Source organism: Saimiri boliviensis, chromosome X (assembly GCF_048565385.1).
Source record: "Saimiri boliviensis isolate mSaiBol1 chromosome X, mSaiBol1.pri, whole genome shotgun sequence".
Taxonomy (NCBI): Eukaryota; Metazoa; Chordata; class Mammalia; order Primates; family Cebidae; genus Saimiri; species Saimiri boliviensis.
The window spans coordinates 106,589,798-106,704,383 of record NC_133470.1 but is presented as its reverse complement, the minus strand read 5'-3'; the positions used below and the strand labels follow the sequence as shown (position 1 = coordinate 106,704,383).

General features: G+C 39.8%; 1 protein-coding gene across 2 annotated transcripts; it reads right to left on the bottom strand.

Annotated features, from left to right (window-relative positions):
• Nucleotides 1–1,619: 1,619 nt before the first annotated feature.
• Nucleotides 1,620–66,850, bottom strand: ZNF280C (zinc finger protein 280C). Of its 2 annotated transcripts, XM_003931123.3 has the most exons (19): nt 66,669–66,850; nt 56,543–56,589; nt 45,711–45,857; nt 42,701–42,766; nt 42,464–42,600; nt 38,104–38,215; nt 34,894–35,064; nt 34,638–34,744; nt 29,275–29,498; nt 27,787–27,944; nt 26,821–26,921; nt 25,900–26,046; nt 19,823–19,954; nt 14,361–14,671; nt 13,755–13,895; nt 8,193–8,255; nt 3,824–3,942; nt 3,644–3,680; nt 1,620–3,534 (listed from the first exon to the last, which is right to left on the bottom strand). In XM_003931123.3, exons 2-19 carry the CDS (start codon nt 56,571–56,573, stop codon nt 3,519–3,521), a joined length of 2,220 nt encoding a protein of 739 aa, XP_003931172.1. In that variant the 5' UTR covers nt 56,574–56,589; nt 66,669–66,850; the 3' UTR covers nt 1,620–3,518. The 2 variants fall into 2 exon arrangements, with proteins under 2 accessions (XP_003931172.1, XP_074248333.1); XM_074392232.1 differs by lacking the exon at nt 56,543–56,589 and having other exon boundaries at nt 66,669–66,849.
• Nucleotides 66,851–114,586: the final 47,736 nt, after the last annotated feature.

Below are 114,586 nucleotides of genomic sequence, written 5' to 3'. Positions count from 1 at the left end.
CAAATAGAACAGTGCCAGGCACATAGTAGGTAATAAATATTTACTGAACAAATAAAAGGCTGAAAGAGGTGTTTTGCCAAAGTGTGACAGAAAGGGCAAGAATCCAAGTCTTTGCCAGTTAGTGGTTTTTAAAAAATAATAATAGTGATGGACTGAAACTGAGCCAATCATACCTTTTATTTATTTGAAAACAAAAAAAGGATGTATGCTTGAGATGGCTATTTCTGAAACAGGTGAAAGAACTGTAACAGTCTGAAAGTAAAGAGGGATAAGATCGTCAAGCTAAAACCCATTAACACTTATTAAAACTCAACTGCTTGTAATAAGCAAGCTTAGTACTGACTGCATGAATCGTTTTATTTAAACAAAGTAAAAAAAAAAAGTGATGCTAGGGGACACATAACTTTAATATTATACTTTTTAAGAAAAATAAGCTGATATATAGCATAAGAAATAGAACCCTATGGAAGAACACAAAGCTGCACCTCTACCTAAAATACTGCCATAGCAAGAATGTGGTTTTTCATATTTTCGAACTGTGAAAGAGACACAGAAAATATCTGTAAATAAAAAGAGGACCAATGCCAAAAATGCAAAGAAGTTGCCATTCCTGGGAAAAAGTTTAAAACTTAAAGAAAAGTTGAGTGTCATTAATGCTGCTGAATTAAACACTTGAAAATGATTTAAATGGCAAAATTTATGCTATATTTTACCACAACAAAAAAGTTAAAAAAAAAAAAAAAAAAACAGGTAGAAAAGTAGTGTTTGACAAAACATCCTCGAGACAGGTATGGAAAGAAAGAACAGAGTATTACCAAGTCCACAACTATGATATAAGCCACTTTTGGAGATTTTGGAAAAGCATTTACAGCAGAAATCTGTTTGAAAAATTAAAATTAATGGATTTAACTCCTGATTATGAATTGCAAGGAGTATACTACGTAGCAGTGGCCACTGACACTTTCAGTGTTCCAAAGTACATTAAAGCAATTTTGATTTTTAAAAAGCTTCTCTAAAAAAAATAAAAAGTCTTGCTCTGTGGCTTAGGCTGGAATACAGTGGCACGATCATAGCTCACTGCAGCCTCAAACTCCTGGGTTCAAGTTAACCTCCTCCCTCAGCCTGAATAGCCAGGACTACAGGCATATGCCAAGGCATATGCCACCACATCCAACTAATTATTATTATTTTTTTTGTGGTCGAGACAGAGTGTTGCTGTGTTGCCGAGGCTAGTCTTAAAACTCCTGGCTCCTACCTCAGCCTTTCAAAGTATTGGGATTACTGACATGAGCCACTGTACCTGGTCCAGTTCTAATTTTAGAGTTAAAAAACACCCATATTGAATCAAACGACTTCAGAAACTGCCCACCTTCTTTCATGATTATTAAGATCACAGAGGGGTATTTTGCTGGTTGCTCAAGGAATTAGTAAAGTATAAATAGTTTGCTTTTAACTGTGCTGGAAGAAAAAGTGCAAGATGTGCTCAGTAGATAAAGCTTTCGGTCTGTTGGTCAGGCAATCAGGCTCCCTGGAACTAGGAATAAAGTAATGCTCCTATAGTTGTATGATACAACCTACAGCTTTTATACGAAGTTATTAGAAAATAATTTCCAAGGCACTTTCACAATACAAATTTTATTAAAAAAATAATAACATCAAAACTGTTCAGCAAATCTATATTCAATGTAACCAAAATAAACAAACACCAAATTAAAAAATAGATACATCTATATATATATGGGCAAGAAACAAGTGCATTTTTTGGTCCCAATATTTTTTGAATATATTATCTTTATCCAGAGAAATTACATTAATGGCTAAGAAGATATTATGTATTAGATGTATGGAAACGTAACTTTAAAACTTCTTTTAAGGTCTGTAAGAAGAGTTTCGCCAATTCTTTGTCTTTGAAATCACAATCCCTAAGTTAATGTTAATGATAGAGCATGTAATAATGTCTAGTGGTCTGAACAAGTACCAAATTAAGAAGCTACCAATAAGTAGCTACATGAAATTTATAGACAATTCTAAGAAATGACTTGGGAGTTTGTAACAAGAACAAAACAAACACAAAGAGAAGAGTTAAAAAGTAGACATAAAATGGACATCAGTAAATTTCGTGAATCTGGGACAAGTAGGTGACAGAAAAGTAAAACAGTAAAATAAATCTGATTAAGAAAAATATAAAGTCAAGCTACCAAAATAAAATAAAATTTAAAAAATGTTTAAAAATGTGAATATCAGTATTGCTGAAAATTCCTAGAATACTGGATAAAACTTTAAATGAAAACATGAATAACTGACTTTGGGAACTCTAACTGTAATTTTGTTTTTCCAAGAACAAGGAAGTAACCTGGGTTCCCAATACAATCAGAATTTTTATAAATTCCTTGGACTGCATGCCTGCTAGAGAAAGATTAAAGAGCAGCAGCTCAAATGGTAAACCATCAACCTGGATGTTGAAGCACTTATCTAAGAACAAGAAAAAACCAAGCTACCAAAATAAAACGAAATTTAAAAAATGTTTTTTAAAAATGTGAACATCAGTATTGCTGAAAATTCATTAATACTGGATAAAACTTTAAATGAAAACATGAATAACTGACTTTGGGAACTGTAATTGTAGAAATTTTGTTTTACCAAGAAAGTAACCTTGGTTCCCAATACAACCAGAATTTTTATATTCCTTGTACTGCATGCCTGCTAGAGGAACATTAGAGAACAGCAGCCAAACTGGTTAAACTTCAACCTGCATGTTGAAGCAGTGATCTCATAGACTTTTCTTGGTTAGAACTGACCCATAAGCTTAAAATCAAAAGCCAACGCCCTCAGTGGGAAGTTGAGCTCTATTTGGTGGGTCTTGAGGTCATCTCTGGCCAAATCAGCATCAGCATTAGGGGAGGTCAGTCAGGTAGGAAGGGACTCTCCCCAAGACCTGATTTCTTAAGGCCACAAACTAGAGGAGGTCTCACAGTCAAGTAATTCACATTTCTTGGAAAGCGAGAACAGGTATCAGTTGTGTCCATCAAAAGGGGACACTGTCCAGGAGCCCCCTGGACAGTTTTTTGAAACTTATGTGTTGCTTCTTCATTTGAAAATATGAAAAATAGAAAAGTAATGAACAAGGAATGAAGGGAAATTGGCTATCTGACCTAAACATGTAAGACTTAAAAGAAATTAAGAAAGCAGAAAAAACAGACAGAAAAAGATGAACAGTTGTATTATCTGGAATGTAATATTCTGAAGGCAAGGCAAGTACAGCAGAGAAAAACGAAAGGTATTTTTGGAGAGAGCCAACTGGAGAAGAAAACATGTTAAGATCTGTTAACCTGACACAAAGATAAGGTGGAAAAAGAGTCTAGTGCCATCTGAAAGCTGAAAAGATCTGAATAATGAGAGCTAGTGTTATGAACTTGGCTGTTTAACTGCTGTTGTATGAGAAAACACTTCAGAACTTTGAACTTAGGAAATTCCAACTTGTCTTGCACCAGGCTGCACGAACTCCAAAGAGCAGGAATCTATTTCAATGGGCAGCTTAAAAAAAAAAAATTAATATTTTTCATTTCTATTAATGATACAATAAAAAATGCAACAATGCTGAAGTCCATCAAAGCAAAATGCACCGAAGGAAAATTAAACTTACTCAGAAGTAGGTTCAGAAGTTGAGGTACTTTGGGAAACTGAAATCAAAAGAGTTTTACATTAAAAATAGCATATATGATGAGTGAGATTATCAATTTAATACATGGGTCCATATGATGGCCGATCAAAAATACTGAAATAAGTATCAGAAACTCAAAGTAACACAATTACATATACGTACCATTCTCTATTATAACTTGGCAAGTATGAGTTTTACGTTGACTTAAGTGTTTAGCCATACGATCGAAGCCAGAACAATCAGCTAGGAAATCACATTTAAGGCACACTAGAGTAATGCCACTATGAAGAAAAGAAGACAGTAAGAAAGATTATCATTTACAGAAATCCACATGAGCTCAATAATTATTTTTCCATGTACTTACTTGATTTGCATTTTAGTTACCACAACAATCATTTTCCAATTTTGTTTATCATATAAACTTGGTATGTCTAAAATGGTTCTCTAGAAAATGGCACCGTCGGCTAGGTGCGGTAGCTCACGCCTGTAGTCCCAGCACTTTGGGAGGCCAAGGTGGGTGGATCACCTGAGGTCAGGAGTTCGAGACCAATATAGTGAAACCCCATCTCTACTAAAAATACAAAAATTAGTCGGGCATCATGGCATGCATCTGTGGTCCCAGCTACTCAGGAGGCCGAGACAGAAAAATGCTAGAACCTAGGAGGTGGTGGTTGCAGTGAGCTGAGACTGTGCCACTGCACTCTAGTCTGGACGACAGAGTAAAACTCCATCTCAAAAATTAAATAAAATAAAATAAAAAGAAAAGAAAATGGCATATCCAAATCCAAATTATGCTAACATTTAGTGCTTTATAAATTGTCACCTCTCAACTTGTTGCTAAAAGCTAGGCATCAAGAGACTCAGCCCAGTCTTCCTTAACAACTTAAGTAATGTGTACAAGTTATTACTTGCAAAGGAAGGATGTAATATTCATTCACTCAAATATATGAATATACATTTGCTGAGAACCTTCTTCACCCACACTGTACTACTAGGTATTATGGATACAATAGTGAATAAAAAAGGTAGTCTGTGGACTCCGCACTCTAGTATCTTAGTCAAATGAGGATAAAATTAGAAAAGAAATGTGAAGCCTTTAAAATCATGTAATGTAATTATTATTATCAGTTTATTAACAAAGGAGACATATATGCTTGAAGTTCATCAGATAAATATTTCACCTGTGTAGGAAACCAGTAGCATACCTCAGATTGACTTCTCTAGTTTTAACAACCTGTTGTGTATTCACACCTAGCCAGAACTCCTGCACATTTAAACTTCTCTTCATAAAACTGGAATCATGTGCTCTCCCCATGATATTCAGGGGGAAAGTCTCTCTTATGATGCCATTTCCCTAATATTGAGGCTCAAATTTGTAGTTACAGCTGACTCTCTTCTTACGTAAAACATTCAGTATTTCAAATGTTTTATGTTATTAATAATTTATTGAGCACTTACTCTATTTAGACATATTGCCTGATCTACATCTTATGGCAACCCAAAGAGATAGGTGCTATAATTACTTTTTTATAGAGGACAGGAACAGTTTCAGTAATCTACTGAGGCCAGGATCAGGTTGGAAATGGAGTCCTTTGATTCTGAAGTCCATGCTCTTAAACATGATGTGACCGTGGTGGCTCAAGCCTGTAATCCCAGCACTTTGGGAGGCCGAGGCGGGTGGATCACAAGGTCAAGAGATCGAGACCGTCCTGGTCAACATGGTGAAACCCTGTCTCTACTAAAAATACAAAAAAAATTAGCTGGGCATGGTGGCACATGCCTGTAATCCCAGCTACTCAGGAGGCTGAGGCAGGAGAATTGCCTGAACCCAGGAGGCGGAGGTTGCGGTGAGCCGAGATCGCGCCATTGCACTCCAGCCTGGGTAACAAGAGCGAAACTCTGTCTCAAAACAAAACAAAACAAAACAAAACCCCCCAAAAAACCAAAAAAAACCATAATGTGACACTACCCCACCACCTTAGCCCAGGGCATTATTAAACAAATCTTAACCACTACAATAGCCTTAACCAGGCTGTGTGTCTCATGCACCTACAACTCATCCTGTATACCCTTCCAAAGTGATCTTCCTTCAGCACTCTTTGACTCTACTCAAACCATCAATGGCTTCCCCAATGTCTTCCAAATGAAAATTAAGCCAAAACTCCCTAGCCTTGTTTTGAAGGATTCCACAATCTTGAAATATATCAAAACTATCTCCCCAAACTGATTTTTTTCTTTTTTTGGAATGGAGTCCCGCTGTCGCCCAGCCTGGAGTACAGTGGCATGATCTCGGCTCACTGCAACCTCTGCCTCCCAGGTTCAAGATTCTCTTGCCTCTGCCTCCTCCCGAGTAGCTGGAATTACAGGCGCATGCCACCATGCCTGGCTTTTTTTTTTTTTTTTTTTTTTTTGTATTTTTGGTAGAGATGGGGTTTCGCCATGTTGGTTAGGCTGCTCTCGAACTCCTGACCTAAGGTGATCCACTCACCTTGGCTTCCCAAAGTGCTGGGATTACAGGTACGAGCCACTGCACCCGGCCAACTTTGATCTTAATACTACATTATATGCACTTTGTGCTTCGTCCAAATTTTAGTCCTAGTTATTCACTGTGATTCAGAAGAATGTATATAATTTCTGCTTTTTCCTTTCTGTACTTTTATTCATGTTATTTCTTCCAACTAGAATGCCCTCGTGCCTCTTCTTATAAGTAGAAACCTCTCTCCCTTTTGAAATCAGTATCTCTCACTGCACTTATTAAAAACCTCTTTGTATTACTGTAGTTATTTATGTTCACACCTTATATCCCTTCAATAAACTGTACATTCCTTGAAGGTTGGCGCAAGCCGTCGTCTTCATCACTGTCATCTGTATAGGAATTGCTACATTGTGTTACACACAATAGGTGCACTATAAATAGCTAAAGAATGAACATTTCATTTTAACAAAATAGTAATTATGAAAAAATTGTTTATAGAAATATAAAATACTAAGTCCATACAGATTTTCTTATTTTTTGAGAATGAGTCTCACTCTGTTGCCCAGGCTAGACTGTAGCCATCTTGGCTCACTGCAACCTCTGCCTTCTGGGTTTAAGTGATTCTTATGCCTCAGCCTCCTGAGTAGCTGGGATTACAGGTGTACACCACCACACCTGGTGAAGTTTTCTATTTTTAGTAGAGACAGGATTTCACGATGTTGGCCAGGCTGGTCCCAAACTCCTGGTCTCAAGTGGTTTACCCGCCCTGGCCTCTCAAAGTGCTGAGATTACAGGTGTGAGTCACTGTGCCTGACCTATACACAGAATTTGACCAATTTTCTATTTACATGTGAGATCCACTCAAGTTTAAAAAAAGCACCTCAGATCTTTTAAATCACACAGATGAAAATTTAAAAACCAAGCACACAACTGAGCTTGACAATAATGTGGTAAAAATCAAATCAAATAAGTATCTTTTCATTCTTATAAACATTTTTCAATAAAGGTTAACACCTAATATATTTTACTCTTTTCTAATTCCTTGTATTGAGTGATGTTTTAAAAATAACATGAATATGTATTTGGTTTTTTTGGGGGAGGGGATAGTTTTGTTCTTTTGTGCAGGCTGGAGTGAAGTGGTATGATCTCGGCTCGCTGAAACCTCTGCCCCCCAGGTTCAAGCGATTGTCCTGCCTTAGCTTCCCGAGTAGCTGGAAATTATAGGTGCCTGCTACCACACCCAACTAATTTTTGTATTTTTAGTAGAGACAGGGTTTTGCTATGCTGGCCACACTGGTCTCCAACTCCTGACCTCAGGTGATGCAACTGCCTTGGCCTCCCAAAGTGTTAGGATTACAGGCGTGAGCCACAGTGCTCAGCTTAACATGAATATGTTTTAAAAATACAATAAAAATGTCCTCTATGAGCTGTTGGTCCAACATTATCCACGTAATTCATTTTCAACACATACCCTAACTTATTCAACAAACATTTACCAAGTGCCTCCTATATGCCAGGTACTGTGTGCCAGGTAAACATCTGTCAACATGAGCAAAATAATTAAAAAAGAAAGATGGAGTCAAAATATATCAAAACAGTGTAAAAAATAGATGTTTACCGGATTTTGAGCTAAGTGTGTGTGGTATAACCAATGTTAATTATCAATGCCTTTAGAAATATTTATCAGTAAGTTTTCAGTAAATAAGTTATATACTTTAATTCTAAAAACATTAAGAATTATGAAGGCTATATATTGACTTCAAGTATTATAGTGTTTTCATAAACTTACTTCTATTCAAATATGGTTGCAGGACCTTATTTTAGTTATTTTACAATGCAAATGCATGAAAGTTTCATCTTAATGCTTGGCACTACTGAGAGTTTAGTTGGAGATGATAGGCTATCCCTCCAACTGTGGTCTAAGGATAAAATAAACAGAACTCTATCATGTTCAGCAGCAATCACTTAGATTTCCAAAGTAGGCACTTCAACAACAGGTTTAAAAGTTACTGCAATATTTCAACGAAAATAATTTTTTAAAAAATCAATGATTACCTGAGAATTCCTAAATGCTTCTTGAAAATACAAAACTGTCTACTTGGATGGTTGCTATGAGAGCTGGAGAAACACGAGACAAACAAGATTTTGTTAATTTTATTATATAATGCCATATTAATTTTATGACATTTCAAGCCAATGCTTAATTTCTTAGTTTTGAATAAAAGATCATGATCTAAATAATAAAATTCTGTTGGTTATTTCTATAATCTGAATTTTTGTATCCCCCAGAATTCATATGTTAAAATCTTAACCCCCAAAGTGATGGTATTAGGAGGTGGGACCTTTGGGAGGTGATTAGGTCATGAGGGCAGAGCCCTTATGAGATTAGTGCACTTATAAAGAGATCCTAGAGAGCCAGTGTGCCCCTTCCACCATGTGAGGACGCAGTGAAAAGGTGCTGTCTATGAGGAATGGGCCCTCACCCAGACACCGAATCTGCCGGCACCTTGATCGTGGACTTTCCAGCCTCCAGAACTGTGAGAAATAAATTTCTGTTGTTTACAAGCTACTCAGTCTATGGTATTTTGTTACAGCAGCCTGAATGGACAAAGACAGTCATCTCTGTTTAATTCAAGAATTTTACCTTACATTCCACTTTAGGAGAAATGACATATTTCCCTGAGAATATTCTTAGATTATCAGTACTTCACCATTACTGAAAAAATACTTGAGTTAAAAATGCAGTGTCGGCCGGGCGCGGTCGCTCAAGCCTGTAATCCCAGCACTTTGGGAGGCCGAGGCGGGTGGATCACGAGGTCGAGAGATCGAGACCATCCTGGTCAACATGGTGAAACCCCGTCTCTACTAAAAATACAAAAAACTAGCTGGGCGTGGTGGCGCATGCCTGTAATCCCAGCTACTCAGGAGGCTGAGGCAGGAGAATTGCCTGAACCCAGGAGGCGGAGGTTGCGGTGAGCCGAGATCGCGCCATTGCACTCCAGCCTGGGTAACAAGAGCGAAACTCCGTCTCAAAAAAAAAAAAAAAAAATGCAGTGTCAAAGTTTTTTAAGAGTAAGAACAATTTAAAAGGTATTTAATAATGTATTTTGCTATAACAGAAATTGTTATAATGATACTAATTATTATTTTTTGTTTCAGAGTCTTGCTCTGTCACCCAGGCTGGAGAATAATAATTATTTATTACATTTTAATCTTAATATGTTTGGGGAGGGGGGGATAATCTGAATGATCCTGGAAGTAAACACTACTTGAGCTAAATGCCATTGCTTAATTCAATAAAAACGAAGCATTTAAAGGGTCCTTTGCAATTACCAGGAGGACTTTCAAAGAGAGCAAATTAAAAGCAGAGCTCATGAGTTAAAACAATGCTTCTCCTACACACAGATCAGAAAACCACTAACCAAACTTCATAGCCAATGGTAATAGCTTTTATGCTTCCCTTTACATTGATAAGGAAAGCTTTCCTGTGTTAGGAACCCAGGCAAGATTAGCCAGGATTAGCCTAGCACAGTATTACTCAAACTGTGGTCCATGGACCAGCATCATCAGCATTACCTAGGAGCTTGTTAGAAACACAGTTTCAGGCCTCACTACAAACACAGTGAACTCATCTCTGACAGTGGGCCCAGAAATCTGTTTTCCCAAGTTTTCCAGCTGATTCTTATGCAAGCTAGTTTGAGAAGCACTAGCCCTATCTTGTACTGACAGACCCAACACAGCAGGTCAGCAGTTACCCTGACACAAGGTAACCATCACCAGCATACTATATATGCATGGGAAAATAAAGATTGTGGCCGGCTATAATTTCAAGAATATATTCTCAGAATAGGAACCATGGTGAATACAAAGAGCTTCTCTCTCAAAGAGGTAACAGAGACACATATGAGGCAGAAGAGGAGAATGTTACAGAACCTAAGGAAAGTAATAATTCCTCTGACTGGCTGTGCTGATCAGATACTTTACAGAGGGTGAAATGAGAGGGAAGGAGAGGGGCATTCCAGAGAATAATCAAGAATAAGAAAAAGCTACTTTAGATACTGAATATGAAGAACCTATACATTGGAGAACATTGATCAATTCTGGGAGCCTGTCTTCTCACAACAGAGTTGGTATAGGCTGGGAATAAAGGTACTCAACCTCTGAGAAAATTAAGCCTCTGAACATACAGAGCTCAAACCTATGACAAAAGTCCATATCAGGTAGGACTGAGGGTACACTATTCAGAGGGAGGTACCTGAAGCAACAAGGGAAACAATGTGCCGTTGAAATAGGGGAAAAGCAAAAGGACCTACGAGGCCATTAGAAGAGTAGAAGTGGAAGCTTTCATTTCTCTATGAGGTTAATGATGAGTAAGAGCTCAATGTGTGTGATGACAGTGCAGGGCCGGGGATCACCAGAAATTAGGAAAAGGTTAAGAAGGTAACTTTAGGCCAATTGGGAATATTTGGGTATAGAATGGGGCTGAAGGTTCTACAAGACAGTTGATAAGCCTACAGAAAATGGGAGAGGTGAGGATGGAAGAACACATGGTTTAGGAAATGTCAAAAATATTTTCCAATTTAATCCTCTATAAATTAGGGGCAGAACTGAAGCCTCATTAGGACAGTCAAGTGTTTGGCAGAGAATAAGAGAACAACATTACTCACAGCAGTGTACTGGGGGAAGGGTTGGCTACGTTCTGCTTTAGAGAAACTGGGGTATAGGTACAGAACCACTGTTAGTAGAGGAAGAGGCAGATTGGTAAATTGCAGAAGGTGGGCTCTCAGGACGCTAGGATGTATGGTGGCAGATTAAGAGAACTCCAGGGGCTTCAGAAACTTGGGAGAGTAAATCATTCCTAGCTGGTGCTTCATGTTTATGCAAATGATGCCCTGAAACAGACTGAGCTTAAAGGGTACTGAAGTAAAAGTGGTTTGAATCCTAGTTAGAAACAAAGAGTTGGGTCTCAGGGAAACTCAGCATTGAAATCAGAGGATTTACAGTTGAAAGGTAAAAGATAAAACTTTAAGAATGGTTAGGGTACCAAGAAAGGGATTATAAAGGGGCAAGAACAGTTGAAGGGAGAAAAGATAATTATATAGAGGAGGAGTAACCAAAAGGAAAGAAGAAAAATGGTGGTAACTGTTTAACAAAGTTGAGAAGAGTTCTACAAGTTAGTGATCAAAAATGTCAAATACTCTGAAGAAGTAATCGAGGAGTAATAATGAAAAATAATGAGTAGATTCAGTGGTTAGGATATAACTGATAACCTTTAAAGGAGAAGCTTTAGCTGTGTGTAGGTGGGAGGGGGTGACACTCAAATTACAAAGGGTCAAAAATGACAAACAGGCTAGTAAAGTATAATCTTTACAAATGTTGATAGTAAAAGGAAGACAAGAAAACATGCAAAGTAAAGGCAGATCTCCCTCATCCTCAAAGCATGGCTGAAAATATCGGCAGACACAACGAATGTGGTAGAGAGAAAGATGAACTGAAGGTCCAAAATAATGAAATAAGGATCTTGAGGAAATGCAAGAGATGAGGAACAGGGTTAACTTAAAAAAAGTGGGACATGTCTGTTTTCCGAGATTAATATCTGGATGAAAGAAAAAAAAACCTTGAGGCAAGAAAAAGTTAATCTTCAGAAAAACAAAAAGGATGACCTCTGAGTAATTATTAGGCAAAGTTAACAACTGACGGACTAGAATAAAAAATCTGAGAGATGTGGTAGATAAAAACAAAGTGGTATTTTTAAAAGGGCAGGACCAAATTAAAGACCATGAATTCGGAGCTGATTGAATCAAGCATGGTGTGGTGGTCTAGAACTGAGAACAGGGATACATCAAAAAGCATAAAAGATGCCCCACTAATAGGGAACGTGAGCTGGGATTAAAAAAAAAAAAAAAGGATAAAAGATACAAAGATAGCAAGGCTAAGCTAAGCATGCCTGAAGATATAAAGGATTTTAGGACAGAAACAAAGCAACATCAAAACAGAAGACCTTGAGGGTGTGGTTGGCTACAAAATTCAATTGGTACTACTGGACTAGAAAAAAAGGTTCAAGACCCTGAAAGTCATGGAGTAATGAGAATTCAAAATAAGTATTGTCTACAATGAGGTAAAATGGGATGGTGTTAAGAAAGGGGATACAACAAAGTAGAGGGAGATGTGAAGTGCTAGCACTAAAGAAATAAAAGTATCATAAGGTCGGGCTGATCACCAAAAGGAAAAAAAAACCCTGCAAGCCAGGCTGAAGCCATCAAAGAATGTGGTGGATGAATCCTTCAAAGTGGTAGCTGATTATGAGCAGAAAATAATACAGATGTCTTGTTATAATCTGCAAGAAAACCACTTTTATTGGTTATACCTACTTCTTTTTTAAAAATAGAGACAAGGTCTTGCTATGTGGCCCAGGCTGGTCTCGAACTCCTAGGCTCAAGCAATCCTCTCTCCTTGGCCTCTTAAAATGTTGGGATTCTAGGCGTGAGCCATTGTGCCTGGCTAATTATATCTTATTTATAACTGAAAATAAATGGAACTATCTTGATTAAAATAATCAACTTATATTTATATCTGAACACTTTTTGGTTATTTAAAATAAAATCCATTCTGAAGGAATAAAGCAAGCCCCTACGAACAAGGTTCAAATCAAATAATGGGGGCTCTAAAGTCTTTCCCTTGTATAGAGTACATCATAGGTGCTCAAATAATATAAGTTGAATCGATGCATGAAAAAGAATTCCAACAGTAGCATCATGATGGGAATATTCCTACAGTCTCATTTCATTGAATGAATGCAAAGATGGATGATCAGAAAGACAAACGGATAGACAGATGGGGGAGACAGACACAGAATAATATTCTTAGCATCATTAAAAAGCCTGGAGCCTCTCGAAATGGTCGCTTTGAAGAGGATAACACTCATGAAATTACATATACAGGGGTCCTTGTATCCATGGTGGATTGGTTCCAGGACCTCCTGCAGACACCCAAATCTGCAGACTCAAGTCTCTGATATAAAATGGCATAGTATTTGCATATAAACTATATATATAATATATCCCTCTATATACTTTAATCTCTAGATTATTTATAAGCCTATAATACTTAATAAAATGTAACTGCTATTACATAGTTTTATACTGTATTGTTTAGAGAATAATGACGAGGGAAAAGGTTTGTACATGTTCAGTACAGACTTCATTTTTTAAAACACTTTTGATCCACAGTTGTAAATTCTGTAAATCCAGAATTTACAGATGTGGAATGCAAGAGCTGACTGTATTTATTTGACAAATATACTGAAAACACTTTAACATTTTATGTTGAAAAATAACCACTTTTTGAAAGACATAGAAAAGAAAAAAAAGTCCCACAGAAAAAACAAATTTCCCTAACAAACTCATTTTAATTTCATCAGTCTAATTGTTCTCAGAGTTTTTGTCCCAGTAATTTTATGAGTTACTATGCTGGAAAATAGTACAAGGAACATCTTAGAAGTTCCCTATTGCTAGACCCTTTTAGTTCCTTGATGAGACAAACTTGCTTCCAATAGGACAACTCTGCTTTCAAAAAACAAATGGCAATTCTGATTGGCAGTTTACATGTTTAACTTACCTCATCATATGATTTGCAAAGGCTTTGTTACAGTTAGTAGTATACTTGCAAAAACTGCAGTGGATGTGTATACAAAAGTGGCTTGCAAAATCTTTTATTTTGGAATGACACTCAATGCACTTGTGAATTCCCCAACGACACCTTATGGAGATGGAAAAAAAAAGATAAAAATAGATTATAAAACAAAAATAACAAGGGAAAATCTTAACATTTTATTAACTAAAGCCAAAATGTTTACATTGATATCTTTAAATAGAAACTCATAATTTCAAAATATGCTTTGAAACAAGCTAGAATAAGTGTAAAAAATTTAACACCAGTTAACATTTCCCTGGAATAAAAAGGATCAAATAAACCAATTAATCTATCATAAGATGAAAGCATAAAATATTAGTATAAAAGATGAAAATTATAGAATAAACACAATGACTCAAGTTCTGCTCAGCAGCTGTAAAAAGTACCTTTTCCTTATTTGCTTGGTCTTTATGCCAGATAAGTGACTACCATGTAAATGTGTAAGAGGGTTCTATGATATGATAAATTATAAAAAAACTTTTAATACTTAAGATTAAATTTGTATCGTATATCAGGAATAAAAGATATTACCTTAAGTTCTTCAAAGCTAAGGTCATTTTATTTTTTCTGTGGCGCTGTCGCTTTTGCTTGTAAGAGGGTTTTGCTCTGCATTTAGCTATACGTCCCCTTGGCTTACTTGTATTAGCTTTACTTGCAGTGGATGTAGTTGCATGAGGCCTACTTGTCTTAGATTTGCTAGCATTAGATTTTCTAGGATTTTCAGCAGTTGAGTTTTGAGATGTCGGAGGTGTGACCTGCAGAAAAGAAGTGCCTGGAGTATAACCAGAAGGTGTAGTTGGTAATTTTGAGTGGTGAGGTCCAAGTGAAGCTCGAATAGTAACCTATAAAAACAAAGGCAGTACATACTTTTAGAAAATAAACCACGTTATTATAAAAAATATCACTGTAAGCCCTCACATTTACAGTAAATTGGTTTTTGACAAGGGTACCAAAACATTTCCAATGGGGCAAAGAATAGTCCTGATGAATGCTGCTACAAAAACTGATATCCAAGTGCAAAAGAATGAATTTGAATCCCTACCTATTATATACAAAATTTATCTCAAAATGTATCAAAGACTAAATTTTAAAGTGTAAAACTATAAAACTCTTAGAAGAAAATACAGTAGTAAATCCTTGTGAGCATGAGTTAGGCAACGGTTTCTTATATGACACCAAAAGCACAAGCAACCAAAGAGAAAATCGATGAGTAGGCCTTTCTTCAAAGAAGATATACAAACAGCCAATAAGCACATGAAAAGATGGTCCACATCAATAGTCATCAGGGAAATGCAAATCAAATCCCAAGTGAGATATCCCTTCATACCAACCAGCATGGCTATGATAAACAGACAATAACAAGTACTGGCTAGGATGTAGAGAAATGAGAACCCTCATACACTGCTGGTTGAAATGCACAACAGTGTAGATGGATTGAAAAATAGTTCAGCAGGCCAGGTGCGATGGCTCACGTCTGTAATCCCTGAACTTTGGGAAGCTGAGGTAGGTGGATCACTTGAGGTCAGGAGTTTGAGACCGGCCTGGCCAACATGGTGAAACCCCATTTCAACTAAAAATACAACAAATTAGACAGGCATGGTGGCAGGCGCCTGTAATCCTAGCTATTTGGGAGGCTGAGGCAGGAGAATCGCTTGAACCCAGGAAGCGGAGGTTGCAGTGAGCCAAGATCATGCCACTGCACTCCAGCCTGGGCAACAGAGTGAGATTCCATCTCAACAAAACAACAAACAAAAGAAAAACAGAAGTTTCTCAAAATATTAAAGGTAAGAGTTACCATTTGACTCAGCAATCCTACTCAGAGGCATATACTCAAGAGAAATGAAAACACATGTCCACACAAAAACCTGTACATGAATTTTTACAGCAGCATTATAGCCAAAAAGAGAAAACAACCCACATGCCCATCAATAGATGAAAGAATAAAATGTAGATTTTCTATGCAATGGAGTATTACTTAGCCACAAAAAAGAATGAAGTACTCATGATACAGTATCAATGAACCTACAAAACATTATGCTAAGTGAAATAAACCAGTCCCTAAAGATGACATATTGTATGATTCCATTTACACAAAATGTCCAGAACAGGAAAATCCATAGAGACTAAAAGCAGATTAAAGTTTGCAGAGGGCTAGTGGAGGGGAAACAGAGTGAATGCTAATGCATATGGATTTCTTTTGAGAATGGTAAAAATGTTCTAAAATTTACCGTAGTGATGTTTCCCCAAATATGAATATGCTAAAAGCTACTGAACTGTGAATACTGTAAATGGGTGAATTGTATGATATATGAATTATATCTCAATAAAATGTTATCAAAAAATCACTGCAATACAAAAAGTTAATCATCATTATTTTGAAAATGGCAAGTATTATAATCAGATAAGCCTCCCACTTATTCTAAATGGTCATACCAATTAAATGAAATTTACCTTGGTATTTACTTACTACTGTAATATCAGTTTTATCTTGATAGCAGTTTTATGTCAACAGATATTAATGAATATCAGGAGTTAGTACAAATTAGATGAATATCAAAAGAGCACATCCCATAGCTATTTTATGCTTTAACGTGGTAGCTCACGCCTATAATCCCAGCACTTTGGAAGGCCAAGGTGGGTGGACTGCCTGAGTTCAGGAGTCCGAGACCAGCCTGGGCAATACAGCAAAACCTTGTCTCTACCAAAAATGCAAAAACATTAGCTGGGCATGGTGATATGCACTTATGGTCCCAAATACTCAGGAAGCTGAGGTGGGAAGATTGCTTGAACCTGGGAGGTGGACGTTGCAGTGGCCTGAGATGGCACCACTGCACTTCAACCTGGGTGACAGAATAAGATCCTGTCTCAAAAAAACAAAAAACAAAAAACGAAACAAAACAAAAAAACAACTAAAGAGCTTTCACAAATATAGAGGTCAAAATTTAATACAGAGGTCAGAAATAATAAATCTGGAAAGGCCTGCATTATCCTCTGGTAACTATAAAACATTTTCAGTAAATGCAACTTCTTCCTGGGGGTCGGGGGCATGATTTCTGCTTCCAAGGTTATGGTGGAGCTTACATCAATTCATCACACGGCATGCTGATTACAATAATGCTCAGAATTTCCTTAATAATAACTAATACAAACTTTACCATTTACAATTTAGAAAAAGAAAATGTATCTATTGGTTAATAATAGAAAACACAGTCACCCACTAACATTCTCTCTAATTATTTGACTACACTTCCCCCATGTACTTGAAGAACAGCTTCTGTGAAGTCCTATGAAATACATGTGGTATCACACAAAAGCACTGGAGCAGAACTTGTTAGCTTGCAAATAGAAAAATTTTTTGAAAGCACTGGAGTAGAAGTCAAAAGACCCAAGTTTAAGAATCTTAGTACTACCTCTTCCTAGCTACATGACCTGGAGTAAGGAATTCAGCCTCTCTGAGCCTCTTCATCTCTAATATGGGGATAATACCTGCCTTGTCTATCTCATTGGATCATCACATAGATTAAATAATAAAATGAATGGAAAGGCACACTGAATACTTAATTCTAAAGCGCTATAAGACACACAGTATCATTATTATCAATATTATTACTACTATTGGTATTTTATTAATAAGGGAAGATGTGAGAGAGGACTGTATTGCCTAAATTAATATTATGAATGTCTAATACCAATATGGAACAAATGGATTGCAGGGAAGGATGCCAGATGGTTTATCTTACTCTAGATGTTCAAATAATTTTTTTTTTTTTTTTTTTTTTTTGAGACAGAGTTCGCTCTTGTTACCCAGGCTGGAGTGCAATGGCGCGATCTCGGCTCACTGCAACCTCCGCCTCCTGGGTTCAGGCAATTCTCCTGCCTCAGCCTCCTGAGTAGCTGGGATTACAGGCACGCGCCACCATGCCCAGCTGATTTTTTGTATTTTTAGTAGAGACGGGGTTTCACCATGTTGACCAGGATGGTCTCGATCTCTTGACCTCGTGATCCACCCGCCTCGGCCTCCCGAAGTGCTGGGATTACAGGCTTGAGCCACTGCGCCCGGCCAAATAATTGTTTTATATTATTTTTGTTAATTTAAATAGCAGACATACTTGCATTCAAAAGTATGTACTTAAAGTGACATACAAAGGTTTGAGGATTATTTCACCTTGGATTATCTATCTCTTCACTGAAGAAAATACTCAGGAGCTAAGTTTGTATAAAGAAGTCAGAAGGCCAGGTATGGTGGCTCATGCTTGTAATCCCACACTTTGGGACGCCGAAGCAGGCAAATCATTTGAGGCCAGAAGGTTGACACCAGCCTGGCCATGTTGGTGAAACCTGGTCTCTATTAAAAATACAATTAGCTGGGCATCGTGTTGCACACCTGTAATCCCAACTACTCAGGAGGCTGAGGCAAGAGAATCATTTGAACCCGGGAGGCAGAGGTTGCAGTGAGCTGAGATCACACCACTGCACTCCAGCCTGCGGGACAGGGCGAGACTCTGTTTCCAAAAAAAAAAAAAAAAAGAGTCACAGAAAACATAAGTATATAAGGCAAACAAGGAGAAGAAAATCTGTAGTCCAATGTGTGCCTGCTAATGAAAAATACCAATGCTATCCAGGAGCAAAACTTGCTTCTCTGAGAGATTAGTCATACCAACTTCAACAAGCCTATAGCATTCAAGGCACCATGACAGATGCTGGGGACACAAAGATAAATTAAATTCCTTATCTTAAACATCTTACAGTCTAGCAACTGAAACAGACATACACACTGACAACTGGAATAGCTTGAAAACAGCCTACAGAATATTGAAACAACCTGCCAACTTAGTCTACAATCTAGTTGCACTAGAAATACTCCTCCAACAAACCATGTCAATCAACTAAGAAAACAATGATTCGAAGTTTTTCTTTACAAGCATAAGAATGACAAAACCTAAATTAAAGTCTTAATAACAATCAGAGGTCAATTTTAATATTATATTCAATAGATAAAACCAGGCAGTAGTTCCTATTATCATACAAAATGTTAAAAATATAGCATATTTAAAACTCACTTTTGGGGTGTACGTGTTATTTTAATACAAGCATATAATATGTAATGATCAAATCAGGGTAATTGGGGTATGCAGCACCTCAAGCATTTATCATTTATTTGTGTTAGGAACATTCCAATTCCACTCTTTTAGTTATTTTGAAATATACAATAAATTACTGTTAACTACAGTTGCCCTAGTGAGCTACCTAACACTAGACCTTATTCCTTCTATCCATAATAATTAAAAATACACTGTTAGTGGGAGTGTAAATTAGTTCAACCATTGTGGAAGACAGTGGGGCGATTCCTCAAAGACCTAGAAATAGAAATTCCATTTGACCCAGCAATCTCATTACTGGGTATATATCCAAAGGATTATAAATCATTCTATTATAAAGGCACATGCACATGTATGTTCACTGAGACACTGTCTACAATAGCAAAGACCTGGAACCCAACCCAAATGCCCATTGATGATAAGACTGGACAAGGAAAATGTGGTACATATACACCATGGAACACTATGCAGCCATAAAAAATGATGAGTTCGTGTCCTTTGTAGGGACATGGATTAATCTGAAAACCATCATTCTCAGCAAACTGACACAAGAACAGAAAATAAAACACTGCATGTTCTCACTCATAGGTGGGTGCTGAACCATGAGAACACATGGACACAGGGAGGGAAGCATCACACACTGGGGTCTGTTGTGGGGGAATAGGGGAGGGACAGTGGAGGGTAGGGAGGGATAACATGGGGAGAAATGCCAGATACACACGACGAGGGGACGGAGGCAGCAAACCACATTGCTGTGTATGTACCTATGCAATAATCCTGCATGATCTGCACATGTACCCCAGAACCTAAAGTACAATAAAATATATATATATAAAACAAAAATAAAAACTGATAGAATGTGCAAAAAATCACCGAACCCCCCTGTGAACTCACTTTTGTTCCAGGAGGCAATCCTTCTAGTTCCTTAGGCTTTATAAATGTACGATGCTGTGCCTTATGTTCAGCTTTCTCCTTGCTGGTCAAAAACTGTAGTCTGCATTTTGGGCAACGGTGAACTCCTTTTTTCTGTTTACAGAAAATATTTGATGATAATAACTTTTAGCACCACAAATCCTAGGACCTGAAATTGTGCTTAACTCTAAAATCTAAATAAATTTACAACCAGAATTTTACCATCTCCCATCACAGAAAATCCAAAATTATTATTTTACTTAAAAGTACTCCTTGTATTAGCTGAGTTTCAAAAGCATTAGTTACCATATAAGCATCAAACATAAAAAGTATATAATTAGATTTTAATTAGAAAATTTCTATACTGATAGTAGAGGCATAAATAAGAACAGATCCCAATCTGTTGTTTGAGAAACCCCTAAGTCCCCCCTAAAACCTAGTCCCATTATTTTACCAATGGGAAATAGGACCCAAGAGAAATTTAAGTCACTTGCCCATAGCTGGTTACTGTTCTTTATACTATACATTATCAATTGCAATCTTTATGCATATGCTCTTGTTGATTAAAATGATTTTATATTTATTATAAATTTAGAACATACAAATACAAAAGAATGCTTTCTTTAAAGATATATCTCCACCAGTTTATCATTTTCATATAAAATACAGTCATTTAGGAAAACCAAATGAGGTAATGTGTATGGAAGTACCTAGTACAGTTACTGATGCACAGAAGACATTTGCTGAATAAAAGTTCTTTACAAAGTTCAAAGCAATATGTAAAGATAAGATGTTTGCATTACTATTTCAGTATCATCTTCAGACTATTAAAGAAATGTGGCGCACTGGATCATACCATAGGTACAATAAACATAAACAGATTTACTTGTAGGTGCTCAAGAGAGAAGGGGAAAGAAAACCCAGTGAAGTTAACAGACAGCAAATTAAGATGACAGATAGAATATTCATTCCCCCAGAGTATAGTTCCCACAAATTTTTTCTCTACCTCTACCTACACCTCATCTAGTTTCACGTCTTTAAATACCATCCACCCACTGCATACTTGACACCTCTTGATGTCTAATACGTATTTCAAATCAACATGGACAAAAAAATTGAACTCTAGATTCCCCCTTATTCATTCTGAGTGGGAAGGGCGCAAAATCTGTTCCTTCCCTACTCCTCCCAGTATCTCAGTATATGGGAGATAAGTTCTTACAGCTGCTCAGGACAAAAAACGCTTGGTCACTCTTAACTCTTCTCTTTCTCTTACATCCCACATTCAACAAATTAGTAAAACCTGTCAGTGATACCTTAAAAAAATTTATACTTTCTATTTCTCATCACCTCCAATCACTGATACCATACTTGTCTGAGCCACTTACGAGGACCCTTGCAATAGCCTTCTATCTGTTCCCTATTTCTGCCCTTTCTCCCTCTACAGTCTATTCTTCCCATAGCTGTCACAGTGATCTTTTAAACCCTCCATTGGTTTTCCATAACACTCCAGAATCCTGACTCTGGCTTACAAGTCCTCATATGATCTGGCTTGCATTCTATCGCTACAACCTCATCTCCTACTACTTTTCCTCTCACTTGTTTACTGTACTCCAGCCACACTGGTCTCCTGGTTTTGCCTTGAATATCCTAGGTACATGTTCATATCATTACCTACTTACTGTTCCCTCTATCCGGAACATTCTCTCCCAGATAGCCACATGACTTACTCTCTTATTTCCTTTGGAGAAGCCCTCTTTGACCACACCATTTAAAACAAAACAAAACAAAACAAAACAAAACAGAAACCCCTCCTTCACCTGAGGGCTGGCACTCCCTATCTACCCATATTTTCTTCCAATGGTACTTACAATCAGCTGGCATACATATATATATTCTGACATCTCTCTCACACACACACACACACACACACACTCTCTCTCTCTCTCTCTCTCTCTCTCTCTCTCACACACACACACTCTCTCTCTCTCTCTCTCTCTTTCTCTCTCTCTCTCCTTTTCTACCATGATGCAGATTTTAGAGAGTACAAACCTTGCTCTGCTTTATCTTGTATCCCCAATACCTACAACAGTCCTTGGCATATGTTAGGCACTCAAGTATTCGTTAAGAAATAAAATGAGGCAAACAGCAAGAGACTGACAGAGTACAAATGAGCAGCAGGCACAATTTAACTAGTTTAAGTGTTTGCCATTTCATTCAATGAGCATTTATTTGCTCAGAGCCCCAAGATGGGAGACGATAATCTATTAGTCCTAAGTTGGACTTAAGTCCTGCATCTCTCTCTTACGCATGTATGCTTGCTTTGTGCTATTAATCACAATGATGATACCTTTTTTTTTTTTTTTTTTTTTTTTTTGAGATAGAGTTTTGCTTTTGTTGCCCAGGCTGGAGTGCAATGGCGTGACCTTGGCTCACTGCAACCTCTGCCTCCCAGGTCCAAGCAGTTCTCCTGCCTCAGCCTCCCAAGTAGCTAGGACTACAGGTGCCCACCACACCTGGCTAATTTTGTATTTTTAGTAGAGATAGGGTTTCACCATTTGGCAAGACTGGTCTCAAAACTCCTGACGTCAAGTTATCCACTCGCCTTGGCCTCCCAAAGTGCTGGAATTACAGGTGTGAGTCATAGTGCTCAGCGGATACATTTTTAAAATAAAGCAACGTTTAACCAAATCAATAGTAACTTGTTCCAAGGGTAGAGAAAAAGTTGTGGGTTGAACTTCTTGATATGCATACTATATGATTTTGGGTGATTTTTTTTTTTTTTTTTGAGACAGAGTTACCTCTGTCACCTAGGCTGGAGTGCAGTGGCATGATCTCAGCTCACTGCAACCTCTGCCTCCCGGGTACAAGCGATTCTCCTGCCTCAGCCTCTTGAGTAGCTGGGTTTATAGGCATGCACCACCACATCCAGCTAATTTTTGTATTTTTAGTACAGACAAGGTTTCATCATTCTGGCCAGGCTGATGTTGAACTCCTGACCTATGGTGATCTGCCTGCCTCGGCCTCCAAAAGTGCTGGGATTACAGGCATGAGCCACTGCGCCTGGCCAATTTGAGGGATTTTCAAGGGTAACTATCTGTAATTTCTGCTTTTAGCCTTAATGTGAGTGTGGAATATGAGTCTGCAGTGAAAGCTTGGGCTATAAACCAATTTTTGGCTCCATCATTTATTAGGGAATGTGACATTGAGCAAATTACTTACTTTCTATAAAGCTTTGTTTCCTTATCTATAAAATGGAAACAATCATATACCTGCCTCATAGGGCGGCTATAAAGATAAAACAAGATAATGCATGTAAAAGCACCAGTGGCTGTCAAATGGTAAGTTATTAGTGTATGTTAACTTCTTATTGTTATTATTAAAGAGCTAATGAAGATACTTAACACATCTGGAGTCTTTCATCCTTTGTTAAAAACTATATAAACTGCACTGCTAACTCCAAAATCACTCAAGACATAATAATAGATTATTCTTAGGAAAAAGTTGCAATCAAAGTCTTCAAAAATAAGCCATAGAGTCAATAATTCTTATCATATAAAATTGCACTAATAATGCCATCTCAACTATAAGTTTATAATATTGCTCAGCTCAGGTTTTGAGTCTTTTGGCCATCTATGAACAAGGAAGCAGGTCCTCACCAGACACTAAACTGCTGGTGCCCTGATCTTGGACTTTACAGCTTGCAGAACAGGGAGAAATAAATGCTTGTTGTTTTAAGGTTCCCAGTCCATATTATAATAGTAATGTTATAACAGCTCAAACAGACTAAGCACCTGTGGCACCTCGGTGGTTCCAAAGACTACTCCCAGATTTGATGATTCAGCAGAAGGATCGATAGGACTTAGACATTGCTATACTCACAGCTATGTTTTATTACAGTGTAAGGGTACAGAGTAGGATTAATAAAGGAAATAGTATATTGGATAGCTTCTAGAGGATTACTAGGCACTAACTTCTAAGAGCTCTATTCCAGTGGAATCACATAGAACACACTTAATCCCTCACCATGTACTGCAGCAACACACATAAAGTGTTGCTTGACAGGAAAGCTCTCAAGTCTAAGAGCTTAGGTTTTTTTATGGGTAAGTCGCCAAACCTTCAGGTGACTCCCCCCCTGCAAGAAAAACAAGTGGTCACCAAAAAAATCTGTATTGTTTGTGCAAATTTTCTTGACAAACTGGTACAACATGGCTCAAGGTTCCAGGCATGTAAAACACTCTTATCAGTTAATAACACAGAGAACATTCTAAGAGCTGAATATCCAAGATTTAGCCAAGGGCCAGTTATACTAGCAGGCAATTCTGAAATTGTGCAATATTTGAGCAACCCAGACCTGTTGGGTAACTCTTTCCAGTACATATGGCAAGTAAAGGCATACAACTTAGGGTATGAAGAATGACTACAGATCAGATAAACCACTTATGAGAACACAACTCACATAGTGGATTCACCTATGTCTTTCTTACCTTTCTAAGCATGTTATCACTCCCTCCAAATCTATATCTGTATCACTAAGGAGCTTAGTAAAGCAAGGAGAAATAATTGTGTTAAAAGACCCATAATTAGATAGTCAGAGATAATACTTTATGTTCCCTTCTTCTTTTCAAAATCAAAGGCCAAAAAATGAAACACAAGCACCAAGAACAGTGCTTCCCAAACTCTGTACCTCAAGAAATGTTAGTAGGTATTATGCAAATAAAGGGCTCAAAGGTTAAAAATGTTTGAGGACCATCTCCCTTGCTTGGAGATTTACAATATCCATTAGCATATTAAAAGCTCTGAAAAGTCCTGTTGTCAAAAATAAACAAAAAACACCCCTATGAACTTCGTAAATCCAGCCTTTCACTAAATTTCTTCTACTAGGAACAAGTTATAAAGAGGGGAACACTTATTAACATCAGAGGGAACAGTGTTGGGAAAACCCTAGAAAGATAATGCCAAAGGTTTTCAAGGGTGAGGTGGCCTACCAGGATAAAAATAAGAAAAAAGAGACACTAGTATCATCCAAGTCATAACACAGGTAATCTGAATGTATTTGGAAATTCTATTTTTATGATTTTTTCCCCAATTAACAACAAGTTGATTTCATGATCATCCAATGACTAGAACCAAGGGCCACATTAGCATCAATACTGAATGAACTTGCTGAGACAATGCAATCAATACTACAAAATGTAATGAGGTGATCAGGAGGCAAAGCTTGATTACACAACGAGATTTAGTAAATCCATTGACTTCCGATTTCGGCAAAGGCATTATGGCTGTTTCAAACACTCAAGAATAGGCCCACTGTTTCCTCAAAGTTTTCAGCCCACAGGACGCTCTAATTGAGGAAAACAATCAGTAAGCATAAAATCAGAATTCAAGGGAAAGATGTAAGCGTCAATAGTGGTATCCCAGAAATTATATAGCAGAACTGGCAAAAGTCACAAAGGAAATAAATTACAACCTAAATATAGTTCTCTGGTATAGTTCACATATCTGGTTTTAAGTGTTCTTGCTGTTTCCTTTTACTGGCTGCTACAAAAGTTAATTCTGGGTCACGGATGACAACCACATGTCTCATAATAAAAAGTGGGCTAGAAGGTGGAACTAAGATTTCTAGAGAAAGAGGAAAACACAAGGTTATGAGTCCTTAATCTTATGTTCCTCCATTCAAACTTACTCTTTTTCCTGCTCTTGATAAGCACCTTCAAAATCAGTTCCACCATCCTTAAGTCCTGAAATAACTAACCTAAATATTTCACAAATCTTCGGTTTTTTTCCTCCACTTTACGGTTCCTATTTCTAGCTATCTTTCAGAACTTTTACTATTTATGATTCTGAGTGTCACCAGAAAGCGAGCAAGGAAAAGTGAAAGTTTCACAAGTAATTCAGCATAAATTATAAATTGTGTCATTCAGAACAACTTTGCTGTCCAGAATAAATCTAACCAATGTTCTAAGTTATAGATAGATATAGATGTAGCTATAGATCTATACATACAGATCTTTATATTTTCACTAAGACAACATGAATAAATAAGAACTGCTTAATCTCACCTGATGCTTCATATAATGATTCATGTAGGGGGTTGCCATTTTACAAACTTTGAGGCAAAATGGACATAGCAAGTTCTTAGTGTTTTCATGGGCTGCTCTAAAATGAGCTTCTACATCAGAAAATGTTGATGATCTAAACTGGCAAACCTAGAAATATAAAGAAGGCTTAGTTTTAACTTGAAATTTTAAAACATCTTGTAATTACATCAAAGTAGCAATAACGGGTCATTTGTTTGGAAGGATATTATGTACTACTAGTCCAGCTCTGCTGCCTATACAACCAAGAATCGTACTACTGCAAATAATAAAGATAACCTTTGAAAGACATCTTTCAAAGTTTGGGCATATATTCCAAAACACAGCAAGACTCTTCCTGTTTTCAAATCTACCATCCTCTATCTTGTGAATTTTCAAGCTCTGCCAAGTCTTGTTCTAAAAAGCTTTTCCTGCTATATATAAAATAGTATTCTCTTCTTTAGATTTTAAATAGCATCCATGCTATGCCATTGTCAATTTATCTTTATCTCACTTTCTTATTACTGGAAGCCACTTCAAATTCTGCAACACTGATCTCAAAGTGTTTAATTTGATTTTCTATAACTAAGAGATTTTCCCATCTCTCTGGCATATCTATAATCTTCCCTATGTGATAACCCACATAGTTGTCTTTCTCTAGCAGGGCATTTCCTCATCTAGTGCAGGGGTCAGCAAACTACAACCCACAGGCAAAAAAAGCTAGTCCACCCCCTTACATATAATGCATAAGTTAAACCCAAGGGGGTTCCCACTAATGAAGAGGGTCTTCAATTTTAGTATAGTAACTATTTTTATTTAAATGGTTTTAACAAATCAAAAGAATACTATTACATGGCACATGAAAATCAAACAAACAAACACTTAACTACACAATAAAATGTGTACCTGGCAAACGTATGGCATTTCACCAGGTTTATGAGTGTCCTTCATATGTTGTAAAAGAATATGCTCTGTTTCAAATGATAATTCACAGATTTTGCAAATAGCTGAAAGTGGGAAAAAAAACACATTATACCATTTAAGGATGTATATAAAAAAAGATTCATTTTGTACATCCATAACAACAACAAGTAATAATAACAGAAGTAACAGTGATGTGGTTCTAACAATTCTATAGCTGTTAACTCTGTAATGCTGTTCCAAGGACATGACTTATATTAGCATATTTAATTCTTATAACATCATTGAAGAAGGTACTGTTATTATTCCTATTTTTCAGATGAGGAACCAGAAGCACAGAAAAAGTAAGTAACTTGCTTGAGATCTCACAGCTATAGTAAGAGGCAAAGCTGGAATCTGAACCAAATCTATTCGCTTCTCAGGCTCTAAATCTACATTGTAGTTACTTTCTGTCTAAAGTGTAAATCAAGACCATTGATTTCAAATTTGAAAACCATGGAATTTGGGTATTCTAATTTAGTCCTCTACATACAATGCATGCGTCATGCCAAGGAAATTTCCACTAATGAACTGTGGAGGAGGGACTTCAATTTTAACAATTTTTTTTTCTTTTTTTAGAGACAGGGTCTTGGCTATGTTGCCCAGGCTGAAGTGCAGTTGCTATTCACAGCTGTAATTGATCATAGCATTCTACAGTGCTGAACCCGTGGGCTCAAGTGATCCTCCTGCCTCAGCCTTCTCAGTAGCTGGGAGTATAGGCATGCACCATCACTGAGCCTGGCTTTACCAACACATTTCATCTAAATTTATAAAAGTTGTGATTTTTTCCCCAATTTTGCCCTCAAATTACAAACGCTAATTCTTATTATTTTTTTCTGTCAGAATTTTTAAGATTTCCTCACAGTTCAGATGATCAGTAATATTCAGGACTCCAAAGAAATTTTCACTTACTCGAAAACTCATGGGGAGTGTGTGTACTCTCGATGTGGCACTGCAGTTGGAAGGGTGTGGGATACTGCCGGTAACAGTGCTGGCAGGTGGTGTGGTTTTCCCAGCTTTCACTGTTCTGCTTCTCAAGTTCCATGTGATGTTTCATGTGGTTCATAAACCTATAAATGATTGCCAATGAGAGCAAAAATTCAGACTTCTAACCAAAGAAAAGCCTCGCAAATAAGTCTCTGTAAACCTAAATTTTTAAAATGTAATTTTATGACTCAAAACACTTCTGAGGCCTGAAAGCCCTCTAGAAAAGTGTGTATTTTAAATAATTTACTTGCATTAAGTGCTCGGTAAGGTGTTTTTTCATCTGTTTTTAAAATAATCCATTAATATATTAGTATGAAACATCACTAATTTGCCGTAATGTTTTATCATTATTTTAGATTAAAAGGTTTTTTATAGCAAATAAAAATAGCAGGCTTCTTTTCCATATATGAAATACTATTTATATTTCAAAATAAAATATTGAAAGGATGGAAACCCTATCATTAAAAGCAGCTACAGTGAAGAGACAAATCTTTGAAAGCTTTGAAATCAGCTGCTCAAAAGACAAACTGCTGGCATATTCTTATTTGTGTCTTGGTTTCTAAATGCATGCAATAGCAATTTCAATGCCTATAATTACGATAACCTTTTGTTTTATCTAATTATATTGGCTTACTGTTAGCACAAACTATTTTTCTTAGCAGGCTGTGCCCTTTGTAGCACTATTTTTCAGTTTTACATTCTGCTATTTTAGCTTCTCTAAAAGGCTTCTCAAGAGAAGGAACTATGATGTTCAATGGCAGAGAGTACAATATAAATGGGCATACCTTTTTCAAAGAGCTTACTAAAAAAGCTTTTTGCTGAATTTCAAAGTAAAGTTATTCAATTCAAACAACACTTTTAAGACTGGGTCAACTATTTACAATTACGAATCACTGAAAAAAATACTCTTGAAATAATGTCATGACCTAGATAGCAATCATTGTGAAGGTTTGGGCATTTATCTCTTTTTCACACTTCCAAAACTCTTTTTGGTTTTGGTAAATGTCTGCAATGTATTTTAAAAGGGAAAAATTTGAGCTTTAAATAAGGTTAGTATGGAGAAGGTCACGCTGCATAGTGGTTCTTCTTATGACATGAAGAAAAGATTCAAAGTCAGCTAGAAAATCCCAGTTCCGTGATAAGTGTAGGGAAAAAAAAGTAATTTCTCTCTAAATTAAAATACATTTTGACTTTTCTTAAGCTATCTGAAAACAATACAACTAGGTGGATCCTGGAGTTAAACTCTTAAAATACAAGAAGGGACAAAAGCTTTTCAACATGATAATCTGCCTCTGTTCTTAGTAGAAAGTATTAGAATTACTTAACAAAGATGGCACAGCAAAGTAAAGATACTATATTCTTATCTGTCATATCCCAACTTTCAAACAGAAATAAAAATAAGCATTTACATACCTAATATTATTTTTAAGAACTTTCGAGCAACTGAAGCATTTAAAGGTTGTGTAAGTCTTTGGCTCTTTCTCAGCGACTCCTTCATGCCTTCCATAATAAAACTCATTGACTAACATGAACAACTTTCCTGTCTCTGGATCAATCTCTTTTTTGTCTTCAGCACATAGACGTTCTGATTTAATGACTCCTCCCAAAAATTTAGTTATCATGTTTGGACAACAATGCTGAAAGAGGAAAAAAATATGAGCCTTGTCTATATCTCTTTTAAAAGATTACATATCTAAAAAATGGTTGTGTTTACATCTAAGGTCCGATGATGTAAAACTATGCTTGGCAATATATCTGTAAAGATATTCACCAAAATTTTGGCTTCCATCTTTATGTATTCTAAAAAATTCAAACAATAAACACCTACTATCTTAATAAAGGATTAACTTCAAAAACAAATTGAAAACCTTAAGATCAGGGATGTTTATTTATCTATCTAACACATTTTCTTGCAATTTTTATTTTTAGATGTAAATATTTAATAATAATTTGTTTTGTGGCCAAAAATCACCCACTTCATATCTGTGTCAAGATACAGCTTACATGCCTATACACTGTTGGTACGAATGTAAATTAGTTCAGCCCCTGTGGAAATAGTTTGGCGATTTCTCAAAGAACTAAAAATGGAACTACCATCTGACCCAGCAATCTCATTACTGGGTATCTACCCAAAGGAAAATAAATCATTCTACCAAAAAGACACCTACACTTGTATGTTCATTGCAACACTATTAATAACAGCAAAGACATGGAATCAACCTAGGTAACCATCAATACTGGACTGGATAAAGAAAATGTGGTACATATACACTATGGAATACTACACAGCCATAAAAAGGAGTGAAATAATGTCCTTTGCAGCAACATGGATGCAGCTGGAGGCCATTATTCTAAATGAATTGACCCAGCAACAGACAACCAAATATCCTATGTTCTCACTTACAAGTGGGAGCTAAATATTGGGTACACACATAAAGATGGAATTACAATGAGGTCTCCAAAAGTGGGGAGGGAGTGAGGAGGGTAGGGGCTGAAAAAACTCCTATTGGGTACTATGTTCACTATTTGGGTGACAGGATCAGTAGAAGTCCAAATCTCAGCATCATGCAATCAATATATCCTTGTGACGAACTTGCACATGTATCCACAAATCTACAATAATGAAAAAAAAAATACCGTAAAAGGTAGTTTTACATGCTATTATGTATAACCTCGATTATCAAATAACACAGGAATATTTAAGTGAGGCCTGGATGGAACTAGACTTTGAGCACAGCTAACCTGTCATTCTCCAGACTTAATATGCTAGAAAATGTGTGGGGCACAAAAAAGAAGCATCAGTTACATTTCCAATATCTCAACATATTCTATCTAGAATGCTTAAATATCTGGGGAAATCTACCTCATGAATGAAATCAAGACATCATATAAACTGATCCTAATGTGGAATACTTTCATACATAAGCCTTTCTTATCCAGTGAGATAATATTTATTTATTGTATATACTTCACAGTTGTAGACTTTCTCTAGAAGAATTCTCCAAGAATAACTGGAGAAAAAAATAGGAGAAAGTATATCTGAGAAAGGGTTAAAATCCAAAATACATGAGAAACTCCTACAACTCAATAACAAAAAACCAAATAAACTAATTTAAAAATGGGCACAGGACTCGAATAGACAAAAGAAGACACACGAGTATCCAACAGGGATGTGCAAAGGTGCTCAACGTCACTAACCATTAGGGAAATGCAGACCAAAACTACAAAGAGCTATCACCTCATACCTATTAGAACAGCTATATCAAAAAGACAAAAGATAAGTGTTGGTGAGAATGTGGGAAAATGGGAACATTTTTACATCATTGGTAGGAATGTTATTGGTTCAGTCACTATGGAAAACATGGGAGGTTTCTCAAAAAGTTAAAAATACAACTATCATATGATTCAGTAATCCTACTTCTGTGTATACACCCAAAGGAATTGAAATCAAAATCCCAAGACATCTGTACTCCCATGTTCATTGCAGCAGTATTTATAATAGCCAAGACATGAAAGCAATCTAAATGTCTATTAATGTACAAATAGATTAGGAGGATGTGGTATGTATACACATACATATACACACACACACACACACACACACACACACACATACACAAATGGAATATTATTCAGCCGTAAAACAGAAGGAAATCCTATCATTTGTACCAACATGGATGGATTTGGAAGACACACAAGGAAAGCAAGCCAGTCACAGAAAGACAAATATTACATAATTTCTGTTATATGAGGAATCTAATAGTCAAACTCATAGACGCAGAGACTAGAATTGTGATTGCCAGTGCTAGAGGGAGGAAAAAATGGGAAGGTATTAGTCAAAAGATACGAAGGTTGTTATTCAAGATCTACTATATAGAACAGTGCATAGAGTTAACAATACTGTATTACACACTTAAACAATTTGCTAGAAAGTGTAGATTTTTCTATGTATTCATATCACAAAAAGGTAACAATAATAAAGAGGGCAGGAGGAAACTTTTGGAGGTGATGGTTATGTTTATGACACAAACTGTGATGGTTTCATGGATGTATACTTAGCTCCAAACTCATCGAGTTGTATGCATTAAATAAATACAGATTTTTACAGGTCAATCACACCTCAATAAAGTTTTTATTTATTTATTTATTTATTTATTTTTAAAAAGACTACATATTAAAACAAGTTAGAGTGGAAAACAAAAGAAAAAACTTTCCTAAAATTGCAAACGGACTTTTAAAAAAAAGGACAAAGAAAGTATAACAAAACATTGTGACAAAACCAAGACCAATTAAACCTATCAGACCAATAAAATTTCTCCTACGAATGAATATAAAGTGTTTAACTCAACTTCTAAAAGAAAATAAATTTTCATATAGGACTACAAAAGAAAAAACAACTCTGGTGAAAGAAAGGAAGATGATTTGGGAGGGTTGAAAATAAAAGGATAAGCCAAGAATGTAACAGGCAGATGGAAACAAGAAAGCAAGGGTTGTGAGCCTGATAGCAAACAAAAAGTACTGAACAGACAAAAAGTACAGTATAAAAATGCTAAAGGATGCGCTCACAATGTGAATGAATACATCTGTATCTTAAAGAGCAACACCACAAAACAGAATTGGAAGATATCAAGAGAATTAGTGGTAATGTGAGACTTGGGATTCCCCTTTCCCAAACACACTCAAGGAGGTGGAAATGGCGAAAGATCTAATACAGTTTTGCTTCAGAGTAAAGAAATTTGTATTTGGAATTTTAGAACTCCTTTTTTAATCCCACTTTTTTGTAAAATGTTTAATTTTAATAAAAATCTGTCAATCTTTGAAATAGTGAACAATTCCTTTTCCTAAGCTGCTTCTTTGCTTTGTACTCTTCTCATCACTTCTTTCCCACATATAATCAACACTGACTTTTTTCTTGCCTCCTTTGCCTCTTCCTGTCATTTACAGGGCATGTATGTAGGGCATGCAAGGAGAATACAGACTATCTTTATACGCACATAATACTGTAATATCTATTAACATATTTTAAGTAGAGTGTTACCTTAATCACATACTCCATAAGTACTGTGAAAATTACCTAAAACTTAATTTCAAGAACTTCCCATGTTAATATAAAGCTAGAATTCACTTATAACAACATAAACTATATTATGGATTGAGTTAAATCATTTCAAACGAAACGCTCCATCACTAAGAGTTTATTTCTGAGCACTGAAAATTAAAATGTAAGGACTAACGTTTTCACAGAGTAATGTGACATGCATATTATCACCATGGGGAAAAAATAAGGTAAACAAAAGGAGCGTTTATTTTACACAAAAGATTAAGCCCCTAATAAAATACCTGCTTTACAAGAATTATGAAGAATGGCGTAATTTAGACAGTAAAATATTCCAATTTATACATTATTTTCATTTAAAGTTAAAAAGCAGGCTGGTTGCAGTGGCTCACACTGGATCACTTGAGGCCAGGAGTTCGAGACTAGCCTGGCCAACATGGCAAAACCCCATCTCTACTAAAAATACAAAAATGGGCCAGGCATGGTGGCACCACATGTAATCCCAGCTACTCAGGAGGCTGAGGCAAGAGAATCGCTTCAACTGGAGAGGCAAAGGTTGCAGGGAGCCAATATTGTGCCAATGCACTCCAGCCTGGGCAACAAAGCAAGAGTCTGTCTCAAATAAATAAATAATTAAAATGCAATATGCACACGCTGTAGTGCATATTAACTTAATTAAAAAATTTAAATTGATACATTTATAGGGTGCATGTGATATTTTCTTAAGTGCACAGAATATATAATGATCAAATCAGAGTGTCTGAGGTATCCATCACCTTGAGTATTTATCATGTCTCTGCACTGGCAACATTTTAAGTGCTCTCTCCTAGCTATTTTGCACTCTACTCTGCGCCATACATTAGAACTTATTCATTTTATCTAACTGTTTATTTGTACATAATAACCAACCTCTCTTCATGTTCCCCTACCCTTCCACACACACCCTTCCCAGCCTCTGGCAACTATCGTTCTACTCTCTATCTCTATGAGATCAACTTTTTAGCTCTCACATATGAGTGACAACATGTGATATTTGTCTTTCTATGCTTGGCTTATTTCACTTAACATAATCGCCTCCAGTTCTATCCATAACAAACTTAATTTAAAAAATTTCATCATGCCGGGCGCGGTGGCTCAAGCCTGTAATCCCAGCACTTTGGGAGGCCGAGGCGGGTGGATCATGAGGTCAAGAGATCGAGACCATCCTGGTCAACATGGTGAAACCCCGTCTCTACTAAAGATACAAAAAATTAGCTGGGCATGGTGGCACGTGCCTGTAATCACAGCTACTCAGGAGGCTGAGGCAGGAGAATTGCTTGAACCCAGGAGGCCCTGTCTCTACTAAAGATACAAAAAATTAGCTGGGCATGGTGGCACGTGCCTGTAATCACAGCTACTCAGGAGGCTGAGGCAGGAGAATTGCTTGAACCCAGGAGGCGGAGGTTGCAGTGAGACGAGATCTCGCCATTGCACTCCAGCCTGGGTAACGAGTGAAACTCTGTCTCAAAAAAAAAAAAAAAAATTTTCATCATTGGAAAGGATGTTAAAATCTTTTATAAAAAAACCATTGTGAGTATCAATTTTAAGTTACATGGAAATCAATATGAGAAGGTTTCTTATCTAAATATCTAGATAAACCAGCATTTGCTGTATATCAATTTTTAATATTTTCAAGAATCTATAAACATTTTTAAAAACTGAATTCTGAAAACAGTTTTACCTTCATGTGGTATTTCAAGGGATCCAAAAGATTGAACTGAACATTGCACTTTGGACAAGCTGTTAGGTAACGTGCTTCAGCATCATATGGAGATGAGGTATTTGTGCCTAAAATAAATTAAGGTCTTTTAAGACTCAAATTCATCTTTTTAAAACCTTAAACGACCAATAATAATGGTTTTAAAATTCATTACAATTTCTAAAACGCATGTATAAGTAATACAATTTTTTTTTTACATGCCAGATTTCATGCTTACCTTTTGCTAGCCTAATGTGGGAGGATGTCACTGGAGGAGAGTCAGTTAAAGGCAATGAAGTGGAGGGATTTATTTCAGAAACATCTTCACCGGTCTTTGGTTTTTTTGGAGTAACAGTGTTTACTTTAGAAGTAGAAGGACGTTTTAATACATATGAAGAATTTTTCATACCTACAAAGATTTAAATATTGAGAAAGATATTTGTAAATGTTTCAGTATGGAATATTGCTTATGTAAAACTGCTACTAAAATGGCCTTATATTTAAAATTGAGCAAAAATACTTTGGAACTAAAGGTAATGTAATTTAATTAGCATATCATACAAATGACAAACAACGATTAAAATTTATATGTGGAAGTACAAAGAAATTACACAAACAGCTAACTACTATGAACTATGTATCTTTACAAAATAAACTTTATATAAAGAAAATTCTAAAAACGCTTTTCAACTAAAGAAAACATAAACAGGTATCAATGAAAAAAGAAAGAAAAAAAATTCCAAGCAAAATAAAAGAAATAAAAGTTATAGCCCAGAGAATACTCTGAGTTAGGTTTCTATACATCAACTTATATTTAGATGCTTAAATGCATTTGAGTTTGCAAAATATTTAAAAAATTTTTCTAAACATTAAGAGAAACACTTTTAAATGTTTTTTTAAAAAAAACTTAAGATGTGTAATGGAAAATTCAAGTTGGTTCTTTTTCTACCTAACAACCTAACAGGTGGTTCAGATTAAATTATCTTGTTTATTCCCTATATACAACTAATCTTGAATGATAATACCTCACTCATTCATGTGAAAAGGTTTAAAGTTAGTATAATGACTTTCAAAGTATGTTCCCTTAAGTCCAATGGGTCTTAGAAAATATAATGGGCATGTCAGATAAAGAAACTCTCCTTTCACATTTTACTAGCTTTCTGCATAAATTTTGTTTGAATAAGAATTTCACTGCTAAAGAGAGTTCTGAGTTTGAGAACCACCATCCTAAAGACCAAAGGATTATGTAATTCAGGGCATTTCCATAACAAATGGGGTATTTAGGCTATAACCAGTCCCAGCACAAGTGATTTTTGAAAATAATATACAGTTGTACTTTATAAGGGTTCTAAAACGGCACATCATGTTTTAAAAGCTCACAATTGTACAACAGGAAAAGCAGTAGAGTAGATATATGCCAGGAAAATAAGAGTATTACATTAGTGGGTTCCTCTGTTAAATCTGTGTTTCATTCTTTGAGATAAAATAGAAGTAATTTTTTCTTTAAACACAAATGATTTTTTCCATCCTCAAAGAACATGATTACTGCCAGCTATACTGAAGGCACCTAACAGTAATTTTTGTGTCATCACTTTAACATTTTTCTCAGATGCTTAGGTTACTTAAACAACCAATGAGTGTGCTAGTACTCTGGACTAGGTAACTGATTATATAACCAGCTGGATAATAAAAATAGACTATTTTAATATATACTTATTTTAAGCATGATAAATCTAAGTTAAATAAAATCAACCTGAGCTCAATTGTTTTAAATTCTGGCCCTTTAGCTTATTTAATTCTGTTGTGTTTTGCTCATGCTGTTCCCTACCTCGACTATTATCTGTGCTGATAAAAACCCTATTTTCATTCTTCAAAATCAAGTTCAAATCCAACTTTCCCTAAGAACCTTCCATGATCATCTTAGACAGAAGTCCATTAATCATGCTTCTGAACATACAGCACATATTATCATTCATGATTATCATTCTAACAACTGTTTATTGTCAAGTCCTTTAAAACTGATAATGCATTTTTCACTTTCCACTTATCTTATTTGGGCCTCAAAAAAGCCCTGAGATAAACAGAGCAAGAATTAAAATTTAATATCCAATGGCTCATTTCAGGTCTGGAAAATAAATGCTTTATGTGAGTAAAATGAAAGTATCTATTTTAATAATGTGACAAAATTGAGATATTAAGAGGTTAGATGACTTGATAAAGGCCACAGAAATGTTTAGAATAAAGGCTTAAACCTGTATCTTCCCAATCAACTACAATCCTATTTACTATTCAGGACAAAGTTCCACTCTCTTCTGTATTAATCTTAGAGAGACAGGAGGAGTCACTGTCTTTACCCTTTAGAAGCTTCAAGAATTCACACTTTTTCTATGAATAAAGATCTTGTGCTTTGCAAAACCCGAGTTAAAACAACTGTTTTATCTCTCTGTTTATTTTGGTTCTTGGCTATTTTACTAATTAGATAAGTGACAGATAGGTGAATATCAAACCAAGTAATATCAAAATGGGAAAATATTTTTGGTACTCCTATTACTATAATTCTTTTGGTTTGGTTAGGTAAAGGTTATATACTAATTTATGAGTAAATAATTAAATATTCAAAAAATCACTGTGTCCCTCTTTCCATTTAGTAAATAATTAAATATTCAAAAAATCATTGTGTCCCTCTTTCCAATACTGTTCTTTGTATTAGCTAGTTTGATATATTTCCACTGAAATATTTCCATTTCCACTGAAATATATCAAACTAGCTAATACAAAGAACAGTAATTGCTTTGATTATAGGGAATTTTCAACAATACAAAATTCCTTTATTGGCAATACTAACCTATTTTAGGTTAATAAAGAACTCTGTTAAGGTAGACATCAAAGAACTGTAACACTTCAACTAGAAAATTTCCACTATTACTTCAATGTATACTTGCTGAATACTTACCATGTAGAAATCACTATTTCTTTATTCTTTCATTTTATACTACTACTCTATAATCATATTTAACTATCATATCTACATCATATTTTATTTGAATAGAAAGATATTAGGCTATTGAGAATAAACTATAACCATGCCTTTTCTCATACTAAGTGTCTTCCAAATAATTAATACTTGTTTTCAGAGTATTTAAGGCATCAGGGGTCTTCCTTGACTCACAGAAATTATATTTTTTCAGTCCATGGCTGGTTCCAAGTGAGAAAGAGTGCAAAGAATATGTGCTAGCCAACTTAACAGAAAGATATAAAATATTCTATTACTAAATACAATTTTATATATCACCCAAGAAAGCCATTCAGGAATGATTAGCTCTATTCCATGTTATAATACATGAAAATCTTAACATGAAGGTATAGGCTTTAAAACAGAAATTTAATTCCATATGTATATTCACCAAGTCTCTTTTTATAATTTTTATGAAAGAGTGCTAAACCAAACCTTCTCTAAAAATTGCTGGTATGTCTTGGGATGGTGGAACTGATTCCTGGGTCGAGTCAAACAGTAAGACTGAAGCATTATCCGATTCATCTGGTGAATTCTTTGTAAAATCCTGTAAAAAGTTATAATTATTTTGTTTCATAAACTTATACAGAGGTAAATTTAAAGGTATGTCAATACTATAAAGAACCTTAATAACCCAGTTACTAATACGGTATGAAACACAAAGGTAATTATTAGCTTCTGCCAAAATTAGCATCTACTGGGTGAGGGATATATGGGAATTATGCATTATTTTTCTAATTTTTCTGTAAATCAAAAATAGTTTGAAATAAAACACTAAAATTTAAAAATAATATTATTGGCAAAGTAGAGGTTATATTTTGAATCAACTTTTCTGCAAGGAAATTTTAGCAGTATCTATCAAGGGCTTTAAAAAGTTCATATTCTTTGGTCCAATTATTCCAGTTACTCTAAGAATCTATGCTAAAGAAATGGAAATGTTTAATGACGATTTATAATAGCAAAAACTGAAAACCTATATGCCTAATAAATGACTAAATGAGGCCGGGCACGGTGGCTCAAGCCTGTAATCCCAGCACTTTGGGAGGCCGAGGCGGGTGGATCACGAGGTCAAGAGATCGAGACCATCCTGGTCAACATGGCGAAACCCCGTCTCTACTAAAAATACAAAAAAAAGAAAATTAGCTGGGCGTGGTGGCGCGTGCCTGTAATCCCAGCTACTCAGGAGGCTGAGGCAGGAGAATTGCCTGAACCCAGGAGGCGGAGGTTGCGGTGAGCCGAGATCGCGCCATTGCACTCCAGCCTGGGTAACAAGAGCGAAACTCTGTCTCAAAAAAAAAAAAAAAAAAAAAGACTAAATGATACTATCATATAACATTTTTCGAGAACTATTCAATGACAAAGTACAATGTTCCCAGTACAATGTTCTGTGAAAAATGAGGAACAGACATGAAATATGTATTAATATGGTCCTGGTTGATATACTCTAATGTCACCCTAATCATCTAAGAAAACAAAAATCAAAATAAAGTATGTATTCTTGCCTGTCTCTTTTCTAACCTGCCCCTCCTTACGTATTACTTTTATAATGATGATATAAAGATTTTGCTTGCTTATTTTGTGCTTACAATTTGAGATGATTAGGTTTTAGACTATGACTTAATTGTAACCAAGCACAATCTTACCACAAAGTAAGTATTTTCTCTAAATATTTGCCCTTAAAAGTGGAAAATATCCATTTGTAATATCCAAAAATAGTTAACAGAAGTTCCTCTGAATAAAGGTAGCACTTTAACCTTTTCTGAGGTGAGGTCTCTGATAACTATCACAATTTCAGAAAGTAGACACATTATTCAACAAATAACCTGTTAAATAATTCTCCAATTGGGAATTTCTTATGTCTCATAAAATAGTTCAGAAAGATAACAACTGTTAACAGTAAGGTAGACTAGGCAATAGGCTGAGATTCAGAAGACCTTTCCATTTATTTAACTATGTAACCTTGGGCAAGTTACTTCTGAGCTTCAAGTTATTTACCTTTCCAACTGAAGTAACAGCCACCAATAATTATGTATCTTTTTTTTTTTTTTTTGAGACGGAGTTTTGCTCTTGTTACCCAGGCTGGAGTGCAATGGCAGGATCTCGGCTCACTGCAACCTCCGCCTCCTGGGTTCAAGCAATTCTCCTGCCTCAGCCTCCCGAGTAACTGGGACTACAGGCGTGCATCACCACGTCCGGCTAATTTTTGTATTTTTAGTAGAGACGGGGTTTCACCTTGTTGACCAAGATGGTCTCAATCTCTTGACCTCGTGATCCACCTGCCTTGGCCTCCCAAAGTGCTGGGATTATAGGCGTGAGCCACCATGCCTGGCATAATTATGTATTTAAAACGTACTTGCCTCTTTCACAGGACGTGTATTATATTAAGTGGTTGTCATAACAGTACTAATAAAGACCTAATATTATCTCACATTTTATACATAGGTAAACTAAAATTTCTTGTAGTTAAGGTTTCCAGTACAACCCAGCCTGTTACTGATGATAGAGCTGGAATCAGAACTAAGGTCTGCCTGATTACAAAGCCTGTGTCCTTAAGCTATATCAAACGGACTTTAAAAGAGATAATAATACTCTCCTTCCCTGCCTGAAAGAGATAATGAAATAGATTTAAATTTTTAAATAAAATTTCCTTATGTAGGATTCTCAATTCATTTGAGAGTATTTGTCCATCATTTTGAACCCTGGCTGCACATTACAATCACTTGGAGTTTTACAATGTCAACATAGTGAAAAGTGCAAATGTTTATGACAACAGTTTTAACCTCACAGACCCCTGGAAGAGACTTAGGGAACCTTAAGGGCCTGTGGACTGCACCACTGCTCTAAGGCAGTGCTTCCATTTAAAAAGTACACACTTAATGGAGCTGGGTGCAGTGGCTCACGCCTGTAATCCCAACACTTTGGCAGGCTGAGGCGGAGGACAGCTTGGGGTCAGGAGTTCAAAACATAGTGAGATTCCCCCCATCTCTAAAAAAATTAAAAGCCAAATTTGCTGGACGTGATGGTGTGTGCCTGTAGTCCCAGGTACTTGGGAAGCTGACACGAAAGGATTGCTTGAGCCCAGGAGTTGGAGGCTGCAGTGAGCTATGATCATGCTACTGCATTCCAGACTGGGTGACAGAGCAAAAGCCTGTCTCTAAATAAGTAAATAAAAGTATATGCTTAAATGTATAAATGGATGTGTGTATACGCATATTTTTAAAACTCTGGGTTAACCTGGATTGAAATCCCAGATCCATCATTTACCAGCTGTGTATCCTTGAGTGAATCTGAGCCTCAGTTTCCTCAACTATAAAATGGGAATAATAATAATGCCTACCTCGGCCAAGCGCAGTGGCTCACGCCTATAATCCTGCACTTTGGGAGGCCAAGGCAGGTGGATCACTTGAAGTCAGGAGTTCGAGACCAGCCTGGCCACCATGCCGAAACCCTGTCTACTAAAAATACAAAAATTACCTGGGTGTGGTGGGACATGCCTGTAATCCCAGCTACTCGGGAAGCTAAGGTAGGACAATCACTTGAACCTGGGAGGCAGAGGCTGCAGTGAGCTGAGATCGTGCCACTGCACTTCCGCCTCAGGAGACAGAGCAAGCAAGACTGTCTCAAAAAAAAAAAAAAAGAAAAAGGTGCTTACCTCATAAAGGTGCCATTAAGAATCAAACACGATTAACTTATATCTAGTATTTAGCACAAAGACGTGCACATATTGACAGCCCGGTAAATGTTAAGTATTACCATTATCTATGACTTTTACTAGAAGTTTTTAAAGCTAACCTATGAAAGTATGTTTTCAGAATAAGCAGCAATAATGACTTCAGAACACTCTTTCCAATTTAAGAACACCTGTTTCAGTTTATTAACTTAAAAATGTTTATTACTGATCATACTTAAAAAAAAATTCTTTTTTGAGACAGAGTCTCACTCTGTCACTCAGGCTGGAGTGCAGTGGTGCAATCTTGGCTCACTGTAACCTCTGCCTCCCAGGTTCAAGCGATTCTCCTGCCTCAGCATCCAAAGTAGCTGGGACTACAGGTGCATGCCAACATGCCTGGCTAATTTTTTTGTATTTTTAGTAGAGACAGGGTTTTACCACGTTGGCCAGACTGGTCTTGAACTACTGTGCTCAAGCAATCCACCTGCCTCAGCCTCCCAAAATCCTGGGATTACTGGAGTAAGCCACTATGTCCAGCCTGATCATACTTTTTAACTCATATTTACATAGCATAGTTTTCAATATTGTATCTATTTAAGCATATTAGCTAGTTTATTAATATGTTAGATAATTCCTGCAGTTATTATTTGGGGTTTTGGTTGAGCTGTATCTTTAAGATGGGGACTACTTTTCTACTGAAATGGTAACTATGATAGTTCACAATTTTGGGGTTTGTGTTGGCTTTTGTTTTTTTTTTTTTCTTGAATCAGGATCTCACCCTGTCACCCAGGCTGGAATGCAGTGGTATGATTTTGGCTCACTGCAGCTCTGACCTCCAGGGCTCAAGCAATCCTTCCATCTCAGCCTCCTGAGTAGCTGGGACTACAGGTAGTACAAGACTATGCCCAGTTTATTTTTTGTATTTTTGTAGAGATATGGTCTTGCCATGTTGCCCAGGCTGGTCTTGAAGTCCTGGGTTCAAGTGATCTGCCTGCCCTGGCCTCCCAAAGTGCCAACAATAACAGGTGTGAGCCACTATGCCCGGCTGATAGATCACAATTTTAACTCAGTATTACAACAGCCAATGTGTCCCTGAATTAATTGTTGAATTATATAAACACTTACAGGTTTAGACTCATTCTCAACAGTAACAGAGCTTTGTGGAGATTCAGATTCAGGATGAAATCTAGGCAAGGCTGCCACTGCATTTGATGATGGGTCTCTGTAGCGTTGACTTGCAGTCCTGAATATTTCAGGAATACCTGTATTTTAAAATTATACAATATATTGAATATATTTCTATACAACCAATTATGTCAAAATATTTCACTTTAAAATTGAAATACTATAGTAATACTGTACCTGGACTGCCTGGCTCACCCTTTATTCTTTTGGAAGATGAGCTGGAATGGCCTCTGTTCAAAATATCTATAAATTATATTTAAAATTTGTTATGTGAATGAAATATATACTAAGATAATAGAAAAATCCCTCCAAAATATCTCTTTATATAACCTATAATTGAAGTATATTTCTTTCCATTAATGATGACAGGGTTGTGTACAGATTCAGATCCCCATGACTTGAAATCAAACCCTTCCCCAACCCTGTGCCACATTCACACCTCTAAAAAATCTGAAAGTTTCATGATGGGAGGGCTGACTGGATTACCTTTTTGCACCATTACTCTTGAGTTCTGAATAGGAAATTAACAGAGACTACAGACTAAACTGAACCTGGAGTTCCAGAGTAGCTGATTAATTTAAGGGGTTTCAAATCTATTACTACATCAGAAGTCAGTTTGAGCCTCAAAAAACCCTCTGGATCAGTTTAAGATTGCACACCCATGTACCCATATGAAACTCCGTAACTTCTAGGTTACTGAGGAGTCAAACTGAAATTTGGAAGAATAGTGATTTGCCTAAAATTGCTTAACAGGAAAAGGTACAAAGCATTAACAAACCCATAGAACTTCAACATTTTTCCTTTTTTCTCTCCTAGTAGAAAAGAACCAGATCCCATAAAACATTTTTATCATGTGAAGGGTCACACAAAAGTAGAGTTGTTTTCTGATCACAGACATGCAGTAATCTATGAGTAAACACTACAAAAGTCTTCTAGAAGAAAAATCTCCTCAAACAACTTGATAATGTTTTAATTCAGAAATTCAAGGTAAGTGTTACTCAATCCACTCACTAAGAGTTATTTCTACTTTTTGGTGGTTATAGTCTACCAAACACAAGTTTTTCCTCCTCCTCCTCTGCCTTCATGGTAGTTCTACATAAAACATTTAGATGATATTCCATATGCTAAAATATTTTATGGCTTACACATAAAACATCAATAAAATCATTTAAATTTTGAGTTATCAATATAGAAAAATTCTAGTGGGGTCAATACTCTTTTTGATACAATCTCTTAAAACTAATACATGTTTTGGTTTAGTGTTGTTAACAGTCATCTATAATCAATATAAATCCAGCTTGAATCTTAATTGTCATGTTTCAATAAAATGGTTTGAGTAATAATTTGGAAATGTATTATTTCAGCATAAAAATTGTCACAGTGACTGGAAATAAGAGAATATCCTAATCTACTATCAGCAATAAATATGCCAAATGTACTTAGTTCATTTAATAATTTAAGTGGCTCTCCCCTTAGAACCTCCCAATTTACCACAGGAAATGATATTGAGAATTCAATTGCCTAAATTATTCTGCCTCTGATAAAACTGAGTAGAAGAAATGCTATTCCAAGTTTAGAGTCAAGAGAAGAACTAGGCTTTCAGAAAATTTAAAACTATCTCTGAACCACACTATTAGTCACTGCCATACTAAGTAAGAAAACTGGTATGCTAGCTACATTCCTTGACTTCTCCAGGCCTAAAACAAGTAAACAAAATGAAAAAGGATCTGCTTCCTCTTACTCTACTGAAATTCAGTTATGCTGGTTTTCCCTTGCCCTTTATACACTTCTGAGAACTTTTTTTTTTTTTTTTTTGAGAAATCTTGGTCTGCCACCCAGGCTGGAATGCAGTGGCATGATCTTGGCTCACTGCAACCTCTGCCTCCAGGTTCAGGCAATTCTCGTGCCTCAGCCTCCTGAGTAGCTGGGACTATAGGCATGCACCACCACGCCTGGTTAATTTTTTTATCTTTAGGAGTTTCACCATATTGGCCAGGCTGGTCTCAAATTCCTGGCCTCAAGTGATCCGCCCGCTTTGGCCTCCCAAAGTGCTAGAATTACAAGAAAACATTTTAATAAGCATTACCAATATCTTCACTTTAACAGTATTATAATGCCAAGTCTAATTAGTCTAAAAGAAATCTAACAATCCACAAAGGTACTACTAGACATGTTTTGCTAGAAAGCCGTTAAGATTTAAATGTGCTGACTGCCTGCATTGTCCAAGTATAGTGTTGGAAAACCAGGCCCTCCCTCCCTCACGAATATAAACAGTTGCTGGAAGATGGGTATAGCCAGAGGCTACAGCACATGCCGGTAGACAGACCAGAGACTCTATAATCATGCAGCACCTATTCATTTTATAGTCATATATCAAGATGACAGTTTGATGAGGCAGTTGCTTAGACATTAGAACTCCCATCAGACACTAACACAAATGTATTAAGCATATTATATTTTAAGAAAAGCATTCCAAACACTTCCTTTTCTGTACATCTGAGTTTAAGGGAGAAAAAAATTAATAAACAGATAGTCTACTTGGCTCCATTAAAAATTATGATTTTCAATCTCAGAAAGCTCACATTGCTGTTCAGGTCATCTTAACCCTCAATTAACTTAGCTATTTCCTTTTGATCACACCTGTTATTTTTATCCTCTCACCTACTTACTCCAGTCTTCAACTACATTCCTGTCTTGATTCTCACAAGTTCCTACTGACCTTTACTCTCCCTCTTACCTCTAACTCCTTACAAAAGAACAACATCATGAAGGACAGTTAAGATATCCCATATATCGCCGGGCGCGGTGGCTCAAGCCTGTAATCCCAGCACTTTGGGAGGCTGAGGCGGGTGGATCACGAGGTCGAGAGATCGAGACCATCCTGGTCAACATGGTGAAACTCCGTCTCTACTAAAAATACAAAAAATTAGCTGGGCATGGTGGCGTGTGCCTGTAATCCCAGCTACTCAGGAGGCTGAGGCAGGAGAATTGCCTGAACCCAGGAGGCGGAGGTTGCGGTGAGCCGAGATCGCGCCATTGCACTCCATCCTGGGTAACAAGAGCGAAACTCTGTCTCAAAAAAAAAAAAAAAAAAAAAAAAAAAAAAAAAAAAAAAAGATATCCCATATATCTTCCATTAGAAACAACCATCTTAAGAAACGTTACTTCACTGAAAGTAAATGCTTACTTGAAATGGCTGGTTTTGATCTTAGTATCTCTCCAACAAAGATCAGTTCATCATCATCCTCATCCTCAGTTTTTTCTACTTTCTTCTGCCATGGCTCCAGCTCTTCTTCTTCACATTCCATAAAGAGTTCTGTCATTTTTGGAACGTCTAATTTTCAAAAGGAGAGAAGCAAGCTTTATTTTCAAAGAGAAAAATACTTTTTGTGCAATACACAGTGTAAGATGCACTTTAATAATCCTAATAGCAATTACTGACATGATATTTGGTTGTTTTTTTCTTTTTTGAAATGGAGTTTTGCTCTTGTTGCCCAGGCTGGAGTGAGTGGCGTGATCTTGGCTCACTGTAACCTCCGTCTTCTGGTTTCAAATGATTCTGCCTCAGCCTCCCGAGTAGCTGGGATTACAGGCGCCCACCACCTCGCCTGGTTACTTTTTATATTTTTAGTAGAGATGGGGTTTCACCATGTTGACCAGGCTAGTCTCAAACTCCTAACCTCAAGTCATCCACCTGCCTTGGCCTCCCAAAGTGCTGGAATTACAGACATGAGCCACTAGGACCAGCCTACTGACTTGTTATTTGTAATCAGTACATGGTAGCAAAAGAAACTCAGAACTAAGATCTCTAAGATCTAAACTAGTCAAATTTGGCTAGACAGATAGGTAATGAAGGACAGTAGTCATTTACAGTGGCCAATATATTTTAGGATCAAATCCAAACAAAGTGAGTTTTAGTTGTATGACTAGAACGATTATATGTACCAAAAAGACTGTACCTATTATCTGAAAAAAACAAACAACAAAAAAACAAAAAACAAACAAACGAAAAAAAAAAACCTCCACTTGTATTAACAAAACAGAGATAAACCAAGAATAACAGACAATAGGTAGGATATATACTAGGAAAACAGAACCAGACTCAAGTATATCAGGCATAGAGCAAAGCAGGGATGAGGTACTAGATTGAAAATGGGGAAATTAGGTGAAACTTAATTCCATTTCAGGACAGAGTAGACATTTCTCATTTGAAGAAACTAAGCAAAAAACAAAACTGTGTTTTGTTTTAGCCTTTAGCCTACAAGTTCTGACTAAACTCAGATCTCCTGGGAAGCATTTTAGTGCCTCACTCTTAAACATGGTTTAATATTTAAACATGGATGGACAAACAATAAGTACCAGAAAATTAAGGAAAACCTTCAATATGAAAGACGAAAGCAATAACACAGATAAAAGGATTTTAAAGAAAACCAAAGAGTTAGGCAGGATGGTGGACTAGATGCAGCCAGGTGGAACAGCTGCCACCCAGGGACTGGGATGACTGGTGCAATCCTAAGAGATCTTCAAAGGGAAGGCACTGAGTGGGCTGAGAGATGACACAGAAGCTGGACTGAAGCAGGAGAAAACTGAGAAGCCTGCATGGGGCTACTGTGAACTGGGACTGGTTCCTGGCCCCCAGTGACTCTGGGAGAATGAGTGAGTTAAACTGGCAAGGGGCAACTCGCTCTTGCCAAGGACCTCTGGGAATCCCAGCAGAGGAGATCCCTTGATTACCACGGACACTTTAGTTGGCAGGGAGAGCTGATTAGTGCGCTCCACACTGGCTAGCGTACTGCCTCTACCACTTCTCTACCACTTGTTGCCATAGCATCTGTACTGGAACACAGCCCGGGATGCCCATCCCCCTAGGCTCTGCTTGCTCCCATAGGAGACTCTAGCACTAGGGGAACTGTCAGACCTGAACTCTGTAGGGTGGTGTTGCCCATCAGACAGAGGGCTGGTCTGACCTGAGCACTCTTTGGTCTGCTGTCCTTCTCTGGGGCCCCAGCCTGGCCATTCCTGCTTGCAGTACAGCCCAGGGTGCCCTGATGGCCTGCATCACAGCTCCTGAGTGAGCCAACCAGGCTTGACCAGTGGAGAGCTCCAGCAGAGTTGCCCCTGGGGCCATGCACTGGGCCACCTGCTCATTCTCCCCACTCTAGCTTACCCTGGGCCCACGGCCACCCTCCACATCACTTTGCTAGTGTGTATATGCACAGGTGGATCTTGCCTTCCCTGCCTCGCAAGCACACGTGTGCATGCACCTTGCCCTGCATGCTGCCAGTGGGAGTGCACTCCGCCCACTAGAATGCAACCAGGCACGGAGAAAAGTGGACCCTCCCTCACCCTGAGCAGCCATCTCTGCTTTTATCAACATGTACAAAGGGTACATACGGTCCTGTATTGGCCAGTGCTGATCCCCATGCTAACGCCACCAGCAGCATGACCATATGCAGAGTTGCCAGCTGGGGCCCCTGCACCCCTGAGCCAAGCTGCCTCTGCTGTTTCTGCGAAAGCCCACATGGAAGCCGCTAGCACCCTGCAGTAGCTGATGAGCATGCACCCCGCTGTGCTGCCACTGGCATGTATGAACAAGGACGGACCCTGCTGTCACTGCCCTACCAAACAGTTTGGCTGTCACCACCAATTGGCACACTGGGACAAGAGGTGCAGAAACCTCAGGCCCCATAGCATAGTGGGTTCCTAACCTTGAGAAGCCAGAGAAAAAAGCAGAGGACCGGTTATCAGTCCTGCAAAATTAAAGCATGCACTCCAGGAATTGTAAGCTGAAACTTGGCCTAAAATTTCTAGAAACGAAGCCAGTTGACTGAATCTACCTTATACCACAATCCAACCCTTAAGGTCATCAAATAGGACAAAAGAAAAAAAAAAAAATCCAAAAGTCGGCGACTTCAAAGACTGAAGGAACATCAGCCCACAAAGATGAGACAGAACCAGTACAACTCAAAAAGCTAGAATGCCTTCTTTCCTCCAAACAACTGTACTAGCTCTCCAGCAAAGGTTCTGAAGGGGCTGAGATAGCGGAAAGGACAGAAAAAGAATTCAGAATATCAACAGGAATAAAGGTCATCAAGACGCAGTACACTGAAACCCAATCTAAGGAAGCTAAGAATCATAATAAAACAATACAGGAGCTGACAGACAAAATAGCCAGTGTAGAAAATAATGTAACTGACCTGATAGAGCTGAAAAATACAAGAATTTCATAATGCAATCACAAATATTAATAGCAGAACAGAAAAAGTGGAGGAAAGAATCTCAGAGCTTGGAGACTGGCATTCTGAAATAAGACAGCCAGAAAAATATAGAGAAAAAAGAATGAAAAGTAACAAGACTTCTGAAAAATATGGGATTATGTAAAGAGACCACTAAACACCCACATCAAAAAGACAGGAAGATCTCAATTTAACAACCTAACATAACAAAAAGAATTAGAATTAGAGAACCAAGAGCAAATCAATCCCAAAGCTAAGACAGAAGAAAAGAAATAACCAAAATCAGAGCTGAACTGAAGGAGATTGAGACATCAAAAGATAAATGAATCCAGTTGTTTTTTTTTTGAAAAAAATTAATAAAATAGGCCACTCGCTAAACTAATACAGAAGAGAGAAGATCCAAATAAACACAAATTAACAACCAACAAAGGGGATATTACGACGGAACCCAGAAAAATACAAATAAATATCAGACAATATTATGAACACCTCTATGAACACCAACTAGAAAATCCAGAAAAAAAAAAAAAATCGAATAAATTTCTGGACACATTCACTCTCCCTGGACTGAACCAGAATTAAACTGAAACCCTGAACAGAAAAATTATGAGCTCTGAAATTCAATCAGTAATAAAAAGCCTACCAACCAAAAAAAGGTGAGGACCAGATGGATTCACACTTGAATTCTATAAGATATAGAAAGAAGAGTTGGTACTATTCCTACTGAAAGTCATTTCTAATTCATTCTATGATAAGGCCAGCATTGTCCTGATAACAAAACCTGGAATAGAAACAACAACAAAAAATTTGGCTGGATGAGGTGGCTCACACCTGTAATCCCAAAACTTTGGAAGGCTGAGGCAGGTGGTTAACTTGAGGCCAGGAGATGGAGACGAGCCTGGATTAACATGGTGAAACCCGGTCTCTACCAAAATACAAAATTAGCCAGGGTGATCAATGCCTGTAATCCCAGCTACCTGTGAGACAGAGTAAGACTGTGACTGTGGCAAAAATAAATAAATAAATAAATAAAAAATAAAGAACAGCTTAGCCAGGCATGATGGCATGTACTTCTGCCCCAGCTACTCAGAATACTGAGGTGGGAGAATCACCTGAGCCCCGGGAGGTCGGGGATGCAGTGAGCCATGATGGCATCACTGTACTCTAGTCTAGGAAACAGAATAAGGACCTGTCTCAAAAAAGAGGAAGAAGATAAAGACCAGCAATATTATACAACATTTCTCTCTCACTCACCCTTTCTTTCTCAGGAAGAATCCACCAAAATGAGACTTATGAAGAACACAAGATGAAGAAAATCTGACATTTGGCACAAATCAAAAACAAAAGAAAGTCCCAGGACAATAGCTGTGCAGTAGGCCTACAGAGCAAACGGCCAGAGTAGTGCAGGAGAATACCACTCCCAGGAGACCTGGCAATCCTCCAAAATATTAAACATCAAATTGTGAGATAACCTGACAAATTTCACAGTGTAGGAAAAGTGAATTAAGAGGCCATGGGGCCAGGCGTAGCAGTGGCGCACGCCTGTAGTTTCAGCTACTCAGGAGGCTGAGAAGCGAGAATCTCTGGACCCTAGGGAGGGGGAGGTGGAATGAGACTGAAACTCTGCACTCCAGCCAGGGACACAGAGCTAGACTTTGTCTCAAAGAAAAAAAAAAAAAGGAAAAAAAAGAGGCGACAGAAGGATCAGGCACAGGGGCTCACAACCTTAATCCCAGCACTTTGGGAGGCCAGGGTGGGTGGATCACTTGACACCATGAGTTTGAGACCAGCCTGGCCAACATGGCAAATCCTCATCTCTTCTAAAAATATAAAAATCGGCCGGGTGTGATGGCACATGCCCAGCTACTTGGGAGGCTGAGGCAGGGGAACTGCTTGAACCCAGGAGGAGGTTACAGTGAGCTGTGATCACGCTCCTGTACTCCAGCCTCGGCATGAGACGCTGCCTCAGAAAAAAACAAAAAACAAAAAACAAAAAAGCCAATAACCAAAAAATCAAAAAGCTTTCAAGCCAACATCTTTGATGATCATGGGTGAAAAAATCCTCAACAAAATATTGGCAAACCAAATACAGCAGTGCATCAAAATGCATATCTACCACTATCCTGTGGGCTTTATCCTGGGATGCAGGATAAAGTTGCATTCAATACATGTAAATCAATAAATGCAATTTATCACGTAAACAGAACTAAGGACAAAACTACCTGATTATCTCAATAGATGCAGTGAAGGCTATTGATAAAATTCAACGCCCCTTTGTGTTAAAAATTCTCAATATATGGCTGGGAACAGTGGCTCACGCCTGTAATCCCAGCACTTTGGAAGGCCGAGGTGGGTGGATCACAAGGTCAAGAGATTGAGACATCAGTGATGGACAGCTATCTCAAATCCTTAAAAAAAAAAAAAAAAAAAAAAAAAAAAAAGGAGAGATCCAGACCATCCTGGTCAGCATGGTGAAACCCCATCTCTACTAAAAATACAAATATTAGTTGGGTGTGGTGGTGGCTGCCTGTAGTCCCAGCTACTCAGGAGGCTGAGGCAGGAAAATCAGTTGAACATGGGAGGCAGAGAGGCTGCAGTGAGCCAAGACTGCACCATTGCACTCGAACCTGGCAACAGAGCAAGACTCTGTCTAAAAAAAAAAAAAAAAAACTCAATAAACCAGGTATTGAACGAACATACCTCAAAATGGTAAGAGCCATCTATGACAAGCCCATAGGCAACATCACATGGAATGGGCACAAGCTGGAAGCACTCTGCTGGAAAACCGGCACAAGACAAGGATGCCCTCTTACCATTCTTATTCAACACAGTATTGGAAGTCCTAGCCAGAGTGATTAGGCAAGAGAAAGAAATAGAAGGCATACAAATAGTGAGGAAGTCAAACTATCCCTGTTTGCAGACAGCATGAGCCAATATTTAAAAAACCCCATAGTCTCAGCCCAAAATTTCCTTAAGCTGATAAACAACTTCAGCAAAGTCTCAGGATACAAAACTGACATATAAAAATCACCAACATTCCTATACACCAACAGCAGTCAAGCCAAGAGCCAAATGAGGAACACAATCCCATTCACGATAGCCACAAAAAAAGAGTAAAATATCTAGGAATAGAGCTAACCAGGGAAGTTAAAGATCTCTTCAATGAGAATTACAAAACACTGCTCAAAGAAATGAGAATTGACACAAATACATGGAAAAACATTCTATGATCACGAGTAGAAAGAATCAACATCGTTAAAATGGCATACTGCTCAAAGTAATTTATAGATTCAATGATATGCTTATCTAATTACTAATGACATTCTTCACAGAACTAGAAAAAGCTATTTTAAAATTCATATGCAACCAAAAAAGGCCTGGATAGCCAAGGCAAACCTAAGCCCAAAGAACAAAGATGAAGGCATCATGCCCTCTAAACTGTACAGGGCTACCATAACCAAAACAGCATGGTTCTATCACAAAAACACACATATAAACCAATGGAACAGAACAGAGAGCCCAGAAATAAGGCCACACACCTACAACCATCTGATGTTTTACAAAGATGACAAAACATGCAATGGGGAGAAGACTCCCTATTCGATAAATGGTGCTGGGTAACTGACTAGTCACATGCAGGAGACTGAAACTGGACCCCTTCCTTATATCACAAACTAAAATCATCTCAAGATGGATCAAAGACTTCAGTGTAAAACCAAAAACTATAAAAACCCTGGAAGACAACCTAGGTAATACCATTGCGGACGTAGGAATGGGCAAAGACTTCATGGCAAAGACATGAAAGGCAATTGCAACAAAAGCAAAAAATGACAAATGGGCTCTAATTATGTGAAAGCACTTCTATACAGCAAAAGAAACTATAGACAGAGTAAACGGACAACTTACAGATGGGAGAATAATTTTGCAAACTGGGCAGCTGAAAAAGGGCTAATATCCAACAACCATAAGGAACTTAAACAAATTTACAAGAAAAAAGCAAACGATCCCATTAAAAAGTGGGCAGTGGATATGAACAGACACTTATCAGAAGATGACTACATGCAGCCAACAGGCACATGAAAAAAAGCACATCACTGATGATTAGAGAAATGCAAATCAAAACCACACTGTGATATAATCTCTCACCTGTTGGAATGGCTATTATTTAAAAGCAAACAAAACAAAACAAAAAAAACAAAAACACATGTCGGGGAGGTTGCAGAGAAAAAGGAACACTTATACACTGTTGTTGGGTGTGTAAATTAAACTACTGTGGAAGACAGTGTGGCGATTCCCCAAAGAGCTAAAAACAAAATTACCATTAGACTCAACGATCCTATTACTGGGTATATATCCAAAGGAATGTAAACTGTTCTATTATAAAGACACAGGTATACATAAGTTCACTGTAGCACTATTCACAGGAGCAAAGACAGAATCAAACCAAATGCCCATCAGTGGTAGACTGGATAAAGCAAATGTGGTACATATACACCATGGAGTACTATGCAGCCATAAAAAAGAGCAACGTCATGTCCTTTGCAGGAACATGGATGGTGCTGGAGGCCATTATCCCTAGGAAACTAACACAGGAACAGAAAACCTAATACCACGTTCTTACTTATAAGCGGGAGCTAAATGATGAGAACACAACAGATACTAAGACGGGAACAACAGATGCTGGTGTACTTGAGGGTAGAGGGTGGGAGGAGGGAAGAGAATCAGGAAAAATAACTCATGCATACTAGGCTTAATACCTGAGTGACAAAATAATCTGTACAACAAACCCCCAAGACATGAGTTTACCCATTAACGAACCTGCACATGTATCCCTGAAGTTAAAATAAAAGTTAAGCGCCGGGCGCGGTGGCTCAAGCCTGTAATCCCAGCACTTTGGGAGGCCGAGGCGGGTAGATCACAAGGTCAAGAGATCGAGACCATCCTGGTCAACATAGTGAAACCCCGTCTCTACTAAAAATACAAAAAAAAAAAAAAAAAAAATTAGCTGGGCGTGGTGGCACGTGCCTGTAAGCCCAGCTACTCAGGAGGCTGAGGCAGGAGAATTGCCTGAGCCCAGGAGGCGGAGGTTGCGGTGAGCCGAGATCGCGCCATTGCACTCTAGCCTGGGTAACAAGAGCGAAACTCTGTCTCAAAAAAAGATAAAATAAAATAAAATAAAAATAAAAGTTAAAAAAAAAGAAGACAGAGATAATACAGAGAGCAAGAGACAATGATAGTATACAATTAGCAACTTTAGAGAGATAAGGGAAGATTATGTAAACACAGCTAAAATTCAGTTAAAAAAAAAAAAAACCACGTCAAATGCCAAAGTTGAGTAAATGTGGAACCAAAAGACAAAAATACATACATTAAACACAGAAAACAAGATTGGTAGAAAAATCAATTTTAAAGGTACAAAATGCACCTAACAAAAGCTCCAGGAAAAATTAAGAGAAAAAGGAGATAAGTAATCAAAGGAAAATACAAGAAAAATTCCTAGTTCTTACGGACATAAATCTCCAGAATGAAAGGGCCCACTAGTAGCCAGCACAATGATCAAGAGTAAAAACTACACTACAGGGACATATTACGGAATTTCAGAATACTGGAAATAAAGAAAATACTTTAAAATTGTGTTGGAGGGGAAAGTGAAAATAATGCTTTAGAAAGTCTTAATAAAAACAATTTTCTGTTTAGAGTTCTATATTCAGCCAATCTTTTCTTCAAGCATAAGGTACGTATTCTTTCATCAAGAATAAAGGCCAGGTGGTTGGGTGCAGTGGCCCAGGCCTATAATCCCAGCACTTTGGGAGGCTGAGGCGGGTGGATCACTTGAGGCCAGTAGTTCCAAGACCAGCCTAGACAAGATGATCAGACACTGTCTCTACCAAAAATACAAAAATTAGCTGGGTATGGTGGCACACAACCTGTAATTTCAGCTGCTTAGGAGGCAAAGGCATGAGAATTGCCTCAACCTGGGAGGCAGTGATTGCAGTGAGCCAAGATAGGGCCCTGCCACTGCACTCCAGCCTAAGTGATACAGTGAGACTGTCTCATAACAAACAAACAAACAAACAAACAAGAATAAAGAACAGCTTAGGCAGAGATGGTGGCATGCACCTCTAGTCCCAGCTACTAGGAAGACTGAGGTGGGAGAATCACCTGAGACATGAAGGTGCCACTGTACACCAGTCTAGGCAACAGGATAAGGCCTTATCTCTAATAAATAAATAAGTAAATAAAAATAAAGAGCAATATTATACAACATTTCCCTCTCATTCACCCTTTCTCAGGAAGAATCCACCAAAACGAGATTTAAGAAGGAAAACATCAAAGGATGCAGAAAATACGACATTCGGCACAATACAAAAAACAAAGTCCCAGGGCAACAGCTGTGCAGCAGGCCTAGAGCAACAAGCCAGAATAGTGCAGGAGAATACCACTCCCAAGAGACCTGCTAATCCTCCAAAATTAAATTAAACTTTAAATTGTTAGATAACCTGACAAGTTTCACAGTATAGGAAAAGTGAATTAAGAGGCCATGGGGCCGGGCATGGTGGTAGGATACCCCTGCGGGGCTGGGCATGGTGGTGGGATACCCCTGCATTCCCAGCTACACAGGAGGTGGAGGCACAAGAATCGCTGAAACCCGGGAGGAGGAGGTGCAATGAGCCAAGATCGTGTCACTGCACTCTAGCCTCGGCGATAGCCGGAGACATTGTCTCAAGAAAAAAAGGGCATGATGGAGACGGCTGGGCACAGTAGCTCACAATCTTAATCCCAGCACTTTGGGAGGCTGAGGCGGGCTTGAGGTCAGGAGTGTGAGACCAGCGTCGCCCACGTGGCAAAATCCCATCTCTACCGAAAACAAAAATATAAAAATTTGTGGTGCATGGTGGCTCATGTCTTTAATCCTAACTAGGTGGGAGGCTGAGGCATGAGAATCGCTAGAACCCGGGAAGTGGAGGTGCACTGAGTTGAGATCACACCACTGCACTCCAGCCTGGGTGACAGCGTGAGGCTCTGTCTCAGAAAATAAAGAAAAAGAAAGATGCTCTGGAAAGGTGTGAGTGGCTATAGGTTTTAATAAACTTTGCTAATTTATAAAATGAAAAATTTTAATTAATATATTAAAAAAGGAAGAGAAAAAAGAAAATTTATCCATCATAATAAGTAACTAACAAGTACCATGCTCACCTGTGAACACTATTTATTAGTTATCATAAAATCATCGAATATGGTTCACTCAAAAATCGAGCTATAACTACACTGAGATGCTTAAAAAGAGGGAAAATTTTAAGAAAACTAAAATCCTCATCTTCCTTGATAGAAAATTGCTAGGTAATGGCAAAACTTGATGATTCAAGAGACAACTGTATGTATCTATGAGTTTTTAAAATGAAGAAATGTGAAAGGACTTATTAGAAAAACAGCTAAACAACCGAAAAGTACATGCTTTCAATTTTTTAGCTTGAAAAAACAGGGAGTATATAGGAACGTGCATGTGCCCACACATACACACCTATCTCTACCTCTCTCTCCCCTTTACTCCCTCCCTTCGAGAGACTTGAACCCAGGAGGCAGAGGTTGCTGTGAGCTGAGATCATGCCACTGCACTCCAGTCTGGCTGACAGAGTGAGAATCTGCCTTAACAATAAATAAATAACTAAATATTTGCTTTTAAGAAAGTGTGCTCACTTCTGTCTCCAATCTTTTCTTTTGAAGAAAGGTTTACAGTACAAAAAACATGTCTATTGTTATCGACAACAGCAGAAATACTTACTTTTTGGTTGAAAAGTTTTGTTGTCATCCATCAAGTTGCAAGGTCACCTAAGTACCAACACATGACATCAATCAGTGTTATGAGTCACTTTAACACCAAGTTTTGAAACATGAAACCTGAGATCCAAAATCTTTGGGTCTAATTTTGATCTCCAGCACACTCACCATATGACTCCAGACAAGATAGTAAGCTAGGTCTGTTTTCCACCCTTTAAAATAAAGATGTCTACTAGTGTGAATTTTGTTAAATTAAATGCATACAAATTTAGTCTTTCTCTTCTACAAAAAACCCACCTTTTGAGTTTGATATGTTTAATACATACACTATTTTTTTTTAATTTTTATATTTTAGAGACAAGATCTCTCGCTATGTTGCCCAGGCTGGAGTGCAGTGGCTATTCACAGGCACGACTGATCATCACATACCATACAGCCTTGAACTCTTGGGGTCAAGTGATCCTCCCACCTCAGCCTTCTAAGTAACTGGGACTACAGGTGCACATCACTGTGCCTGGCTTAACACTTCAATTAAATGATGATATAAAATATTTATTGGCATAACCATCCTAAAATGATTACTAAATGTACAAGCAGTCTATATAAATGAGTCATATCTACTGCCTATGGTTATAGAGATAGCTTGTGAGGCCTAATGCAGCCCTTAAGGAGTCTCAATTGGTACGTTCATAAACACACTAAAAAGCTGGCTATCTTTGGATGCCGAGTGGTAACTTCGGTCCAAAGCAGTGCTGTCCAATGAGGTAACCACTAGCCTCATGTGGCTACTTCAACTTTATTAAAAAAATAAAAATCCAGGCCAGGTACAGTGGCTCACATCTGTAATCCCAGCACTTTGGGAGGCTGAGGTGGGTGGATCACGGGGTCAAGAGTTCAAGACCAGCCTGGCCAATATGGTGAAACCCCATCTCTACCAAAAATAAAAGAAAACTAGTCGGGTGTGGTGGCACGTGCCTGTAGTCCCAGCTACTCGGGAGGCTGAGGCAGGGGAATCGCTTGAACCCGGGAAGCAGAGGTTGCAGTGAGCCCAGATTGCACCACTGCATTCCAGCCTGGGCAATAGAGGGAGACAGTGTCTCAAAAAAAAAAAAAAAAAAAAAAAAAAAAAAAAATCCAGCTCTTCAGTCACTCTAGCCACATTTCAAGCGCTCAAAACCACAAGTGGTTAGTGGCTACTGCAGTGGATGGTGCAGCCATGGAATTGCTATGAGACAACACGTCAAAAGACTACTACCATACTTAGTTCCAGTTTTAAAAATAAACAAATACATAAAATTTCATGGATTCCTTTGGGGAAGGATTGAAGCCTTCTAAAACTACATCACAAAAACCCCTAAAGTCACCACATCAGAATTTTGGTGGTAGGGAAGGAATTGTATGGGGATTCAGTCAGCTGCCAGAGAAATGCAATATCCAGCAAAGATATGCAGTGGGAATCTTAGAACTCCTTTAATAGCAACTCCAGAGGGTCTCTAGGTTCTGCAACTCAGAGTTGGCATCAAAATAGACAAAAGAGGAAAGAACACTCTATATTTCAGCTACTAATTCAGGTGGGGATACTATACCCATGTTAACACTGTTCTTCTGGGGGAAAAATGAATTCTGAAAACTGACTTACGAAACACCTATTGAACACCAACCATTCATTTTTTTGAAGACAGCCTGTATGAATAATTCCTATTTACTTATTTTTTCTTTCAGCTTTTATATACCTAAAATTCAACTATGTTTTAAAAGACTTTGCTCTAAAAAAAGTTAAAAATAACAGATTAACATAGTTAGATTGGTAAATAGGGCCGGGCGCAGTGGCTCATGCCTGTAATCCCAGCACTTTGGGAGGCCAAGGTGGGCAGATCACGAGGTCAAAAGTTTGAGACCAGCCTGACCAACATGGTGAAAACCCCGTTTCTACTAAAAATACAAAAATTAGCCAGGTGTGGTGGTCTGTGCCTGTAATCCCAGGCTACTCAGGAGGCTAAGGCAAGAGATTGCTTGAACCTGGGAGGTGAAGGTTTCGGTGAGCCAAGATCACACCTCTGCACTACAGCCTGGATGACAGAGCCAGACATCTCAAAAAAAAAAAAAAAAAAAAAAAAGGTAAACAGTATATGTATTTTGGCACAATAAAAAACATTTAAATAGTTAATGAATGTCATTTTATACCCACTAGGATGGCTAGAATCAAAAGACAGATAATCACAAGTGTTGACAAGAATGTGGAGAAACTGGAACTCTGTTTTTGTTTTTTGAGACAGTCTTGCTCTGTCACCAGGCTGGAGTGCAGTGACGCAATCTTGGCTCACTGCAATCTCCACCTCCTGGGTTAAAGTATTTCTCCTGCCTCAGCCTCCCGAGTAGCTGGGACTACAGGCATGCGCCACCATGCCCAGCTAATGTCTGTATTTTTTAGTAGAGACGGGGTTTCACCATGTTGGCCAGGATGGTCTCCATCTCTTGACCTCGTGATCTGCCCACCTCGGCCTCCCGAAGTGCTGGGATTACAGGTGTGACTCACCGCGCCTGGCTGAGAAATTGGAACTCTTCTACACTGCTGGTGGGAATATGAAATGGTGCAGCCACTGTGGAAAACACTTCGGCAGTTTCTCACAATGTTAAACGGAGTTATCGCATGACCCAGCAATTATACTCCTAGAGACAGACAATTGAAAACATATGTCCACACAAAAATTTGCACATAAATGTTCATAGCAGCATTATTCACAATAGCCAAAAAGTGGAAACAACTCAAATACCCAACAGTTCAAGAATGGATAAACAAAATGTGATATATCCATACAACTGAATATTATTTGGCAATAAAAAGGAATGAAGCACTGATACATGTTATAATATGGATGGGCCTTGAGAACATTATACTAAGTGAAGGAAGACAGTCAAAAGACTGCATATGATTTCACTGATATGAAATGTCCAGAAATGGCAAATCCATAGACAGAAAGTAGAGTAGTAGCTGCATATGGTTGGAAGGGTTGGTGGGAAATGGGAAGTGACTGTTAATGGGTACAAGGTTTCTTACTGGGGTGATGAAAATATTCTAAAATTAACTGTGGTGCTACTTGCACAACTGTGAAAACACTAAAACCATTGAATTGCACACTTTGAATGAGTAAATTGTATGCTATATGAATTGTATCTCAATAATGCGATCAAGAAAATAATAAGCTGGTAGGATATAAGCCTGGGAGTATTGTGGAGAAAGAGTACCAAAAAAGAACCTAACAAAGAGAGTAAAGCTGTAAAATTGTGGAGTACAGAGAGAAAAGGAGTGTAGGTAAACATTCAACTCCTGATGATACCATCTAAACACCTGAAGCTAGCCATGCCTGAAGCAAATTATCCTAAAGCTTTTCAGTTAAGAGAGAAAAAAAGCCGGGCGCGGTGGCTCAAGCCTGTAATCCCAGCACTTTGGGAGGCAGGAGAATTGCCTGAGCCCAGGAGGCGGAGGTTGCGGTGAGCCTAGATCACGCCATTGCACTCCAGCCTGGGTAACAAGAGCGAAACTCCGTCTCAAAAAAAAAAAAAAAAAAAAAGAGAGGAAAAAAATTACTCATTTTTGGTTTAATCTACTTTGAGCTAGGTTTCCGGCAACTGTGTTTAAGACTATTAATAAACTCATCAGTGTTACCCCATTGTTCAAACCAGGGTCAATAGACTTCTCAGGAAAATAAATCACAGATTGTGCAAGAGAGCTCTATAACAATATAATTCTTTTTGCTAATTTTTGCTATCTAAAAAAATTAAGCCTAATCTGGGGATTCCCTGGGTGACCACCTTATATACCTAAATAACATATTTGCACTAAATGAAGGGCAATGACAATATTGTTAGCTATAGAAATGAAGGTACTGAAAGGGTTCAAATAAAAAACCTTGCTATTACATATAATAAGTATGAATTATAGGTATGGAAAACTCAATAGAAGTAGGCAGTGACTCTTTCAGCAAAATACATATTCACTCAATATATAAAAGTTGATTCAAATGGCAATGGTTTTGTAGTTTCACTTAGCTGCTTTGTTTATGGTTGTGTAAGAACTCTAAGAATATTTCAAACATTTTAAGTTCAGGGGTGTCTCTGAAATGCTTTTCTTATAACAAGAAGTAATTGGTATAGTACTTAAATGCAAGAAACACTAGATTAGAACTTGGTTTCTTAGACAATTTCACTGGCATCTAAATGATTCAAACTTCCAAAGTAGGTTTTGAGAACAAATTACATACAATTCAGAAAGAAAACAGAGGCTCTCCATCTTTTCTTTGTCCAAGTTTTTATATTGTGCAAATTATCTTTTTTTCTGAAAGCCTGAACACATGAAGTCTGGGTACATTTTAAGAAGACATTTTATAACTTTATTATTTTCATCCTAATTTATTCATTTTCAACTTTCGTCTGTTAATTTTCATACTTCATATATTCGTAGAAAATAGTTTACACTAATATTTGAAACTCATTAGTATAATACTTTGCAAAATTTGCCTATATTTTAAAATATTTACTTTTATGTAAGTTTTTGGATAGGACACTATAAAATATACTTTCTACAAATAAATTTTATATTATATACAGGGTAAAGACTTTATAGGCATAGGTTTTTATTATCTTTTATATGTAAAATAGCCAAGCACAGTGGCTCACACCTGTAATCCCAGAACTTTGGGAGGTCCAGGCAGGTGGATCATGAGATCAGGAGTTCGAGACTAGCCTGGCCAATATGGTGAAACCCCATCTCTACTAAAAATACAAAACTTAAGCCAGGCATGGTGGCGCACCTCTCTAGTCCCAGCTACTTGGAAGGCTGAAGGCAGGAGAACCACTTGAACCTAGGAGGCAGAGATTGCTGTGAGCCGAGATCGCACCACTGCACTCCAGCCTGGGCAACACAGCGAGACTCCATCTCAAAAAAAAAAAAAAAAAAAAAAAAAAAAAAAAAAATTAACATGAGGAAAACACTAATGTACAATTACTGGCCTTTTGAAGCCAATCTGTATAGTAAATATTTTATGTAAGTTTCATAAGATATTCTATAATCACTAACTCCTAAAGTAATCTCAAGAAGTACATATTATTAATTTGCTTTTTATAGGAGCAAAACTTATCCACCAGGGAAAATATCAAATAAGTGCAATGATAGGAACACTGGACATAGGGACTGAAAACCTGAGTGGGAATTTCTGGTCTACCACTGCCTGGTTGCCAAATCTATAGGAAGTTTACGTAACCTCTGCAAGCCTTAGTTTTTCTATCTGTAAAACGAAAACAGTAATACCTTCCTCGCAGCACTACTGTGAACATTAAATAAAGCACATGAAATATTCTTTAACAGTACTTTGCACTATTTTTCTCAACTTCTCCTTCTTTACCCGAAGTCATACCGTAAGTTGATGAGTACTAGCACTTAAAAAAACAAACAAATCTAGTTCACATAAAGAGCTCAGTTAAAATGTTATCATAAACTGCATCACATCAGTTCTCAAACTCTTTTGTCCCAGGATTTCTTTTCACTTAAAACTTACTGAGAACGTCAATGAGCTTTGTATTTATATGGATAATATGCATTGGTATTTCCCATATTAGAAATTATTTTAATGCTTTAATTTAAAATATTTACAAGCCCATTACAAGTTAATAAAAATACTTTTAATGAGAATAATTTAAAAAAAAATCTAATGAGAAAAGTAATACTGATTTACATTTTTGCAAATGTTTTTAATATTTATCTTAATAAAAGGCAGCTGGATTCTCTTATCAGTCTCTTGGGAAAAATACTGCATGATCTCACTTACATGTGGAATCTAAAAAACTTTATCTCATAGAAACAGAGGGTAGAAAGATAGTTACCAGAGGCTTGGGAGTTCTGGGGTGGAACAGATGGGGAAAAGGAAGATGTTGATCTCAGGGTACAAAGTTTAATTAGACTGGAGGAATAAGTTTTAGTTATCTATTGCACTACAATGTGACCACAGCTAATATTAATAATGTATTGTGTATTTCAAAATTGCTAAAATAGGGTTTTAACATTCTCATAATAAAATGATAAATTGGTAAGGTGATGGCTATGTGAGTTAGCCTGATTCTTTCAATACCGCATACATATATCAAAACATCACATTGTACCCCATAAACATATAATTACCATTTGCCAATAAAAAATTAAAAAGTAAACAAAAGAAAGCGAAAAAAAAGAAACACTGCTTAAAAAAAAACTACTTTGCAGTGAATGAATAAAGTCTACACAAACACTACTGTCAGGGGTAATTTCTACAGTTCATTACTAGTCATGTTTCTCTGAACATGCAGAGCACTGGGAAAAAAATTCTAGACATATATTTTTGATTGAAATTACGGAGAAGGAGGCCCGTGGTGGCTCATGTCTGTGATCCCAGTACTTTGGGAGGCCAAGGCGCGCGGATCACCTGAGGTTAGGAGTTTGAAACCAGACTGGCCAACATGGTGAAACCCCGTCTCTACTAAAAAAAAAATTAGCTGGGCATGGTGGCACACGCCTGTAGTCTCAGTTACTTAGGAGGCTGAGGCAGGAGAATCGCTTAAACCTGGGAGGCAGAGGCTGTAGTGAGCCGAGATAATACCACTGCACTCTAGCCTAGGTGACAGCGCAAGACAGACATCGTCTAAAAAAAAAAAAAAAACAAACCGGGCGTGGTGGCTCACGCCTGTAATCCTAGCACCTTGGGAGGCCGAGGCGGGTGGATCACGAGGTCAAGAGATCGAGACCATCCTGGTCAACATGGTGAAACCCCGTCTCTACTAAAAATAATAAAAATTAGCTGGGCATGGTGGCGTATGCCTGTGATCCCAGCTACTCAAGAGGCTGAGGCAGGATAATTGCCTGAACCCAGGAGGCCGAGGTTGCAGTGAGCCGAGACCACACCATTGTACTCCAGCCTGGGTAACAAGAGCAAAACTCCGTCTCAAAAAACATGGAGGAAATAAAATCCTTTCGAATCATTACTTAAGACAAACTGACTGAAAACTAAGTTTTTATTTATTTATTTATTTATTTATTTTTGAGACGGATTCTCACTCTGTCACCTAGGCTGGAGTACAGTGGCACAATCTTGGCTCGCTGCAGCCTCTGCCTCCCAGGTTCAAGTGATTCTCCTGCCTCAGCTTCCCAAGTAGCTGGGATTATAGGTGCCCACCACCATGCCCAGGGAATTTTTGTGTTTTTAGTAGAGACAGGGTTTCACCATGTTGGCCAGGCTGGTCTCGAACTCCTGACCTCATGTAATCTGTCTGCCTCGGCCTCCCAAAGAACTAGGATTACAGTTATGAACCACCGCCCTGGGCCAAAATCAAGTATTTTTAAGTTTCTCTCTGAAGCAGGAAGACACAGAAAAAACATTTAGGGTTACATATCTAATTAGTGAACATAAGTAATAAATATTTATGATCCTGGAAAAAGTTACTTTTGGATAACAAAATGTTTTCTATATAACTTTCCAATACCCCATCACTTAAAACTGTAGATTACTTTCTATTTTCAAAAATTGCCATTCTGTTTAGGTATTTCACCTGCCTAGTTAGGAGAACAGCAACAAAAAATTCTTGGTATGGTTCTAAACATCCTCTTGAATAAAGAAAAGAAAACAAATGGGAGAGGAGGGTACAGGATTATATATCCCCTTCCCCTTGTTCTCCTCTCCCCTACTAAAAAAAGACAAGGCTGAGTAGTAAAACACTGGACTGCAAAACCCAGAATAAACTAGAAAATCTAACTAGGGAAAACCGGAAAACTGAGATTTGAAGCTATTCAACCTAAAAACTTTTCCAATAGGCTATTCTTCAACTTTTCAACATGCTTGGAAATAACAAAGTATTAAAAAGTTGAAAAACAGCTGGGTGCAGTGGATCACGCCTGTAATCCTAGCACTTTGGGAAGCTGAAGCGGGTGGATCACTTGAGCTCAGGAGTTCGAGACCAGCCCGACCAATATGGCGAAACCCCGTCTCTACTTAAAAAAAGAAAAAAAAGCCAGGTGCGGTGGCTCACACCTGTAATCCCAGCACTTTGGGAGGCCGAGGTGGGTGGATCACGAGGTCAAGAGGTCGAGACCATCCTGGTCAACATGGTGAAACCCCGTCTCTACTAAAAATACAAAATCCAAAAAAAATTAGTTGGGCGTAGTGGCATGTGCCTGTAATCCCAGCTACTCGGGAGGCTGAGGCAGAATTGCCTGAACTCAGGAGGTGGAGGTTACGGTGAGCCGAGATCGCGCCATTGCACTCCAGCCTGGGTAACAAGAGCGAAACTCCGTCTCAAAAAAAAAAAAAAAAGAAAAAGAAAAAAAAATTAGCCAGGCGTGGTGGTGGGCACCTGCAATCCCACTTGTAGGAGAATGCAGTGAGCCAAGATGGCGGCACTGCACTCCAGACTGAGCAACAGAGCGAGACTCTGTCTCCAAATGAAATGAAAAAAAAAAAAATTAGCCAAGCGTGGTGGTGGGCACCTGCAATCCCACTTGCAGAAGAATCACTTGAACCTGGAAGGCGGAGGTTGCAGTGAGCCAAGATGGCGGCACTGCACTGAGCCAAGATGGCGGTACTGCACTCCATACTGAGCAATAAAGCGAGACTCTTGTCTCTAAAAAAAAAAAAAAAAAGCCTTAATAAAAATACAAAGGAAAAGGAAAAAATACAAAGGAAAAGGGAATTGATTAAAACTTTTTAAAATTTTTAAGTGAGCCTCCTTGCTTATTCTCTGTGACCACCTCACTCTCACACAAAGTGAGATATAATATAGCAAATTGAATACCGGATGAGAGTCAGAAAGCCTAGGTTTAAGAATTGGTTCTCTCGCTTCCCAGGCACGACCTTAGTAAAGTTCTGTCCTTGAGGCTGTTTCCTCATCTTCAAACAGTTCTATCAACACCCTCCAGCCCATCTCAAAAGGGGTGCTACCAATGAAATATGCAAACGCAAAATACGATTATAATGGAATTTACAGTGCTGTGGAAACATCAAAGGTACACAGCCCTAATTTTATAAGCAAATCACTGCCTTTGTAGGCTCAGTAAAATTTCCGCTTAAGGGGAATGAGTTTACACAGTAACCCCCAAACCAGGACACCTCACAAATACTAAGAACAGACTTTCGCAGTTTAAAACTCTACTTTTAGGTTTCTATTTTATGTTCAGTGGCACTAAAAGACACTACAACTCATAGTCCAAACCTGAAAACAATAGTAAAAAAAAAATTAAGGTCGCAGATTTAAAAAACTCCACCAAACAAATCTTTCCAAACAAAGAGAATCCCTTGGAAGGTCTCCCGAGCTTGCAGAAGCTGGTTCACTTTACATTTTCCTCTCGAATTTCTCCTTAAAAAGCTTGAAAACCTGAGAGAAGTTGAGAGGAACTCCCTCCACCTCTAGAGCAGGATTCTACCTCAGCATAATTTGTTCCATCCCTTTAAGTAAAACCTGCAAACTTCCCTGTTAGAAAAACAGTGGATTTAACTGCACGTTTCTCCTCAAGGCTCTTATCCTCTAGACAATAACGGAATGGAGCACGATTTCTGTGACAGAGAAGTCGCTTTGGCCAGAACAAGGTTGTGGGCATGGAACGACCGGTCCCCTGTGCGGAGGGAACCTGGGCAGAAAGAAGGGGTCGAAGGATGCCCGATGCCGGAAAGTTGGGAAGCCCCTCAAGTCTCTTTTCGTTTGACTGAAGAGACTTGAAGGTGGGCGGGTCTCCGTCAAACGGCGGTATCGACCCTACGAAAGACCAAGGGGAGCTGCCACCAGAAAGAAAAGCCAAAACCAGGTGGGAAATGGACCGGCAAGACTCCGCAGGTGAAAAGGCGGCCACAGCCGCCTCGGCCCGCGAAGCTGCGGCCCGCCAGGCTGTACCTCCAGAAAACCCTCCCCCTTCAGGGCCCGGCGCAAGATGGTGGCCCACCAGCTACCGCGCCGCCAAGCCTGTCCCCTCCCCCCGCACCCCCGTGGACCCGCGCCGGCTTACAGACCCTCAGCCCGCCGCCCTCAGAACCCTCCCCTGGGGAAGGCTGCCTCGGCCGCGCCGGAGAATCACTGCCTGCTTTCGCGCGGCACAGGCGGGGGCGGGGAACGCTTACCGACAGCAGAGCAGATCGGCCTGACTGGGGTGCGGAGAAGGAGGAGGAGCGCGAACGCCCCGGGGAAACGCCTCAGCAACAGCGACTCGCGCGGAGACTCCCAGCGCAGAACTGGCACCTCAGCCCCGGGGAGGGGTATATAACTGCGCGCGCTGCCTCATGGGTAGACGCCGACTCCACCCCGGAACGTCCGGAATCTTATCCTAACAGACACGGACGGCGGTACTACTTGTGCAGCTACTTTACTAACCATCGAAGGTCACGTGAGTGAGGGCAAAGGTCACGTGCACCAGCGTGCACGTCTTCTACGCAAACCTTCCATTTAACCTGTGGTTATCTTCCCGCCCCATACGCCGTATCTGACCACATAGAAACATGAATTCTGGGTATTCCTTGTGTGTGAGAGTTAAAGACACTCGTTTTATATATATATATGTGTGTGTATATATGTATATATATATATATATATTCATATATATATAGTTTTTTTTTAATACTATAAGCACGTTTCAAAATACTGTTTTTTTTTTTTTTGAAACGGGGTCTTGCACTGTCACCAGGCTGGAGTGCCGTGGCGCAATCTCGGCTCACTGCAACCTCCGCCTCCCGGGTTCAAGTATTTCTCCTGCCTCAGCCTCCTGAGTAGCTGCGACTACAGGCGTGAGCTACCACGCCAGGGCTAATTTTTTGTATTTTAGTAGAGATGGAATTTCACTATGTTGGCCAGAATGATCTCGATTTGCTGACCTTGTGAACTGCCCGCCTAGGCCTCCCAAAGTGCCGGGATTACAGGCATGAGCCACCACACCTGGCCACCACATTTTGTTTTAAGCATACGGTTTTGCTTGTCTTTTTGTTACTTCTAATTGCTATATCGATGCCTATAGTAGTTAGGAAAATGCTAAGAAAAAATGCATTTATGGCAGGGCGTTGTAGGTCATGCCTGCACTCCCAGCGTTTGGGAGGCCGAGATGGGTGGATCACCTGAGGTCAGGAGTTCGAGACCAGTGTGACCAACATAGTGAAATCCCGTCTCTACTAAAAATAAAAAATTAGCTGGGTGTGGTGGCACATGCCTGTAATCCTAGCTACTCGGAAGGCTGAGGCAGGAGAATCACGTGAACCCAGGAGGCAGATGTTGCAGTGAGCTGAGATGGCACCGTTGCACTCCACCCTGGGCAGTAAGAGTGAAGCTCCATCTAAAAAAAAACCAAAATACATTTACAGGAAAAACACTTGCCAAAATATTGCTTACAGAAACGTTTTCTAAACATGTGCTTTGAAATGTAAAAGTTCCCGCTCCCAATTTTCTCCGCAAGGTTGATGGCAGTACTGGTTCATCTCTGGCTCTCATTTTTTTTTTGAAACAGAGTTTCACTCTTGTTGCTGAGGCTGGAGTGCAATGGCAGGACCTCGGCTCACTGCAACCTCTGCCTCCCGGATTCAAGTGATTCTCCTGCCTCAGCCTCCCTAGCAGCTGGGATTATAGGTGTGCGCCGCTGCCTGGCTAATTTTGTATTTTTAATAGACACGGGGTTTCCCCATGTTGGCCGGGCTGGTGTCGAACTCCTGACCTCAGGTGATCTGTCCACCTTGGCCTCCCAAAGTGCTGGGATTATAGGCGTTAGTCACCATGCCCGACCCGGTTCATCTCTTAAGAGTTGCCCAGACTGAAAATATCGTGTGACTCACATAACACATACATAAACGCAGTCACTGAATCCTACTAATTTTTTTTATTTGAGCTACTTTCTTCTTTCTTATCTATACAGCTATTTGCCTCTGGCCCTGAAAATAAGCTTTACAGGAAAAGACAGAGAATAATCAAAATAAACAGAAAAGTGAAAAGTCCCCAAATCTTGGAGCATGCATAGTTGGTCCCTGCTTCTGGTCAGGGTGATAAAGTCCATGCACCTTCTCCTTTGGTGCCAGCAGGAAATGTAAAACTAGCAAATCTACAGCCTGCATGACTCTGCTTTTGGCACCAGTGTGAAATTTAAAACTTGTAATTCTCCAGCCTGTCTCCTTCTTTGGCATTGGTGGGAAATTTAAAACTGGCAACAAAAATTGGTGCAGTTGAGAAATTTAAAAGTTGCAAATCTATAGCCTGTGTAGCGTTTTCCCCAGCCCCGCTTCCTAGGCTAGATACTGTGAAGGCCCATCCAACTTCCTCTGCCTCTCTCAAGCCAGCCCAGACCTGTTTGCAGCACCCACCCCCACCACTCCCCTACTCCCACTAGTTCCCTGAGTAATAAAATTTCTCTCAAATACTCTTGGCATATCTAGGGTCATGAGTGTTTACATCCAACCTAAAATTAGGAGGAGGGACGGTCAGTCTGCCTCAGCAGCATGACCAGAAAACACTCACACACCCAATTTTCAATCTAACTTATTCTTTTTTTCCTGAAAAATATTGCCAAGAAGACCAGCAGGCTCTAGTCAGTTGACTTTTTGCAGACTCCGGTCAGCAATTTTCTATCAAAATGAAAATTTGAGAAACTAAATAATAATAATTAAAAGGATGTCTGGTGAGAATGGAATTAACACATGGGAAATAGTTTGGGTGAGTTTTGTCTATTCTTAAAACTCTTCCCCGGGCTTGTAGAAAACCACTCTATATTGGTTCTCTTGACTAACTGGCTGTATGTTCTTTTTTACTTTTCAGCACTTCCAGTAAATGAGGGCTTACTCCTGTATAGCTTTTTCTGACAATTTTAAAAATTGAGACAAATTCACATGAAAAAAAGCTACCATTTTAAAGTGTACAATAGAGTGATTTCTTATATATATTTACAGTATTGTGCAACCATCACCACTAATTCCAGAACATTTTCATTACCTCCCACCAGAAAACCCACAAACCTATTAGTAGCCACTCCTAATTTCCTCCTATTTGTATTCCCTCACTAATCCTTAATTAACTTTTCTTATCTATGAATTTGCCTATTCTGGATATCACACATAAATGCAATCGTGTAGTTTTTCATGTCTAGCTTTTTTCATTCACTAAAATGTTTCTAAAGTAGGTTCATCCATGTTGTAGCACATATTACTTCCTTCCTTCCCTCCTTCCCTCCCTCCATCCCTCCTTCCTTCCTTCCTTCCTTCCTTCCTTCCTTCCTCCTTTCTTTCTTTTTGATGGACTCTTGCTCTGTCTCTCAGGCTGGAGTACAGTGGCATGATTTCCACTCATTGCAACCTCTGCCTCCCAGATTCAAGTGATTCGCCTGCCTCAGCCTCCTGAGGAGCTGGAATTACAGGGTCCCACAACCACGCCAAGGTAATTTTTGTATTTTTAGTAGAGATGGGGCTTCACCATGTTGACCAGGCTGGTCTTGAACTCCTGACCTCAAGTGATCCACACGCCTCAGCCTCCCAAAATGCTGGGATTACAGACATGAGCCACTGCACCAGGGCCACTTCATTTCTTTCTATATTGCATGACATTTCATTGTACAAACATATCACTTTCTGTTTATCCATTCTTCAGTTGGTGGACATTTGGGTTGTTTCTGCTTTTGAGCTATTATAAATAATGTAGCCATGAATATCCGTGTACTAGTCTGTTTCACACTGCCATTAAGATATTATTTGAGACTGGGTGATTTATAAACAAAGGAGAGTTAATTGACTCACAGTTCTGCAGGGCTGGGAAAGCCTTATGAAACTTAAAACCATGGAGGAAGAGGAAGCAGGCACCTTCTTTTTTTTTATTGTACTTTAGGTTCTGGGGTACATGTGCAGCTCATGCAGGATTTTTGCATAGGTACATACATGGCAAGGTGGTTTGCTGCCTTCTTCCTCCATCACCTATATCTGGTATTTCTCCCCATGTTATCCCTCCCCACCCTCCCCACTCCCACAGCCCCTCCCCTAGTCTCCCCCAGCTGACCTCAGTGTGTGATGCTCCCCTCCCTGTGTCCATGTGTTCTAATTGTTCAACACCTGCCTATGAATGATACCAGTTTGATTTTCTGTTCTTGTGTCAGTTTGCTGAGAATAATGGTTTCCAGATTCATCCATGACCTTATGAAGGACACTAACTCATCGTTTTTTATGGCTGTGTAGTATTCCATGGTGTATATGTGCCACATTTTCTTTATCCAGTCTATTGTTGGTTCCAGGTCTTTGCTATTGTAAATAGTAGCAGGCACCTTCTTTACAAGGTGGCAGGAAAGAGAGTGTGTGTAGGAGGAAATGTCAAACACTTATAAAACCATCAGATCTTGTGAGAACTCACTCACTATCATGAGAACAGCATGGGAGAAACTGCCCCTATGATCTAATCACCTCCCACCAGGTCTCTCCCTCAAAACCTGGAGATTACAATTCAAGATAAGATTTGGGTGGGGACACAAAGCCTAGCCATATCAATTGGTGTACAAGATTTTTAAAAAAGCTTTATGGCCAGGCGCAGTGGCTCAAGCCTGTAATCCCAGCACTTTGGGAGGCCGAGGTGGGTGGATCACGAGGTCAAGAGATTGAGACCATCCTGGTCAACATGGTGAAACCCCATCTCTACTAAAAATACAAAAAATTAGCTGGGCATGGTAGCGCGTGCCTGTAATCCCAGCTACTCAGGAGGCTGAGGCAGGAGAATTGCCTGAACCCAGGAGGCGGAGGTTGCGGTGAGCCAAGATCGCGCCATTGCACTCCAGCCTGGGTAACAAGAGTGAAACTCTGTCTCAAAAAAAAAAAAATTAAAAAAAAAAAAAAAAAGCTTTATGAAGGCCAGGCATGGTGGCTCACACCTGTAATCCCAGCACTTTCGGAGGCCGAGGTGGATGGATCACCTGAGATTGGGAGTTCAAGACCAGCCTAGCCAACATGGAGAAACACTGTCTCTACTAAAAATACAAAATTCGTCAGGTGTTGTGGCACATGCCTGTAATCCTAGCTACTTGGGAGGCTGAGGCAGGAGAATCACTTGAACCCAGGAGGTGGAGGTTGCCGTGAGCCAAGATCATGACATTGCACTCCAACCTGGGCAACAAGAGCAAAACTCCATCTCAAAAAAAAAAAAAAAAAGCTTCATGAAGATAAAGTTCACATAAGCTACAATTTATGCACTTAAAGTGTACAATTCAATGGTTTTGGTATATTCACAGGTATATGCAACCATTACCGCAGTCAGTTTTAGAACACTTTCATCACCCTAAAAAGAAAATCTGTGCACATTAGTCACCATATCCTTAACTCACCCCACCCTTCCTACCAGATACTCTCCTGCTCTACACAACTACTAGTCTACTTTTTGTCTGTGCAGATTTGCCTGTTCTTTACATTTCATATAAATGGAATTGTATAATATACTGACTTTTGTGACTGGCTTCTTTCCCGCAGCATAATGCATGTGCTTCTTTCCTTTTTGTGGCTGAATAATATTCCATTCCATGGCTATAGCATATTGTATTTATTCATTTGTCAGTTGATGAACATTTGTGTTGTTTCCACTTTTGGGCTATTATAAATAGTCATGTGCAAATATTTGGGTGAAAATATATTTTCAATTCTCTTTGTTATATAACTAGAAGTGTAAATCCTGGGTCATATGATAACTATAATTAACTTTTAATGGACTGTTAAACTTTTCCACAGTGGCTGCACCATTTTTTCATTCCCACTAGGATTTATTATGATTCCAATTTCTCCACGACCTCACCAACACTTGCTGTTTTCCATTTTTTCTTTTGTTGTTTTGGTTCTAGCCATCCTAGTGAGTGTAAAGTAGCACCTTTGTGTCTGCTGGCTTTTGATCTCAGAATTTCTGCCACTTCCTACAGTCAGTCTACTGGTCCTGGGTCTCACCCTTTGATCTGCTGTGGTGGGCCCACTTGTTCTCCGTTCAACATCCATGTTACACAGGAACAGGGAACAGGTCAGGGAAACTAAACCTCAGATCTGCCATCTGCCTGAGCCTGAGGCATTCTCATTTTTATTTTGATACCACTGTGCTTTAGGTTGGTACACAGAAGCCCAATAAACAGCCTCCTTCTAGAGCAAGATGGCACGGGTAAGGAGTTGGAGGAGGTAAAGGAAGAAAGGAATGAGGGGAGAGGATGAAGGAAAGGATGGAAGATGAGGATGAGAAGGGATAGAAGGAAGGATAAGAGATAAGAAAGGATGGAGAGGAAGGGAGAATTATCCACGACCTGAAAAAGTCGAACCCTTTCCTCTAGTTCCATTTCCAGTTTCTTTCCTGGCTTGAATTTGGGCCGAGCCCGATGCCCAGGTAGCTGTTCTGTGTACATATATCAGCTATAATGTTCCCAAGCACAGAGAAGTTTGAAGCAGGTCACAAAGGAATATTTATTGGGCTGTCCAGGCAACATCAAGAAGTGGGCTGACAGATTATCTGTGCTTTCAATTTACTCTACTTATTATTATTATAGAAAACATCTGTAAGATTGTTGTTTTGTTTTCTTTTTTCTCAGTAGGAGTATGGATCTTCAGTGGCTTTTGGTCAGCTCATTCTTCTTCTGAAATATGGAGACAATTTGGAAGTAAATACATAAAGTGCTGAATCCCTAGTCATATGCCCTCAAAAATAACATTGGCAAAATGTTACAGCTAACTCTTGTTATCTTAGCTGGGCATGGTGGTGGGTGCCTGTAATCCCAGCTACTTGGGAGGCTGAGGCAGGAGAATCACTGGAACTGGGAGGCAGAGGTTGCAGTGAGCCAAGATGGCACTACCACTGCTTTCTGCCTGGGTGGCAGAGCAAGACTCCATCTCAAATAAATAAATAAATATCCCTTCCGATCTGGCATTCAAGAGCACACATCACTTCCCTACATTCTGCCTATCCACGCAAACTCTAAGTCCCCTCAACTCTCCTTGGCCGGAATCTAAAAGTCTAAAAATGCTGGAGTTGGCCCCTACTCACTTTAGAAGAGCTGATTGTAGATATCTCTTCTTTACTTTTTCAGTTATGTCATGTTGGTAGGTTGAAATTTACCATGGTGGAAGTATTAACACCATAGGAAATCAACAAACACTGCTAATGAGAGCTGGATTACCAGCATAAACCACTGGTTGAATTATACGGCTTCAGTCTCTATGGTCTAATGCTTAAGTAAATGTGCTTCAGAAAGCTCCTTATATTCTCTTACGCCAAAGCAGCAACTCCATGTTTACATTTTGAGCTCCTCCAAATATTTTTTGAAGAAAAGTTTCCACTGATATGAAATAAATGATAAACATTTGAAAGCCATTGTTCTAGGCCAAGCCACCAATTTGAAAGATAGATGGAAACCTAGAAAGGTTAAAATAGTTATTCAACATCACCCAAGGGATGAGAGAAAAAATGCAGGGCAAGTACTGGAACCTAGGTTTCCTTAATCCCAGCCTGATGCTTTTCCCATCTGTACTTAATAATACTGCATTAAATGTTTCTTGTTCTATTTCTCATCCCATCAAAAATGAATATGTCAAGTAGTCTGTCTAATAAAATAATAAAAATTCCCAGGTACGTATGTTTGTTATGAGTGGGGCCTTCTAGAGAATATGCTCCCTCAGAACACTTCAGTGAATGGAAGGTATTCACTTTAATGAATAGAAGGAAAGAAAAGAGGGGTAGGAGTAGAGATACTGGATATATACAAATGACAAAAACTGTGGATAAAAATTATACTGCACTTACTGTGTGCAAAGCACTGTTCTCAGTACTTATAAATATGAATTATGTCACACAACAACTCTATCAGTAAACTACTCTTATTACCATCCCATTTTACAGATGGCACAGAGATGTCTAAAAAATTGTTTGTTGTCACAAAACTGGAAAGGGGTAAAACTAGGATTTGAACCCAGGTATTCTGGTTCTAGCATCTGGCATCTTAGCCATTATACTATCCTGTCTGTTTAGGTGATCAATAAATATAGGTTGAGTGAATGAATGAATAAGTGTATAAATAGCATGAGATACCAAGATTGGAGGTTTTCGAGTATGTCATAAATAACAGAGGGAGGCTGGGCACGGTGGCTCATGACTGTAATCTCAGCACTTTCGGAGGCTGAGGTGGGTGGATTGCCTGAGGTCAGGAGTTCGAGACCATCCTGGCCAACATGGTGAAACCCTGTCTCTACTAAAAATACAAAAAAATTAGCTGGGCGTGGTGATGAGCGCCTGTAGTCCCAGCTACTTGGGAGGCTGAGGCAGGAGAATTACTTGAACCCAGGAGGTGGAGGTTGCAGCCAGCCGAGGTCGCGCCACTGCACTCCAGCATGGCACCTAGTGACAGAGTGAGACTCTGTCTCAAACAAAAACAAAAACAAACAAACAAAAAAAGTCAGGGACCCTGGACAACTTGCAGTCAAGACCATCTACCGGTAATGTTTTTTGGCAAGTCGGCCGGGAGAAAGCAGGCCCAAAGTTTCGGATTTATTTTTCTCCTTTCCCCTTTTACATAAAGGGAAATCTTTCTCTCTGTCTCTTTTCCTTTCCAACTCAGGGGCCTCAGTGGACAGCACCTAAGCATGCCGACAGCTGTAACTTTCTGGCCAGGACTACTCTCTGGTGAAACTGAAAGGCTTCCACGTGGAAGTGCCTGACTGCCACCATCTGGTTTGGGTAAGGGATCTGAGTCCTTTCCTTGTTCTTGTCTTTCTGAGTCCTATTCCTTTTTTCATTTTTGTGAGTTCTTTTTCTTTTTTCATTTTTCAGTCTTTCAGCTGCTGTTTCCTAGTAGCTCCTTGGTAATTGAGGGGTAACTGGCAGGGGTCACTTTGTTGTCTGAAGGCTAGGGAGTGAACAGGGATCGCTGTCCTGTCCAGAAGGGGGAAAGACTTCTATCATTTTCCATTATAGTCCCTGATCCCTATGTGTGAAGGGATTGGCAGCGGCAGTTCATCCAGGGCGAACTAACACATTTCAGGCAACTTAAACCTCCTTTTCTTATGCTAAAAATTTCCCTTCCCCCCACTCAACTGGCTAAGGATAGAAAACCCACCTAGGTATGCCAAAGGGGAAAAAAAAAAAAAAAAGGTTATACAAGTCAGAGGGTCAGGGCATGTCCTAGGTGGTCTGTGGGGGGCGGAAAGGGGAATTCATGAAAGGGAATTTATTATTGCCTCAATTGAGAGTGTCAAAGGGTTGCTTTAAGTGAGACAGAAAAACCTTAAGGAAAGTTCATAGTAGGTCCTCAGTGGTGGAGGGGGCCATTCCAAAGTGGTGCCACCACACATCTAAGGTCAGATGTCTGACAGACTAAGTTGGGGTCCTTAAGGGGGGTTGCTCTCAGGGAACCTAGTCTGGGCCCAGAATTTTTCCCTCGGGACACCCGGGTAAAATTTGGGTCACCTAATAAGCCCTCCACTTTTCAAAGTCCTCTTCTCTTTTCCAGATCACTATGGGTAACTCTCAATCTATTCCACCTGATTCCACTGTGGGCCGCACCCCACCTATTGCACCTGATTCCCTGCTTGGCTACATCATCCACTGTTGGAATCAATTTGACCCGGACAATCTAAAGAGAACGGGTATAATTTTTTTCTGCATACTATCTAGCCCCATTATGAGCTGTCCAGCCCAGACCAATGGGCAGTCAATGGTAGCTTAATTATGACATCACCCTGCAATTAGACCTATTTTGCAAGAGGCAGGGCAAGTGGTCAGAAATCCCTTATGTATAGGCTTTCACCATCCTATAACAAAACCTAACAATATGTGAAACTCACAGAACCCAACCCCCAAAAGGAAAGTTCTAAAGCAGAACTAGATATTACAGATGACCCCCTTTTACAAGGGCCACCTGTCTCTTAGGGTGAACAGTGACCACCCCCCATGTAGCCCCTTGCCAAGTGTTCCTGAGGCTAAAACCCAGGAGCAAACACCAGGGACCCTGCTAAGTCCCCCTCACACTCAGAAGGGAACACCTTATTCAACTGTCAGTCCTGCTACCTCTTAGGGAATTAGCAGGAGCCAAGGGGGTCAGTCCTTGTGCAGGCCCCCTTCTCTACAACTGATACACTACCATGTAAGGAAAAGCTAGGAAGCTATTCTGAGAATCCTAGGAAATTTGCAGATGGGTTCCAAACTTTGACCTTAGCCTTTGCTTTCTCATGGAGAGTTGTTCAATTCATTCTAGCAACCTATTGCACCCCCTCAGAAAAGGAACAAGTCCTTGAGGCCACCCACCAGGAAGTGGCCGAATTATTCACCCAAAACCCTCAGGGCAATCACCCAGGCCCAGGCACAGTTTCCACTACCCATCCTAATTGGGACTATAACACTCCTGTGGGAATGAACAATCAGGCTAAATTTATTGAGGCTCTCCTTGGAGGAATGAGAAAGGGAATAAGTAAAGCAGTAAATTATGATAAAGTAAGGAAGATTATACAAGGCAGGGAAGAAAACTCAGCCATGTTTTTTTTGTTTTTTTTTTTTGAGACGGAGTTTCGCCCTTGTTACCCAGGCTGGAGTGCAATGGCGCGATCTCGGCTCACCACAACCTCCGCCTCCTGGGTTCAGGCAATTCTCCTGCCTCAGCCTCCTGAGTAGCTGGAATTACAGGCACGCGCCACCATGCCCAGCTATTTTTTTGTATTTTTAGTAGAGACAGGGTTTCACCATGTTGACCAGGATGGTCTCGATCTCTTGACCTCGTGATCCGCCCGCCTCGGCCTCCCAAAGTGCTGGGATTACAGGCTTGAGCCACTGCGCCCGGCAGCCATGTTTTATGGTAGGCTGGAGGAAACCTTTAAAAAATATACTAATCTGGACCCTTCCTTTCCCAAAGGCAAAATATTAATGGCACAACATTTTATTAGTCACTCTGCCCCAGACATTAGATGTAAGTTCCGAAAGCTACAAATGGGGCCACAAACTAATCAAAGTCAGCTTCCTGATACTGCCTTTATGGTGTATAACAACTGTGACCTGGAGGAAGGAAAAAAGGGAACAGAGTAAAGAAAAACGGCAAGCCAAAATTATGGCAGCCATCATTGGCAATGCTCTGAATGCTCAAAGAGCATCTAAGGGAAACCCAAAGGGCCACAAGGATAATGCCAGCAAAGGCTCTTGCTTCAAATGCAAGAAAAACGGGCATTGGACAAAGGAATGTACTAAGCCCTGGCCAGGCCCCTGCTGTCAATACAAAGGCACCAGTAATGCCCCCTGGCCCTGAAGAATTAACTGTCCCTTCTCTCACCAAAGGGCTCAGTCAGGCAAAATTCTAGCAGTGCAAAAGGAGGAATTAGACGAAGACTGAAGGGGCTGAGATTCTTTTAAACCACCCTTGTCCAGGAACATTTTACTGGGACATCACAGGCAGCCCCTGTGTACTGAGGAGCCCCAGGTAACTCTGGACATCACAGGCACCCAAATTCAGTTTCTTTTCAATATAGGGCCAAATTACTCTTTTCTTATTGTTTATGCAGGAAAACTTCCCTCCCAGTCCATAAGTGTTATGGGAATGGAAGGGAAGCCACAGACAAGATTTCTTACTCCTCTTTTGATTTTTCAATTTGAGACAAATCTTCCAGCAGGAATTCCTAGTAGTACCAAGCTGTCCAATACCCCTGTTGGGAAGAGAGATTGTGGATAAAATAGGGACACTACAATAGTTTAATCGTCACCCAGTGAAATTGCTAATAGTCAAAAATACAGATAATGTCCCAGACCACATTAAAAAACAGGTTAACCCGCTGGCATGGTATACTAGAAAACTGGGCAAGGCTAAAATGGCAGTGCCAGTCAAAATACAGCTTAAAAACCACAGCTAGGGCCAGGCGTGGTAGCTCACACCTGTAATCCCAGCACTTTGGGAGGCTGAGGTGGGTGAATCACAAGGTCAGGAGTTGGAGACCAGCCTGGCCAGCCAACATGGTGAAAGCCTGTCTCTACTAAAAATACAAAAATTAGCTAAGCATGGTGGCGGGCACCTGTAATGCCAGCTACTCAGGAGGCTGAGGCAGGAGAATCGTTTGAACCCAGGAGGTGGAGGTTGCAGTGAGCCGAGATCATACCATTGGACTCCAGCCTGGTGACAGAGTGAGACGCTGTCAAAAAAAAAAAAAAAAAAAGCAATAGTTAAGGTGTATTACTTACTCATGGGCTCTGTAATTCTCCCTGCAATACCCCCATCTTACCTGTTCTAAAACCTTCAGGGGAATACTGGTTAGTACAGGACCTCAGAATAATTAATGAAGCTGTTATCCCTGTCCACCCATTGGTGGCATATCCATATACCCTCCTGGCTTAGGTGCCAGGGGATGCAAAATGGTTCTCAGTCCTAGACCTAAAAGTTGCTTTCTTCTCCATTCCCTTGGCTCTGGAGTCCCAATATCTTTTTCCCTTCAAATGGGAAAATCCTAATACGAGGGAAAAGCAACACTACACTAAGACAGTGCTCCAACAGGGCTTTTGGAATAGCCCCCATTTCTTTGTCCAGGCCTTAGAGAGGGTTCTGAAGGATCTGCAATTGGAAAACGGGAGTATACTTCAGCATGAGAATGAACTTCTTGTGTGTAGCCCAATCCAGGAGGTTTTTCATCAAAATACTATAAAAACTTTGATTTTCCTGGAAGACAGGAGATATCAAGTGTCCAAAAAGAAGGCACAGATTACCCTTTAATGAGTCCAATTTTTAGGGTATGTCTTAACACCCAGAGCCCGACAAATATTCCCAGAATGAGTGCAAGCCATGTGTGGTTTGGGGGCCCCCCACTCCAGGCAGCTGCTCGTTCTTTTGGGGAATGGCCAGGTTTTGCAGAACATGGGTACCAAATTTAGGACTCAGGGCAAAACCCCTATATGAAACAACAAGAGGGCCTGAAAATCAGCTAATGGAATGGAGCCTGGAAATGAGAGGAGCCTTTGCTAAGTTAAAACAGGCTCTTGCCCAGGCTCCCACTCTTGGCATCCCAGACCTAACTAAGCCCTTCTCTTTGTATGTAGTAGGGAGGAGGGGCATAGCTGTGGGAGTGCTAGCCCAGAAATTTGGATCAGAACACAGATCAACCGCCTGCTTTTTAAAGAAGTTGGACAGAATGGCCTTGGGGTGGCCAAGTTGCCTGCAGGCAATAGCAGTCACTGCTATGTTAGTGGAGGAAGCCACTGAAATCCCGCTGGGCCAACCAGTGGAAGTTCTAGCCCCTTATCAGGTAAAGTTAGTCTTAGAGATAAAGTGACACATCTGGATGACAGGGGAAAGGATAACCAAATACCAGGCCATCCTCCTAGACAATCCAGATGTAATCATTAAAATCTTTAGCACTCTGAATCCAGCTTCATTGCTGCCCACAGGCCCAATAACTGATCATTCCTGTGAGCAGGTCATTGCACATATGTTAGCCGGCCTGCTTTAAAAGATCAGCCTCTCCCAGACTCTGAGGATGACTGATTCACAGATGGCAGTAGTTTTGCATCAAATGGGGAGTGCCAAGCTGGATATGCAGTAGTGAATAATAAAACAATTATCGAAGCCCAGCCACTGCCCCCTTGCACATCAGCACAAAAGGCTGAAATCATTGCTCTTACTCGAGCATTAGTGTTGGGACAAGGGAAAAACTTAACATCTATACAGATTTTAAATATACATTCCTTGTGGTTCATGTTCATGCTACAGTCAGGAAAGAAAGGCGACTACTAACTAGCAAACACTCCCCCATAAAACATGGGCCTGAAATTCTTTAGCTATTGGAAGCAATGCATCAAGGCTGTAGCTGTAATCCAAGGCCGTAGCTATAATCCATCATAGGGGGCATCAAAGGGACTTAACCCCTATAGCACAAGGGAACAGAAAGGCTGATAGAGAATCCAAAGCCACAGCCCTCAGGGTGCCATCCCAACAGATCCTAGCACTACTGCCTTTCTATGATTCCCCAGTAGAACCTGAGTACACACTACAAGAAGAACAGTTAAAGGAACAAGGGGGACAAAAACAAGGATCCTGGTGGCATATGGGATCAAAAATATATCTCCTTCAGACAGCCCAGTGGAAAGTTATAAAAGCCCTGCATGTCTCCTTCTATGTGGGGAGGGAGGGACAACTCTGGCCATGGTAAATAGGCTCTTTACTGGGTCTAACTTGGCTTCAGTGGCTAAGCGGGTCTGCCAAGCCTGCTCACTGTGTGCACTTAACAACCCAGGAAACAAAATGTCTCCTCTAAAAGAACCAGTCCAGAGGAGAGGAACCTATTGAGGGGAAGACTGGCAATTAGACTTCACCAATATGTCAGCTTGCAGAGGATACAAGTTTTTGTTAGTGCTAATGGATACTTTTACTGGTTGGGTCAAAGCTTATACTACCAGAACAGAAAAGGCTAATGAGGCAATAAAGGTTCTCTTAAAATAAATAATCCAGGGCTGGGCGCAGTGGCTCACGCCTGTAATCTCAGCACTTTGGGAGGCTGAGGTGGGTGCACCTGAGGTCAGGAGTTCAAGACCAGCCTGACCAACATCGTGAAACCCCGTCACTACTAAAAATAACAAAAATTAGCTGGGTGTGGTGGCATGCACCTGTAATCCCAGCTACTCAGGAGGCTGAGGCAGGAGAATTGCTTGAACCCAAGAGGCGGAGGTTGCAGTGAACTGAGATTGTGCCATTGCACTCCAGCCTGGGCAACAACAGCAAAACTCTGTCTCACAAAAAAAAAAAAAAAAAAAAAAAAAAAAGAATCCCTTGGTTTGGGTTACCTCAGAGCCTCCAAAGTGATAATGGCTCATCCTTTATCTCCCAAATAACTCAAGGGGTTGCTAAGGCTATTGGAATCAAATACTATTTACATTCAGCATGGAGGCCTCAATCCTCTGGGAAAGTAGAAAGAGATAAGCAAACTCTAAAATGAGTGTTAGCTAAGCTATGTCAGGAAACATCAGAAGCTTGGGTCAGCTTACTGCCCATAGCCCTCTTAAGGGTCCATAATACCCCTACAGCAAAAATTAATGTAAGCCCATACAAAATGTTATACAGAAGGCCATTCTTAACTAATGATGTAATTAGTGATCCAGAAACAGCCAGTTTAGTAAAATACCTAGTCACCTAGGACAATTTCAGCAGGCTTTACCAAAAAAAGTTTGGAATTCAAAGGCTGTCTACACTGGGAACTAATCAGCAACCCCAAATCAGACCAGGAGATAAAGTACTTAAAACATTGAAGGAAGATCACCTGATCAACAATTACAACCTGAAATGGAAGGGGTCATTTTAAGTAATACTGGCCATGGCTTCTGTGTTAAAAGTACTAGGATTAGATAGATATATCTTTCAAGGGTCAAACCAGCAAAACCCAGAAGCCCTGGGGGAACCTGAAGTTCCCATCAGCCACTACACCTGTGAACCTGTAGAAGCCCTGAAATACCTGTTTAGAAGACAGACAAAATGCCTACCAAATTTCCTTGTTGTCTTTGTTGCATAGTAGTTACTGTAGGCTGGATAATAGTAGCCATTTAAAAAAAAAAACATTTGGAGTTTAATTGCCTTCTTTCAAATGGATGGAATCACTACCTTTGTAGTAATTAAGCAGAATGTTTTAATACATTTCTATAACAAACATTCTTGATAGCATAGGTATCCACCCCCATAGTTTCCATTAAATCTTTTTTTTTTTTTTTTTTTTGAGATGGAGTTTCGCTCTTGTTACCCAGGCTGGAGTGCAATGGCTTGATCTCGGCTCACCGCAACCTCTGCCTCCTGGGTTCAGGCAATTCTCCTGCCTCAGCCTCCCGAGTAGCTGGGATTACGGGCAGGCACCACCATGCCCAGCTAATTTTTTGTATTTTTAGTAGAGATGGGGTTTCACCATGTTGACCAGGATGGCCTCAATCTCTTGACCTCGTGATCCGCCCGCCTCGGCCTCCCAAAGTGCTGGGATTACAGGTGTGATCCACTGTGCCTGGCCCCCATTAAATCTTTTAACTGAATTAATTTCCTCTTCCATAGAGACCATCGAGCTTCAGATGCTCGTGAAACAAGGTTTCCAGCCAGTTCCAGGTGAAGACACCACCCCTAGCCATCAAGAAGCCACCTGGTCTCCACTAGACAGAGTAAGACAAGAGTTCCATGATCTCCAACAGGTAGGGACTATGTTCCAAGTCAGCATGAAGCAGCTACAGAAGAAAGACTGTCTGTCAGTCCCTCTGCCTCCTATAAAGATTTATGGGGATCACATCTTTCTGGGGAGATGAGGCAGGAGAATAGGTTCTGGAGGCAGGGAACCCAAGGCAGTTTCCCATTGACTTTCTAATAATAAATTGAAAGGAAAACCCTAACTTTCCTGACTAAGTGACAAAAGGACCAGAGGCTAATCCCTTTGCAATCTCCTACCTTTTCTGCATAGTAGATGGAAAATTGAAAACACCTCTGATTGGTTGCTTTCTGCTTTTTGCAACCAATCAGACTGATTTCAGCCAAGTCTTTGCACAGGAGTGTGACCTTTGTAATTTCACTTCCGCCTCTGATTGTGGGCCACCACTTCATTTAGGAGGTGAGCACAAAGTGGCCAATGGAAAATCTCTAGGGGTGTATTTGGACCTGAGAAGATTCTGTATCTGGAACCCTTGAGCTGATGCTCAGCCCACTCCCTCACTGTCGAGTGTACTTTCATTTTCAATAAATCTTTGCTTTCATTCTTTGATTGCTTCATTCTTTCCTTCCTTTTCTGTGCATTTTGTCCAATTCTTTGTTCAAAACGCCAAGAACCTGGACAACTTGCAGTCAAGACCCTCTACTGATAACACGAGTGGTATGGGAAATGAGTTTAAATACTTACTCATTTATTCATGTACATAATGATTCATGCAGCAAATGTTTATTGAGCACCATGTCACATGTTGGGAATACTGAGATAAATGGGATATAGTCTCTGCCTTCAAATTGTTTACATTCAAGTGGTGAAAAAGGGTTCACAAACATGTAAGTACTATGATAGAAGTAAGCTCCATGTGGCCTCCTGCCTCAGCCTGGACTGAGTCATATTTCATTTAAATGCTCTGGTTTCACTTCGGCTAAATCTACCTTCTTAGAATCATATTTCAGGACCTACATTGTGAATTGGTTTCTTTCGGGATAAATTAGACACCAAAGGTCCATGATACCATCTGAAGAAGAAGCTTGATTGGTAGAAAATACAAAGGCAGTTTTGTTTTGTTTTTTTTAAATGGAGTCACGCTCTGTCACCCAGGCTGGAGTGCAATGGTGCGATCTCAGCTCACTGCAACCTCCGCCTCCTAGGTTCAAATGATTCTCCTCTCTCAGGCTCCCAGGTGTGTGACACCACACTCGGCTAATTTTGTATTTTGGTAGATACGGGGGTTTCACCATGTTGGCCAGCCTGGTCTCGAACTCCTGACCTCAGGTGATTTGCCTGCCTCCGCCTCCCAAAGTGCTCGGATTACAGATGTGAGCCACTGTGCCCGGCCACAAAAGCAGTTTTTAAATTTCATATAATGTAGCACTTTTTTCTGAGAGTCCTTCCACACCTCTCTCTCTCTTTTTTTTTTTCTAACTGAGAGCAGAATGGGAATATTAAACAGGTGAATTTTGAAATGTTTTACATTTCAAAATGTAATTATTATTAAATTTTGAAATTACAATTATATTTTACTATATATCCTCAAGAAAGTATAGCCAAAGGAGGAGGGATAAGTCACAGTATTTTATCTCCTAAAAATGCTTCTATAAATCATTCTACTGAAGAATCTGACAGATTCCTGACTGTGAGAAAAGAAAGACTAACAACTCTGATGATACATAAACTCAGATCATATATGGGCCCAATTTTTGTTGTAATCATCCATCCATAACCTGCTCAGATGACAAGCCCTATTATTAATAAAGTGCACTGTACTACGAGTACATTGCCCTGTGCTCTGCTTATCTTTGTAGAAACAGTAATTGTCTAAAACAGTGGCCTCAATAAAAAAATATGTTATTAGTTGTGTAAAGATTAAAATAATTTAAACTTATAATAGTTGTTTGTGAAGGATTAAGACATGAGTGATGCTGTTCAGAGTTAATAACTCAGCATTTATTTATTTATTTATTTTTTGAGACGGAGTTTCGCTCTTGTTACCCAGGCTGGAGGGCAATGGCGCGATCTCGGCTCACTGCAACCTCCGCCTCCTGGGTTCAGGCAATTCTCCTGCCTCAGCCTCCTGAGTAGCTGGGATTACAGGCACGCGCCACCATGCCCAGCTAATTTTTTGTATTTTTAGTAGAGACGGGGTTTCACCATGTTGACCAGGATGGTCTCGATCTCTCGACCTCGTGATCCACCCGCCTCGGCCTCCCAAAGTGCTGGGATTACAGGCGTGAGCCACCGCGCCCGGCCAACTCAGCATTTATTTTAAAGGTGGAATCTCACTCTGTTGCCCAGGCTGGATTGCAGTGGTGCCATTTTGGCTCACTGCAACTTCTGCCTCCTGGGTTCAAGTGATTCTCCTGCCTCAGCCTCCCAAGTATCTGGGCTTACAGGTGCCTGCCACCATGCCCAGCTAATTTTTGTAGTTTTAGTAGAGATGGGTTTCGCCATGTTAGCCAGGCTGGTCTTGAACTCTTGACCTCAGGTGATCTACCCACCTCAGCCTCACAAAGTGCTGGGTTTACAGGTATGAGCCACTGCACCTGGCCAGCATTGTTGTTAAGTTTGTTTCCATTCTGGTCCCTGTGAGAGAGCCATAAATTCCAAGCCACATCTTGTGGGAGAGACAAAGTTACCCCAACAGAATGCAAGTTCCATGAAGGCAGGGAACCATGGCTCATTCACCAATATCTACCAAAGATATAGTGCTTGGAATAGAGTTTAATATTTGTTGAATGAATGGATAAATAAATGGGAGTATGCAAAAGAAATGGAACAAGTTTCAGATTCAAGCCAAGGCATTTTTAGAGTTTCTCCAGGATGGGATACAGAAAATTAAGGTGGAATCCCATCTCCAAGGGATTGGGACTGCTAGGGAGTAGGGGAGAAGAGATGGAAATAGACCCCAGACAAGTGGCTAAGGATACCACATTGTACTTTTACATCCCAGAGTGTGACAGAGAATCCTTGTGTACAGAATCCTGGTAGTAAACAATAAAGCATGCTTCTGGTCCTTGCCTTCCCACTCCTACTCCTGCCTCACCTAATAGGATTCGAAAGGGTTCTTGCATCTTTAAATCTGGATTCTCCCAGAAAAAAAGAAAACAGCGTTAGATCTCCTCTGATTCTCACTAGTAGAGTGACAAGTAGAACAGGATGCAGGTGTGGTTCAGGGACCAGTGTGAGGGGCTAGGACAAGAACAAGGTCAAGGATCTATCAGGTAGAGAGATAGAGAGCTAGGTCTTGAAATGGAAGGGGGATTACCTCTCCTCTTAAAATACTGAAGAATCTGGGTAAAGATAGACCAATTGAAAGGTGATGAAGAGGGGTAGGTACAGAAACATTTTGCGGTAGGGGGCCTATGTACATATATGTTTTAAGAGAAGGAGAGAGAGGGTGAAGAAATTTGGTTCTAAGGTTCTAAGCCACAGACATTTTTCCATATTTCTTTCTGGCAAAATTTAGTGTTGTTTGGAGCCTACCCTACCACATGCTCTGGGAAAGTGATGAGGTGTGGATTTGATTAGTTTCATTCTCCTTACAAGGAATTAGTTTAGGATAGATGTGTGATAGTTTTGCCTAATGGAACCCAAGGATAATTCTGCCAGAGGTCTCTGGAAAGAGCTTCCCTTCCTTTGTTGAGAGATAGAGATAGAGATAGAGATAGAGATAGAGATAGAGATAGAGATAGAGATAGAGAGAGAGAGAGAGAGAGAGAGAGAGAAAGAGAGACGTGTGAGGAAGAGAGATGGAGAGAGAGAGAGAGATGAGAGAGAGAGATAATGAATCATAGATATAGAAGGTAGTATCCCTTTTCTTTTCTAGGTGTTCCCATTTGTATCTGATGCCAAGTAATGCTGAAGCCACGTTACAGCAATGACAGGAAGTAAGAGGAATATTACTACACACTGCAGGTGGCAAAGTAGAAAGAAAAAATTCCCTTGGGTCCTGATGACATCCTTGGCTTTCTCAATTGACCTGTCTTGGAACATCTTTCCCCATACTTATTTTATAAGGGATACTAATGTCTTGCCACTCATCCTTGCAGACAAAGGTGCTGAGGCCCTGGAATTCCTGCTGTGCTGGACCACTGTCCCTTCTCGGGGCTATGGGTGCCACCCAGAGCCTGGGGACAGAGAGAGGTGGGCAGGATGGACCCTAGCTCCTCTCTTGGGGCCAGAGAGGTGTATTTCACTCCCATAAGAAAATAGTTTTCTACTATTATGTATGACACTCTTTTATTGTGAAACTAATGTTAGTTGTGGGTTTTTGTAGGTATTTATTAAGTTGGGTAAGTTCCCCTCTATTCCGAGTTTACTGAGCACTTTTATCATGAATGGAGGGTTAAATTTTGCCAAATGCTTTTTCAGTATAAATTTATATGATAATATGATTTTTCTTTTTTAACCTGTTGATATAGTTGGAAATGTTGAATGATCTTTAAATGCTGACCCAGACTTTCGTATGTGACATAAATCCCATTTGGTCATGCTATATAATTCTTTTTATGCATTGTTAGATTCAGTTTGTTAGTATTTTGTTGAGAATTTTGCATCTAAGTTCCTATTAGGTACTAGTCTGTAATCTGTAGTTTTCTTTCTTTTTTTTTTTTTTTGTACTGTCTGTCTGGTTTGCCATCAGGGTAATAATGACCTCAAAAATAAGTTGGGAAGTGTTATCTCCTATTTCATGTTCTAGAGGATATTGTGAGAATTGGTGTTATTTCTGTTTAGATATTTGGTAGAAACAAATAAAACCATCTGAGCCTTCAGATTTCTTTTGAGGTTTTAAATGATGAATTCACATTTTTTAATAGTTTTAAGAGTATTCAGATGATCTATTTTGTCTTTGGTGCATTTTGTCAGTTTGTGATTTTCAAGCAATTCGTCAACTTCATCTAGATTCTAAAATATATTTGTGTAGAATTGTGCGTATTATTCTCTTCCTGACCTTTTGGTGTCTTCAGCATCTGCAGTGATATTCCCTGTTTCATTTTTGATATTGGTAATTTGTGTCTTTCTTTCTTTGTCACACTTGCTAGAGGTTTGTCAATTTTATTGATCCTTTCAAAGATCTAGCTCTTTGTTTTATTGATTTTCTTTATTTTCTGTTTTAAATTTCATTGATTTCTGCTCTTAGACAAAGGCTTTTTGGGAACTCACCATCTAGCAGCAAAACCTTGTGTAACAAATAATTATAATCGTATGATCTTATTTACTTGAAATGGCCAGAAAAAAAATCTATAGACACAGAAAGTAGATTAGTGTTTACCTGGCATTGGATATGGGCATTAACTGTAAATGAGGCCTGAGGGATTTTATTAAGGAGATGAAAATGTTCTAAAACTTGATTATGGTGATGGTTACACAACTTGGTAAATTTACTAAGAGTGATTGAATTATACACTTGAAATGGGTGAATTTTATGATGTGTAGTTTGTACGTCAGTGAAACTACAGAAAAAAACAATGAGAATATAATATGAATAAATGCAACAGTAAAACCATGTAGCTGTCTTTGCCCCCTCTAACAGCCAAGGAAATAGAGGACTAGTTATGATAAGGTTAGCACACGAATTTAGTCCTATTGTGCCAAGATCAGTCATCAGCTGAGGCAATAATAAGAGACATAGACGTATATAGCAGGAAATAGATACCCTTCCCACAAGTAAAGGTTACCCCTCTTTAAAAATGGTCCTCACCCAGAGATGCAGAGATTACCCCAAGTGGCGATCCCACACACATACTGCCAGTTGTACGAGCCAGCTAGCCTCTGGCAGACACTTTGGCTTGATCAGTGTTCTTAGTTTCAAGCAACAAATATCAATTATGAGTGATTGAAGTGTGAAAGAAATCGGACAGCTCACAGAATCTTCTGAAGGTTGAGAAACAAACTCAAAGCTCTGTATCCAGGAGTGATGCCCCAAACCATGCTGTAGATTCAGTCCAGTGAGAAGACTGCTTTAACTAATACTACTGAGTGTCCTGGACTCTGCCCCTTCCTCTACTAACACTACTGCTCTGGGAGATCAATTTGCCCACAACTGTGGCTGTTGAAAGAGAGAGAACTCACTGCTATCCTAGCTTTTATGTGACTAGGTCATAACTCAAATTCCTATGCAGGTTTTTTGATTGGTAGAGTGTAGGCCATATAACTAAATCCAGGCTGTATGGGAAGCTGGTAAAGTGAGTATTTGACACCTTCTATCAGCTTTTATCGTGGGAACCATGCTGAACTTTCCTCAAGATTCACATGTTGGTCAAGTCGCTAGATGCAGAAAGTGAGTTCAGATGTTGGACAGTAAACACACACGCACACACACACACGCACACACACACACACAGCCCTTTCCACTGCAGCCTTGCTCAAACTGTAGTAGTCCACAGACCAACAGGTTTGGCATCAACTGGAAGCTTGTCAGAAATGCAGAAACTCTGGTCCTGCTCTAGATTTTCAGGATCAGAATATGCTTTTCCTTTTTTTTTTGAGATGGAGTTTCACTCTGTCACCCAGGCTGGAGTGCAGTGGCATGATCTCAGCTCACTGCAACCTCTGCCTCCTGAATTCCAGCGATTCTCCTGCCTCAGCCTCCCGAGTAGCTGGGACTGCAGGTGCATGCCACCACGCCTGGCTAATTTTTTGTATTTTTAGTAGAGATGGGGTTTCACTGTGTTAGCCAGGATGGTCAGTCTCCTGACCTTGTGATCCACACTCACCTAGGCCTCCCAAAGTGCTGGGATTACAGGCGTGAGCCACGGTGCCCAACCCAGAATATGCTTTTTAACATGCGCTTCAGATAATTTGCATGTGCATTAAAGTTTAGAAGTGCTTCTCTACTTTATACAATATGTAGTCCTTTTTAATTTTCAAAGATCGGTCACCACTACTCTCTACTCATCTATAGGATTGCTAGATTTACAACACAGCCTCCTGCCGCCTGGGACCCTTCAGACTTTGGGCACCAATGAGCACAGGAGGGAGGCCAAGATGGAAGTGGGGGCAGCTCAGCACTGGCCTGCAGGTTCCCCTTGGTTCTAGTGATCTGGGTGCCATAGGCAGAGGCAGGAGGCAGACAGGCTACTGGGTGGGAAATCATGGGTCCCGGGTAAGACCTCACCTTCAGGCCAGGAAGAGCCTGAAGGCTGGGGGCCAGACTGCCAGACCTGCTGACCAGAGTGGGGTCTTGTGGTGCCCCTTACAGCCACTCATGGCCACCCATGGACCAATCAGTATGAACTTCCTCACCTCTGAGTTCCATAAATGCCCCAGGCTTAGCCAGATCGGGGCAGAGAAAGGAGAGGGCAGAGGACAGAGAGATGATGGGATGACCAGCGGTAGAGAGGAGCTACCCTTTCTGCAGAGAGCTTCAGAGACCTGCAGAGACCTCTGAACGACCTGCCAGCAGAGAGGAGCCAGCCTCCCAAAGGCCTCCTCTCTGTTAAGAGCTGAGCACTCCACAGGATGACCTGCCCACAGAGAGGAGCTACCCACTGCGGGTCTCCTCTGAGTTGTTCTAACACTAAATAAAGCTCTTCTTCATCTTATTCGCCCTTCACTTGTCTGCATACCTTATTCTTCCTGAACACAGGTCAAGTATTCAGGCAAAGGTGCCACCAACCACAGAAGTTTCTGGGAAGAAAATTAATACTCTAAAGATCTAGTAACAATTTTATCCATAAACATTTCATATACATATCTAAAAGATAAGGACACTTCTAAAAATATAACAATAATACCATTATTATACCTATAATTTTTAATAACATCAACAGTCAGTGTTCAGATTTCCGCCAACTGTATCATGAATGATTTTGTTACAGCTGATATGTTCAAATTGAGATCCAAATAAGTACCATACACTATATTGGTTTGATGATGTCTTAAGCATCTTTGAATCTAGAATGCCTCCTTCCTTCTCTTTCAATTTATATGCTGAGGCAATACTAGAATGTCTGTCCTATAGAGTTTTCCATAATCTAGGTTTAAAAGAATTATCATTTAATGTGTTATTTATCCTCTGTATTTTCTGAAATTATTATATACATTTAGAGGCTTGATCAGAGTTTAGTTTGAATTTTTGCAAGAATGCTTCATATGTGGTGTTGTATATATGCCGCCAGGGCAATAATACCTGCTTGTCAGTTTTTGTGAAGTTAACCACCATTGCAGATTTTTTCCATCCACACTGTTTCATTGGGAATAATAATTTCTATCATTTCTTCTTCACGTATTAGATGGAATACCTCTGTGAAGAGAAATGTCCTTTTATTAACTATGATTAATCTGAGGTACATCATGCATATGAAAGGTAAAATAATTGCTTGTTTCATTCTCTTGTTTTACAGTCTTCAAAATGGTAAGTTGATTCCCTAGCACTGTTTTAGAATATCAATCTGAACGAATGCATTGAAATAGATTTCATACGTTCCAATCCATTAGTTATTATACTAATTGATGTTCAAGTTGTCTTGTAATATCTTACTTCAATTCTGTTTAGTGTTTAAGGAAAGCCTGGTCAATTGGTGGCATGCACCTGTAGTCCCAGCTACTCGGGAGGCTGAGGCAGGAGAATCACTTGAACCCGAGAAGCAGAGGTTGCAGTGAGCTGAGATCATGCCACTGCACTCTAGCCTGGCAACAGGGTGAGACCCTGTCTCAAAAAAAAAAAAAAAAAAAAAGCAGAATATCCTTAGATACTCTGTATCAGTAGTGAGTATCAGAGACTAAATGTACACCTATCCTCTCTCATCACAAAAAAGTTTTATTTCATGTCTGTTACCACCTTTCAGTTCATTGTTTGCAAGCCTCATTCTAGAGATAGGTGTCTCTAATAGGCAAATTATGTACCTTAGTTTATTTTATGTGCCAGACCCTAAATGAGCCAATTGACCAGGCTTTCCTTAAACATTAAATAGAATTGAAGTAAGATATTACAAGATGATCCTGGAACATCTTGTCATACCAGAAATTAAGTACCAAAGACCACTGAATCATGTCAAAAAAGGACTCAGGGGTCAATTTGAAGATTCAAAGAGAGGACAACTTGAACATCAATTAGGTCTCTGCAGATTTCTGAAGCTCTCCGCAGAAAGGGCAGCTCCTCTCTACCGCTGGTCATCCCAACATCTCTTTGTCTTCTGCCCTCTCCTTCCTCTGCCCTGCTCTGGCTGAGCCTGGGGCTTTTATGGAACTCAGAGGGGAGGAAGTTCATACTTATTGGTCCATGGGCAGCCATGTGTGGCCTGGAAGAGGCACCACAAGACCCCACTCTGGTCAGCAGGTTTGGCAGTCTGGCCCCCAGCCTTCAGGCTCTGCCTGGCCTGAAGGTGAGGTCTTACCCGGGACCCATGATTTCCCACCCAGTAGCCTGTCTGCCTCCTGCCTCTGCCTGTGGCACCCAGATTGCTAGAGCCAAGGGGAACCTGCAGGCCAGTGCTGAGCTGCCTCCAGCCCCATCTTGGCCTTCCTCCTGTGCTCATTGGTGCCCAAAGTCTGAAGGGTCCCAGGCGGCAGGGGGCTGTATGTTAACACTGCTCTGAGTCTGTGCATACCCAGCCAGGGCGTGACAGCACTGGAGCTCAGCCCCAACCCTGCTCCAGGATCAGAGAGTTCGGGGAGTAGAGAGATGCCACGCAGCAGCAGAAAACACCCACGAGCCTGCAGGGACACAGTGGGCTAGGGCCTTTCAGGCCCCAAGGGTGCAGGCTGCAGAAACACCAGGGTCCTGCACTGGAAGGGTGGCTGCAGCTGCATTCCAGGAGCTCCAGTCCAGCTAATTCAGAAGGTGCAGGGCTCCTGCTTGTCCCCAGCTACCGTCTGTGGAGTGAAGCAAGAGGCCTGGGTCTACAGCTGCAGGTCAGGTGGCTGCAGCTGCATTTGGGAGGGCAGAGATCCTGCCTGCTCCTGGCACCCACCAAAAGCACAGGGAGGCTCGGATCTACAGCCACAGTATGGGCAGCTGCAGCCCCACCCAGGAGGATGGGGCTCCTGCCTGCTCCGTAGAATGTGCAGCCCCAGCCATGCCTGCTGCGGCTGATACCATTGAAATGAATTGATAGCTGGGATTTGCTTCACATTAATCAAGAAGTAAGGAGAAGGCAGAATTGGCTGTCAGTTGAATATTTGTTGATTTAAATGGTAGGTACATGGGGATTAATTATACTGTTGTATCCACATGATAAGGTATAAATTTTTTTCATAGAATATAATTAGGTTATAAACTTGTACTTAAGATCTGACTTTCAGTTTTGAAATATATGCTACACACACACACACACACACACACACACACACACACAGAGAGAGATTAGAAGGAAAAGAATATATACTAAAAAGTCGTTACTGGCTATTTGTTTGGTGGGATTAGAAATAAAACATGAGTTTTTATTCCTTTCTATAGTTTTCATTACGGAAAACAATTTTATTTGAGATGTAGAATTCACATACCATAAAAGTAATCATTTTAAAGTATACAGTTCAGTCATTTTTAGTATATTCAAAATATTGTGCAACTGTCATCTATCTATTGCCAGAACATTTTAACAACCCTGAAAAATAAACCTATATGCGTTAAGTAGTCAATTACTAACCTCCTTTTCTCCCCCAGCTAGAAGCAACCTCCATTCTACTTGGTATTTCTGTAGATACGCCTATTCTGTACATTTTTTATGAATGGAATCGTATAATATATAGTTTTTTGTCACTGGCTTATTTTACACAGCATAATATTTTCAAGATTCATCTATGCAGTAGCACGTAGCAGTATTTCATCCCTTTTATGGCTGAAAAAGATCTCATTGTATTAGTGTGCCTGTTTTTGTTTACCCATTCTTTGGTTTTTGAACACTTGGGTTGTTTCCACTTTGGGGCTGCTGCTACAAACACTTGTGTACAAGTTATTGTGTGAATATGTTTTCCATTCTCTAGGGCAGGCATCCCCAAACTAGGCCCGCGGGCCGCATGCGGCCCCCTGAGGCCATTTATCCGGCCCCCCCACCGCACTTCAGGAAGGGGCACCTCTTTCATTGGTGGTCAGTGAGAGGAGCACAGTATGTGGCGGCCCTCCAACGGTCTGAGGGACGGTGAACTGGTCCCCTGTGTAAAAAGTTTGGGGACGCCAGCTCTAGGGTATATATCTTAGAGTGGAATGTCTGGGTCATCACAGTGTTTGCAACAGTGACTGGACCATATTAAATTCCCACTATCAATGCGTGAAGTTTCCAGTTACTCCATACCCTAGCCGACACTTTTTACCTAAAAAAATTTATAGCAATCCTGGTGGGCATGAAGTGGTAGCCCACTGTGGTTGTTGTGATGTACATTTCCCTAATGATTAATGGTGTTGAGCATCTATTCACTTGTTTATTGACCTTTTGTATATCTTCTTTGGAGAAATCTTTCAATTCCTTTACCCATTTTTAAACAGGGCTGTTTTTCTTTTTACTCTTGGGTTCAGAGAGTTCTCTATATATTCTGGACACTAATTCCTTATGAAATTTGTGATTTACAAATATTTTCTCCCATTCTGTGGTTTGTCTCATCACTTACTTGATAGTATCTTTTGAGACACAAAAATATTTAATTTTGTTGAAATCCAATTCATTTACTTTTCTTTTCTTACATGTCCTTTTGGTATCATAATTAAGCATGTGCTGCCTAATCTGAGGTCACAATGATTTACACCTATGTTTTCTTATAAGAGTTTAAAGTTTTAGCTCTTACAATTTGGTATTTTATCTATTTTGAGTTAATTTTTGTATATGGTATGAGGCAAGGGCCAAATTCACCCTTGTGTTTGTTTGTTTGTTTGTTGAGATGGAGTCTCACTCACCCTGTTGCACAGGCTGGAGTGCAGTGGCACGATCTCAGCTCTCTGCAACCTCTGGCTCCTGGGTTCAAGTGATCCTCTTGCCTCAGCCTCCTGAATAGCTGGGATTACAGGCATGCACCACCATACCTGGCATTTTTATTTTTAATTTTCAGTAGAGATTAGGTTTCACCATGTTGGCCAGGTTGGTCTTGAACTCCTGACCTCAAGCAGTCTTCCTGCCTCGGCCTCCCAAAGTGCTGAGATTACAGGTGTGAGCCACTGTGCCCAGCCCCAAATTCACTCTTGCATGTTTATATCCAGTTGTCCCAGAAGCATTCGTTGAAGACACTATTTTTCTTGTTGTATGGGCTTTATTTCTAGACAGACTCTCATTGTATTTCTCAGCTATAATATTTATTCTTTTGGCATGACCACAGTGTTGATTACTGCAGGTTTTTCATAAGTTTTGAAATTGGGAATGTGAGTGTTTGTCTACATTTTGCTCTTTTCCAAGACTGTTTTGGCGATTCCATTGCAATTCCATATCAATTTTAGAATCGATTTGCCCATTTCTGCAAAAAAGGGTGGGCATTGGCATTTTAAATCTTGTGCGTATTGGCATCTTAACAATATTGTCTTCTAATTCATGGAACCAGGTATCTTTGTACTTACTTAATCTTGTTTCTTTTCTGTAATATTTTGTAGTTTTCAGTGTTTTAATCTACTTCCTTGGTTATATTTATTCCTAAGTACTTTATCCTTTATGAGACAAGTTTTAATGCAATTGTTTCCTTAACTTTGGCTTTGGGTTATTCAATGACAATACATAAAAAAGCAACCATTTTTATATATGTATGCATTTTATTAAGATATAATTAATGTACCATAGAATTTACCTACAGAGGCTATAATCCTATGTTTTTTGTATAGTCACAGATACGTGCAAACATCACCACAGCTGATTATAGCACATTTTATCACCTTAAATAGAAACTGTGCACTTTATGTGTGATTCAGTGTCTCTCCATCATCCCAAAATGTAATCTACCACTAATCGACTTGCTGTCTCCCTAGATTTGCTTACTCTGTACATTTCATATAAATGGAATTAAAGAATGGGCAAGTTTTGTCTCTGGCTTTTTTCACCAAGCATAATGTTTTCAAAGTTTTTCTTTTTCATGTGGTAGCATGTAGCCATACTTCACTACTTTTCATGGCTGCATACTATTCCATTTTATGGTTATACCTCATTTTGTTCATCCATTTATCAGATGATCACTTAGGTTGTTTTTACTTTTTTGTGTGTTAAGAATAATACTGCTTAGCAAAGACATAGAATCAACTCAAATGCCCATCAATGATAGACTGGATTAAAAAAATGGGATACATATACACCATGGAATAGTATGCAACCATAAAAAAAATGAGATAATGTCCTTTGCAGGGACAGGGATGGAGCTGGAGGCTATTATCCTTAGCAAGCTAATGCAGGAACATAAAACCAAATACCACATGTTTTCACGTATAAGTGGGAAGTAAATGATGTGAACACATGGACACATAGAGGGGGACAACATACACCAGGGCCTTTTGGAGGGTGGAAGGTAGTAGGACGGAGAGGATCAGGAAAATAATTAATGGATACTAGGCTTAATATCTGGGTGATGAAATAATCTGTACAATAAACTCCCGTGACACATGTTTACCTATGCAACAAACCTGCACATCCTGCACGTGTACCCATGAACTTAAAAACTAAGGCTGGGCACAGTGGCTCACACCTGTAATCCCAGCACTTTGGGAGCCCAAGACTGGTGGATGAAGAGGTCAAGAGATCAAGACCATCCTGGCCAACATGGTGAAACCCTGTCTCTACTAAAATTACAAAAAAATAGCTGGGTGTGGTGGTGTGCACCTGTAGTCCCAGCCACTCGGGAGGCCGAGGCAGGAGAATCACTTGAACCCAGGAAGTGGAGGTTGAAGCAGGAGAAACGCTTGAACCCGGGAGGTGGATGTTTCAGTGAGCCGAAATCTCACCACTGCACTCCATCCTGGCGACAGAGCGAGACTCCATCTCAAAAAGAAAAAAAAAAAAGCCTAAAAAAAAAATAATGCTGCTATGAACATTTGTAGAAGCATTATTGTTTGCAGAAGTATGCTTTTAATTCTCTTGGGTGTATACCTAGGAGGCGAGTTGATGAGTCACACGGTAACTCTATGCATGCTAAACTTGTAAAACACTGTAAATAAGTGTTTTCCACATCAGCTGTACTACAGAATGCTCTTACCACCCTCATATCAGGGCTCTAATACTCCACATCCTTGCAAATACTTGTGTTAAAAATTTTTAATAGTAACTATCCTAGCGGATATTAAATGGTATCTCATTATGGTTTTGATGTGTATATCCCTAATGACTACTGATATTGGGGATTCCTTCATGTGCTTATTGGCCACTGGTTTCTCTTTTTTTGAACAGTGAGAATGCATGGGCACAGGGAGGAGAACATCACATACCCAGGCCTGTCAGGGGGTGGGGGGCGAGGGGAGGAAGAGTATTAGGACAAATACCTAATGCATTCGGGACTTAAAACCTAGATGATGGGTTGATAGGTGTAGCAAACTACCATGGCACATATATACCCATGTAACAAATCTGCACGTCCTGCACATGTATCCCAGAACTTAAAGTAAAATAAAAAATAATAAATAAATAAATGAATAAATAAATAAAGGACTCTGAACTTGAAAAAAAAAATCAATTGACCATAGATGTGTTGGTTTATATCTGGACGGTCATTGTATTCCACTTCTCTATGTTTGCATCCTATGTTTTGATTAGTTCAGCTTTGTAATAAGTTTTTTTTTTTTTTTTTTTTTTGAGATGGAGTCTGACTCTCACCCAGGCTGGAGTACAGTGGTGCCATCTTGGCTCACTGCAACCTCTGCCTCCTGGGTTGAAGGGATTCTTATGCCTCAGCCTCCCAAGTATCTGGGATCACAGGCATGCGCCACCATGTCCAGCTAATTTTTGTTTGTTTGTTTTGTCTTTTTTATTTTTATTTTTTAGCAGAGGTAGGGTTTCACCATGTTGGCCTGGCTGGTCTCGAACTCCTGGGCTTAAGTGATCTGCCCACCTCGGCCTCCCAAAGTGCTGGGATTACAGGTCTGGCCTGTAATACGTTTTGAAATCGAGAGATCTGTGTTCTTTTACACTGTTCTTTCTCAACACTGTTTTTGCTCTTTAGAGTACTTTTCAGTTTCATATGAATTTTAGTATCAGTTCATCTATGTTGGGGAGAAAAGGCAGATTTGATAGGCCTATCTGTAAATCAATTTGGGGAGTTTGCCATCTTAATAATATTACATTCTCTAGTTCATGAAACTGGGATGGTGCTCCATTTATTTATATCTTCTTTAATTTATTCCAACACTGTTTTGTAGTTTTTAGTGTACAAGTCTTAACGATTCCTTGGTGAAATTTATTCCTAAGTTTTATTAGTTTTGATTCTGTTTAAAATGCAATTCTTTTCTTAGTTTTGCTTTTGGTTATTTTATGCTAATATATAGGAATACAACTGTTTTTCAAATAACTTTGTTTGAAAATTCACCCGTTTAAACTGCACAATTCAATGGTTTTTAGTATATTCACAGATATGTGCATCATCACCACAGTTGATTATGACATATTTTTATTGCCTTAGGTAGAAATTCTGTAGTCTTTAGTCATCACTTTTCTATCCTACATAACCTTTAATCATAATCAACCACTAGTCTACTTGCTCTCTGTTTACATGTGCCTCTTCTGCAAAGAATAAGTTGTCTTTGTGTGTGACTTCTTTACCTAGGATAATGTTTTCAGTGTTTGTCTATGTGATAATATATGTCTGTTCTTCATTCCTTTTTTAGGCTATACAGTATTCCATTGTATGGATATATCTCATTTTGTTTACTCATTCATCAATTGATGGATTGTTGGGTTTTTCTACTTTTGGCTATTATTATTATTATTATTATTATTTTGAGATGGGGTTTCGCTCTTGTTGCTCAGGCTGGAGTGCAGTGACATGATCTCAGCTCACTGCCACCTCTGCCTACCAGGTTCAAATGATTCTCCTGTCTCAACCTCCCGAGTAGCTGGGATTATAGGCATGCACCACCATGCCTGGCTAATTTTGTATTTTTAGTAGAGATGGGGTTTCTCCATGTTTGTCAGGCTGGTCTCGAACTCCTGACCTCAGGTGATCTGCCTGCTTCAGCCTCCCAAAGTGCTGGGATTGTAGGTGTGAGCCACCACACCCAACCTTGACTATTATTAATAATGTTGAACATCATGAGAATTTGTGGACAAGTTGCTGACCACCATGAGAATTTGTGGACAAATATGGTGTAAGCATGTTTTCAATTATTTTGGGTATACACCTAGAAGCAGATTGTTTGGTCATATGGTAACTCCATGTTTAGCTTTGTGAGGAACTGCAGAACTGTTTTCCACGGGGACTGATCCATTTCAGATTACCATCCACAACGTATGATGGTTTTAGTTTGTCTGCAATTTTCCTAATACTTGCTTTTTAACTTTTAAAAAATTGTAGCTATCCAGTGGGTGTGAAGTAATATCTCATTATAATTTTGATGAAAATTTCTATAATGACTAATGAATTGGCTCTCTTTACACTTGCATATTTATTTTGTATATCTTTAGAAAAATACCTGTTCAAGTTCTCTATTTTTAAACTGGGCCGTTGTGAGAGAATCATTTATATATTCTGGATACCATCTTCTTATGAGTTATATTATTTGCAAATATTTTCTCCTTTTCTGTGGATTGTCTGATCAACTTTCTTGATAGTTTCCCTTGAGGCACAAACATTGTTAATTTTAATAAAGTCCGATTCATCTACTTTTTATTTTCATACTTGTACTTTTGGTTTCATAATTAAGAAACCATTGCCTAATTCAAGGTCATAAATATTTAGTATATGTTTTCTTTTACGGTTTTATAGCTTTAGGCTATATTTAGGTCTTTGATCCATTTTGAGTGAATTTTTTGTCTGTGGCATGGGTTAGAGGCTGAATACATTATTTTTCACATGAATATCCAGTTGTCACAGAACTATTTGTTGAAAACACTGTTTTTCCCATTGAATCAGTGTAGCACCCTTGCTGATAATCAATTGACCAAAGATTCATAGAAGTTTATCTCTAGATTCTTATTTTATTCCATTGCTGTATATGTTTGTTTCATGGCAGACCTATACTGTTTTGATTTCTGCAGCTTCGTAGCAAGTTGTTTAATTCAGTAGTATGGGTTCTTCCCCATTGTTCTTTTCCAAAATGGTTTTGGCTATTAGAAGATATTTTGAATTACATGTGAATTTTAGGATAGACTTGTCTATTTCTGCAAAAAAGGCAAATGGTATTTTGGTAGGCCTTGCATTCAAATTGCAGACCAATCTGGGGAGAATTGCCATCTCAAAAACATTGGCTTTCTAGTTCATGAAACTAGACTGGTTTTCCACTTATTTAGGTCTTCTAAAATTTTGTTAAAGAATAATTCACATTTTCCAGTGCATGAGTCTTTCATTTTCTTGGTTAAATATGTTCTCTAATATTTTTATCCTCTTTTTTTTTTTTTTTTTTAGACAGAGTCTTGCCCTGTTGCCCAGGCTGGAGTGCAGTGGCGTGACCTCAGCTCACTGCAACCTCTGCATCTCGGGTTCTAGCAATTTTCCTGCCTCAGCTTCCCGAGTAGCTGGAATTATAGATGCACGCTGCCACACCCAACTAATGTTTTGTATTTTAGTAGAGACAGGGTTTCACTCTGTTGCCCAGGCTGGTCTTGAACTCCTGAACTCAGGCAATCCACCTGCCTTGGCCTCCCAAAGTGCTAGGATTACAGGTGCGAGCCCCTGTGCCCGGCCTTTTTATTCTTTTTGATGCTACTTTTTTGGGGTGGTAATGGATTTTTTTTTTAGATGGAGTCTCGTTCTGTTGCCCAGCTGGAGTGCAGTGGTGAGATCTCAGCTCACTGCAATCTCCGCCTCCCAGATTTAAGCGATTCTCCTGCTTCAGCCTCCTGAGTAACTAGACTAGAGGTGCACGCCATCATTTCCAGCTAATCTTTGTATTTTTAGTAGAGATGGGATTTCACCATGTTGGCCAGGATGGTCTCAAACTCTTGACCTCATGATTCACCTGTCTCAGTCTCCCAAAGTGCTGGGATTATAGGAGTGAGCCACTGAGCCTGGCTGGGGTGATAATGGATTTTTAAACAGCCTTATTGAATTATAATTCAAAAACAATACAAATCATCCATTTAAAGAGTAGAGTGGGCCAGGCGCAGTGGCTCAAGCCTGTAATCCCAGCACTTTGGGAGGCCGAGGCGGGTGGATCACGAGGTCAAGAGATCGAGACCATATCGGTTAACATGGTGAAACCCCGTCTCTACTAAAAATACAAAAAATTAGCTGGGCATGGTGGCGCGTGCCTGTAATCCCAGCTACTCAGGAGGCTGAGACAGGAGAATTGCCTGAACCCAGGAGGCGGAGGTTGCGGTGAGCCGAGATCGCGCCATTGCACTCCAGCCTGGGTAACAAGAGCGAAACTCCGTCTCAAAAAAAAAAAAAAAAAAAAAAAAAAAGAGTAGAGTGCAATGGTTTTTGTATATTACATATTTTAAAAAATTGTGGCAAAATATGTGTAATATAAAAATTGCAAATTTTACATTTTAACAATTTAAGGTTACAATCGAGTGGCATTAAGTGCATTCCCATTGTAGTATAACCATTACCACTATCGATTTCATAACTTTTTCATCTCCCCAAACAGTAAGTGTGACTGTTGAGCTATTGCTCCCTGTTACCCTCGTCCTCCAGCACCTAATAAACTGTATTATACTTTTCCTATATATAAATTTGTTTATAATGGATACTTCATATAAGTGGAATCATACAAAATTTGCCTTTTTGTGTCTGGCTTATTTCACTTACCATAATGTTTTCAAGGTTCATCTATGCTATAGTATGTATTAGTACTTCATGCCTTTTTAAAGCCAAGTAATACTTCATTGTGTCACATTTTGTTGATCCATTAATTTATCAATGGATACTTGGGTTGCTTCCACCTTTTGACTATTGTGAATAACCACTGTTATAACCATGGGTATACAAATACCTGTGTGAGTCCCTGTTATCAATACTTTTGGGTAAATATACAGTAATGAAATTGGTAGGTCACATGGTAATTATACATTTGACTTGAGAAACTGCCAAGCTGTTTTCCACAGTAGCTACACTATTTTACTTCCCCACCAGTAATGCACAAGGGTTCCAATTTATTTACATTCTCCCCAACACTTGCTATTTTCTCCTTTTTGTGAATAGCCATAATAGTAGGTGTGACGTGGCATTTCATGGGGCTTTGATTTGCATTAGAATGATGTTGAACATCTTTTCATGTGTTTATAGGACATGTGATACCCTTTTTGCGGTAGCATCTGTTCAAGTCTTTTGTCCATTTTTAAACTAGGTTGTTTATCTTTTTGTTGTTGAGTTGGGGAAGTTATTTCTATATCCTAAATACTAGACTCACATGAGATATATAATTTTCAAATATTTTCTCCCATTCTGTGAGCGGTTTCCTCATTTTCTTATTACTTACTGGGTACATAATGTTATTCTTTGATGATGAAAGGATTTGAGGCGGTGGTTGCACAGCTTTGTAAAACTAGTAGATGCCCTTTTAAATGGTGAATTGTATGTTAGGTGAATTTCACCCTAATAAAAATAAACAAGAGCACCAGCAAGGTTTAGGGAAATCTTCGTATTTACCAATGTTAAAAGAGTAAATGTAAATAAGTTTTCTGCCAGGAAATTCCAGAAGTGGGAAATTCTTGCTAGCTAGAGGAGAATAGTGAGAGTTCAACTGTGATTGGTGTGTGATTAACTAACTGAAGGGTTTGTTATTAAACGAATTTTCCCATCATATTATTCCTTCTAGTCCCAAGTGGACAAAGATTTTATAGGAAATACACTTGAGGGAATAATATTTTCTCATTGAAAAAGGCACATGCGGCTGGGTGTGGTGGCTCATGCCTATTATCGCAGCACTTTGGGAAGCTGAAGCGGGTGAATCATCCGAGGTCAGGAGTTCGAGACCAGGCTGACCGACATGGTGAAACCCCATCTCTACTAAAAATACAAAAATTTGCTGGGCATGATGGTGGGTGCCTGTAATCCCAGCTACTTGGGAGGCAGAGGCAGAAGAATCACTTGAACCCAGTAGGCGGAGGTTGCAGTGAGCTGAGATCGCACCATTGCACTCCAGCCTGCATGACAAAAGCGAAACTCTGTCTCAAAAAAAAAAAAAAAATAATAAAGAAAAGAGCACATGCAAAGGCCGCATTAGAGCATGAAAAAAAATGCACTGTTATAATGTCAAATGATTGATAAATTTCATTCCAGCTCCCATTTTTTGAGTGTCTAACTTATTAGCTGAATAGTGTAGAAAGATGCTTGGCAGCCCCAATCTTCAAGGAATTCATAGTCTAATGAGAAAAAGGAAGTATAACATATTCTGGGCAATAATAGATATGAAAAATTTCATAGCTAGGTGCCGTAGCTCATGCAAGTAATCCCAGCACTTTGGGAGGCCAAGGGAAGAGAATCACTTAAGCCCAGGAGTTCAAGACCAGCCTTGGCAACATAGTGAGACCCTGTCTACAAAAAGTACAAAAATTTAGCTGAGCATGGTGGAATGCACCTGCAGTCCCAGCTACTCAGGAGGCTGAGGAGGGAAGATTGCTTGAGCCTGCAAGGTCGAGGTTGCAGTGAGCTGTGATTGTGCCACTGCACTCCAGTTTGGGGAACAGAGTGAGTCTCTGTCACAAATATTTTTTTTCACCAGTCAGTCCCACTGCAGGAGCTCTCATGACTGAAGATTTGGGCAGATGGCTATTTCTTCCTCTGAGTCAGCATGTATGGGAAGGGTAAGAAGCTGGCTCTTCATTATTCTTTAAAAAAGGCATGAATCAGATCAGATTACATGTGTCCTCCTTTTCTCAGGATTTCCCTATAGCTCTGCCACTGAGCTGTGGAATATTACCACTGGGATGAGGCCTTAAAAGTTACCTAATCCTGGCCAGGTGTGGTGGTTCATGTCTGTAATCCTAGCACTTTGGGAGGTCAAGGCAGGTGGACTACCTGAGGTCTGGAGTTTGAGGCCAACCTGGCCAACATGGTGAAACTCTGTCTCTACTAAAAATACAAAAAAAAAAAAAAAATAGCCGAGCATAGTGGCATTCACCAGCGGTCCCAGCTACTCAGGAGGTTGAGGCAGGAGAATTGCTTGAACCTGGGTTGGGTGAGGGGGCAGAGGTTGCAGTGAGCCGAGATAGCATCACTTCACTCCAGCCTGGGTGAATGAGTGAAACTCCGTCTCGGGAGAAAAAAAAAAAAAAGAAAAAGAAAAAGAAAAAAAAAGTTATCTAATCCTGCTTTTTTCATACTTGGGTCTTTGTTACCGAAAATGACCAATGGACTTGTATCAGAAACACTAAATTACAAGTAAGAGAAAAGTCAAATCCCTCTGGCCTAACCAATAAAAGTAGACCTGGGTTTAGAACTTGTTTGATTCAGAGGCTCAAAAATGGCACTAAAGTCTGATTTCTTTCTGCCTATGTTTTCTTGATGTCTGCTTTCTTTCAACTTGGCTTTCCTTGTTTCTTTGGGCGCATGAAGAGAGGGTTGCCTCTTAAACTCCTCCCAAATATGAAAGAAAAACTATTCCCAAAGCCTGAACAAAATCAACCAATGGCAGGGAATGGGACAATGCTGATTTAGATAGGAATTATGCTAATTTGCTTATTTTAGAATTATAGTTCCAGGGGTGAGCCAGCGCAGGGATGTGACACTAAAGAACGTGGGGTGGCCACCAAGAAAAGAGAGGTGAATATTGGGGTGGCTACCACAGAGTCTTGGCTTAGCCATTGGCAACATCATGGAAACCCCCCAAGATACAATTGCCTTCTCCTGCGGGACAACTCTTGCTGGTAAAGAAGTATTTCCATATTTTCCATGGAATCCAACTCTGAATTCTGATAGCTCTTCTTGACATGTTATTGCCCTCAGATGGTGGCTGCTTCCTTCAATTTATTACTTTGGATGTACTTTCCCTTCTTTCTCAGCAGTGTCTCTTCTGCCTGAGCTGTATAGATCTTTTCTGCATCCAGTGACCCCAAAACGGACCGGCTGTCACTGGAGAAATCCCTGCTTCCATCCCCGAATTGAACAGAACTGAAATTTAATTGCATTGTCTTCTCTACTGCACTTGAGGGCTCTTCTTCAGGCCACATTCAGAACTTGTACCATAGTCATTGTGTGACGGAACCTGCCTGGACCTCCTCTGTAAACAAAAACGTCCCAATCCGTTTCCAAAGACTCGTTCCGCTGTGCGATTCTGTGGCCCCGAATCGGGCTCAGCACCGAATTGGAGGAACCGCAGCCTACTCCTCGAAGACTACTAGCAATCTTTTCTTCCCCCAACACGCTCAACTTCAATGCTTAGTGCAGAGCAGCCTCCCTGGGCCTGAGCTCCCAGTATTTAGCACGGCTGGCTCAGGGACTGCAGCCAGGAGCAGCCCAGGCAGCTGATCCAGATGCGTCCACAGCTATGTCCTGTTGTGGCTCTCTTTCAGGGACCCAGAAGGAATCAAGAAGAGAGGGAGGAAGGAGGCTCCATGATGCTCACTGCTCCACGCTCTCTAGGAGGCCCAGCCTCCAGTGTCCCAGCTGGAGGGCCTGCCCTGCTTCCCTGGGTGCCTGCAAGATTCTCTCTGCTGCGTCTCCTTCCCATCTCCCGCCACTGAGGGCTTTGTCCTGCAGCCTTGTAGTGGCCCCTCCATTTTTCCGCCAGCTCTTCTGCGCCGCTTCACCCGGCTCCTACTTTCTCCGCTCAAGCAGTGGGAGCGAACTGAGCACTAAGTGGTTAAATAGGGACTTTCTCCAAGTTTAGAGGGCACCCAGTGGGGAGCTGGGCCGAGCTTAGTGCTGAGACCACCCCAAAGAAGGGAAGCTCTTTTCCGAGGAACTGCCAGCCCAGCCCCGGAAGAAGGGGCTGCCAGCCAGAGAGCCGCTTCCCCTACTCAGATCCCAGAGTCCATGCGGGCAATGGAGGGGGAAGCCCGAGCCTACCATTCCAGCCAAAGAGAACTTTATTTATTTTTGGACACAAGAGTATCGCTCTTGTTGCCCGGGCTGGAGTGCAATGGCGCGATCTTGGCTCATCGTAACCTCCACCTCCCAGGTTGAAGTGATTCTCCTGCCTCAGCCTCCCGAGTAGCTGGACCCGGCTAATTTGTTGTATCTTTAGTAGAGACGGGGTTTCTCCATGTTGGTCTGGCCGGTCTTGAACTCGCGACCTCAGGTGATCCGCCCTCAATCTCCCAAAGTGTTAGGATTACAGGCGTGAGCCACTGAGCCCGGCCACCCAGAGAGCTTTAATATGGGTGGTTGGACACTGCGATGGGGCGGCAGGCAATTGCGGTCTGTGGGGCGAAGGGAGGATGGTGTTGGTTTGAGTGGAGAGGTGCTCTGGCCCCGCGCCCCAACTCCTGCGTTCCTTTGTACTGGGCCTCATCCAGAGTCCCCTCTCCGTGCGGGAGTGCAGTGGGGTCGCGACCCGGGTCACGAGCCTGCGGGCTCAGTGTTGGGTTCCAGCCGGCACCCAGGCTTCGGAGCGCTGGTGTGAGTGGGTGGCTTCGACCCCAGAGTAAGTCAGGTAGGTTGTCTTGGCAGCTCCAAGGCTGATCAGCCGCAGACAAGGCCACAAAAGTAGGAGGCGGTCAAGCAGGGAGAGGGAGGACCCTGGGAGAGAGCCGGACTAGTTGTCTGCCATTCTGCTTTTCTTTCTTTCTTTCTTCTTTCTTCTCTTTTCTTTCTTCCTTCCTCTTTTTTCTTTCTTTTCTTGCTTTCTTTCCTTTCTTTCCCCCCCTTTTTTTTGATGGAATTTCACCCTTTTTGCCCAGGCTGGAGTGCAATGCAGTGATCTCGGCTCACTGCAACCTCTACCTCCTGGGTTGAAGTGATTCTTCTGCCTCAGCCTCCCCAGTCGCCGGGATTACAGGAGTGCGCCACCACATCTGGCTAATTTTGAATGTTTAGTAGAGACGGGGTTTCATGTGGGCCAGGCTGGTCTCGAACTCCTGATCTCAAATAACCGCTCACCTCGGCCTCCCAAAGTGCTGGGTTTACAGGCATAAGCCACCGCACCCGGCCTGTTTTCTTTTTAATAACACGACCTGGACCTCCAGAGGGGAGCTTTCCGACCCCTGGGGCCTCGTTGGGAATGTTGAGGCTGCAGCGGCTTCAAACAAGGCACCGGACAGAGGTAAGTTCCCTGAAACTTGTCAATTCTAATGTTGCTGAGCCTTGGATCACTTCGAATCACCGCTACTGCGGTTCCTCTACTAGGCGTCCCCAAACTACGGCCCCGCGGGCCGCATGTGGCCCCCTGAGGCCATTTATCCGGTCCCCCGCCGCACTTCAGGAAGGGGCACCTCTTTCATTGGTGGTCAGTGAGAGGAGCACAGTATGTGGCGGCCCTCCAACGGTCTGAGGGACAGTGAACTGGCCCCCTGTGTAAAAAGTTTGGGGACGTCTGCGTCTAGGCAGAAGCCAAATGGACCCCTTACCTGACCCAGACCCCCGTGCCTGGGAGCTCGCGTCGTCGCGGGGTAGGGGGCTCCGGGAGAGGGCAGTGGCGTGGTCGGGACATTTGCGAGAGAGGCGGCGTGTTCGAGGAATGCAGTGTGGCTCCCAGCAGAGCCAAGGAATGCATGGGCAAACCCACCCAGAGCAGGCACTGCGCTCTCTAGTCTCCCCCCTGCTCTGCTTTGAGAACTGCTGGGGGCTATTGGAAGTCAGCTTAGTGTCCTTTATCTTCTTCCTCTTCTCAACGCCCTCTCCCAGCTCTTCACTCCCAACTTTGGGCTTGGATGGTGTCTCACTGAGCCCCTTTCTTCTGCCTTAGGGCCTGCTAGAAGTGGCCAAAGGTGAATTCCCAGCAACAGGGCCTGGCCTCTAAAGGGACCTTCTAGGAGCTGAGCGACCTGCTCAGCTTTAGTGCGATGTGAGAACTTGCAGCAGCATCTTGGAATTCTGGTTAGGCTTACAAAAGATTTAAAAAGAAAAAAAGGGCGGGGGGGGGGGGGGGCAAAAAAGTCGATGTGGAGACTTAAGCAGCATAAATTCCATCTGCTTTGAGCAGTAGTTCTCATGGGCTTAGAGTCCAGTTTCTCCAAATTGGACATCTGAACTTTGAAATAATATCTTGACTTGCAGATTTAAAACGTTAACACTGGAGCGGTCATTTGATTTAAGCACTTAAAAGAAGAGTGGCTGGGCGTGGTGGCTCAAGCCTGTAATCCCAGCACTTTGGGAGGCTGAGGCAGGTGGATCATGAGGTCAAGAGATCAAGACCATCCTGGTCAACATGGTGAAACCCTGTCTCTACTAAAAATACAAAAAATTAGCTGGGCATGGTGGCACGTGCCTGTAATCCCAGCTACTCAGGAGGCTGAGGCAGGAGAATTGCCTGAATCCAGGAGGCGGAGGTTGTGGTGAGCCGAGATCGCGCCAATACATTCCAGCCTGGGTAACAAGAGGGAAACTCTGTCTTGGAAAAAAAAAAAAAAAAGAGTGTAATTGTGAGCCATCCTCTGACCCTAATGTTTTTTAGGGATTTGTAGTTTTATTTTTAAAAAGAACATTTACATTTTTCAACATCCCTTTCTGTTCCCACAAATAACCAAATAAGATCTGGTTATTTGTGGTACCTGAAAGATGTCAGTTACAAGAAAGCCAGTTCAAGACTCGTATTTCCAGCCATTTGAACTGGGCACTTGTATTTATTTATTTTAATTTTAATTTAATTTAATTTAATTTTTTTATTTTTAAGACTGCTTTGGGATTTATCTTGACATGGGAAATAATGTAATGACTTAAGAATATCAGCTGAGAGCAAAGGGCCCACTCACTGCCCTTACTTTGAATGGGTTGAATTTTGTTATTAACTGCTGGTAGGAGGCAGGACATCTGCTCTATAGAGTAATTGTATATAATGAACTTTTACTGTATTTAGTAGTTTCATTGGACACAATTTTTACTGCATGTGTCTAAATGTAATGAGATTCATTTTATTCCAAAGTGAAGATGATGGGCAAAAATGTACATTTTGAACTAAATAATCTTAGACTCTTTCATGTAAGTGGTTTTCCAGAAGAGAGCATAACCAATATTTTCAAGTAGTCTTAGGAAATGGTATCACTGGCTGGGCACGGTGGGTCATGTCTGTTGTAATCCCAGAACTTTGGGAGACCGAGGTGGGCAGATCAACTTGAGGCCAGGATTTCAAGACCAGTCTCGCTAACGTGGTAAAACCCTATCTCTACGAAAAACACAAAAAATTAGGCCAGGCGGGGTGGCTCACACCTGTAATCCCAAAACTTTGATAGGCTGAGGTGGGCAGATCACCTGAGGTCAGAAGTTTGAGACCCACCTGGCTGACATAGTGAAACCCCATCTCTACTAAAAATACAAAAATTAGCTGGGCATGGTGGCATGCACCTGTAATCCCAGGTACTCAGGAGGCTGAGGCAGGAGAATCATTTGAACCTGGGATGCGGAGGCTGCAGTTAGCTGACATAGTGTCACTGCACTCCAGCCTGGGCAACAGAGCAAGACCCTATCTCAAAAAGAAAAAAACAATTAGCTGGGTGTGGTGGCACGTACCTGTAATCCCAGCTACTCTGGATGCTGAAGCAAGAGAATTGCTTGAGCCTGGGAGGCAGAGGTTGCAGTGAACCAAGATTGTGCCACTGCACTCCAGCCTGGGCAACAGAGAAAGACTGTCTCAAAAAAAAAAAAAAAGGAAATAGTCTCACTCATGTATTTGCTTTGTATTTATTGACTATTATTTAAAATGTTAATTAAATAAATGATACAAATGAATAGAAGTTTACATTTATCTTCAAAAGCCACCTATTAAACGAGTGAATTTTATTCTACGTTCAGGTTACGTTACTAGCATCTAGAATAAGAAATTAGATTCTTTTTTTTTTTTTTTTGAAATGGAGTTTCACTTTTATTGTCCAGGCTGGAGTGCAATGGTGCAATCTCGGCTCACTGCAACCTCTGCCTCCTGGGTTCAAGAGATTCTCCTGCCTCAGCCTCCCAAGTAGCTGGGATTACAGGCATGTGCCACCACACTCAACTAATTTTGTATTTTTAGTAGAGGTGGGGATTCTCCATGTTGGTCAGGCTGGTCTTGAACCCCTAGCCTCAGGTGATCTGCCCATCTCGGCCTCCCAAAGTGCTGGGATTACAGGTGTGAACCACCATGCCAAGCCAGAAATTAGATTCTTATTCCTATAGTAAAGCTGTCTTTAAATTTACTTTCTGATATAGTTTGGTTGTGACCCCACCCAAATCTCATCTTAAACTCCCACTTTTTGTGGCAGGTATCTGGTGAGAGGTAATTGAATCATGGGAGCAGGTCTTTCCTGTGCTCTTCGAGTGATAGTGAATAAGTCTCATGAGATCTGATGGTTATATAAGGGAGAGTTTCCCTTCATGAGCTCTCTTTTTGTCTGCTGCCACCCATGTAAGATGTGACTTTGCTTCTCCTTTCCATCATGATTATGAGGCCTCCTCAGCCACTTGGAACTGTGTAATTCCATTAAATCTCTTTTTCTTCCCAGTCTTGGGTATGTCTTTATCAGCAGCATGAAAATGGTCTAATATACTTTCTGTTTATTTATAACTAACCTACTCCATTCTTAAACATTTATCCTATTTATGTACTTTGTTTTTCTAGCTTTTAAAAACTCACAATTTTTTCTTTTATTTTCCAGAATAGTTGCTAGAATTTTTAAACTGATACATAAGAATTGTACATATTTATGGGATACATGTGATATTTTGATACATGCATGCATATGTCAAATCAGGATATTTGGTGTATCTATCACCTCGAATATTTATCATTTCCTTAAGTTGGGAACATTTATTCCAAATCTTTAGACATTTTGAAATATACAATACATTATTGATAACTATAGTCACTCTACCGTGCTATTGAACATTTGGACTTTTTCCTTCTAACTGCAGTTTTGTATTCACTAACCAACCTCTCTTCATCTCCCTTTCCCTCTCCCATTATCAGACTCTGATAATCACCATACTACCTTCTACCATCATGAGATTAATTTATTTAACTCCCACATATGCATGAGAACATGCAGTATTTGACTTTCTGTGCCTGGCTTATTTCACTTAACATAATGACCTCTAGATTCATCCATGCTGCTGCCAATGAACAGGATTTCATTCTTTTTTCTTTTTTTTAAATGGTTGAGTAACATTCCATTGTGTATATAATATATATCACATTTTCATTATCTGTTCATCTGTTGATGGGCACTTAGATTGATTACATATCTTGGCTATTGAGAATAATGCTACAATCAACATGAGAGTGCAGATATCTTTTCAATATACTGATTTTCTTTCTTTTGGATATATACCCAACAGTGGAATTGCTGGTACATATGGTAGTTCTATTTTTAGTTTTTGAGGAACCTCCATTCTGTTTTTTCATAATTGCTGTACTAATTTACACTCTCACTGACAGTGTATGAGAGTTCCTCCTCTTCTATACTCTCACCATCATTGGTTATTTCTTATTTTTTGATAATAGCCATTTTAATCTCAGTGAGATAACCTCATTGTGGTTTTGATTTGCATGTTTCTGATGATTAATGATGTGGAGCATGTTTTTATATAACTATTAGCCATTTGTATGTCTTCTTTTGAAAATGTCTATTCAAATCATTTGCCCATTTAAAAGATGGAATTATTTGGGGGTCTTTTTGCTGTTGAGTTGAGTTCTTTATGTATTGTGGTTATTAATCCCTTTTCAAATGAATAGTTTGCAAATATTTTTTCCCATTCTATAGGTTCTCTCTTCACTCTGTTGATTGTTTCCTTTATTGTGCAGAAACTTTTTAGCTTGATGTAATTCCATCTGTTTATTTTTGTTTTTATTGCTTGTGCTTCTGTGGTCTTAACCCAAATCTTTGCTCAGACCAGTGTCCTGAAGCATTTCCCCAATGTTCTCTTGAAGTAGTTTCAGTTTCAGGACTAACAGTTAAGTCTTTAATTTTGAGTTACTTTTGAGTTATTTTTGTATATGGTGAGAGATAGGGGTCTAGTTCCATTGTTTTGCAGATTAATATCCAGTATTTCCCCAGAATCACTTATTGAAGAGACTGTCCTTTTCTCAACGTATGTTCTTGGCACCTTTGTTGAAAATGTAAAACCTCATAATGTTTAGTAAACATACCAGAAGCAAGGTCCATTTTATCTCATAAGGAAGATATGAGAATTAAATGAAGAACACTTTACAAAGTGTTTAGCACAATTTCTGTACAATTTATTAAGTACTCTATACATGTTGGTGATCTTTCTACTTCTGGTTATGCAACAGTAAAATAGCAGAACTAACATAATTAACTCCATTTTTGTTAAGGGGCCTTTACCCATTCCTGCATGTAGCTAGGATAGTTTTAGAGCACTGAGGTAAAACGCAAAAATGGCAATCATAGTTTTTGAAACTAACTCTGGCATTAAAGGGGACGTATATAAACAACAAACTATGTTTGTTAAAGATTTATAAGAGTATTGTGACCTGACCAAGGGAAAAACAGCTCCCAACCTCCTCAGACCCTCACTGGTGCCCAGATATCTGCAGTCATTCGTTGCTCGCTTCTTGATTACAACCCCTTCCTCTTCCTCCTAACCTTAACATAAAAACAGACTGAAAGTTGTACTGACTTAAGATGGTTCTTAAATTATTAAGAACGGTAGTCTAGGCCAGACGTGGTGGCTCACGCCTGTAATCCCAGCACTTTGGGAGGCTGAGGCGGGTGGATCACTTGAGGTTAGGAGTTCAAGACAAACCAGCCAATATGGTGAAACCCCATTTCTACTAAAAATACAAAAATTAGCCAGGCATGATGGTGCATGCCTCTAATCCCAGCTACTCAGGAGGCTGAGGCAGGAGAATGGCTTGAACCCAGGAGGCAGAGGTTGCAGTGAGCTGAGATCACACCACTGTGCTCCAGCCTGGGCAACAGAGTGAGACTCTGTCTCAAAAAAAAAAAAAAAAAGAACAGAAAAAGAACATTAGTCTGTCATTTTCTCCTCTTCTCTGTTTGCCGGGTCTTCAAAATAAAGTCACTGTTCTTGCTCTAACTTCTTGTCTCTGGGCGCATGACCTGTTGTGTGGTGAACAAAATGAATTTGGACTCGGTTACGGTTCTGTGAAAAGTTACAAATCAATTTTGATTCAAAACCATGCTTTAACTCTGACAAGTCTTAGATTCTCCCTTGGAGAGGCACCTGTTTTGAATTACTATGTCCTTCCTGAACAAGATGATGGACCTGTTGTCATTTTTTTTTTTTTTTTTTTTTTTTTTTTTGAGACAGAGTCTCACACTGTCGCCCACACTGTAGTGCGGTGGTGCGATCTCGGTTCACTGCAGTCTCTGCCTCCTGGGTTCAAGCAATTCTCCTGCCTCAGCCTCTGGAGCAGCTAGGACTACAGGCGTGTGCCACCACGCCCCCCTTATATTTTTTTGTATTTTTAGTAGAGATGGGGTTTCGCCACGTTGGCCAGGATGGTCTCGATCTCCTGACCTCAAGTGATTCACCCGCCTCGGCCTCCCAAAGTGCTGGGATTACAGGCATGAGCCACTTTGCCCAGCCTTTGTTGTCATTTTTTTAAAAGAGATGAGGTCTTGCTCTGTTGCCCAGGCTGAAGGGCAGTGTCACAATCATAACTCATTGTAGCCTTGAACTCCTGGTTTCATGCAATCCCTGTTATTGCCTCGGCCTCCTTGTTATCATTTTTAAATGTTCCACAGCGGGTTCTGTACATGAGGAAAATTAAACTCTATTTGTAAAATTGGAGTCATTGGAAAAGTTCGCTGCATTGAAAATCCTGAGATTTGGAAATTATTAGGGGAAGATTGGGGCAACCGAAATTCTTGTGACTGAATGCAGATTGTTAGAGAGAGGGTGCTTCATTTCCTGAAATTTGTTTAAAAGATGGGAGGTTGAGGAGAAATCTACCTGACAGGGCAGTTATGAGACCTAAATAAGTCAAGAGTTTACTGTGCTGTATAATTGTTAGCTTCTTCTTGTACTTGAACCTACTACAGAAAAAACAAATAGATTTTTAAAAGTTAGCATCTTTTGTAATGTACTTATGTTTTCATATATTCTAACGTTTTTATTTTGAGAATAGCAAGCTTGAGGCCGGGCGCGGTGGCTCACGCCTGTAATCCAAGCACTTTGGAGGCCAAGGTGGGTGGATCACCTGAGGTCGGGAGTTCAAGAGAATAGCAAGCTTGAAACTATTTTTCTCAACACATTGAACTGATACTTAAGCCTATATATATATCCAGTGCTATCTAACTGCAATAATGATTTTAAAGTGGTTACTAAGCAATAGTGTGTATTTTTCTGCACAAAACAGCATATTCTTGGTGTGTAGCATAGGCAATTATTTAGTGATTATGCAATTATATACCAGTTGTCTTGAACCAAAAGTCTTTCTGCACTGATGATAATGCTACATCTCATCATGTTTGTTTTCCTGTTTCCTCGTCGTGAATATATTATTTTTAATTTCCCACCAACTCTGGCTTCCTCCCTTAGATAATGTTTCCTCTCTTCCTAATTTGGAGTCTTGTACTCTAACTTTTGGGTGTTTGTACTCTTATTCTTGGGCTATTGTATTAGTTCATCTTCATGTTGCTAATAATGGTCTCACGCTCCTAATAAAGACATACCTGAGACTGGGTAAATTATAAAGGAAAAAGGTTTAATTGACTCACAGTTAGGCATGGCTGGGGAGGCTTCAGAAAACTTACAATCAAGACAGAAGGGGAAAGAAACACATTTTTCTTCACATGACGGCAGCAAAGAGAAGTGCTGAGCAAAAAGGGGAAAAGCCCTTCATAAAA

Bases quoted from the DNA above. Each gene is read 5' to 3' on its own strand.
- ZNF280C (XM_003931123.3), bottom strand. From the start codon at position 56,573: ATGGATGACAACAAAACTTTTCAACCAAAAA. The intron at 26,922-27,786 runs GTAAGTGAAAAT...TCCCACTTTCAG, and splicing joins CACTCCCCATGAGTTTTCGA to CTATTTGCAAAATCTGTGAA. The intron at 3,681-3,823 runs GTACGTATATGT...TTTTGATTTCAG, and splicing joins CCAAGTTATAATAGAGAATG to TTTCCCAAAGTACCTCAACT.